Source organism: Haemaphysalis longicornis, unplaced genomic scaffold, assembly GCF_048455015.1.
Source record: "Haemaphysalis longicornis isolate Haplotype H1 unplaced genomic scaffold, Haemaphysalis longicornis Haplotype H1 scaffold_4, whole genome shotgun sequence".
NCBI classification, from domain to species: Eukaryota; Metazoa; Arthropoda; class Arachnida; order Ixodida; family Ixodidae; genus Haemaphysalis; species Haemaphysalis longicornis.
The window spans coordinates 48,322,454-48,433,134 of record NW_027526361.1 but is presented as its reverse complement, the minus strand read 5'-3'; the positions used below and the strand labels follow the sequence as shown (position 1 = coordinate 48,433,134).

Below are 110,681 nucleotides of genomic sequence, written 5' to 3'. Positions count from 1 at the left end.
TTGTTGGTGTCGTTTTTAAGTGCGAATGCACTTCTTAAGCGAGCCTGAAGCGTCCGCCGCCGTCCGCATAGCAACAGCTGCGGGTGCGCGCGCTCTTCGTCTTCCTTGGCAACGGGGGGAGATGGGCGCGCGCTGCCTGGCCGCTGACATGGCACATACCCACGTGGGGGATTGGCCAAGAATCGGGCGTGAGAAGGGCTAATGCACCCGCTTAAAGGAGTACTGACACGAAATTTCAAAGCTGAGATCCGCTCTAGCAATCAAGTACAACGACAACACAAATAGGTGTCTGTGAATAAATGCATCTTTGTTTCTTTGTAGTTGTGTGTGTGTGTGTGATCTCTCTTTCGCGAACATTACCGAACCGCGCAAATTCAACTCCTGCATTCGCACTTTCACATTCTTCCCCTCGGGGAAATGCGGGGAATTTTTTTCACATCATTTGCAAACAGAGAAAAAGAACAAGATGCTGCCATAGTTTCGCTCGGTTGCCTAGCCAAGACCTCGACCCCGTCTCACACAAAAATAGACGTCCACCAGTTTATTACCTGTTTGACCATGTGCAGCCTTCCGCCCATGGCAGTCCTTTCAACAGCGATTACTCTGTAGTTATTTAGTGAAATGTAAAATATTTTCGCGTAGCTAATATTGTAGGTGAAAACTTGAGGTCCTGCCCAATTTCAAGTCCTGCATGTGGCGCGACTAAGCTCCACAGCCATGGAAACTATCCCATACAATGCATGGGGAGTAAGATTTGACAGCGAATTACGCAAAAACTGTTCCGAATCCTGGCAAGTTATTTCATAGGTTTATCTGCACGTTGACTTCTTGCTCTGTGCCAAATATCACTTTCCTGAAGTGGTTTTGCTAGGTTCCTGAGAGGTCGGAATTTTGAGCGGGAACGCTGGGTATGGAAAAAGCACCTACATTGCTTTGAAGGAAATCGAAACAAAGTAAGGTTCTCCCTTAAAATTATGCCTTCCGGTGACACAGGCCAGCTTAAGTGGCAAATCTACTAAGAATTCAGCGTTTTTGAGAGCGTGAGGCACAGCCCAGTTTGCTTCACGAAAGCAAAATAAATACACGGTTGGGAAATTTAACAAGTTGCGACAACCGCACTTCATTGTGTTGTGGTTTTAACCGAGCTCTTGTTTGAAACTTGCGAGAGTACATCTCGAAATCTGAGTGCCTTCACTCACGGAAGTAAAAAAAAAAAAACGCCCACCTAAAACTGGGACGTACTAGTTACGCAAATGGCAAAGAATAACGCCAAAACGCAATTAATTAAAGAACATGCATTGACTCCATTACAAAAAGTGACACTTTTGGCGGCAGCTTCCAAGCTGCATTTTCGGCCCAGTTTTATAATTTAAGTTCCCCCGGCCCTCGATAGGCGTGCGCGCAATCAGATAAAGCAATAATCGTCATTATCATGATTGTCGTCATGACCTAATAATGTTGTTTCGGATGTGTATATCTGTGAGCCTGTAGCAGAATTTGCAGAAAATTACAGGAAGGGTTATTAGCCGGCGGTGACGTTTCTCCTGCGGTACATGAAACTTGTTAATGGGGCACTACGGACGCGGGGTATATTCGGAAACAAAAGGGGGTCGCCTGCTCTGCAAAATACTGTCGCGTCACAGCATACACCGCGATGTGATTTAGCCCAGCCTAGCAAAGTCATTGTTCCCAATATGGCTCAAAGGCAGCTTTCTAACTTCGGACTGCATGCGATAGGAAAACTCTCGCTTGTAGCCCTTGTCAACTCAGTTGTTTGTATAGAAAACAGCCATTGTTTGGATAAAGCGTTTGTGCCTACATGAATTCCCCTCGCTGGTCCGGGCTCCCACCGGCAAGTCTGTTGGCATAGCATTTACCCGAAATTGCGCGGACAACAACTTCATTATTCCGGCTGCGTTCCAGGGGCTCTATTACACGGGGGACCCAGATATTGTGTTCGAGTCACCACCAGATTGATGCAGCCCTTGCAGTATGTACGTCTGTAGCATTACGTGGGCGGAAGCTATCCGGTGATTCAAATTACGAAGGTGTTCGCCCTCTATCGGAGGAGCGCGAGTGGAGCTCTGTGACGCTTATTTATACACCAAACTTGCGTTCGCAGAACACGCCGCTACTGTCTACCGGTCGGGCAGCTTTTGTCGATGGCAAGCAACAATGCCGCTGGTTTAGGCGGAACGCGATTGCATGTAGTAAAGAACGATGAAGGGTTTTTTCAGTAAACAATGTTTACTGGAGCCAATTTGTGCTCCTAAATTAACAAGAAGAAAACACAAGCGCCGAAGTAGAAGCCAACAAAGTGCGAAGCACAGTTAGGCGTCTGTGAATGGAATGCCGCGATTTTTGTTCTCGGAGAGTTTATCTCTCAGCATTGTTCTTCCCGGAACCATCGAATTAGAGTGAGAACAACGTAGATGAAAGAGGAACTGTCTAAGCTATGGACGACAGGGTGGAACCCTTTCCCCATTATACAACATTGCCTGGCTCAGCACACGACAAAAGGGCAAAGGCGTGCTCAGCTCGAAAAAGATAAAATAGCTGGCCGCGGCCGGGCGCAGCTAACCAAACATAAATAAGACATATTCGCAGGAGTAATAGTAATAATAATAGAGCAAGAAGAGAATTTATTATAAAACCACATATCAACACGCAGCGACTAGTGGTAACAGCGCTGCCCGAAAGAAAAACAAAATCCAATCAGTTTCCAAATACTCCGGGCAGTCAACACTTTGCACGACAAATGTCTATGGTGGTAAAACAAGCTACTCAGAAATCAATCCATAAAAAGTTCACATGCATTCACAGAAAGAGTTCATAAACTCGTTGAAAGTCAATACGGCACAATAGTGATGCTCAGGATGTTGTTCCTGGCCACTATGAAACGCGTGGACCAGCGTAACAGGAAGGCTTCTTCGCCTAGAACTGCCAACTCATTTTCCAAGTGACTCATAAGGATTGACCGCACACGCCACAACAATGGAAACATCGCCCGTTGCGGTCGGGCGCGAAGACACGCGGCACCACGATTTCGCCACAATACAAAAGCCCCAGCACACATCAGGAAGTTCACCAACGTGTCATGTGAACGTGTGCTCATTCTAAGTGTAACACCAAACAACCTGCTTAGCAAAGTCCAAAACGTTACCGCTACACGACACTGAAACAAGGCATGTTCCAATGTTTCAGTGTGCCCGCAGTGCGGGCACCGTGAGGAACGCACGATGCCGAATCTCGCCAGACGGTCACACGTTGGAAGAACTTGCCATCCATGCAACCATCCGAAATCCCTAACATCAGAAGGAAGCTCCGTCGAAGTCAGCTGATGCCAACGGACACCGCGTGATCTTGCTGTCTGCTGATTGTCTAATTGGTTTATTGCCAATTTTTCGCACAATTCGCTTGCTGTGCTTTCTCTGAAATTTAGGCTTGGCAAGGTAGACTGGACGTTCCTCAGTGTTTTGACTACATAGGCATAAAATGGCGGTGACTGCTCAGCAGAGGGACCGGCAATGCGTTCGTCATAAAACATTGAGCGGTAAGTTCCCAGAAAGTACTGCAGAAGCGCCCGTAGTAGCAGTAGGAGTAGTAGTACTAGTAGTAGTTGTAGCAACGTTTATTGAACCAGTGATGCGATCATAAAGGAAGAGGACGAAGGAAAAGATGGCAGTTCTCATTTCTTTCAAAATCTGCAAGAAAAGTAACTGCATTTTAGCAATGTCTCATATTACGCATGAGTATTAAGTAGAGATGTAATAAAGTTTACATTGGTTGCCTATGTTGCATATTTGCAACAGACCTACGGCTAAGACCAGAAAGTGAAGGCAGCACCGAAAGGTGAGAACGGGAAGCCTGCAACTTTTAGGGAGCGTTGTATGCCGTGGAGCTAGGGAACTATTTCCCCATTCATGAGGCACTGCACCGGGTGTCCGGAAGACAACCGCACATCTTTTCTCGTTAGAACAGATCGCTTCCCACTGCCTGAACAAGACCCGGGACGCGTGCCCAGTGTTCTGCTCGTCTCCCCTGATTCTTGTTTACGCGGTGGGCGTTCTCGGATGAGCCGCAAACCGTATACAAGGTCGGTGGCCGGCCCATCTAATGTGATTGGGCGGCGGTGCCAAGAGCTGCGGTGCCTGGTGTGCTGCGTTCACTGTTGCATAGGATGGAAACCGTGGAACGGGTAATCTTGCCAGTGCGCTGCTGCCCCCAGGTATGCCTTGTACAGGAGTTGTATTTTTCCTACCGCTGCTTTCCAGACGTGGGCTGCAGTATACTAGACATACATGTGCAGAAGGAAGAAGTTCTACCGCTGCAGTTGTGCAACGGTAGAACTTGCGGTGTAACAAGGTCTGAGGTGCCTAGCAACTGTGGAGGATAAAAAAAAACAGATGTGCATTGTGGCTGCTTGCAACTGAAAAGCAAATTTGGAAATATTTTTATTTCTTTATAAAAATTGCTACCTTTTAGGGCGTAAATTGGAGTCGTGCCTTTTTCTCAGGTGACCGGGCGCAGTTGACCGTATCTGGAGGGCTTAAAGCATGGAAAAAAGAATACTCAGGAGAGGCCCAGCACCCTAGCATTGCAAGAAGGGTGGAGGAAGTGGCGCCATTTTTATTGAGCCCATAGACAGTGTTGCCTAGAGTTTTCCGGCTGTCGCGGCCAAATCTGGCTAAATGCCATGGAAAAAATTTTACCGCACTTTGAGTGCGGCTGCCTCGCCACGCTGGTAACACAGCGCAGTCGCTATGGCGTCATCGACGTCTGCAATCGGTGCACTGCAGCTGATTTCGCATCCTTCCTTCTACTGCCATGAAATTTTTGGTTTAATGTTCCTTCGCAGGCAAAATCTGACGGTTAATAATTGGCGTAGTCGATGACCATAGTCGCCGTTCTCTTGCGGCAATATCTCGTCGAATCCGCGCAGTGGTTTTCCAAGTGAATGGATGTGGATGTCAGTGGAGGGCGCACTCGACTGCGTCTACCCTTGCTTTCCAGAGGGAGTGGAGGCCTATGACGAGTACGCAGTCAGAAACAACGCGGTGGACCGTTTCAACGCACAGGAACTTGAGGCCCGGCCAGGTGACGTTCCACGTGGTTCTGAAGCACGCTTGATTTTCGTCCCAGAAACAGACTGCCGTGCTGCAGTTAAACAAGACGTGTTCTGCAGTCTCCCGCTTTCCACACAGGAGGCATTCTGCACCCCCGGGGAGGAGGAAGCCCGGTCCTGCTGACACGTCATGACTGGCAACACTGCCGTGTGAGAACGAAAAAAAATCGTTTGTGCCGACTGGGATGGGCGTTTGCCTAACTAGTTTGAGCACATCATCTCCTTCTCAGCGACAAAAGGCTGGCGTTAAAGTGGTGGTGGCAGGGTCTGTGCTACCACGTCCCAGTAGAGTTTTCACGGCTTGACGGCAAGCAGGTACTTCAAAAAAAAAAAAAAAAAACAGCATCTGCAGTGAAGCCACCGCGTTTGCGATCTCCTTGGAGAATACGGTGATTCGGGAGCCGTACTCCACTGAAGCTGATGTGGCAAACGACGGCCGCAGGTGACAGGTGCCTATACAATGGATGGCCGCTTGAAGGTATCGGTCAGCTTGCTGGCAGAAATATAAGAAGCGCTGCATTACCAGCTTGAGTTCTGCGTTTATCAATTCAATTCCTCTACCCTACACACTCTAGAAGAGATTGGTGCGTTGAATGGGCTCTTATTGGGACCGCCAAACAAACAGTGCCCACTATCGGTGTAGCCTCAGTACAAAGCCGACATTGATGGTAGTAATGCGCGCTGCATACAGAATCGCAGGGTAAGCCACCATGTTTCACAAAAGGGACCTTGTGTAAATAGATATGTTCCAGTTCCTCCAACGGCGACGCTTTCATTCTGCCGCGTCAACTTTTGGTTTCCAGCGAGGCGCCGCCGCCTGGCTTACGCCGATCTTTACCCCTAGGTGTGTCTGAACGCAGCCCGACCACCGTGTGTTGAAGCACTTGCGTGGTGTTATTTGTCAGCGCCCTACCCAGGCCCCCTCTGGTTTTTGTAGGTTCAGCTCTGCACCGGAGAAATGACAGAACTGGTGTGCCAGTCTGAGCAATTCACCAGCTTGGTTGGCCGTTGAGTAGACAAAGGCGACGCCGTCGTCATATGCGAGCACTCGGAACACCCGTCCGCCCATAACGAGACCTTTCATCTTGTTAAACACAGCAACCATGCGGCGCAGGGGCTCTGGATAAGAGCAAAAAGTAGTGGAGACGTGGAATAACCTTGGCGAACCGAGTTTTGTACCATTATGGGGGTTCCTACTTGCCCATTAACAATTACGCTAATCGTAATTGGAGTGTAGTTTATCTGAATCCACTCCATCACGGTGTCTCCTACTCCTCAGTGTCTTAAAAGTGTGGACAGAGAGAGAGAGAGAATGCTCTTTAATGTGAACTGGTGAGGTCAGCCCTGCTAGGGACAAGGCTTGCTACACCAGATGGGGGGTGACTACGTTGATGAGTGGTGCATATCAGACAAACATGAAGCGTTAAAAAAAAATGAAAAAAAGGACAAGAAAAATAAGAGATTGCTGCTAACAGAGTCCGGACAAAAAAAATACAATTGAAAAGAAAATCGTTAAAGGAAACGCTCAAACAAAATGAAAAGTAAACGACGGGAAAAAAAGTAACACCAACCCAAGAAAAATAAATAGATGAACGCCACAGTGCGAAAGAGAAGATATCGTGACACACTTGCTCTGTCTCTGATCTAGAGAGATTTGTCCAGTTCAGTCTCTCGTAGGAACTGGAGCAGTACTTTTGTACCTAAGGTACTGTCAGCACTATTGGCCCAAGGCCCAAGAAAATGAAAAAGTTCGAGGCTGCCTCCATGACGTACACGAGAGAGGGAGCTCGCTGCAGTTTTAGGTACTGTCAGCACTATTGGCCCAAGGCCCAAGAAAATGAAAAAGTTCGAGGCTGCCTCCATGACGTACACGAGAGAGGGAGCTCGCTGCAGTTTTTCGCGCAGCAGCGTATCGAGGGCAGACGCAGAGCAAGTGATTTACAGTCTCGCGCACACCGCAAGTCCGGCACAGGGGGGAATCTTCCCAACCAATCTTAAACTTAAAACTCCGAGTAAACGCCACATTCAGGCGCAGTCGGTGCAGAACTCCTTCACACCGCTTGTTGAGGCCGCGTGGAAATCGGAAGTCACAATGCGGGTCGATAGCGTGCAGTGGCAGATACCTGCGGTGAGGGTCCTGCCACTCCGACCTTTGTGGACAGAAACGACCGTTGTACCCTATCGATTGTTTTCCTAACGTCGAGCTGAATCACAGCCAGCGGGGCTAACCCTTACTCTCCAGCCTCACATGTTGTCTTCATTCAGTGCAGGTAGGAATTTATTGTTCGGCCTTTAAAACCGCAAGTTTGGTGTGGGCTTACCATTGTACTGGGTTGTTTTGAGTCGACGAGCCAGTACCCGAGCCAGGATTTTGTAGTCCGACGACAAAAAAAAAAAATCGGGGGGAAATCGGATGTACTTGGGGTTGAACCCATAGAGTTTCATACAAATATACACTACAGGGAAATCTGGCGCTGCAATCGCAAGCCGCCGTGGGTGGCGCCATTGCAGCTAGCGACGTTCCTCGCCTACTTGGCTTAGCTAGCCATATGGCTTCGTTTTTGTCTCGAAGCCAGAAAGATAACATTTTTTTTTTCTTCTGCATCGTGCATAAAGCTTCTAAATAATTGCTGACGAGTAAATCTTTCTGGAAGTTCAATTTTTGTAATAACGAAACAAATTTCAATAATCTTTTAGAGTAATACTGTCGCTTTTTTGCAGCCAGAGGCAACTTCTCAGCCTGTTCAGGAGCCATGCCAAGGACAAGTGGAACGTGCCTGGCCGGTACATGACGGAACGCTCGCTGAAGCGCGGCTACCCTAGACAGTGGCGACAGATTGCCCTCTAGTGTACATTAGTATGAAACTCTGTGGTTGAACCAGATTGGGGCGTTTCAGGCAGTAGGACCAGGTGGCTATTTCGCATGGAAGAGGAAAGTAGCTTTTTTTTTGCACTGTGCCCTTGAAGTCTGGAGCGAGGACCGGGGTTTATCTTTTTTGAAAAGGCTGATAAAATTTTGAGACAGTGTTGTCTGGACCTGGTGTTGTGCCAGGGCGCCCAGCCCAAATTCGCCGCACGGGGCGACGCGCCGACACCGGGGTTGATTCGCGCCTTTATAAAACCGCCCGCGGCAGACGTGCCCCAACTTGCCGGCGCCGCAGAGTCGCCTCTCCTTTTCCCTTCTCCACGGCTGAACTGAATCATGCTCAGACGACCAGCCCGCGGCAGACGCGCAGCGACATGCCTTCCCTTTCCCGTCATGGTGGCTCGGCTGACGCAATCGCTCCGCCTCTATTCGTCGGATTCAAACTTCGGCCAGCGAGAGTCCTGACTGGAGCGATTCAAACCGCTTGCGGCTGCAACAGACCCCCGGGGGTATAAAACCAGCTCGGAAGCAGCAGCGAGCGCGGCACTTTTCGGAAGCACCGAACCCAGGGGAGAGGTGCTGTCGCCTTTGTGCGAGCCATGTAACGCTTTTGTAACCCTTGCACATACTGTATACAAATGTTGCTTCAACTTTTAATCAGCTCGAGAACTTCATCGCTCTGCTCTGCTCTGCGCTGCGTCGATAGCGGACGGAGCAAGGCAACGTCGCTACACCAGTGACTGCGCTCGGATGGCCAGTCACAGCAGTGGTGGCTGCGGTGAAAGGGCCCAGTGTCAACAGTGGCGACAGCGTCGGGAGGGCTGATTCCGAACACTGGGGACCTGTTTTGGGGAAGCTGTGTAATTGTGCATTCTACCTCCACTGAAGTTTTTGGAGAGTTGATTAATTCTCTCTAATCATCCGATATCTTTAGGAGTTCGCCGAGAAGGTCCTGGGGAACGGGGTCTAATCCGATCTGTAGGTTGAACTTGCTGGAGTAAGTGTCCTCAAAAGAGCTTGCCACGTCCCGCGGTCCCCGTGTAAGCTGCCCGTGATTGTGAACCTCGGCGATGTTTCTCCGGCCAGCGTTCTCTCTCTCCAGCGTCCGGAAGATTTTAGAGGGCTGTGCCACCTGATCAACTCTATGCTACCTGCTGCGGACCAATGCGCCCCAGTAGCGATGTTCTAATTCGTTGAACAGCTCTTTCTATGTGATAGTGAGTTGGTATCGGAGAGTCAAACGGCTTACTGACTCGGCTGTGACTGTGGGGTGAGGAATCATGCCACCTGCTTGACACAGAAACGCTGATAGGGTACACGTAGCACCTGCGGGCGCTTAGTTTAAGTGTGCGCGTTCCGTTCGTTCGTTCTGCTTCTTTGATTTGCTTCTTATTAGCCTTTATAGCAACAAACATGGAGTAACTTTCGTTGCGGCAGCGAAGAAGCATCAAATCGGCTGCAATCGTGGACTTTAACCGCCGTGATGGTCGTGAAGGTTGCGTACAGCTTCGCTATCTTCAGGTCTTATACATTAGTATGAGCTTCCTTCATCTTTTTGATGATCAGCTACAGCTTTCCGACTCATCGCAGGTCTCTCAGAAGTAATTACTCTAGAGCTATTGAGTGTATTACAAAGTAGGTTTGCGCAGCTAATATTGATGGCGAAAGCTTGATTTGTGCGCAGTTTCAAGTTTAGCACGTTCTGTCGGGTTCCAGAACGTTGGAAATTATTTCATTTAGATATATGGGCAGTATCTTTTGACAGCAAGTCGCCCTAAAGATATTCGGAGTTTTCCAAGATATTTTTACAGTGTTCAAATTCCGGTTGACTACTTGCTCTGTAAGAAATTTCATTTTTCTGTGATAGCTTTTCTAGGTTTTTGCACAGTAGGCCTTCTGGGCGAGGAATGTGGGGATGACACATGTCAACACTCTGATACAACTAAGATACCATGAACAGTAAAAATGTCTTTTTAATTTCGATGTGTAATTTTTGGGAGGGATCAAATTTTTATATCATTTTTCTGAAGCTCCACGAGTGACGCCACGAACTCCGCGACGTCACGACATGTGCAATGTCATGACTGTGCGCCGTCTCGACCTTTTCAACCAGTCCTTGTAAGCGATTTCCGTAACAAAGCGTTCGATACGTATTTCGAACTAAGAGGAAACGTTGCGGCACTGTAGCGCAGGTACTTGTATTTTGCCTTAGAGGGACCCTGCAACACGTTCGATAAGCGCTTTCACTTTTTCTTTCGCGTCTGGAACCACTGCCAAAGCTATAGCTATCGCCAGCACGGAGCGGCACTGCGTCATTTGCTCGTCGCACCAGATACGCCTTCCATTCCTGCTTTGTTTTTATGGCTTTTGTTTTCAAGTTGCTATCGAAAAGCATTCATTGCTGCAACTGAAGGAAACCCGGCCAACAGCCGCTCATAGCCTTAGTGACATAATTCGAGCCGTCGAAGAACTTCAAGACTGGGAAAGAGAAAATCTTTTGAGCGAGTTTACAGGTTGTCTGATGGGCACAGAACAGTAATTTTTGGCTGAGGTACTTAACCATGCCCTAATCCAAGTATTGGGTGTGTTGGGTGACTACGTTCTGCAAGCATTTAAGATTTTAAAAAATGAAAAAAATTTGGCTGAGGTACTTAACCACGCCCTAATCCAAGTATTGGGTGTGTTGGGTGACTACGTTCTGCAAGCATTTAAGATTTAAAAAAAATGAAAAAAAGTTTTCCAGGGTCCCTTTAAACCTGTCCTAGGTTATATGTGCGCTAAGTGTTGACTTGTGTGAGCCTTGCAACCAGTGGCAGCAGTTTGTAAAGGTTTTCCCTATACTTCGTACTCACGCGCTATGGCAGAAGGAACATAGATGGCGCCAGTGGTTTATGGTACCACAAAAAAACCACGAAGCAAAAAAGACTGATGGAAACCCAACAATGCCCCGCAATTAAATAAATTCAAACTACTAAGTAAACAGATTGGTGCACTCACTATTGGAACGTAATTCAACGGCCATTCTGATAATGTGACTTGAAGATTTGAAAAAAGTTAGCGTGCTGCCGGAACGTGACATATCAATTGCTGAGGAGGTATGGGAGAGCGGGCGTCGATTCGTGGGATATATCGTGATTGAGCAGACGTGCAGTCAACTCGCACGCGAAGAAACGTAGATGTGGCGTCGTTATTTCTGCAAACGAACAAGAGTGCCGCCTATTACGTATTTCATTTCAACCGGGATTCTTTTGTACACCCAGGTCTTCTTTATGCGCAGACATGTATACTGCCTGAGCACAATAGTCTGCAACTGGTGCAGCCAAACAATCTGTCCATATTTTTTTCCTGCTCGCATTTTAGCAACGAGCAAAAGGGTAGAGCAGTGGGCCAGTTGGTATACATTCGTAATCATGGAACAGCGTAAACTTGACGGGAGAATAAGAAGGCAACCAGGCAAGCGCTCGTGCGGTATTCTATTCATCCAGTCAAGCTTCGCTGTTCGATGACTATGATTTTAGCAACTATACATCGCCCGAACGCACGCGCACACACTAAAACAACGTTTTGTGTAAAAAATCTGACTCAACTTTGCTTTCGGTACATTATTTTGTGTTGCCTTTACTAGTCCGAAAATGGTTGTTCGAATCATTCGCTTTGACTCAACCGGTTCTTTAATGACTAGACCTCAAAACAGTAAAGTTGCAGACTCGAATTTAATCGTCTCGGGAGCATCTGCTCCTTTATGTTCCCTGCCCCTTTTGTTGCACCACCGCCCGATCCCACTTCTTGCCAGTCTTCGTCGGCAGGAGGGACTGTGATGCGGCGAAGTGCGAGGGCATACAGCGACTGCAGCGCCCTCTCACGAGCCGCATAAAAGGCGCCGTCCTGCGCGTCCTACCCACCAGAGCTGTTCAACCACTTCAGTGGCACCGACTACCTCACCAAGGTTCTCCTTGTTCCTAGTAGTTGCGAAATTTCAGGTATAGGAACCTAAGAGAAAAGGAAATCCTTAACTCTAATTTACCGTCACTGTCAGCGTATTTCAGCGGGACCTTTTTGCCTAAAGTGCACTTTCGGCCCTCCGTCCCCGGACCGAATCTCGGGAATCCCAGGAACTTTTTTCTGCCCACCACGCAAGTAAAACAACTTCGCCGGCCTCCTTCCCCCAGCCAGCCAACTCCCGACGCGCGATCCGCTGACGGGCTCACCTTTCTCGGTTCACGCGCGCGTACGCCGACGCGTTTCTCCCCTCTCCGGCGTTCCGCGGGACGCCCGAGCGGAAGGGGAATTCCCGGAGTGGCCTTCTCCCTTCCTCCCGGCACCGCCAAGTTTTGGGGAGCGAGTGCGCATCCTTTGGCGAGGACGTCAGCGAGGGAGGGGCGGGCGCGCCTCCGGCACCTTCTCGTGGGGAGCCACAGGGAGCCGCGCCGTCGGCAGCGGGAGCGCAGACGCCGAGAACGCGCCGTACCGAGCGCACGGGGCTGACATGCAGGCGGCGGCCGACGCGCGACCAGCGATGTCCATTGTGCGTGTCGTGCTCCTGCTGTGGTGCGCCGGCACGGCTGCCTTCGCATCGCCCGTCATGGCAAAGGTGGGCCCCTTCTTCTCATTTTCCCTATTCTCTCCTATTTTTCCCCATTAGGAAAAAAAAACCTGGTAGAGTTTTTTGGACGCTATATATTCGTAGAGTGCAACAGGTAGCCCTCTGACATAGTTTCGTTTTGTCGTACCTACACATTTGTTCAATACTTCGCATTCTTTCATCGGTTTCGTCCCCAAATGTGCGCTACAGGATATCTCAATTTCGCTGGCTGAAAATCTCAGCCACCTCAGTCAAATTTCAGCTGGCAAACGAAAGAGTAGATTGGATATGTAGGAAATGATTTCGTTGGATAAAATGTTTGTGTAGAAGCTGTTGAATACGCTGCGTCTCCCTTTCTATAATTCGAAAGTCTGCTCTTTGGCATAATGGTAAGCGAGTTTACAGGTACACGAACAAGTTTACTTCGTGAATAAGGGCAAATAGATGTCTTCCAAACAGGGGGCTTTGATATTTTAATGGTAGTTTTAATCTGTTTGGATACGTTGGACATGAGCCCGATTTGCATCAATTCACAGGTCGTTGAATTGGGTTAAAACGTTTAGGACACATTTACACCCCTCTGTTGAAACTTTCTAGAACAACTTCCAGACACGAAGTAATAGTATGAACGGTACTGTTTGACCATTTTAGTCATATGGCGACGTTTGGGGTTGTTCTTGGGGGGGTTGTCCTCTTTGGGTTGTTCTTTTTCCTCATCAGTTTTTGACAATACATTTTGCAGAAGGGCAGGCAAAAGAAATTTAATGCGATACAAACGCTGCAGGAAAGAAATTTTAACGCGCACCTGGAAATAAAACTCCCTTTACGATTTAAATTTATGCATTCATTGAAATATTGCACAGAACTGTATAGGTCAGCATGTTTAAACTTCTGATAGAAATAAACGTTTATGCGGCTCGTTGCAAGACGAAGCGATGTGTCGAAGCACTTGTATGCTCAAAACGCTTTTTATAATAATTTTCTGGGCGGAGAAAAATTCGCGATTAAGATAATTATAGTCTAAGACAAAGCAACGACAATCGTGCCCATTATTGCCTTGCAAGTTGCCTATAATCTCCGTTTCTTAATAAAAATTCTAATATGGAAAATTTCATAGGGCAACAAGCCATAATAAATGCTATGTTTTCTCATGTTAAAACCAGGCGAAGTCGTTTTTAAACTCGTCCCACTGCATTTTTCCCCTTTCGGGCTCTTACAAAATTCGTTGGGTCGTTCTCGGTATGTCTAAAATGCACTTATCAACTTACGCCTGTAAAGTTGAGATAGGAAAGTCTAGTTGGGACCAAGCGTATCATGTCAGATGCTTAAACCTGCACCGCTGTCTTCGTCATACATTTTCTCCAACTTGAAATAACATTGATTTAAAGTAAGGATAGCAGCTCGTCAAACAGGATTCGTCCTTCCAAACACTGTTGGCGCAAATGTGTTATTTTTCGGACTAAGCTGAACTGCACTAAGCTGAACAATTTCTCTCTCGGAAACTTTTTCCGTCGGTTTACTAGCTGTCCGGGCGTCCACCGAGCTTGCGTAAACACAGAGCAAGATCTTTACCTGCAACTTTTCACACTCCCGCCACGTCATTCCGTAACCGCGGTGCTGTGCTGCCTGGCACGAAGACGTGGGTACGCTTCCAACGTGTACGATGAAAAATCCCCAGGTTGATCCGTCGCGCTCCACTGCAGCTAACCTGATAGCCCCGCTGTCAGTTGGGATCCGAAATTTCAATCCGGTTCCTGTTTGAAATTTTCTGGCAGCGAATCATCTCCGTCGTTTTTACGTGAAAGTTGCTGTTTGATATTGGTCACTCCTGCTAGGTTATTTAAATAGCAAAAAAATAAACTTGCAGTGTAAACATCCCCCGCTTATGCAGGGTTTATAAGCTTGCAGAAGCTTGTTAGGCAGGGTTTCTAAGCTTGCAGAAAAAGCTATTTTCGCTCAAGTGTAGTGCATATTCATTGTATAGCAGTAAGAATTTTATGGTGAAACAATGGAAGCCTCGAAAGTACACGTAAACATATATAAATACGAGTGCGTACTGCTGTTAGTACTGCGCGCACTATTGTTATAGATGCACAGCAGTGGGGCGCTTTGGGGTTGTCTCAGACGACACTGGCCGATTGGCGTAAGCGTTAATGTCTTACGTGACCCTATTTGTCGAACATACCCCATGTTTCACGAAACAATTACTGCCTATCGGAACAACAACAAGCCAGGTGCAAATACGGTCAAAAACAAAGCAAAGACGAATAACGGTGCGTAGCAGTATGGTGGCGCCATCTAGGAGGACTGACGGTAAACAAGGGTCCACAGTCCGCTTCAGACGGAACAGAGCGCTTGAAGTTCGCTTGAAGATTCATCTATGTGACATCATGCAGACGTCACAAAACACACAATTAGTCACGAGAACAAAGATTTAACCTAAATCGATTAATTTAATAGTGAACAAAGCATCACTTGCTGCCGGAAAAGTGCTGGTGGCACTATAAAACACCAAATCTTTCGAATAAAATCAACTTGTATTTTGTCTGCATGGCCCCCCTTTAACGAAACTTGCCATACTCTCATAAAATGAGAATAGCTTGCATAAATTGAAGTCGAACCTGTTTTTGCCGCCGTGTCACAATAGATAGCAACCGCTGCACCCAAACTGTGTGCAGGGAGCAAAATAAAAACAGTAATACATTTTGAGTCACTAGTTTTGATAGAACAATGCCTGTAGGAAGCAAGACAGAAGATCATATATATTGTGTCGCACCGGTGGGTCAAAACAGCCGTGGCCTATATCTTCACGGTGGCACGGCAGGTTTCACGTGTATTGACGTTCTTCTCTCGGTGAAAATAAATGCTTGTGTTCGAAGAAAAAAAAAAAGAAGTAGAGAACGCAATTGTTAAGAGAAGGGAATAAAAAATAATTACGAAGATACCACAGCACTCCAAGAAGCGTCCAGATAATGTACCGTGGGATGAGCACTGAGTTGAGGGTCTTTCAAATAAGGATGCCTGGCGCTGCGATAAATGTACCGAGTCGCTGCTTGTATTTAGAAGCATGCACTGTTTTTGTTCCTGTAAACTCCATCCACTCATGGCCGCGCTATTTTGTTTTCGTTTAAACGCCTGTGACATATGTCGGGTGGCATCATTATCGTTCGCTTTAATGATCCGAACAGCACAACCCGACGCTCTATCGGTAACTGACTCTATCTGAAAACGTGCATGGTTTCTGGAGGGCGTGGATGTGCCTTTCTGCAGTCGAGAATTTTTCGGTTTTAACTTACCACTAAAAAATAACGACCAAGCAAAAAGAATACCCGGTAATGTGCTCCTGCATTCAATTCCCGCGCGCACTTTTCGCTACGCTGCACGGTCGGGTCAATTCGACAAAGCTATTCCTTGCGATGCCGTTTATCAAGCTCATGTTAACACGCGCTGCCGTGGGATCGTGGGTGAGACAGTGGGCGGTTTTCTCAGGGTATGAAGAGGGCAAAACTTTTTGAAACAGCCACGTTTCTCACGCACCCGTGATAGCCGTGACCCCAAATATGCTGATTTGCTCACAACAGCAAAATGCCTTAATGCGACACCACAGAATACTTCCGGGTAGCATAGTTAACTCCCATGACAATGAATCGCGCTTAAATATGCAGAATCTGGAGCGGTGACTCGGCCATGCAAAAAGCCGGCAGTGCCATTGCCAATGCAGTAATACCTCGTCAACTCGAAGTAGTAAGAACAAGAAAATATTTCGAGATAAGCGGGATTTTTCAGATAAGCAAAGTTGCGCGAATTGCCATGAAATATCGAGTTCTTCGGGAAAAAGGCGTTACTACTTACCAATTCTTCAACAGCAGCTTTCAATCTTGCTTTTCAATAAGATTCGAAAGGGAAAAAAATGTACAAGAGACGTTCACTGGCTGGGTTTTGTGGCACTGCAATTTTACTTAGCAGAAAAGATCTGCGTAATGCTAACCTGCATGCTTTGAGTCGCACTCGGGCCTAGTAATTACCCAGGTGAAAATAATATTTTATTCTAGCTGAATTATTGAACCAGAAATTTCTTCTATCTAGAAGTTTAGTTTCTACCTCATTTCTAGCTGGAGTGAGACTTTGTTCCGGCTGGCAGCTATTACTTCCAGACAGTCGAGCTGGAAGAAAAAAATAAAACCTGCAAGCTGGAAATAATCGTCTCTAGCTAGAAAAAGATTTTTTCTAGTTAGAAACTGTCGATTCCAACAAGACTCTACAAATATAGTCCTAGGCTAAGACTTCCCGTACACGGAAAATATCGGCGTTGTGGTAAGCGCAGCTAAACGAGAACAAAATCGAGAGAATTAGGCGCGGAAGCACTGCGAGAATTTTGTGAAGCGGTCCGCGGTGGAGAAATTGTCTTCCTACTCTCAGTGGAGATGTCGGGATATCCGCAGTTTGGCCCAAAAATACTTCGAAATAAAGGGCGCCAAATACATGAGACGTATAGGAAATGGTTCGGTGCCGCGGAAAACTTCGACTTGGCCGATGTTTCGAGATATGCGATTTTGAGTTAACGAGATATTACTGTACTTCTTAGGCCGCAGTTATAAGCGATCGAGAGTTCAGCACGAGGCTGCCACCGTGGATAGCGGCAATTTGCTCTGTAGGGAGATGGCCCTAAAAGAAGCGGCCCTAAAAGAAGCGGGAGTTGTTTATAACATTCCCCTGTCGTCTGGGCGAACGTATGTGGGCCAAACGGGCCGTTACATAAATGTACGCTTACGTGAGCATCATTTATCATTGAAGGGTCCGGCTGGTTCTCATTTATCGCCGGATTTTATCAAATGTGGCTGCTCACCAAATTTACAAGCACTGACAGGTTGTTTAAACACGGACAGCAGATCACACGTGAGGTTGTAGAAGCTTTCCCCATTGCGGAAAGGGAGGACACGTGCGTTAGCCAAGCCAGTGTGTTACTTCACTCGAAAAAGTTTGCTTATCTGCGGGGGTCAAGATTGGGCTTTTCTCGCGTATATCAGTTCACTTTTGGAACATTTTGCTTGGGTAGCCCATCTCTGCGCAGTGTTGTTTTTTTTTTTTGCTTTTCGTTTGTTTGTGTTGTGGTTCCTTATGCATATATGTTTCCTTTCTACTTAATAAAACGAAGTTGTTAGACCAGCGGCTGTCCAGTGTGGTTCTTATCTCTGTCTCCTTCCGTCTACGCTGGTTCCGTTCAAGAAGCGGCAACGTCGATAAAGGCTCGCTAGCGAGAAGCCAAGTGCTGGGTGGGTGGCTGCTTAAGATACAGCGTCACCAGTGACGGGAAGGTGGGCGGTGGCTGTGGCAGGGAAGCGCTGAAGATAAAGCGAAACGAACGTCTTCAAAGAAATGCTTTCATCTTGCTTCGGCCAAAGCTGACGAAGGACTGCTGATGCTGCGATTCACTTTTGCAATTCTCTTTTTCTGTAGTTATAAAAAGAAAGTGACAATAAATAAGTTAATTCGATACGTATAGACCACGAACCCGGTAAATTTCAGCTCCTATTCTGACCTATGCGAGTCAGATACTCCAAGTTTATGCGTTCGCCCTGTCTTTTGCGTGGCTTTTTTTAACGCGATAGCGTTAAAGGTCCATTAAGCAGAAAAGCTGGCGCCGGCGTTTGCGTTGGCGTCGGTTTCTGTAACAGGGAAACGGCCCCTATTCGCGATTTCGGCGCACGGTATATATCCCCATGTGGTCTAAATAATCCGTAGCCTTTCACTACGGCGCGCTTCATGGAACTGGTGTAGAGACAGAGATGAAAAATTTATTGAGCTGCAAACGTAGGAGTGGATCGTGAGTTCAGGAAGCCATGTGTTGAACGTGCCGGCGTAGCCCGGGTTACAAGATGTAGCTTCGGCGCGGTACACTCCTCCCCCAAATTTGAAAAATATGCCTCCTGGACCACGTGTTTTTGAAGCGTTCCATAGCGCGAGGCGTTCCGCCCTTTGACTCGGCAATAGCGAAAGGTGGGCGTATTCACCGGTAGGTCGGAGATGAAGTTAGGGAGCTGAAATTACGGCCACGCGAGCAAACACACAGGTGTTGAAATCGATCATCGTCGTAAACGCTCCCGATACACGATACAGGATGGCTGGAACCAGCTGCGGTGCAACGCTTAGGGGGAAAATCGAAGCCACACGAAAACTTAAGGCGAAATAGGATCGCGAAGCGCACCGTCTTAAAGGGATACTACCGCACTGCCGATAAACGCTTTCACTCTTGATTGATTGTAGGGTTTAACGCACCGACGCAACGCAGGCGATGAGGCGCGCCCTAGTGGAGGGCTCCGGATTAATTTCGACCACCTCGGGATTTTTAACGTGCACCGAAATCTCGTGCACACGGGCGTTTTTTGCTTTTCGCCTCCATCAGAAAAGCGGCCGCCGCGGCCGGCAATTGAACCCGCGACCTCGTGCTCAGCAGCGCAACGCCTTAGCCACTGAGCCACCGCGGCGGGTAACGCTTTCACTCTTGCCTTCGCGCCTGGAAGCACTGCGAAAGCTATGGTTATTGTCAGCACAGATCACATCCGCTTACCGTTTCCGCTTTTGTTTTTGTGGTGATTTCCTTTAAAGTGGCGGCCGAATGCGTTTATTGTTGCTACTGAAAGGAAGCCGGCCGATGGCCGCTACATCGCTGTAATAATGTAATACAAGCGCTCGAAGAACGCCAATACAGGGAAAAAGAGAAAAGGTTTTTGGACAAGCTTCTATGTTGTCTGACCGGCATAGATCACTCATTTTCAGCTTAGGTTCTTCGTGACCCGCTATTCTAAGTACTCGATGTGTTTGTTGACTATAGACGGAAAGCTTTTCAGATTTAGAGAAAAGTTGAGAGAAGTGTTGCAGGGTCCCTTTAAGCGGTAATAAAGCGAAGCCATTCAAGAATGCTAGGTGCAAGCAAAGCGCCTCAGGCGTTCAATTAGGCAATAATGCTGTCGCATTCAGAACTTTTAAGAAGTGCTTGGGTGTCCTCAAACTTTTTTGGAGAATTTCGCCGGCTTAGTAAAAAGTAGGCATAACGTTTTCGCATTGAAAACCCTCATAGGTAGGGCTTAGGTGTCCTCGAACTTTTTTGCGCATTTCTTAGGCTTAGTAAACAACCGAGCAAAGAACGTTACCAACTTGTCTAAATCACTGTTTGTGTGGATGTAGACAGCAATTTTTGAACGCCTTCCGAAGAAGTTTGGCTGCTACGCTTGTAGCTGCCATAGCGTCGGCGTATTTCGGGCTGCACAATCAAAGTTTCCTGCCTCCCAATCGTGCTTTCTCGGCAAAAAAAGAAAAATAGGGATTACTAGCCTAATGAGACATTTATAAAACCAAGAAGAAAACACAGTGTTTCTCTAATTTACTTCAGCAATTGTTCACTTAACCTCAGGGACATCGAACACCGGACTCGTTTTGTGTCTGTCTTCGCTTTGTTCTCCCTTCCCAGTTTTCTCCCACCTTTCGTTCTTTATTTATCCCGGCGAAGTGATAGACAATTGGCGCGCGCGTAGTAAGCCGGAAAAGAGGAGGATTTACACCGGGCAGTCCAATCAAAGAACCCGACAGGGCGGAAAAGCCCGCTTTAGGCCGCGTCCGCTCTGATTGGGATGAAGTTTTCAGCGGTTGTAATAAGTAGTACACTCCTGGCGGCAGGGGAAGCTAGAGCTCAGAGTTAGAGCCTGGTTTTGAGATGAACGTCCCTCATTATAACTGTTCTTGTTTAGGGGCTGTAATTAAGGGATTAGCGCTCCTCAAACGCAATGACGAGCGAAATTGCGCGCTGCGCTGAGGACGGGTGTGCTAGGCTCTACCTCCCGATTTTTCGACCGCGCACGCTTGAAAGACGCGGCTGCATTTCCCAAAGCAAGTAAGTTTACCGATGAAGGTAACCGCATTACAGAGGCCATGAAAACAAAATAGAAGTTGGGTTCATTAGAAAGACTGCCTTTTCCCGATAACAACCTTAGCAGCTTTATCGCGAACTTCTATAAATATTTGGTATATTAAAGAAAACATACATCGCGGTGGTGACACCCAGCTGCTTTCTGGTGATTACTGTATGACGCCACAAAATATTGTTTGTGGGACTGGCGCCGCTGACCTAAGTTTATTGATTGATTGATTCATTGTATGGATTAACGCGCCGACGAAACGAAAGCGATGAGGCACGCCGTAGTGAAGGGCTCCGGATTAATTTTGACCGCCTGGGAATCCTTAACGTGCACCGAAATCTTGCACACATGGGCGTTTTGGCTTTTCACCTCCATCAAAAAAGCGGCCACCGCTGCCGGGGATCGAACCCGCGTCCTCGGACTCAGCAGCTCAACGCCTTAGCCACTGAACCACCGTGGCAGGCACCGGTGACCTAAGCCACCGCCAAGAAACATGAAAGAAAGCTTGTAGAGGGGTCTCTAGTTTCGCGTGATCCTATCGCTTGAACGCTAACTTGCAGTTTAGTACAGTGAAAACTATGCTTTTAGTGGGCCTCCTCGTGTAGCAGCTCAAGCTCTTCCACGGGCTGCCCTGGACGCGATCCGGCGATCGATTTTCCCATGTATTTTTATGAGACTTTCGGTCCGAGGGCAGTCCTCGGACTGCCCGCAGACTTTCCAGGACTGGTAAATCGAGGAGGCCCAGTTCTGCCTAATATTGCGTCCCTTCTATCCCTGTTACGTCAGTGTAGCGCGAAATTTAAAACATTCTTCAGTATTCCCGGCGTTTCGGTGTTTTTTTTTTTTTAAACTTCTTTAATGTTTGGAACGGAGCTGGCAGAGTTGCCAAAGGCTAGTTCTTTCAAGTTGAACAAAGTTGCATTTTGTCTTTATGGACCCTTTAAAATGTTATGTGGCGGTGGGGCTGTGGGTGGGACGACCCGACGTAGAGAAAGTGAAATACGCTGAAACTATCTCGCGGCACTGCCATCCATACCGCAAGGTTGAAGCCAAAAGTCGAGCATAGTCAAAGGCGGTTACGAAGACACAGACTTAAAGTGAACGCATAGCCGTCATAGTGCTGGCGCCTCGCTTCGTCCGCCCCGCATTGGCTAGTAAGAGGCACGCCTCCGCTTCGTTCTCACGAGTGAAAGTCTTTTTCGTGGCTCTCGCCGATCGCTTCGCCACCCTAAGAACAATCCTCGTGAGTGCTATCGCACTAAGAGCTACTATATAACGAGAAACTACCCTAAGAAGTCCGCCATCTTCGGTGCACCAGTTTATGTTCCATGGAGACTTACCGGCTCTTAAAATTATTAGTTTCTTTGTTATTTTTCTGTAGTATTTGTTTTTTTCTGTGTGCGCGTAAGCATTTTTCAACGGTGTGGGAGACCTGCTGGCACCGTAATCATCCCTGGGAAATTAAAACTTGTTCTCCCATCGGTCGGCACTACTACGAGTGGTCAATTTTTACGTTTATTTTGCTTCCAATATTATATCATATAGTCATTTTTATACTCTAAATAATATTTACCGCTATATAAATTCAATATGAAAGAAATTTCACCGTATGTCGAGAAGAGCTGCAAAAAAGTACATGCCTCGAACAACAGGTTTATCGGCCACATCTTACGATACGAAAGAACATATGTCCTCTGGTTTTTTTTGTGTTTTTTTTTTGTGAGTGTACTGACTTTTACACATGCGTGTGACCGTCTGGAGAGCTCTTGTTCTTTACGCTTTCTGCGAAATAGAGTTAGTGTTGTCTATCATCAGCTTTTTTTATTTTGTGTTAAAAACATAGCGTCACTGATTGCCGAACGTGACGGGCTGAAATGTTTGCAAGCATTTTATATCCACAGAGGGGCGATATCACAAAGATAGTATTTGTGAGTCTCTAAACCCCAGCAGCCTTTTAAAAGGTATTCGAAAACTTGCGGAGTATTCTTTTTATTTCCTTCAGCAGAGGATTACAACACAGAACATTCCTTTATGCTCAGCGGATGATTTCTAAAAAAAAAAAAAAAAAACATTTCTTCCTGCCCAGTTGAAAACATCCCGTCTCCTCGAAAGTTAGACAGACTGAAGGCGTGCTTTTACGGGATGAATACCGGGCAGTAGGCACTATAAGTTGTGTTTATTCTACCGTGTCCAGTCTTTGGTGCTGCCAGTTTAATATTACTTGAAGCAAAACATCCGTTGTTGCAGTGTCATTTTTAGTTTAAAATATAAAATTTCGGTTTCTTTTTGGTCTTTGAGTTGTTTTGTGCGCGAAAAAAAAAAACCTAGTATTATTATCAACGCCTACTTGTAAACGTACGACTTCCCCTCCTACCACAGCGAGACAGTCTTAATAAATGGAATGAAGAGTCCTGGTTGGATCATTGACACCCTTACACGTTCAACGCACGGACCAGGATATGTAAACATAAATAGCAGTGAATAAACTTGCTATAAGTGGCCTTGTTACAGTCTCTTGCAATCTTATTCATCTTGTTATGGAAAAAACCACCAAATAAGTGCAAAATAATTTATTTCGGCGCTGCATTTCGCAAATGGGTATTGCAAACGTACGGCGTTTTAGCGAGGACATTGCGGCTCTTCAGAAACCAGTCACACAGGAATGTTTGACGAAGGCAATGAAATTACTGCACCCGGCTTGTTTACGTTGTTTGGCCGATGCCTTTGAAGAATAGGGGAACGCAAAAACAAGAAAAAAAACAAGGGTTTAAATACAGTTAAACATGGATGTAACAAACCTCTACGTAACGAATTCCTGGATTTAACCTAGTTTTTCAGTTCCCCATTGCTAGCTTAATTCAATACCATGTGTTTGTGGCCTGTATGTAACGAAGACGTTGCGACGGTTAACCTTGGTGTAACGAATTTGCTACGCTTATGAGCCATTGTTTTTTGCAATTTGTTTGAAAAATGGGCAGGGGAAATACTTTAACGTCGTGTAAGTCACACACACCGCAAACTGCCGTGCGTTTTCAGTGTGAGCGCGGTGTCGCGGTTAGCTGCTAGAACTGCCTGTCTGGGTGCAGTCGTGCTTATCCACAGCTATCCGCGGTGTCGGTTCGTCAGTGGTGATAAATCAATTCTGCAGCCAGTAAACAAAGTTTTTTTTCTTCAAGAGAAGTTCGCAATTTTAAATGCGTCTCCGCCGGCGAGAAAGAACAACGTCGCCGCACGGAACAGTATCCCCGCTCTTCCTCTCATCAATCTTGAGTGAGGCAAAGAGCATCAAGTTCACGAAAAGGCGCCCTTTAAGCATAAGTTTGGTCCCTGAAACGGGTTAAGGCACCGAGAAGTGTCAAGAGGCGAAAGTGATACTTAAGTTACGTTCGTGAATACGGGAATAAGTGATCATGCTTCTTTGGAGTTCTGCGCAGTGGCTAAGTTCGTGAGAAAGCAGCAAGCTCAAATTACGGAGTTGTTCACTCTGAAATAAATCCTCTGAGTTTAAGTTGACCATCACTGTTGTCTAGCATTTTGGTTTCATTTCTGCTTCATTCACGCGAGCCTTAACTCGAAACCTGCAAGTGACGAAAAATTGTGAACTTTTGTCAACTTCGTCGTATCCAGGTTTAACTGTAATACGTTTCGAATGATGACCTGTTTGGTAATTCGCCACCCGCATAATAAAATTGAGCGATAATATTTTCCTTAACATCTAACGTGTTCCTCAAGCGCGCAGTCTTCAAAAAGAAAGAAAATATACCTTTTCGGCTTCTTTCAATGACCTTAGCTTCTTGCAATAAAAGATGCCTGTACAGGCTGAATCTTACGTGACTTGGGAGAAACTAATGGAGCCTCTAGCTACTTGCTTTAAAGATTCAGCGGGTAAAACGGTAAAAAAAGAAATTTCTTTATCACAAGAAGCAGCCGTAGGTTGGCTTCTTCTCAGTAAGGGTCATTCTGCAAGAAAAGCCCCCCTAAGGATGCACGATTTTTCTTTTATTCAGTTTATTTTCTTCTCGTGCGAAATTACGCATAAAATGTCCAGCAGATACTCGTTTCTTTCTTTCATTTCCGAGAGCTGAGAATGAATAAGTTGTTAGACAGTTTTTTTTTTCTGTGGACTTTCGGTTTTTTTTTTTTTTTTTGCGCATTACCCTCGGTCTCAGAGAAGCCATATCTTCAATAAGAAACCTGTAACGACGTCGTTGCCGGGGCTGCGCTGGGTTAAGACGTGGAAACCAACGCGGCTTCCACGCTGTGGCAACACCGACGCTATTATCAATAATCGCTGCCCAACAGTCCAACTGGTTCTCAGCAGACGTGCCAGTCGGTAACAAATTAATGAGGCAACACACTTTACGACTTCCACCTTCTTTCCGAGCTTTCAAAACACTCGCGTTCGCGCCATAGAATGGATACGACTGAAATTTGTAAAAGCTTCTTGCGAAAATCTTTAATGGGACTACCTGACTTTGGGGCAGCCATAAAAAAAGGCAATGAAATAGAGGCAGGTTCCTGTGGTTTGAGGATATTGCCTGGAAGTAGGTGCGTCGGCCGCAAGATTTTGTGGGGATTTTTTCAAAGCGCTTCGATCTGTGCTGGAGTGTGCCAAAATTATTATTTATGGGACACTAAAGAGTCATGAGTAGTTCGTCTATATCGGTATATTGCAGTGGTGCGCGTGTTTCCCTGTTAAGGCGCCTGTTCAATAGCCCTGAAAATATCAACAGCGTTATGACATGTATTAGCACACCGTGCACGTCGTTTCGTTGAAGGTATAGAACCTCAGAAGTAGCAAAAAAAAATGGAGGGGGACGGTGGCCAGTGCTGGTTTACACGCTCTTCTTTTTCCATGAACAGTGCTGTGCAGGCTGAAAAAGATAAATTGAACATTCCTGGTAGACTTTGCTCAAATCACTAAATCATTATAATAACAAAATCGCTTTATATCTGAAATCCCGCTTTATTCGAACGTCTCATGGTCTCCACTGCAGTGTTTAGAAAGCGCGTGATATGCGCTTTAACAAATTGTCGCTTATTACGAAGCAAGTTTTTCGTCATTGAGACCGTCGTTTTACGAGGGTTTGCAGTATATATTTTTTTAAACACGTGAACTGATACTTCTAAACACTACAAAACGTACCGGTGCCTTGATGCTGCCAGAAGTGATCGCACCATGGCTTCAGTTTCAATTCCGATCTGGTCCTTAAGTTTTTAAGACCATTGATACTCGAGATTCGGTGTTCTACCAAGCAGTTAGTTGCGAAGATAGGGACATAATTATGCGCGCGAATAAATGAAGAATCCAGCCAACGGCTAGGCCGCCCGTGTCCAATTAGGTGCGAGTTTTTAGGCCTTTGAATGGGTCATTTTGCCTCCGTGTCTGCGGCCGGCTGGCAAGCTACACTGAAATAAAAAATTGAACCAATTCGCAGCCACGTGAAATCTGTCGAATAAAATTTCGTTTTAACGTAGATGGGCGGTAAGTACTAAATGCTACACCCGAAATTACGAGATTCACGTGAGCATTCGCAATGAAGTGTCTTCAGCATCAGTGGAAAGGTCTGAGAAGCTTTTGTGAAACACGCCAAAACTTGATACCCTTCCCGGCGGCCGAAGGGCCTGCGCAGGGCCGGCGAGAACGAAGCCGTTTTGCTTTGTTTTCACTGTGACATTCCTAAACATCTGTTCTGATTATTCATTCTTAAGTGGGCGTTGCTGGGGCTCATGTTCTTTTAGGGGCGAAGCAGTTTAAGAACTAATAATGGTACATCTAATAATGGTACTAAAACATCGAGACACTCGTTTTCCAACTCCTCGCGCTACAACGCTTCGTGCTTTAAAGACACGAGACTTTTATTACAGCTAAGCTGGATACCTCTACCCCCAACGGTTTCAACTCCGTGGGCAAAAACGCCAAGGGCTAAGACGCCGAGCGCTCTGCATCGAAACCACATTACGGATGATAAGGCCCCTCCCCCCATGTGTTCCTCGTAAAGATTATGTTCGCAGATTATCTCTGAAGGCTAGGCAGGATCTAGTGACACTAGCCGAGCGCAAGCGACAAGCCCGCTGGGACGACGAGCAACATTTCATACCCTCCGTCTCAAAATTCCTTCTCGGATTCCGTCTCGAAATTGATTCTAAATGCTAGGCTTTTTCGTGTAAAGCATACTTCTTAGCATGCTGTAGGCGCGTGACCCGAAGACAACTTATCGACAGTCTGTAAATCCGGTTCAACGCAAGAGAGGGCGCCACCGCTTTAGCAAGCGCGCGATTGCTCCTCCCACCGGCGCTTCTCCGGCACCCAATCAGCGCGCCCCGCGTGGCAAAAGGGAGACTTACAATCAAACTACATGCTTGGCCCCTCCTCAGGTTTCGCATTAGTCGAGATGGGCCGGAATTTTTTCAATCTGTATTGTGTACTCCACAGGAGGCCTGTGAATAATTTGGAGGGCTACATATTTTTCTGTGCGAGACAGATCCACCTGTTCGCGACGAACTTTGTTACCCCCCGGCCGTCAGCGCTGAAGAGTTGCGTAGGTTATGGGGCACACTTCCATGTTAAATCTTGGCGCACGTTTATCGCTTATAGCTTTGCAGAGCTGCCTAACGCAATAAAATCTCAGTGTGGCGTCTTAGACACCAGAAGAGTTGGTGGCCCACTCAAGCTTTAGAAGAGTTTGAAAAGTGTAGCAAAAGCTAATGTCGCTGTTTGCAACATTCAAGCAGTTGGAAACCCCCATTTTACCGCCGCATGTGCACTAGATGGGCTGTTGACTTGTCAGTGTTACGACAAAAACCTGGCTGCATCCAAAAACTCTCTTCCACCTTTGGTATTTTGACAAAGTGATTTCATGAGGTCGAAGTGTTCTTTTTTAGGCATATCATAAATGAATTTATTGGCCCAACCTTTTATTGTCTAAAAGTAAGCTTTTCAGTGCTTGTGGTGAATGGTATAAGCTTAGCTGCAGACACTCAGGTAAGCGTCGTCTGTTCCCGAAATATAAACTGAAGCTTACGCTTTATATATAAATAAATGCCACTCGTTCGTTTTGTATTAATACCGTGCATCATGTACTGTTTGGGTATGTGATAGCGAAGCTTTGTTAGCTAAATGAATAACTACGTTAAGTGAAACGTAATTACTTAGCGCACCAGAGAACGAGGTGGAAGAAGCACTCACGACAGGAGCTAGGTGCTTCTTCCGTCGTTTTCTTTTGTACAATAATTAATGATGTCTCGCAATCATAACTACGTACTCATTCTTACTTACGCTTTGCAAAGGGGAAAATTGGGGCGGATGCTTCGTCCCGTCCCGTGTATGCGGGTGGAGCCTGCGTCGGTTGAGATAATTACTTCTCCTTAGCATGGTATGCATAAAGTAAAGCGAGCGAATAATGCACAAGCAGTCAATAAAGCTCGTAAAATGTGAACGCGTGGATTGATAATTTTTACTGGTCTTCCTTAAAGTCTGGTTACTGCTGCATATTTGCGCACAGGTCTTGAAAGAGCGATTGATCTCTGAAGCGTCGGCAGCGTCTGTAAAGCCCCACCCCCGCATGCCAGCCAAATGACGTTCAATCGCGTGTCTTGTGTGGGCGCGTTATGGAAAAGTACGTATCTTGTTCTTGCCCTTTTCCCTGAAATTCATGTCCGTCCGTGCAGATTGATCAACGTGGATAACATTCGACAGTAGCATTTTTTTACGATCACTACAGTGGGTGTATTTAGGCGGTAGAAGAAAAATTCCCCCGCATTTCCCCGAGGGGGAGAATGTGAAAGTGCGAATGCACGGTTGTCGGCCCGCTTGCGGCGCTTGCGCTCGGCCCCCGCAGCCCACCGCCTCGCCGCCTTCTCTTCCATCTCTTCCATCGGGTTTGTAGTATCACGTGTACACCACGCAGTTATCAAGCCGCTATAACGCCGCTGAGTCGCCAACGCGCGCCGCTGACGGCGTAGTTTGAATGCGTTAAAGATATAAGGCGCGTTACTCACACTGATATCAGCGTGGCGTCCGTGGCTTAGGCGGTAGAGCGTCGCGCTGCGGCCGCAAAGTCCTCGGATCGAAACCTGGCGCCGGATGCTGTTTCTTTTTTAAATATAGAGGAGCACTGCGGACGCCGCCGCCGCCGGCGGTGGATGGTTTGGGGTCGCTTATAAAGTGCATTCGCACTTAAAAAAAAACAAAAAAAAACAAGCTTATTCTCTGCGATAGGTTAACGCTTTGCGGTCCGTTGTCGGGCATGCAAAACGGCGGCAGCGGTCTGTTATCGGGATGTGCCCGACATGGGTGTTCGCGATTAAAATTTCGCGGTGTTTCTTTTTCACTGCGCCGTGCGCGAATTATTTATAAAGATGATGCGCCATCTCTAGAGGAATAAGTAAACTTTGTTTCATTAAGTTTTCTTTATTTTGCACTATGAGGCAGCACAATGTGGATAGGGGAGCGGTTTCACGTGCGGGCTGTTCGCTGAGAAGCATAGCCAGTTTCTCATCGCGGGTGCTCTACGGAGGTGCACTTAGCGAAGGCGATGATTACTTCAGTACGGAAGAGAATTGCGCGCCTCCATCGAGTAATGATGACAGCGATTCGACAGATACGAGTGACGAAGAACACGATGGCGGCGGAAACGACAGCGGGCGGACCATTACTCAGAGAGCTAGGTATTTTGTCGAAAGACAATGGATACTCACGATGGAAAGTAACAGCGCAATAAACGACGAGGGACACAGAAGAAATTCACAAGACGGGCACCCCTCTTGTGAATTTCTTCTGTGTCCCTCGTCGTTTATTGCGCTGTTACTTTCCATCATGAATACGTACCAAATCGCCCAATCTTCCACTTTGTTGGCGAAATATTTTTTGCTCGAACCTAGAAGTTTACATTGTCAATAGTATACCGCCGCAACCTCATCTAACAGCTGGTGGGTGATCTGAGCGCTGGAGACAAAATGCGGGGCCCGTCTGCACGTATGGAGTGTGATGAAAGGCTATTTGAGACGGGCCCTTTTATCTACATGCTCCCACGCCGAATCATCAAGGACTGCGCTGTTTGTAGCGACACGAAAAGAAAAGGAGGCAGGAGGGAAATGTTTTCTGGGAAACCTGCAGTGACAACCCTGGCCTGCTCGCAGGGGAATGCTTCGAATGGTTTTACACGGGGCTCAATAGTTGATAAAGGAGTTGCAAGCTGAATGCCAGAGAATGAATAAATCTCCTGTGAGTTTTCATTGCACAGAATGTGTTTTTTTCTCGCGGTGCCAGGAACTGCAAAAATAATTGCGGACCGAAACGGCCGGAAAGTGGGCAACAGGTCCGGACTGCAGAGGGTTAATTAAGGCAATTAGTTTACAGATCCGTGCAAATCCATCGAACTCGGAGGCAAAGGCCATTAGTTAGACCGACAAAAATGACAAGAAATATACATGCAGGCCTCCCCTTGCAGGTCATCTCCAGGTCTAATATTTATTTCATCAAAAACCGCAGAAGAGTACATCTGGACCTCGCAACTAGGCTGCGATAGTGAACCTTGTTTTGAAGGCTTTCAAACGTACGAACAATGCAAGTAGTTTTTAAAATGACAACTAGGGAGCATTGCGGTACAAATAACACTTTTGTGCCGTAATGTTTTTTCCTCCCCGCCTAAAAATATGCACGGGAAATTAGAAAAAAAAAAAAACGAGAACACCTAAGTACACCTTATTGTCTAGTGAATGCGGAAGCATTATTATCCTATGTCCGAACGGATATTTCGGTATCGCTGGCACCGCCATGTTCTCCGGCACCGAGAGGAGCAGCAGCGGCCACAGCGCCGCGAACGAAGGCGGCGGCGCAGAGCCCTTGATCTCTGGCGACTGCTGTACCGCGAGGTGAGGGAGCGGCTTGACTGTGAACATGTCCTCCAACCATCATCATCATCTTCATCATAACCGTCATAATCGCCGTGATATTTTCCTCTTGCGTCTCGTTCTCCGTTGCTATGGGTATCAGCTTTAACCAATCGCTTTTGTTAAGCCTATATCTTGGCCTAACATTGGGCGTTAGGTATATAGGCCCAGATATAGGCTTAGAAGATGTAGCCTTCAACCGACCCTAACGATATGTCATGCAACGTCAAACTAATTGTACGTAAAGGTGTGGGTGACTGTCGATGACACCAGAGCTTAAAGCGTAGCGTTAGGCTAACGTTATGCCGTCACATACAGTGCGTCTGCATTGCCTACCGCTCTTCAGTGCCAGCGTGACACATGGTGGGGCAGCACCGTACGATCAAAGCATCCAGTAATTGCCACTTGATGGCGCTACTGTTACACTTGAATCCAATAAAGTATTCAACGGAAGTGCATTTTATTACTCACCTAATTGCTATTTAAGTAATCAGCCTTCCTAGGTCACGCATGCAGGCCTCAGAGCTTGCTTATAACACGCGTTTCAGAGTCGAAATCCACAACGCATTCACGAGGTGTACTTTTAGTCAGCTGGAGTCCTCGAGCCGTCGTGGCGTTGGGGAAGCGTGCTCTTCTGGGTGCGATTTCAATCTATACCAAAATTTACCGCAATTTCTGTTGTGAACTGCTGGTCTGCCATAAGCAGACCAGCATCCTGTTCGCCACAATGCTCGGACCTCACACCATTTCTCTATCCAAACATTCATTTCTTGGCATCGAACCCGACCCTAGCCTTACGTTTTATTTTCATTTCTCACAACTTAAGCAGAAAACCGCACTTGGTATCCGGGCATTATTGAAGGCACGGCCGTTTTTAGATGCAAAGCATCTCTTGCTCTCGGCTCTGTCGTCCGTCCGTCGTCCGTCCGCACCTCTCCCCCTCTCCCCACCAGCTGTGCGATAGCACGCGCCCTTCTCCTCCTCTCCCTCTCTCCGCACCAGCTGTGCGATAGCGCGCGCGCTGCTCCCCCTCTCCCTCTCTCCACGCCAGCTGTGCGATAGCGCGCGCGCTACTCATTACCGCAGCTGCGCGATAAGCGCGCATGCGCGTCTCATCTCTCAACTCCTCCTCTCCACTCCATCTGCTCTATATAATAAACCCGGTCCGCGCGCCGCTCCCTCAGTTGCTGCTTCGGTTGAGTCACGCTGCGCCATCCGGAGTTCCGTCATTTTCCGTTATTTGGATACCCAATCTCGTGAACGCTTCGGTTCGGAACCTCCTAGATGCTTCGCATCAACTCAGGGTTCCCTCGCGGGAAGGTGGTGTCATTTTTTTTATCATCATGCCCTGCTGTCGTTGTATTTCGCTTTCATTCATAGTCATATCAATTATGGCATTGCATCCTGGGGAAGCGCATATTTTCCCATATCTCATCAGTCCAACACATCCAGAATCAATCCATTCGCATTATCACGCGTAATTCATATCGTTCTTCAGCTCCACCTCTGTTGCGTGAGAACAAGATATTACCAGAAAATCAATTCTTTAACTATAAATTAGGCATATGTTTTTACAAGTTACTGGATATTGTTGCATTTATACGATGCCATCGATCTTGTTCGCTTAAGGACAAAAAATTTTACCAGGTTTGCAGCCAATAACAACTTTTTATTACCTACTGTCCGTGCTAATTACGGCAAGAAAACTTCTTGCTTTGCAGCAATTTCATTTTGGAATGGCCTCCCTCTCAACATGAAGTCATCATCGTCCATAACGATCTTTAAAAAACGCCTCAAAGATTTTTTGTTGTCATTAACATAGAAAATTACATATTTCATGGTTGTCGGCAATAGTGTTCGTTCTTGTATGCCTTTATTTTTTATTGTTGTAGTTCATTTTTGTTTCCCGTTGTTTGTCTTTTTGTTTAATTCAGTGTTTGCTCCAAACTATACCTCTTGATATTTAATTTTTTATTCTTGACAAAGTGTGGTAATGATTATTCGTTTTGTTTTGATGCCTTACATATTCGCGTTGTGCATTTCTCATCGAGGGTGCCGTTACAGTCGTCCGACTCTGAGACCCTCGCCTGTATAATAATCTGTTTGTATGTATGAGAACAAAATAAATATTTTATATTGGAAAATAAAAATAAAAAATAAACTGCACTACTTTTAGTTGTTTACAGGAGCTCCCCTGAGAAATTTGGCGTCAATCTGAGCCTTCCCTAACTTGCTCCAACACAGACTCGCAGAGGGCGTGCAGATATCTTCTCGGCAACGGAATACATAGAAATACTGCAAACGCATGCAACAAAATCCTCGATACAAGTCAATAGTGCTACAAGGTGACCTGGGTATCCCGGCACGACGGCATGCCAGGAAATTAGAGCGCACACGCATTCGTCCGAGCGTAAAACCACGTGGCACCTGAGCATGCAGTGCCCCTCTCAAGGGCACGTGGGACACAACCAGGAAATTGAGAACCAGTTGACACCAGAGATCGGCTACGAACAGCCCGTGGAAACAGACAGCACCCAACACCACACAGAACACTCACGCGCCGGGAATCTGCTGTACTAAGGCAGACTCAGACAAACACGCTACCCACCGTATCCCTCGCACACCGATTCCAGTGATTACCGAGAACTTCCAAGAGTCCAAACTGCATGGACTACACCAGCATTTATCATATATTCTCTGGAAGCGCACACGGCACCGCCATCTACTCCGCCCTGAACACACAAAACCCTACCCCAACTTACGAGGAAAGGGGGCCAACTCCATGGCGGAAGTTCAACGAGACCTGGCTGAACGCGCAGAGGTGGCCCTGTCGACTATAGCGGTTCCTTGTGGAAATAAAGTTGATTTCTTCTTTTTCTTGCGGCATCGGCGACTTTTTAGGTAATCTCTTGGCAACAGCGCCGTATTTATCGGGCTCCTACGCCTGAATTCCCATCTGTTTAGTCACCCTATTCGTTCTCGTCAAAATTTTCCTAGTTTATTTATTGACTATAAAGAACCCTTGTTGCAAGGAATGTTTGCAAATGATATGTTAGGTAAAACGAAAGCCTAGATTGCTTTGGACGCCCGAAAAGATGGCTGTGCTTTTCCTAGTAGACATGTGTGCTTTGTCCTTCAAACGTAAGTTGTTATGGGATTTCCAATATAAAATCAAAAGCAAAAACAGGAACTCATTTTTTTTAGTTTCTCAAATTTAAAAAGACGCGAACATCTCGGCAACAAATAAAAAAGAACATTGAGCAGGGGAAGAGGGCGCTTGGGAATTAGTGTCTATGGATAAGAATATTCAAATAGCAAATGAAGAGCGGTCACGAGAGAACCCAAATGTCACTGAAATGAGTGAGTCGGAGGTACCGCTTGTTCTTTCCCAGCATCTCCCGAATCTCCTTAGGTCTTTCCACTCGTTCTTCTGACTAGGCGGATCAGTCCTCTGTCTGTAAGAATTGATTAAACGTACAATGAGAAGTTATGTATTGATCGCAAACGTATATATTACCTTCGCTAATCCTCCACGGGGCAAAGATGGGCTTCGTATCCCTTTAAAATCCAATCCAATATTTTGTCTCCTTTGAACAAAGCTCCTGCACTCGTAGTCGTGAACCGTCGCGTACCAAGCACAAATCTACTTTCCTTTTTTTTTGCGATAGAATGCCCGTTGGCACAAAAAAACCTATTTACAAGTAGAGATGGGCACCCGTATCTCGAAGGAAGTCACGAAGCGAGCGGTGGGGGGGTCCCCAGAGCCCCCGCTGGAGGTCGGGGGGTCTTCTAGGATGGAGGCCTGCGCCTCTCAGGTGTCGCTTTCTGGCTGAGTCCACAAAAGGACACGCCCATATTAGATGATCCAAATCAGCTTGTTCGGCGGAAGCTGTGCAGAAGGGGTAGGCGTCATTGAAGGGGGCATGGTAGCGTGGTGGCCTACAAATCGACTTTCTCTGTTACAAAGATCCACTACGCCGCAGTATATGGAGGCCGTTCTGTATACCCTTAACCCGGACTCAAGAAACCAGCGCAATTAGAATTTTGTGTAAACAAGTATTGTAGCTTATCCTGAAGCCCCTAGTTGAAGGGAGCGGAGAAAGCAAACAGCCAAGTTTGATTACCTGTGCTCGCGCTGAGGTAGCTAAGCTGAAACATCACTTGTGCAATATCCATATTCACTTAGCTTCCCACTCTTTCCGCTTTGAATTCGCAGCATTATTTGTATAGCAATGTGTGGTCTTAAAGGGTTCGACTTTTCATCCGCGTTTTTGGAAAAAAACGCAGCAGCTGTATTTTTTTCTACTGCGAAAAACTAAAAGCGTCATGTAAGTGCCTTCTAATAGAGGAAGCTTCAAAACGAACTAATAAAGGTGGCACCTATCTTAACTCTTACCCCTAGTTTCGCGGTTTCTATTTGTCAAAGTTTCTTGGCGCACAGGTATACTTGGGAACGTTTAAGGCAAAACCAAAGTGCATAAACGAAATATCGGATTTAAAACGCCTTCGAAGAGAAACGAAATAAAAGCTGAAGTAAAGAAATGGTGGATCCCGTGCATATACCTGGGAGTCGATGTAAGGCGAAGCTTTCAATATGTTGACATCGTCGTCAAAGGGACCCAGCCACTCTCTTTTCAACTTTTTTTTTCTAAATCATAATGCTTTCAAAAAGTACTCAACAAACCCAACCGGTACTTAGAATAGAAAGTTACAAAGTACCTCAGCCAGAAATTTTTGCTCTATGCCCATACCGGAACTTGGAAACTTGCTCAAAATATTTTTCTTTCTTTCCCGGTCGAGGCGTTCTTTGAGCGCTCGAATTACGTCATTAAGGCCATGTAGCGGCTGTTGTCAGACTTTCTTTCAGTAGAGGCAATGAACGCATTCGATAGAAAATTTAAAAAAAACTCCCACCTCCCCTCGCGGGAACCCCTGTGTAGATGCGACGCATAGGGGGTTCACGTTGCAGCGTTGGACAGCGGAGGAACGGCGCTGGAATGATGAAGCGGAGCGGTGCAGGCACCGCGTTTTATAGCGCGCATAACGGTGAGGGGACGCGCCGGCGCCAGTGCGTCTGCCGCGGCTATGACGCAACACAATCCAACACAATCCACTTTAATCCAATCCAATCCAAATCCAATCCAATCCAATCCCATTCAATCCAAGCCAAGCCAAGCCAAGCCAAGCTAAGCCAATCCAATGCCCCTCGCGAGAGAGTGTTCGCTATCGGAGAGGAGAGGGGGTGAGCGGCGGAGAGCGCAGCTGATGCGGCGAGGAGAATGGGGGAGGGGTTGACACCGACAACGCCGGATGGATGCAGGGACAAGGCGAGTGAATGAGATGCGTTCGCATCTAAAAGAGCCACAAAAGCAAAGCAGAAACAGAAGGTGGAGAGTTCTGCTGCGACGAGCAAGTCAGGCAGTGTCGCTCAGTCCTGGCGTTACCCATAGCTTTCGCAGTGCTTCCAGACATGACGGAAAGACTGAAAGCGCTCATCGGAAGTGTTGCAGAGTCCCTTTAATGTTCTGAACTGCACAACGGAGTTCATGATAGCACTGGTGTCATGGTAAAACTGGGTTGAGATGAAAGTGCGTGGGGCACTTTTGTTTCGCTTGTGGCTTCTTGGCGTAGTTCTCGCGTCTCTCGTCGTCTTCTCAGGGCCGTCGTCACACGTTGGTGTCTTGACTCACGTTTTCGAGTCAGCCCACCCAGCAACCATTTGAGGTATGCGCCGCGTTTTGTTGTTAGCGAAGACGTTCCTTTTCTGCGTGATACTTCTTTCGGGCCTGGATGTCCTCCACCTGCGGGAATGGTTTTGACGAGCAATTTTCGCTGGTGCATGTTCGCGTGCTCTTGAGGCGCATCGGAGGCGGCGAGACCAGCGCACCATCTGGTGGTTTTGTCAGAAACCCGTGATGCTCCTTCTCGCCACAGCGGATGAGGAGGAGCCGGTGTGCACCAGCGGCGCATGGCCAGGGAACAGCAGCCTCTCAAAAAGCCGCGAGATAGGCAAATAACGCTTCGTTGTAAAACAAAAGAATAAAAAGGGCTCTGCCTGGCGCTGTCGCGAGAGGCGGTAACCACAAAAAAATCCCCCCACCTCCCCGAAGGGGATCGTGCGGAAATGCGAATGCATTGGGTGCACCGATGAGTGCGCTGCGAGTAATTATTATTAATGGCGTACTTAATGAAGAGAGACGAGAGTGTCAACGTAACCATTTATTCATTCATCAGCACCTGTTTGTGTTATCGTTGTACCTGACGGCCACAATCACCGCCTTGTGGTCGCTGAAGTGCACGGTCAAAGGGTCTTTGAGAAGCATACGCGCGGCACAGTTTCGCGTAAAGACCAGATCAATGCAACTCCCGTAAATGGTAGTGGGGCACGTGTCGGAGCCGGCAGAGACACACTGCATAGAGTACTTGGTCTGCATGTACTCCACCAGCCACTCGCCACTCTTCTTGCGCACGTCAACGTTAAAGTCCCCAACCAAGATGATGGGGTCAGAGGGTTTGGAGCGCAGGTACGCGGAGAGGAGAGAGAGACCCGCGCACCACGCCCGCCCCGCGCGCGAGCTCTCTCCGCCGAGCTCCGCGGTGCGAGCGCCCTCACACGCCCCAGCGCGCTCCTCCTCTCCACTCACTCTCCGCTACTCCGCCCGAGCTCCGCGATGCGAGCGCGCTCCTCCTCTCCCCTTGCCCTCCGCTACTCCCGCCCGAGCTATAACGTGCTCCGGTTGCTAGGTGCGCCACAGCTGTTGCTAGGCGCACGCCGGCCAACACACGACAACCCCCGACTAAGAAATGCATTCGCATTTAAAAAACAAAGAAAAAGATGCTCTCTGGCGCTGCCGGCTCGCTCGGGCCACCGATGACTGCGTTCGGCTCGTGTAAAACGCACGGCTAAGGTCAACTCCATCCGGTCAGGTTCAGCTTCAGGGCTGCACTACAGTAGGAAAGAAATGCCGGGACAGAAAGGGAATCAAAAACGATTCAGCTGTGAATGATGTGGACTGTATAAAAAAACCTCAGTAGTGAGAGTTTCAGCCTCAATTTATTTTCTACTCCTAATTTGAAACTGAACGACGAAAATACTGATTCTTGAACGCCAGCTAGGTATTGCATGTATTCAACTTTAGTTGCTTTAAAGGCGAACAATGCTGGCGCAAGTGTGCTGAATGTCGGATAAGTAAAATGACCTCTGGGAATTTTACTTCATGAAAAGGAGTAAGTATGAATGGCGAGAAAACGTATTCTTCATGGCTTATGAAGCTCACAAATTTTCAACAGAAAAGTCGTAGCGGGACTTTCCTCGAAGTATTGGTTTCGGTTGGCTCATTTATCAGAAATAATTTGTCTAAAGTAGCAAGTAACTCCACTGTATGAAGGGTAAAAGAACTGCACATTACCGCATCGAAAATTTCCGGTAAGCCCCATTTGAAAACTGACTCGAGGCTTTTCACAACTATGAATACGCACCAAGATATGTGTTTATTTTCTTATAGCCTACGAAGTTTGCCGCCCGCCGAAATAAAAACAACTGCAGAGTGCCCCGACCGCAGGCAGCTTCAAGCCTGGGGCTATTCTAACCCACTTAGTTAACTTCACCGCTCTATTGCATTTCAAGTTTTGCGTGTCAATAAATAACATAATATGCCTAAGGAAAACCAAAAACAACTTGGAAAGGAAAAAATAAAACATGTGCAAGCCAAAAATCTTGACGTACACAAGTGTAGTAACGTGAAGGTTTGGCGCGAACTCCTTGATGATTGATAGTGGGGTTTAACGCGCCGACGCAACGCAGGCGATGAGGCGCGCCGTAGTGGAGGGCTCCGGATTAATTTTGACCACCTGGGGATCTTTATCGTGCGCCGAAATCTCGTACACACGGGCGTTTTTGCTTTTCGCCTCCATCAGAAAAGCGGCCGCCGCGGCCGGGAATCGAACCCGCGACCTCGTGCTCAGCAGCGCAACGCCTTAGCCACTGAGCCACCGCGGCGGGTGGCGCGAACTCCTGAAACTCAGCCTAAATGAATTGAACTGCTCGTATAACAGCGATATAAGAAAAACACATCAAAAGTATTTGTTCACTGAATATAAAGGCGTATTTTTCTTCGTTACATGAGTAAAGCACTATGCAGGAAGAGTCAGAGAGTGGAAAAAAAAAAAACCATATTCATGCTGCGCGTTCAATTAAGCTGAACGAAACATTCTAATCATGAATATTGGTTTTGTCACAAACAAATGATAGTTCATTCACTTCTAAGGGAACATCTCCCCTTATACATCAATTTAACGTAATTAATCTTCAGACGATTTAGTGTAGGCAATCTGTTCGGGTTGGTAAACTGTAGAGGTACACAAGAAATATCAAACACATCAGTTTTCGTTAAGGTTTGATCAGTTTTATAGGTTTGTCTGTGGTCACGTACTGCAGCAATCTTCTGCATTGAAAATTGCAGCATCCCGTCATGCTCGGCGCAGTTTTATCATCGAATGCGTAAATGTAATGGGTGAACTACTATGAAGTGCAACTTTCCAACTTTCATCTTTCTCAAATGTGGAACGATACGACAACGGGGAGTAATGATTGAACTAAACCTTCCAGCTGGGTTAATGGGTCAACATTTGATAACACTTCCTTACACAAAACACCCAATGACAGGCTCGCTACAAACAAATTATCCGCTCAAGCATACTCGCGGCACTGTTCCGGTAAGCGGCGCGGAGTTTTGATTCGAGTATCTAAGCAGCGCCACAATCCCAGCGTCTTCTACAAGCCCCTTTGTCATTATAGCAGTTTCGGCTGTTTGACGGCATTTATTTTTGCTCGTGGTATACCGCTTCAAGCCTTGAAACAGTGATTCTTCAAACTCTAAAGAAGATAACATACGTTACTTCTGATGAATAAGACAGAGAATAGCTCATCAATGATTCGTATTACTTTAAATTGTATGTCTGCCTCGTCTTCATACAGATTACATCGTTTCACGCGCCGCCACGGCCATTTTTGTCCCAGGCAGATTTACCCTCACCAAGCCAAAAACGATAAAAATTTCCTCCGAGGTTGTGAGTTTCACGACCTCGAAGCAGCTGTAGCAATCACAAATGAATCTATGGCCCTATTGTTGCTCTTTATGGGCGTGTATATTGTTTGTAGCACAGTTTTTACTCAGCGCACGTGGTATCTTTCGCAAGTTGTCGTTTCTAATGCGATATGTGTTACGTTGGGGTTTATTAAGGCAGTGACTTAGCCTTTTTATAGATCCATTAGTTCGGAGTATTTATGTCCTTCATTGGTCGGAGCTAACCTCGCCAATAAATCAATATTTCTCTCTTTTTCTGGGTAGCATTAGCCAAACGGTGTGCGCACATCTGCGCGCGCTTATGAAAAAATGGCTTACGCGCACGAGCCAGCGTATGCACAGTCTTTGTCAAAATATTGTGGGCCACGGCGACCGTGGCCGGAGCAGGCGTACGGTCGATCAGGGGCGCTGCGCTTGCCGCTGTCGGCTGGTTGCGCGGTTAAAGAGAGCGAGGGGAACTTTTGCTTTTGCTTTTTTTGTGTGTCCGGCGAGACAAAGGCTGCGAAAAGTTCCTGCGCTGAAGCGAAGTGCGCCTACTCTGAGAAACCGGCCCCGCTGCACTTATCGCGCCCGACATACTACGAAAGGAAGAGCGAAAGTTCCGCTCGCTCTCTTTAGCCACGCAACCAGCCGACAGTGGCAAGCGCAGCGCCCCTGCTCGGCCACGCGCCTGCTCCGGCCACGGTCGCCATGGCCCACAAAATTTTGACAAAGACTGTACATTTCCAGAAGGAGAACAGAACATTTCCCCGTATAAAAAAATGCAACTGTTAGAAAAACGTGCCACTTACGTGCTCCCTCTCCTCTCATCCTCCACTAGAGTCCTTAATACCAGGACCACAGATATGTTAATGAACATGGAACATGGAACACATACACACACACAAAAAAAACGGAATTTCAGCCACCTATTCCATCTGGGTAATGTAGACATTAATAAACATGTCCATGAAACACGTCGCGCGGGGTATTGAAAGATGGGTTTAAATACTAGAACTAATTCCACTAGAACGACTTCCACGAAAAAGATATTTCTACAAGCTTACTGCTTTGGAAATCTATGAATTGTTCCTGTAAACTTTATTGTTGTTATTTTCTATATTGTGTGTGTAATTCCGAGTTCATTTGATTTTTTCTTGCTTGTTTAAAGTTGTCGCTTACTTTGCAGTATGCAACTCTACTTGATTTTTCAAGATGCCTAATGATCATGAGTGCTAATATGTATAATTCGCTTGCTGTTCTAATCCAATGTGTATTCAGGTTATTTCTCTTGTATGATTCCTTAGGGAAGTTTCTAACCAACTATATTGTAATATTTCTAACCTCTTCACCGATTGTTACATGCGAAACAGTGAGAAACCTAGACCGTTTGCTAAGGCACATTCTTGTTATTCATGTGTTGGTGTATGCTGTCGTAAACAGGGGGCGGGAGCTGGTCACGCTGCCAAGAGCAGCTTTTTTTTTCGGCCCCTCATGTACACTTGGAACATGAAATAAAGGTTATTATTATTAAGCGCCGCACTGCAGCATCGCGGCAACGCGGCCAAGGGGGCCTGTTGCGTACTTTGCAGGCAGTGAAATGCAAATATTTTGCCTCGACGCTATGCGTACTTCGACATTTACAACGGCAGACACGTGTACTTTTGCTTTTGCAAATAACGCCACACATAAGGAGACTCTTTCACCAAACTTGTTCAGCTGAGTTGCATACCTCGTTGCGCAAAGTTATCTGTGCTATGGCACTACCGCTGACGCTGCCTCCTGTATGCTAACTCGATCTAAACCCTACCTCCCTGCACAGTCTTAAAAACGTCACAGCTTGTCGTATCTGTGGAGTTCTTTCAAATGGGGCATTCAAGTTTACAAAAAGCGAACTTCACATTTCGATGAATACGAACCCATGTCGGCATGTACGGCAATCCGCATTTTGTCACACCAGTCGGAAAGAGTGCCTTTAAATTCTATTTGAAAGACGTTTCTTATCTGAAAAGAGATCTAGAGCCCCATTTGCGTGAACAGGCATTGAGCATTGCAATGAGGATTAAATAGGATGGAAATACCTTCAGTCATTGCTTCAAAAAATGCACGCGTCCCTTGGTTACTCATCGTCATTTTAACTAGTGTGATCGGTAGGTACTCAACGCATAGCCTACGTCTCGACGTTGCATAGACATGCAAACTTCTTCATCCCATACATTTGTTAATCGCGGGGGGCGCTCATTTGTTGCTACGGTGCCTTATTTAGGTCGGGGAGAGACATACCTACTGCACAAAAAACGAAACATGCCACTTGGATGCCTCTCACTGTCAGTCGGACTATTACTATGACTAGTGACCAAATTCCTAACATCAGCTGCTGTTAGCATTGCAGAACGTTGTTAAAGAGACAAGAATCAAGAACCGATACTGATTATTCTGCAGTCTGTAGTTCGCAAGTTGAGAAGATTCCTACGTGCGCAGAGCGTAGAGGTGTCTGTGATTCTACGTCGCGTTTTACATCGAAGGGATTTTTTATAATTATTTAAAAGCACACGCACTTTAAGTGGGTTGGGAGCTGTGTTATGCCTGTACATATTTTCCAGCACTTTGCGCCTCCGTGTGGGTATATTTAAACTCTCGTGCATTCAAAAGGTGTCGTTTCCATCCTAGGCTATATTACATCATCGCACAGATATTGCGTTTGGTTCTTCACACATGGGGCGTTTTGTACTTTATTTGTTCCTCTGAAGGGCTTTCTTGTCTATGGTGTTTTACACTCGGTTCTTTTTGTTTCGTTTTACGGTTCCTTCATTTTTATTCGTAGCAATTGGTTAATGTATGATATAAACGTCGAAAAAGAAATGGTTGACTCACGATTAAAAACAAAAACAGTATTTTACTGACGTTTTGACTGGAGGACCAGCCTTCATCGGAGTACTCGTTTTTAATCATGAGTCAACCATTTTCGCAAATATTTCTTCTGGCTCCTCGAGAAGTGTCTTCTACGGCTATATATATATATATATATATATATATATATATATATATATATATATATATATATATATATATATATATATATACAGAAAGATAGGAAGATAGGTCGGCAGTCTTCAACGCCCAAGGAGGCATAGGGGAATGATTAGGCTTTTTTTACGATGGTTATTGAGGTTACCACTTTTTAAAGTTACGTAACAAGGGAAGAAAGAAAGAAAAACACGCGCCCAGAGTGGGGACCGAACCAATGCCTTTCGATTAGATCTCGAATGCCTTACCAATTCGGCTATATGGGCGACTGTGTTATCCTTCACTTTCTGGGGTATTTATATTTACTACATCTGTATCTGACGCTTAAGGATGGTAGCCAGCGCCACTCTGACTATACGGGGAGAAGGGGACCTTTTTTGCAACCCCCGGGGCGTGACTCGAACGTCTACAGCCTGTCAGGAGCGGGCAACTGGCGGGAAACCCTCTTATATATATATAGTAAAGGATATAACTGACGCCTGAATAGACGGTTGACAATGCGCTTATTGATGGTCGAGGCGTACACACGCAAGGGCTGAGCACTGGGTTTAGCGAGTTCACGCTCCAAGCGTCCTTCTACTTCTTCTTCTGACACCGATGCCCCGCATACCACATGGCGGATAGCGCTGCGTTGGCCAACCCCACATTGAGCGTAAGTTCTACTCTGGAGGTACGCACCACTTTTCAAGGATGCCCACAGCAACTCTCGGGTTTGCACTCCGCATAGGCCTAACGTTTCGGGTTGGGGTGTACGGTGCGAATCGGTACCTGGTGATTGGCGTTCACATCGACCACGTCGAAATGGAGCGATCGGATAGACGCCGGCTTCATAACGCGAGGAACCTATGGAGGTTCGATTCCAGCCAGCCCCGCGAAGCATTTTTTTTCACTTCACCCATTTTCATTCATCATCATCATCAAAAAAAGTTGGCTTACCTCAGGGCGTATTGGGGTATAACGACATCCCCGAAGAACACTAAAGCTTCGCTTTAAAAATGGGGTTAGATAAAAATCGTGGAAAGGGCCAGTTGTCCGGGGTGTAAGTGGACTTTAAAAATACTGCGATCTAACCCAAGCACATTCTTAGACCATTGGTACAGACACGACACTTCATCCGCCGAAACGTGCACCGGTTTTGATGCTTGGGATGCTACTAGTTAACACGACATGAGTTCAGGAACGGCATTGCTGCGCCAGAATTTTGAGTAGATAAATCGCACTGCTGTTCTTCGAGTCCCTGAGGTTAGTAATGTAAGCTTTGGGATACAGATAGCAGACAAGGCATGCATATTTTAAGTTAGTTAAAGTGAGAGTGGTGTGGGGCAAATATTTTGCCCGAGTAGGTGCGTGAATAAGTTTATGCCCCGTTGACACAATTTACGGAAAGCAGAAGTACAGACGTTACTTATATGAGTATTCCAGCCTATATTGCTAGGGATGGGGACGCCAAAATACGTATATACGTATATTAACTCATCATCATCATTGTCATCATCATCGTCATCATCCTATCTACGCCCACTGACGGGCAAAAGCCTCTCCCATAGATCTCTAATTATCCGGGTCCTGTGCTAACTGCGACCAATTTATCCCAGCAAACTTTTAAAATTAACTTCCGTATATTAATTAACTTCCGCTAAAGGCTTGTTGGAAGCTGTGTTGTAGAATTTGAGCGGAAAAACTTTTTGGCACTTTGAAGGGATACAGGCTTTTTGGAATTGATTTTAATACCTCAATCAGCGGCCGACACAGGAATATTACCTAGGTAGAATTTAGGATAGTCTGGTCATCTGATGCGCCCACGTTGCTAAAGACACCGCAAACATTTGGCCATGGGCGCATCCTACAGGCTTCGTAATTACATCGACAATATTGTTACAGTAACAAAGCAAGTAGTGGCCCAAACACGCATTCTAGGAAATGGCAGGTGTAACCGGGTGAACGTCGGAATTTCGCTTATTCATGACTTGCGGTTTGACGGGTTAGGAGATACCCGTTCTACCGCAAATGAGGAAGGCCTATAACATGCAGCTTATGAATTAGATTTTTTATGAGGAACACAGTCGAGTGCTTCTCTGAAGTGAGGAAATATGGCGTCAAATTGGCATCCATTGCTGAAAGAAAGTTAAAAAAAAAAGGAATAACTGTTGTTAGTTGAGTAACAGTCGAAGGGCCTCTGAGCTATCCATGCTGAAAAGAAGACAAAACTTTGTGCTCGTCAAAGAACCGCACGATAAAGGTTGTTACGGAATTGTTCAAGAAGTTTAAACGCGGGAGATACTATTGAAATGGAGGCGATTGTTAGAAATGATAACAGGACTGCCATACTTATGAACGGGAGCATTAGGACTATCTTGACATCAGAAGGGGGGGGGGGGGGGAGGTTGCTGATGTAGGTTTACCGGCAAAATATGTTGAGCATAATACCACAGGAAAAGTTCAACACTAGAAGTGCTGCGTTGTGATCGCTACAAACGACATCAAGACACTCAACGCATATTTTTACGTCCCTTTCCAAACAATACTGCGATAAGTTCAACGACACGCGGTCCGACGATTACGGAACGTTGGCTTGACGGAGCTTGTTTGTTGCGTAAATACCGTAAGATTCCGAGCGAGCAAGTTTCTGTAAGCAACTCGAGATCACCAGCAAAATGGGGACGGGGCCGTCAACCCGGAACAACAAAACCAAAATTCAAGATGGCGGCGACAAAGTTCCCCCGCTAAGAAAAATATCCCGGGCTATCTCCTCTAACGTGAAATCTGGGAAGGGGCGAAACATGCAGTGTATAAGTGCATTCTTAGCGCCTTGGCGTTTTTGCCAAAGCAGATGAAACCATGGCGGGTAGAGGTATACCCCTTTGCTGTAAATGTCTCGTGTCTTTGAAGCCTGAAGTGCTTTAGCGCGAGGCGTAAACGAGTGTCCCGGTCCCGGTGTTTTTTTTTTTTTTTTTTGTTTAGTACGCGTTACGTTATAGCGCGAGGCGTACTGAATGTCCCGGTGTTTTAGTACCGTGACTATATGAGACGGCTGTCACGACGACTATGGCATGAGACGCCGACAGCCCAAGCCCCTACGGGGCTTCGCCCCTAAAAAAGCAGAATGCTCATGCATCTAACATTTTGCCAAAGAATGTTAGTCATCGCTCTAAAAACATCAAAAGACTCCTCTGAGTCAGTCCCAAGGAAAAGTTCCTGCTCCAGCATCTGCCAGTCCACAATGTAGGTCGCCTTCTCACGAGTGATACAGCGCGTTGCTTATGCCCCAGCCCCTGAAGGACCCCACGTGTCGGCAACAAAATCGAGAACATGCTACCGCCGAAAGAAACCGACACGACCTGAAGAAAAGCAAGAGTTGACACGTAGAGATCGGGCTATCGGGCTATCGGGCTAAGGTGTTGCTAACCAGTGTTGGATTGTATTGGATTATAGAATGGCCGAGGCACGTCAGTGTTGCCTGCGTGCGATGTATCCCGGGGCGTGGAGCGAAAAGGAGGGGGGGGGGCTAGTATCGCTTTCCCGGAACGACGCGGAAATTTAAAATTAGCTGTAGATTTAGTAGGGGCGGGGGGGGGGGGGTTGTTCAGAAATTTACGGTAGAAAGAGACAGTCGTTCTTTAACGGATACTTCTGATGCTATTGAACTCGAGCTCCTCTGTTGACATCCGAATCATTAGTGGCCACCCATGCTTTATGCCTCCACTTCACGCAAAAAAGAACAAAAGTTCCGAACAGGCGTCGCGTAACTTGTATCGTCGTGCTCTTGGGGAGTGGGCGGAAGCCTAGATGAAGTGCCTTCTATAAGTTGGCTTTTGTGTGAAGCAGAAGTGCCTTTACGGTTTTCTGTCTTCCCTTTCATGCAAACTGCTTTCTACTTTACGTCGATGAGGACTGTGTCGAGAGTAACACTCCTTTACCTCTAGCTCCTTAGTCAATCCGTTAAGTTGAAGCAGAAGATAAAGACGGAGTGACAAATGATTGTTCAGATTTAGCACCTTGGCCATAATATTGTGCCGGTAAAGTCGGGAACAATGCAAACGACAGCGGCAGTATTTTTTTGGCAGCAGTGGATGGGAGATAGGGGTGGAGTGTGGACCAAACAGCCGGACATTTCTTTAGTTTGATGAAGGCGATAGCGATAGCAATGACGATTATATATATTTTTTGTAAACCTGCGGAGAGATACTAAAAAAATGCTGCTGTTGTAAAAGTTGCTGCTGTTGTCCTGTGCGTTCTTTTCATTTCGAATGTTTTATTTCAGCGTTTAGCGCACTTCTATAAGTTGGCTTTTGTGCGAAGCAGAAGCGCAGTGCGAAAAGCAACGCACACGAAGGGCCTTCGTAAATTCGGTGTGCGGCAGCAGAAGCAAAAATGTTAGCACTATAATTGGAATACTTAGATTAGGGACCACTTTCTCGAGGTCCAATTAGACCAAACTAGTTTTAAGCCTAATTTAATTAGAAGGCTATTTCTGGGTCTAGAGTAGTCTAGGCTTCTAGGCGCCTTCCGGAAACTTCAAAGACAGCGAATGAGACTCGCAATGAGATTGCGTTTAGTCGGCAAACCAGCCTGTGCCGAGCAGACTAGATCACAGACTCACGATGATTTGGTCGACCATTCACACGGCACGACGTTCTTCTCCGCTGCCTGCAGCTTGAGCGAGGGTGCTTTTCCAGTCCCTACAGAACTGTCGCGCGGCGCTGGCGCGAGTGAGAGATTGTCTGCTACGTCGGCTGCAGCGCAGCGGCTACGAAAATGCGGCACGAAAACAAAGGAGCAAACTTGTAAACGTGTAAAGAAATAAAGAGCTAAAGGAGCAAGAAAGGAGCAAAAAAATTACATCATTTTCCCATAGGGGAACCCTGAGTAGTATGCGAAGCAGCCATGGGGTCGACTGAAGTTCCAGTTAGTTTTCAGTTCGTCGTTTCCGTTGACGTTCAGCTTCGCGTGCCTTCGTTGTATCAGTAGCTTCTTGACGTAGTTTGAATGAGTGACGGACATAAGGCGCGTTCGTAGCACATGCTCCCGTCTCGGTTTGTAGCGCAGTGGGAAGAGCGCCACGTACCTCCCGTTGAGGCCAGAGAGTCGTGAGATCGAAACCGGGCGCCGCCTAACTGTTTCTTTTTATAGTGGACTGCGCTGACGTCAGCCCAAACGCTGACGGGGCTGAAGAGACGCGCATGCGCAGTAGAGTGCGGACGGCGGGCAACGACAACGAGGGAGGGAGGGACACAGCCCCGAGCATGAGATGCTTCACATCTAAAAATAAATTCAGAGCAGTAATTAGAAGTTCACAATGCAGCGGTGATAGCAAAATTACACAATGAAGACGCGGGTTGGAATCCCGGCCGCGGCGGCCGCTTTTCTGACGGAGGGGAAAAGCAAAAACGCCCGTGTGTACGAAATATCGGCGAACGTTAAAGATCCCCAGGTGTTCAAAGTTAATCCGGAGCCCTCCACTACTGCGCGCCTCATCGCCTGCGTTGCGTCGGCGCGTTAAACCCTACAATAAATCAAAAAACACATTACTGCATTATGTTAACAGCCTGCAATGGCTCCGCTGGTGAGCGTCAATAAATTGGCATTTTTGATTTTTAAAATGCGCGGATTTCCTTCAGTATTTTCGAATATGGCGGCTATATAGCTTGGCTCTTGTGGTCTTTGCTGTGATTGTGCATTTTGCAGAAAGGATGTTTCGCTTGTGCAAGCATGTGTGGTATCAAAATTCCGCGGAACTCTACCGAGCGGTCGTTTTTAGCTGGTACTCGCAGCGCGAGCTGCCGATTTTTCAGCGGGAATCGTGCGCTCTTACCTGCCTTTTTGCGAGTCGTGGCTGCAGTCGATGGTATCAGTGGTGTACATCTACCAGAGTTTATAAAACATGGGTTGTTGAGACCGCGCCACCTATCCACGCCGTCGGCAAAAACCCGGCCGGCGTGAGTAGTAGCGTGACTGGCGGCCAGCCGCTCGAGTGTTCGTTGCCTTCGTCTCTACGACGACGAACCCGAAGCGAACTCATAATTGTCTAATTCACGGCGAGACGAAAAGCACGACGAGGTTGCGACCGTATAATGTTACTCGAACCTCCACAGGAGGAGTTGAACGTACACCGTGGGTCCGTTTCGCACCAGTCCACCGGTTTTCTGTAGAAGTGATAACTGGTCTAGTTGGTATTGCATTTGAAACATCTTGATGGTAGCGCTCTTAGACAATGATACTAAGGAAAGAGCGTTGTGGTTTGTCGTCTCTTTTCTTAGTGTCCGTGTGTAAGTGCGCTACCATCAAGATGTTCCACTGGTTTTCTCGCATCCGCACCACGTAGCTGTAAAGATGTGAGCGTTTGAAAAAAAAAAAGCATTAGGAAAAAACAGGTTTTCTTGTTGTTTTCTTCAACCAGGGTAACGGTGAAAAAAAAAAAAACAGACAGCTTTTCCGGGCAAATTTGTTGGGTTGCGACGAATCTGCAGTGAGGGAAATGCCTTCTGAAATCAATTTCACGTGAAATCATGCGCAGATTCTGTGAGCGAAAGCTCTGCTGGACTTTTGTCGTGCAGCATGAAACAATTATTTTCTTTTTAGTATAAATGAAAAAAAATTAATCGGGCACTTAAGACATCTAAGTGATCTGAAGGCGAAAGCGAGCGCTTATCGAAGACTTCTTCACTGCCGCATTGTGGTTGCGGTCCCGTCACGTTCACCTGCCCTGCCCCATGCAACCGGATAATTTTTATTCCACACTGGAACGGTATACGATTAGGTTGCAATTGCCACACTTGTCTGCGGCTCTTGGGGACCCGGGTTCGAGTCCCATTCGAACCTAAATAACTTCCTATGCATATTTTATTTAATTATTTTCTTTTTACAGCGCCCACAATTTAAATTAATTCGTGTAGCGCCAGCAACTACGGTCAGTTCTCGCGTTTCATGAAACATCTAAGGCCTCCGACTTAAGAAGTATGTCGAATTTTTATAGATCTGTGCTGAATCGTCTTTTTTTTTCAATTTTTCATATTTTTCCGGAAAAAAAATAAAAAAATCCTCTTTTTTTCACGCCCCTCAAAATTTTATGAAAACTTACATCTCTACGTAGCAGGCGATCTTTATGACTCATGACAGCGCTCGCGCAGGAGTCTGCGAAGGAGGCCCGGTGGCGTGAAGAGGTCTACCGAGACGGAGGTTATCGTAATAGATTTGTATCAAAGGCCAAATGCGACTCCCGATCACCAACGTTCCCTGAATCGTTCCGATTTTGGTTCGAAATTATTGTTTGCTGACGCTGGCGGCGCAAACGCGGCAGATTAGATTAATATTCTCTGTGCAGTTTGTTCGAGAAATCGGGCAAAGGTGTCACATATAATACTAAGCGTCACGCCAGAAAAAGTAATAGACTCCTTAATATCAGTTTAACAGCTTTTCTGCACATCCGGCTACAGCACGATTGCCATCTTCGTAAAACTGATTGCTCGTGCCCTGCTACAGACAATGCGGTAATTGCAATGGTGGTGTAGTTTGCGGGAACATAAAAAAAAAATATGAACTGCGGCAACGTGTTGTGTTTGCTGGTACGCACGCAGAGTTTCAATACTAACATGTCGTTTATCTTTGAGTAAACATTCCAAACGCCATCTCGCGACAAATACATAGTGTATACACTTTTCGGCACGAGCTTACCTTTTTAGCGCTATTTCCACCTCGAGAAAGCGCTGCACTTGTCTTAGGAATGCTCGGTGAACAAAGTGTAGGACGAAGTGTGTTGATTGCATAAAACCACAACACTGAAATTCCGACGTGTACTCGAAATAATGACTAAGGCTTAAACACAGCAACCTGAACGCGCCCTTCGCGTTAAATGAACGCTTTCAAATAAATTCACGAAGGTCAAGATTTGCGGTGCCACGGAAATACTAACTGCCGCCGAGATCCCCAGCCTATACAGTTCAATGTATAGGCTAAGCAGGCCATTGCCAACGGGCAGCCGATCTCAAAATTCGGTTCTGCAAATTTATCAAATATTAAGAGTGTGATGGCGGCTAACAAAGGTAAATTTCAAATGGTTGGCGTGCCAAGCAACTTTTTCCGTTTAGAGTTTAAATATTGCTAGGGCTTCCGGCAAATCGCGCACGCAAGAAAACATGACTGTTCTTTGTTTTCACCAATTCATCTTTACAAAAAGTTGAAGCACAACACCATGGTAATGTACGATTGCGTACAGTCGTGGATGCTGTAAGTTTACACCGGTTTAGCTCAGAAACTGGGCCGCGTTTTGTTGAGTTTCTGATCGTTTGTTACTGAGTGACAAATTTCCTGCTCTCCGTCGTCAACAAAATGTGGGGTTTATTTATTAATTTAATAAGCAAAGCCCCTAAACCTCTCAACGCAATTTCATGCAACAGGCAATTAGGTACCGTCGTTTAGTTATAATGAGAGTTTGCAGACAGCTTATGAAAGTTTAATGAAAGCTGCTATGAATAAATAGTGACGCGACTAGGTTGCGAACAGTTGCACAAACTTTGTTCTAGTAAGATGTAAATGCAAACTTTCAGTGTTTATTTTGGTTGCAGAGGAAAAGTTGTCAACTGCACTAGCCGAGCTTACATTCTTAATTTTTCTTTTGGTCAAGGAAACAAAGAGTATGTGCCAGGTCCCGTGAATGACCTTTTAGTGGCGAAGCCTCTTAGGGGCTGGGGCTGTTGGCGTCTCCTGCCATCGGCGTAATCGTCATCTCATGTAGTCAGGCAATAAAACGCCGGGAAACTCGTTTACTCCTGACGCTAGAATGTAACGCCTACCTAAAAAAAGAAAAGCACCGGGACACTCGTTTACGCCTCGCTCTAGAAAGCTTCGTGCTTCAAAGAGACTTTTAGAGCAAAGCTGTATACCTCTACCCCGTAACGGCTTCATCTCCGTTGGCAAAAACCAAAAACGCCAAGGCGACAAGAATACACTTATACACGGCATGCTTCGCCCCTTCCCAGGTTTCACCTTAGAGGAGATAGCCCGGGATTTTTCGCTTTATTTCGCTGCTTAAAAAGTAAAGAAAGCGCTTAGGCCATGCCATCCACTAATCCAACACGAGACAGCAACGGTTCCTTCAAACCACCCTTCCTGCACACATTTTTGTCAGGCATAACCATGCTCCTTTGCATGTCTAACGAGATTCTTAGTCCGTCTGTACGCCTTGCTTCATGGTCTCACAAAAAAGGCAGACCCGACAAACGCCGTCCTTAACTACATAGAATAAGGCAGACTTAAACAGTTTCGTTCGAAAGTTGAGCTCTAAATTGTTAAAATGTATCACGCTCAGGCGTTACTTTTTGCATCAGAGTACATATAATATATATAGAATGGTTCGTTTGCCACCACCGCTGCTACTCCCCTATGCAGCCGTAAAAATTAATTGAACGGGCCGAAATCCCACGGTGCACCGGCCCAATACTTTCCTCGAAGAGCGTCGTCGTCGACGCGTCTGAGTAGCTCTGACCGTAAAACAAACTTTATTGCTCGGAAAACCAACTCCAGGCGCAATGTGCTCCGTCCGGACGATTTCGCGCCCATCTACTTGCGTTACCGACGATTGAAAACGGGCTGGAAAATATCAATCTCTCTCACCGTCGGCTGCGCCTAAGCCCTCCTTATTCTCCCCTCCCCCCACCCCCCTCCCCACCCCACCCCTCATCCCGTATAGAAGTTCATTTGCACTCCCGGATTGTCCCACGGGGACCAATAGTCGTGTCCTGTGTGGGACGTCGTCCCAGCTAACGGGATTACACGAGCGTTGCGCGCGCTATCATTTATTTACCGAGCTACCGCTGGCCGTCGGGGAAGACTCTTTACGGTTCGATATCCGCGGTGGAGTCTTGAGCGCTCGACGGCGAGAGGATTAGGCGGCCAATCAGCGTCCAGGCTTGAGAAAGCTGATCCACGCTCGCCTTCGCCCGCGGCGACTAAGTGCGTCGCTTGACAGACGCTGCTTGGGTGCCCAGGATACGAGCAATGCTCCCGAAACAGACGACGAGGCTAACGAGCACTGTGTACGGCCCACGACGCCAAGATAACACGGATGCTGCCGCTCAGCCCGTTGACAACGCCGCCAACATGGCCCGGACCGGATGTCTTGTCGGTGTCGCGATGAGCGCTGGCCAGACAAGACGTCTGTAGAAGCCAGCCTTCCCGAGTGGTATTCTTAACACGCGTTTTGCTGTCTTGGACACCCTAAAATGAAACGACTGCGCTCGGTGTTAACGCGATCACCTCCACTTTCTTCGTATTGGCCCGTCCCGGGTGGCATTTAAATGTTATGCTTGTGCATTACTGTGTCAGAAACAATTTAAGTGAGACAAAAAGTGAATACGACTGGCCCCTGATGTACGCGGCCGGTAGAACAAAATTTGAGATATTTTATGTACTGTATGCTGATGGCAGCGGCGAGTATTACCAACCGCAGCTACATGCGCTAAGGTGTTATGCTGTTAGCACTTGACCGCGGGTGCCCGACGCGGAAGCTGAGTTTTCTGACAAAAGCAAAAATAAAATAATAATAATAATAATAAGCCGGCTTTGTACAATGTTTGTACCCGCTGTAAATATCCCTGAAGTGGTTTAAATTATTTTGTAGCCCTCTATTACAACGCTACATACACGTCCGGCTGTGTGGCCCAGGAGAATCTCCGGCACATTAAGCCTGATTTGAACCTTTATGACAAGTACTCAAATTGTCGTCATTCGATACAAAAACGTTTACACCTCTTCGGTAACTTTTACACCTCCGAAGAATCGAATTAATAAGTTACGAATAAGATAAATCATAAACACCTACCACTCAACGAAAGTAAGAGTCCACCTCTATTTTTCTTGTTCTTAGAGAAAAGCTAGTTTTTTGCTTTTATTCGTATATAACAACTTCTGTCACGAAAATTATCCGTCGGGAGAGGAGCTGATGCTTCCTATCGCAATGGGAACTAAAGTGGTGACCCTTGCAGCTGCCAGCGAAATCTGTTGGTGCGCTGAGATGATAGGAGAAAAAAAGGCTCCCATCTCTTACTGTGACCTTTAACCTGCTCGCCCTTCTTGTAGTGCGCGTATACATGCACCCATCTGAATCTCTTTATTTATTTATTTATTTATTTATTTATTTATTTATTTATTTATTTATTTATTTATTTATTTATTTATTTATTTATTTATTTATTTATTTCGAAATACCCTCAAGGTCACTGAAGACATTACAGAGGGGAGTGGGGGAAAATTGTACAATAACAAGTAGTACAGCATATGATGCGGACATAAGACCATGTCCAAAACAATCAAGAAAATATTACCGTTTTAAACATGAAATCCAGGCCTATGAAACATCAGAAAAATGCGCAAGTAGGGCAGCTTTGAATAGCTTATCGACACTAGCGGTTCGGTAAATACACCGCAGTACGCCATTGTGGCCCTTCACACCATTCTTTACGCAATTCAACTTAAAGAAGTACATACCTCCAACTCCGTAATCTAAAGACCATTAACCCCTCTATTTGGAGCTCTTTGGCGAAGCAGCTCTTGCGCCAATAAGCAACACAAACAACAACAACAACAACAACAACCACAACAACAACAACAACAACAACAACAACAACAACAACAACAACAACAACAACAACAACAACAACAACAACGACATTGCCACGTTGTATCATTGCGTCTGAAATTAACGCTTGAAGTGGTTTCAAATCGTGCCAACTAAAGTCTAACATTGAGCTAGCATCGATAACACTGTTTGCGCAGCTTTCTCTATTATGTCAGCGCTAATGTTGTGTAGCACGAATAAGCCTCTAGTGCCCCGCATTAAGATGTCGCGGTGAAAAAGTGCGGCGGCTGGGCACCGCTATCGAACTTCCGAAAATTTGTTCCGGCCGATAGTGTGCTCGTTTAGAAAGCATACAACGTGGGAGCTAATCTAGTGTCTCTCCTCTGTTCTCCTTTCCAGCAATACCTCATCCAAAACCCGAACCCATACTTCCGGCTGGAGGGCCCAAAACCAGGAGGAGGTAAGTTCTTCGTTATTATCGCATTACTTTTTTTCTTCATCACTCTGATGCGCTCACTGAGAGGCAATTTCCCCTAAACTGCTGAAAGGAGCCATGAAGAGAAAATACAACTTCGTTTAATTTGAAAGAACGAGGATTCAGTATCTCACTCAGCTCCATTAGAGCCACAAAAGATGTTTTTTTAACGAAAAAAAGAAAGAAGTATTTAAAAACTTTCAAATTTTGCGCCACAGTGACGTGTTATGAGCAAGAATGACGTCATACGGGCCAACAATAAAACATAATTTTCAGTGCGTTAACTGCACGTTAGCATTCAAGTGATGCGGTAAAATGGAACTAGAGGCTCCATTACAGACATCCAGTCATGTGTCGTCGCGACAGGTCTCTTAGGCGGCCGCCAATCGCACAAACAAGGTTCCGTGACGTCATAGAAAAGTTGCGGGAAATTGGCTAGGGGGTCGCGACTTCTTCAAACGTTTTCTTTAATATCTCCGTTATTTGTTCGAATATCGCGATGATATTGGTACCATTGTTATCGGGACTAAGAAGTCTTTCTAATAAACCCAACTTGTATTTTGTCTTCATGGCTCCTTGAAGTTCATTTTTATATACCCAACGTTAATTTGGCGTCTTGTAGTGTACGCACGTCTATTTGGTCGCAATGTCATCCTGAAACAAGTGATGGAAGTCAGATTTTTTACGTTTTGTAGCAAGTATTTTGTTGCCTGCTACTCGGAGCGACGTTAAAACGTCTACAGGTAAAATTTTGTAATCGCATCCCCTTATGGTTAACTATATTACACTTCAAAAATGCAATTTTTTGCGTCTCCAAAATAGCAATCGACATTTGAAGCAAGGAATAGCTAACCAGCCTGCATTCCATTACATGTAAATACTCTTCATCAAAGGTGTGACCTTAAAGAGGCCATAAAGAGAAAACACAAGTTTGGTTCATCCAAAAGACTGCCTCGTTATAATCATACTGACACCACTTTTATAGTAACCTTCACTCAAATAAGCAACATAATCTGTAAAAAATGGAATGGCCACGCGACCCACTCGCTCATTTCCTGCAACAGAACCTATGATGTCAAACCAGCCAGCTCTTTGGTTTGCAGAGGACGGCAAAAGCAAATTAAAATTAACCAGAGCTTATAAGCTTGCCGAACGAGCCATTTGCGCTTAAATTTAGGGCACATTCTTTTTAAAGCAGTAAGAATGGTGGGACAAACAGTGGAAGTTATGAAAGCACACGTAAAGATCTAATTACCGATGCGTACTGCTGTTGGTACTGCGCGCAATATGATTGGTTTAGGTGTACAGGACTGCGGCGCTTTGGGTTAGTTAGTCTTAGACGACACTGGCCGATTGACGCAAGCAACGATGTCTTACGTGACCTTATTTGTCGAGCGAGCACTATGTTTCACGAAACGATTCTTTTCTGCCTGAACAAAAACAAGCCAGGTTCAAATACGGTCAAAAACAAACCAGAGGCAGGAAACGGCTTGCCACGGTATGGTGGCGCCATCTAGGTTAACTAACGGTAAAAAACAAAGCTTCCCCGTGGTCTCCGCGATCGGCTGCCGGCGGGCGCGCCGCCGGCAGCCGATCACGGAGGCCGTGGCTTCCCAGTCGGCTGCAAAGCGGTCGGTCCCAGTGATGTCATTGCAGACCACGAAAACACACGATTTAGCGGGAAAATCAAAATTTTTACATAAATTGATTAATTTCTCAGTGAATAAAACATCGTTTGCAACCGGATAAGCGCTGGGGGCACTATAAAACAAGATATTTTTCGAATAAAACAAACTTGTATTTTGTCTTCATGGCTCTTCTAAAAATAATGTTTGGACTATTGTATTTGCGGGTGGCTCTAAATTATGTTTAGCAATAGACCAAAGGTGATGAGGCAGTGGCTGAAATTGACGGGTTGCTCAGCTGCCATGCCTGGATCTACTAGAGCAAACGCCAGGACGTGATATCAGTGAGGCGAAGTGAACTGCCCATGTACTGCCACACCGGCAGAGGTCGAAAGTGCAAGAAGCAGACAGGAAACTGTTACCGATAATATTTCTAAATCTGACTGCAATTTGTTTACCGGCAAAACGCCAGAGAAGGGTTCCGTCTGACTTCTGTTTCATGTTGTCGTCAAATAATAAAGGGGTGTTAGATTCTCAAGCCTAGGTTAATTGCCCTTATCGCAAAGTACACAATCAACTCAGACTACGTATACCAAGTGACTGTCTGTTTCTTTTCTTGCGTTTTCTAACCAATCCTCGGTTTATTTGACTAAAAAATTGATATAGACTTCCATAGAGTGCCTTCCCACGCGAATATATCATTTAAACTGATAAAAAGCTGTAGCACGATCAACGACGTCTAAATCAACCCCCTAAAAACTCCGGTTATGCGACTTTCTCTTCTGATTATTTGCCCTCCACAAAGCATCACCCCCAGCCTAACCGAGATACTGACCAATGCACGAAGGCCTAGGAGGCATACCACTGTCATAGCAACAACAGATGAAGATGAAAAATCATGATAACAGAAGACACACTTAATGAAATGTTCAGCTGAAATATTTGACTGCTGTGACGCGAGGCATCAACTGGTTTTCATTTTCTTGTAACTTACTGAAGTAGCGTAGAAAACCGGGCTAGTTGGTTCAGATTCATCTTCACAGCGCACAAATAACGGGACAAAGGGGAGGATGAAACTGGACAAGCGCTGCACGAAAACTAATTTTTTTATTGAAGAGACACAAATATAAAGCGATCGAAGGTGTAAAACAAAGATAAAAACATGACACACGAACCCATCAAAAGCGACTGCGCAGGCGCACGTTCTCATGTACCGCTCTCATCAAGATATGCAAATTCTGCCTTTAATGGCGTTTTCGGTTGGCCGCTCTGGTCCTCTGGCTCGGAGTCGCCAGATGCCAAGGCGGCTCGCAATCAAAGCGCGAGAAGCACCGTACCAACCGAATGCATCGGCGATCTCGGAGCAGCGCGCCTATAGCGCCACCGTGCAGCCAGCGCGGGGAGCCACTGGGTAAACATTCCTGCGCTGCATCGACAAATGGCGCCGATCAGTTAAGTGGCTAAACCGCGGCGTTTTCTGTCACGTGACCCGTCCTCCCGGCCAGGTCGCGCCACGCTCTCGCTTCGAAGTCAGAGCGGTCGGGAGCGCTCCGAGTCGGAGGCTGACGCTCCGAAAGAACCAACCGAAGGGAGTTCGAGCGCTCGAATTCTACCAACCGAAGGCACGGCCGCTTTTCAGAGCACTCCAGAGTGCTCGTAAACGCCCAACCGCATACGCCATAAAACCGACAAAGACGGAGCGGAAACACACGAGTCAGACATTTTTCGAATTTTATACGCTTCCACTACTTCCCTCGCCTTTTGGTCACCGTGCCGGAACAGTACTGTTGTATCATGAAAGAAAGGAGTACCACCACAATCATTGCAATAGGTGGAAAGATGGCCTGAAGGCACTCCCTTAAGTGAACTGTCATGCTCCTGCAAATGAACATTTAGGCAGCGGCCCGTTTGGCCAATATAAAAGCGATCACATTCGAGGGGGATGCAATAGACCACATTTTATCTGCAAGGAACAAACTGTTTTTCATGTTTGACACCACAGCTGTTTGCTCGACCCTTTCTCGGCCCAAATATAAAGCCTTCGATAGCTTTATATTTGTGCCTCTTCAATAAAAAAAGGTTAATTTTGGTTCAGCGCTTGTCCACTGTCATCCTCCCTTTTGTCCCGTTATTCGTGCGCTGTGGATATGAATTTGTAACTTACGTCAATAGCGCGCCAATGCGCGTTTGAACTGCAATTTTCTTTCCTTTACTTCTCTTCCTGCTATTTACGTAGATCTTCCTTTTAGGCCTTGGGAGTTTTAACCCTCGAATCTTCAAGCTCAATAGCAAAGTTTTAATTTGTTTCCTTGCTTTTCTTAAACATATAATTCAGATAGAAAACCAAAAACAGTAACACCGAAAATGGTAAGACGTAACGATTACCCATATATTCGTATCAAAACAAAAATCTGCAGGAAATCTTGTAAAAGAAGAAATGTTAATCCGGAACGCCAGGGTGATTAATGTTAAGCGTAAGACCCACGTACGTGGGGGACTTAGCTTCCTGATAAGGTCAAGTGGGAACAAGAAAGCGGAATTTATACAAAGTAGCCTAATTGTGCCCCAAGAGGCTTGAGATTCTTATAGATTCTTGTTCCGGCGAACGCGGGCTTTGCTAGGACATGGAAGGGAATTTTGCACCAGTGGGGCTGCGGGTGAGCGGCTTATTATTGCTTACTAATTGTACTTGGGCACACATAATCTTACACTAAGATGCTCGTTGTGCTGATACGGATAACATCACAGACCCGTCCCTTACATTTTCAGAATTAGTTATTCGAAATAGTGCCCCGTGGAACAACTTTAATTGCTCGTAGTAATGTTTTTTTTTTTAGTTCAAGGCAAGGTATGAATACAAGTTTGAAGGCAGTAATGTGACGTTTCACGCAATGGGAAACATATCGGCACTAAACCCTGTAGATTGGAAACGTGTACCAAGCTAAAGCGGTTTCACCCGAGAGGGCACATGGCTATGCTGCGTTTCTGAAAGAACTATGCGGCACATAGTGTTAGGATGCGAGGGTATCCATCCAAATCTACATGAGGGAAATATTCGGCTTCCAGAAGCCCCAGGATTTAAGGGTAGTACAGAGGGAGCTAACTTTAAAGCTGTCGAGGCGACGAAAAGAAGATTAGAATGCTGGTGGGCGAAAAGCAGAGAGGAATATTGCCTAGGATAGCTACCATCTGAAACAAAAAAAAAAGCATTTTGTGCGTCATAAGTTTTTCGTGCCTGCCCTAAGAGCAGCGCTAGTATTAAACGAACAGTATAAAACTTAGGTATACTATTAGTTTTTTTGTGTGGTAAGATGACACGTCATCACCCCGCTACAAAGGGAATACCAATAGCAATCATCATCAGCGGGCAATTGAAGTTTATGTGCCGTGTGCCTGCCATTGTTCTGTGGTGATGGTGGTTTCTCCTACATTGAGCGAAGTATTCATCCGCACTTGAGAACCAAAACTTTATTCCTTCTTTCCAATGTTTGTTGTTTTACCACAGTCTTAGCTGCCTTCCGGAAAATATGTAAAATAAGTTATCGAAGCCGTTCGTGTGAGGCGACAACCCAGAGTGGAGGAATCGAGAGAAAACGAGAGCCATATATTAGGAGGGAGCAAGAACAAGAATGAAAAAATGTGAAGAAACGGCCACCGGGGAGGGATGGGAATGGAATGGACGGAAATAATGTATTGTAGATAGCAGACCACAAGGATAAAGCGGAGCAAGGTTAAAGCAAGATCAAGTGCATGGCACTTTGAGGGTTTCCTTACGCACTTAAGTGTGGGATATGACTGTAGGTGTGCCCCGCATACACGCACACATTTGGAAGAGTTAATAGATATGAATACATATGATAAGAGTCATCCTGGTACCATAATGGGTGCGCCGCCGCGTAGGGGGATACGATACGCCATCGCACTATAGTTAACGAAAATAAATCGACTCTAATCTTCCTCCCTTTCTTCATAAAAAAAGCACCCCATAGCAATCTCTCGACGACGACAGCCATTAGACCATTGTTATCATAAATTCCTAACATCAATAATCCCAAATTATCCGAATCGCATCACCACGCTAATAAATTTCTACTTAACATTTCGTGAAGTCAAGGGCGTCGGAAAGGGGGAGATAAGGTGGCGTGTGTGTCCCCGGTCTTTGATGCCTTATTTATTGGCTTTGCAGAATGTGAGGGCTTCCTTTTTATGATTTCTGGCCTCGGCCATACATTTTTTTTCCCTTCTACGTTTCCTCAAACCTGCACAGCTTCTTCACTTTCGCGAACATTTCTGACGCCCTCTGACAGCGCAGTTAATTCAGGCGTTTATTCTACGTGCCCATTGGGTCACTGCGGTGACTCGGGGGTTTTGAGTTTCACCGCTACGTGCGGAGACGACTTTGTTTCCATCCGCTGCTCCATCTTTTACGGACCCGAAACACGAGAGCGCTCATTTACAGATGCTTGGCAAACTTTGGGGGAATGCGCAATTGTCAGAAGCTTTTCACTTCAATGGGGCTCATAGCTTAAGTATCTTGCCACGAAGCGTTAAGCCCCACTTTTTCTTTTATCTTTTTGTTGGCTAGTTGGTGCAACTCAAGACACGCGGGCCAGACTTCGCCTCTAGTCACCACAAATTTGCTCAGCCAGCTCTCATTTCGCTGGTCGTGACCACTGGCAAGCTGCAACTTTTTTCCCAAAAAGGTTCTTTCAAAAGGACCCTGAGGGCGCACTTTGGGTCTCTCGGCTGCTAACAGCTGTACACGATCGTGTTTTGTTACACATTCCCATAACACGAGACCAACAAGCATTAAATGTAATGGGCACGCAGCCTAACGAGGAGAAAGCAGCGTGCCCCGTCTTTGAGGTCGTAAGCACCTCATGGGAGGTAATGTGACCTTCTATCTACGACTCCCGTGCAGTAGTATTTTTATAAGTTTTCACTGCCCTTGTCGCTGTGGTTGTCCGAGTACAATGCGTGTGTGCTCGACCTGTGGAGGTCTACCCAGTAAGCGAGCCCAACTTTTACTGGAGCAGGACACAGTCCCAACTTGAACCGTTTTTCCAACTTTGTTCATGCGGAATGGCAACCTTTGAGTGTGTGTGTGTGTATGCATGTTTGGAGTGAACGAATAGAGTTCAGATGCCCCCGAGTGCCAGGACACGTGAATGGTTGTTGTGGACACCCATTGGGCACAGTTTGTGCGTGTGTGCGTGTGTGCGTGTGTGCGTGCGCGTGCGGCCGTATGGGCGGCAGAATCACGAAAGCGATGCTGCCGCGTATACGCGTGTTCTCATGTGTAAGAGGTGACATGGCAATAAAAAAACAAGAAACACATTTTATATCTCAAATGACAACACGCTTCCCCCCCACATTGCATTATAAAATCATTAGCGTCTATGAAATACAAGAATGAAGTGGTTTTTAGTAACTAGTTCATTCTGCAAACATTTTACTTTTGAAGAGTTAAACATAATGATGTCTTTTCTGCTGTGTTTGCCATCAAGCCTTGTTTCCACTTATTTTACTTTTGATAACTGTTGTGACTTGATAGCGTGAGAAGGGTTATTTCTATTAGCATATTTACTAAAAGAAAAGTGCAATGAATATAAGTGTGATCCTTGCGTTCTGTACTTGCTATACAAACTTTACTAAGACAAACATTGCTCGCCATAAGACGAAACAGTGGGTGTGGCTTCACCTCTTCAACACCGTCCCCGCACAGCTAGTGGGTCGACTAAAAGGTAATCGGGCGCTGATCGATGTGTACAAAAGACGCAAGTATCTAGTTCAGAAGAGTGACGAACAGTGATGGATGAACCAAGCCAAGACTTTGGAGCTACGCCCTTCAGACAAGATTTCTCGTTCGCAGGACACGACGCAAAAGAACACGAGTAGCGTGGGCCCTATTCTCTTCCCGAACTGAGAGTTAAAACCAAAAACTGGGTGTTCAGGGTGCTTTTTTTGTGTGTGGCACTGATTGATAGCCGACTCCCAGAGGTTCCTTACGAGGCATGTTATTTTCACTGCTGGGAAGATGGGAAGATGGCGGGAAAGCAGCGCCATTCCAGAAATAGAACAAGCGAAATAATGAATGCATAGAAGGGATTTGTTGGCCCTGGGGAAGAGAGAGGGGGGAGCGAGAATTTACGATCTTGCAGTTTCGCAAATCGCGAAACCTGCATGCCCAGGCAAAATTTGCTCCTTTGGCTATGCAACACCGACTTCGTGTAAACTATCAGTCCACAAACTACTAGTAAACGAGTGTACCTATAAAGTAGACGATACATTTTATCACTATGTAGTGTCAAGCACACCGAGCGCTTAAATTCCCATCTTCATTAAAAAAATTACTCCCACCTCCCCTCGCGGGAACCCCTGTGTAGATGCGAAGCATAGGGGGTTCCGTTGTTGTTTCGTTAGGTTGATTCTCCCATCGCGTGAAACGTGCCGTGAACCCCCTGCCGCGGCTATGACGCAACGTGGCGCGGCTATGACACAACACAATCCAACGCAATCCACTTTAATTCAATCCAATCCAAACTCAATCCAATCCAATCCAATCCAATCCAATCCAAGCCAATCCAATCGAATCCAATCCAATGCGCCTCGCGAGAGAGTGTTCGCTATCGAAGATGTGAGAGGGGGTGAGCGGCGGAGAGCGCAGCTCGCGCGGCGAGGAGAATGGGGGAGGGGTGTGGACGGACAATGACAACGCCGTATGGAGGGACAAGGCGATGAGATGCCGTCGCATCTAAAACTCTTTTGAACTTAATCAACCGGGTATTGATAGCGGTGGCTCAGTGGTGGTTCAGTGGTGGCTCAGTGGCTAAGGCGTTGCGCTGCTGAGCACGAGGTCGCGGGTTCGTCTCCCGGCCGCGGCGGCCGCTTTTCTGATGGAGGCGAAAAGCAAAAACGCCCGTGTGTACGAGATTTCGGCGCACGTTAAAGAACCCCAGGTGGTCAAAATTAATCCGGAGCCCTCCACTACGGCGCGCCTCATCGCCTGCGTTGCGTCGGCGCGTTAAAACCCTACAATCAATCAATCAGCTTCCAGGGAAGTTGAGAGCAAAGCACCCTTTACAGAACAGATCTTTTAAGTGCAGAGTACTTAGGGCCTAACCTTGTCGTCGTAGCGCACTCGCTGGGCCCAAATAGAGGCACACGGCGTTCAGTCGTAGCGGCTGTTCGACAGCCAAGTAGTTTATGTATTTATAAGCGTTCGAAACTCGTGAACCGCTGGCGCTTGTTATACATCTCCTCGTTGTTTAGCGCACAGAAAACTGTAGGTACATTTGAAGCAAAATATACGTAATCAACCGGCAGCGCCCGCGTTCATTTAGTTAGGAACGCTCGTTGGGTTGACTTTTACGATAGTAAGCGAGAAAAAGTGGCAGTGCAACGCCGGCACGTGCGGGAGGAAAAGCAAGCACAGAAAGAACAGAACTCCCACTGGCGTAGTTTCAGGGAGGGGGCGCGCGAGCACTGCGAAGGCGGGAAATTTGAATTGCATTGGGTGGTAACAGTCAGCGAATAACGGCGCTACAGCCCATTATTGATAATCACTGCTCTGCACTTCCGACAGCTTTCACATTGAGTGGAACGGCTTTAATTTTTTTTATGACGGGCTCCAGCTGCCTCCGGTAAGATCTAAAATGGGTTCGTCGGAGCTGTAGCATTCCGACATAAGCGCGCCGTTGAAAACGTAGTGCTGTAGGTGTCGATCAATACGGCCACTGTCTCAACGGCAGATAACGGGAGCACCGCAGCAGCTGCAAGTAGAACGAGGCCCTTGCAGCCACTGACGCCAAGATTTCGACTTTCGCCGCCTTCCAAACATAGAAAAACGTCATTTAAGTCAGCGCATCAAATGACTCCTAAGGGTTTGCGGCCGTTTAGGAGCCTGTAAAGAAGTGAAGACGAGTGTGTCAGCGCCTATCAGCTGGCGTTTCTGCCCGTAAGATGTTTTATTCATTATGTAGGTGTTGCCGTATCACCTACAACCATGGCAGGGCGAATTTGGGGGTGTGCCCTGGAACGGGAAGGGTGGGTGGTAGGAAGTTCTTTTTTGCTATGATGATGATCATGATATTACATGAGACGTTAGTAATACTAGTAACATTAAGATTAATCGTTATTTTTCTTATAATAATATAAAAATAACAAAAATATCATGCACCTCTCCGTCTAACGACGGCGATGGTTGAACTCCAAGCTTTCTCGTCCCTTTGGATGTCGTTTGAGTTTGAACTTAGTTTCGGCCATGTCGAAATGGCGCAGTCGGATAGACGTCGGCTTCATAGCGCAAGAGACCCAGGTTCGATTCTGGCCACGGAGCGCGTTTTTTTCTTTGAATTTCCTCACGATCATTCGCCATCATCGTCAGGGAAAGTTGGCTTTCCTGCGAGGCGTTTTCGCGTTACAGACGCAATAAGTGAGAGCACTAAAGCTTCGTTTTAATAATAATCAATTGCGCTTTTTTGCCCGCCGACGGGTCGCCAATAGGTCTGTATTGGCGACCGATACTGATTGATTATGAGGTTTAACGTGCCGACGCTACACAAGCGATGAGGTGCGCTGTAGTGGAGGGCTCCGGATTAATTTCGACCACGGGGTATCATTACGTGCGCCGAAATCTCGAACACACAGGCGTTTTCGCTTTTCGCCTCTATCAGAAAAGCGCCCTCCGTGGCCGGGTATCGAGCCCGCGTCCTTGGGCCCAGCAGTACATCGCCTTATCCACTGAGCCACCGCGGCGGGTGTTGGTGCCCGATATTACTTTGTTATGTTAATTTGTTGCACTAGGAGGTGGGCGGCCTCTTTTACCACCCCCTTCAAATCCATCGCTGCACCATAAGCCATGCTTTTGGGAGCCGAGTTTGGTTTGAGATTTGGTGTGTTATGATCATTAACGATAGGCATAACCCATTTTCCTATCAATGAACACCTGTTACTTTGCTAAACACATGGTAAGTTATGGTCTTGTCCGTTTTGTTGATTTGTCTTCGAATTGTATGTACGGCGCCCTCATTTAGAAGAACTCTCCCAGAAGTCCAAAACATTGCGTGAGAGAGTGAGTCATTGAGTGAGCGAGTGAGTGAGTGAGCGAACAAAAGTAAATAAGTGAGCTCACAGTAGTAATAAGTTAGAGCGAGTGAGTGAGTAAGTTAGTGGGTGAGTGAGTGTGTAAGTGGGTGGGTGAGTTAGTGAATGATAGAGTGAGTGAATGAGTGAGTGAGTGGGTGAGTGAGTGAGTGAGTGAGTGAGTGAGTGAGTGAGTGAGTTAGTGGGTGAGTCAGTGAGTCAGGGAGTCAGTGAGTGAATGAGTGAGTGAGTGAGTGAGTGAGTGAGTGAGTGAGTGGATGGGTGAGTTAGTGAATGATAGAGTGATTGAATGAATGATAGAGTGAGTGAGTGAGTGAGTGAGTGAGTGAGTGAGTGAGTGAGTGAGTGAGTGAGTGAGCGAGCAGAAGTAAATAAGTGGTGAGTGAGTGACTGAGTGAGTGACTGAGGGAGTCAGTGAATAAGTGAGTGAGTGAGTGAGTGAGTGAGTGAGTCAGTCAGTGAATGAATGAGTGAGTTAGTGAGTAGGTGAGTTAGTGAGTGAGTGGGTGAGTGAGTTAGTAAATGATAGAGTAAGTCAGCGAGCGAAAGTAAACAAGTGAGTGAGTGAGCAAGTGAGCGAACAAAAGTAAATAAGTGAAAGCGAGTGAGCGAGTAAGTTAGTGAGGGAGTGCGTGAGTGGGTAGGTGAGTTAGTGAGTGACAGAGTGAGTGGGTGAGTGAGTGAGCGAAAGAGTCAGTGAGTGAAAGAGTCAGTGAGTGAATGAGTGAGTGAGTGAGTTAGTGAGCAAGCGGGTGAGTGAGTTAGTGAATGATAGAGTGAGTGTGGGAATGGGTTGGTGAGTTAGTGAATGATAGAGTGAGTGAGTGTGTGAGCGAGCGAGCAGAAGTAAATAAGTGAGAGATCGAGTGAGTAAGTTAGTGGGTAAGTGAGTGAGTGAGGCAGTCAGTGAGTGAATGAGTGAGTTAGTGAGTGGGTGAGTTAGTGAGTGAGTGGGTGAGCGAGTTAGTGAATGATGAGTAAGTGAGCGAGCGAAAGTAAATAAGTGAGTGAGTGAGTGAGGGAGCAAGGGAGCGAACAAAAGTAAATAAGTGAGAGAGCGAGGGAATGAGTAAGTTAGTGGGTGAGTGAGTGAGTGAGTGAGTGAGTGAGTGAGTGAGTGAGTGAGTGGATGGGTGAGTTAGTGAGTGACAGAGTGAGTGAGTATGTTGGTAGGTAAGTGAGTGAGTGAGTCAGTGAATGAGTGAGGGAGTGGGTGGGTGAGTTAGTGAGTGAGAGGGTGAGTGAGTGAGTGTGCGAGCGAAAGTAAATGAGTGAGTGAGTGAGTGAGTGAGTGAGTGAGTGAGTGAGTGAGTGAGTGAGTGAGTGAGTGAGTGAGTGAGTGAGTGATCGAATGAAAGAGGAATGAAACTAAGTCCCAGGATGTGATGTGATGTTCGCGGGTAAGCCTCCTTGACCACCCGTTCAGGGGGCCGAAATGTCAATATATTGTTTCCCTCGTGGTCTGCGTTTTTTTAATTAGTATCTTGCCAGAGCAGACAGGCCTCCGTCGAAGCATTGGTTTCATGTGATGGGATGTGCCGCTTTACGATAAGTTGAGTCCGGCATTTGCGAATGGCCGGTAGAAGCTCCGAGTCAGTATCACTTTCTCGTTCAGAACATCACATTTATTGCAACGATGAACACTCCAAGAACCAATCACCCGCCAAGATATAAAGAAATCGTCCGCGTAGACCAGAAAAACGCTAGTATCGCCGCGTACGATAGTGTCGTCTCCTTCTCAGCGATAGACTGACTCGTCTAGTCAACGGAGCTTAGCGGCCGTTTCGCACAGCTTGAAGAGTATAAATCAAAGCCACGGCTAAAACGGAATTGTCAGGGGGTAAACTCCTAAAAATATTAAGAATTAAAAAATAGCGTGATCATTTCATAATACTCGATGTGAGATGATCCCTCCGCTCATTGCAGTAACAAAAAAGCGGTAATCGATGCGCATGCCGCTACTTTTACCTAGTTTTTGTGGCCCATTTCAAGGATTTCTGTTGTCCTCACTGCAGAATCGATTCTTTCATGGATTACGTGTTTTTTGCGTTCACCTTTTTTTTATGTTGTTGAAATTTTTACCCCTAAAATGTTTAATGGCCTAAGAAAATTTGCTGGCCATTTGTGTCCGTTTTTTTTTTTACTCGGAGCATCGTCAAGCACACCGGCAGCCATTTACAGTCCTCGGACCTTATGTAAAATGTCAGAAGCGAATAAAATACCTGAGGAAAAATTCCTCTCATAGGATTAGAATTCGTCAACCTGGTACGATTGGAAGGCTGGAAGCTTGTCACTTGATCAATGCCTTGCTACAAAACAATTACATGCTCTGACTGAAAACACGCTGTCCTATGAAAGTTGATAGAATCGGTGACAATGGAACTATTCGGGAGCAGTTAAGGGGGAAGGAAGATGAAAGGTATGGTAACAGTGATAAACAGAGCGAGACGGAAGAAATTTTGAGACGGTGTCGGCGAGATATGAGCAAATAATCTTGTGGCGATCGTGCCATCCAACAATTGTCCTCCCATACCTTCAGGATCATCACCACCACCGCCATTATCATCATCGTTGTCCTCTTCACCACCATCATCACCATCATCAACAGCAACAACAACTTACTTACTCACTTCCATGTTCTAACCTACCTTCAGTAAAGCTTGGTGTCGGGCTTCAAATGACTTATCTATTTTCTGCTCTGCCTGATTCTGAATGTTTTAAATCCTTTTGTTAAGTTGTGGCATTTTCTAATGTTCCGTGTCTCGTGTTCACGCAGACTGCTTATACCACAAGTCCGTGGAGGGCGAGTACACGTTCGTCTCGACGGGAATCGACAGCGTGTGCGCGCTGTACATCCTCGCGGAACCAGAGTATGTCGTCGAGTTCGAGATTCTGCGCTTCGACGTTAGCTGCACCAAGGGAGGCGCCCTCACGGCAAGTGCTCCTTTCTCCTACCTACGTTATACCGCCCACAGTTGTCGTTTGAAAAAAAGAAAATTCAAGAAACCTTGATTGTGTTTCCTCTCACTGATGAACTGGCATCTCCTTGGTACTCTTGAGCTTTTGTTTTTTTGTTGAGTGCCTGGGGTCCAAAAGCTCCTGAAGGTGTAACCCAATGACGTTTAAAAAACTTCTGGAGTGGAAGCGGCGCCCCACTATTGTAGCTGGCAGCTTCCATATTCCTCCAGGCAGAAAGCGTGCAAGTGGCCACTTATGCGCACGCAGCATTCCTCTTGTGTTAGAACGCTTCAGAACACTATGCTGATCTCGTGTGTCACCTGCGGCTGCAGGAATCGAGTGAAGCAAAAGCCAAGAAAAACTTTTGGTGAGCAAGTATGCACGAAACAGCCTTAAATCGCTTGTCACCTTCAGCGCGCTATATATCTCCCTAGAGCAGTGCAGGAGCAGTAGCAACTGAGAACTTTCTCTACGAACTTCTTTTTCTGGCGAATGTAAAGTAAAATCGGGTTTTGTGCGTGCGCCTTAGTTTCCCAAAGGACAAGACACTGCATGGGGTTCGGAGGGATGGCTGAATGCCTATAAGAATGCGCACGTTCTTGTCTCGGAGCAGTCTGAAACCAGCCGGCTGCTTTGACACGACGGACAAAACAACAACTCTGCGACAAGGGGATAAATTCCTGCCGTTTTCTGGCTTTCCACGCACATCTGCGCTAAAATCTGAACTGCGGCGGCCACTCAGCGATAATCAGGATCGATTACACCCATCGGGTGGACTTCTGGAAAAGCCTTTTGCCTGTTTTGAGCGCGGTAGTGCCAGATACGTCAGAATTTGTGCCACGAAATATGCATGGTAGCACATTCCGCGCGAGAGAGATAGAAACACTTTTATGGAGTTCTGTGGTTTAGCGGTGCGTGGTGGCCGCCGGTTGAAGTCCTGCGGCGACGGTGGCAGCTTTTGTGACCAGGAGTGTTTGCACGTCAAGGTCTGAGCTGCCCAACGCACGCTTCCTCTGCTCATCACTATTTACATGCCGGAAGGGATCTTGATGGCATGCCCACGGACAAGTGGGGCGGAGGCGCCACAAAGGAGGCAATTCGGTGAGAAATACTGATCGGGGCGATGGAGTACTGCCCGGCAAATGAGGGTATTCGTTTGCAGGAGATGCCAGAGGCGTTCCTGATAGTTGGTGAGCGATGACTGCTGCACTGAGGTGCTGTTTAGTGAGCTGCCGGAAGATGTCAAAACTAATGGTAGCGTTATGAGAGCATGTTCGGAAAATCGACCACAACGTAGAAAATGCAAGGTTTAAAATCGCCACATGCAAATAGTGAGAGCTTCTTATAGTAAAGATGTTCACACTGACCTTTGAACAGGCATTATTTGCTTAGTTGGAACCTCATCATTGGATTGCGATCCACGCAACAAGCAAATTTACGCTTTGTCGAAGAATACTGCCAACCTGTATGTAAAGGTCGGGCTTTACAAAATTAAAAAAAAAAAAATCATCCGGAAAACTCGCATCGCGGCGCACCAACACAGATAACAGGGTCTATTTTTTATAAATCCGTAAATGACACTTGGTAGCAGCCAACTGGCCAACTGGCCTGACCTTCTATTATTTTCTATTTTTCTGCTTTGTTTAGTTTTAAATAACGTTCGTTGTTGGGTTGGTTGGTCGATCATACTCAGGTGGCGTATAGCGCAAAAAAAGACGAAGGACGGGAAGGATGCACAAGGACAAAGCGCTTTGTCATCGTGCATTCTTGCCATCCTTTGTGTTTTTTTGCACCCCTTTATTAGTCTTTAATGGCGCGAGGGCGAACACCGTGGACGAAAAAAGAGCGGAAATGTGGAGGAGACCGAGGGAGGAATTCACCGCTCAGAAAATTTCCGGGAGTGTTCTGACCTTAAACCTAACTTTCCCTGATGATGATGATGACTGTGGGGAAAGTGCAGCAAAATTAAAACGCTTCCTTGCGAAGCTTGCCGACAGCTCCGTTACGCCCCCTCCGCTAAAAGGCGGCGCGACGCAGGCGTACGACAACGTAAATAAGCCTAACGTGGAGTTTTTAGGTGAACATCGACAGCATTACCCACAGGCCGACGTAGGGTAAGAATGGCACTGATCGGCGTAAGGCCTAACATTAGTCCTAACGTCACATCTGGGGGTTTAACATCTCAAACTCACACCCACTCAAAATACTGTTCACTGAACGCCACGCAGCAGGTACCAATTCGCACTGTACAGCTCAAACCCAAACGTCTGGCCTATACGTAGCGCACACCCGAGAGTTGCTGTGGGTATTCTATAAAAGTGGGGTGTACCTCCAGAGTAGCACATACTCGCAGTGTGGGATTGCGCAACTAAAGATCTTTCGTAGCCGTATGGCTGAATTTAGGTGGATGGCAAACTTTCCTTCGCGTAAAGATCTTCGCGTTGAGCCATCCTCGTCGTTAGGCGGAAGGGTGCATGATTTTTTTTTTTTCAAAATGTTTGCTTATATGCACTTCATCTTCAGGGTCGGTATTATAAACGACACATGCATGGCCCTGGCGGTTTTTCGGAGCAGAAAAACGCATGTCGCACGTAAGGCGGCAATGGAAACTTCTTCCGCACCCCCCCCCCCCCCTCCAAACTCCGGGCTACTAGCCGGAAAATGCCACGTATGCTTCGGCAGCGAATGTAATAAGACATTGTTGCTGGCAAAACTTGCGGAAGCGGACCGGTAATTTATCAGTGCAGTTGGAGTGCATTTGAATCGTCGTTTTTTTTTCTCTCGAGCAGCTGACAGCACCCACATTTTGAGCCCACGTGTAGGTGGTGTACCTAATTCAGTGATCAGGTTTGCAAATAGCGTGAACTTCTAGAATAAGTGAAATGATGGAGAGCGGTGACAACAGATCAGATACTCCGCTGCGTGCGAGGCTGCAACAGTGAGCTGCGCTCGTATAAGGAGAGCCGGTCTAATGGTTATGGTGTCCGTTCAGCCCGACACCAGTGAATTGTAGTTCCCAGAGAGGCAACGGTCTCACTGAATGAGCGTCATCTTGCTAGAAATGATACTTTGTAGGCAAATGTATTCAATGCACATTTCAAAGAAACCCCCGTTGTGGCATTCTGGAGCTTACACGGTAGATATTGTTAGAGAGACAAGGAAGCGGCAAGGAAACCGGTAGAATGATTTCTTTCTGATGCAAATGAAGCCGCTGACAAAAAAAAATAAGAAGAAACTCTCTCAACAGTTGGGGGAAAAATGAGGGGAGCCCGAAAAAGGATTGCCTGAAAAACCACGCGAGAAGGCTGTGATACAGTAAACATGAATATCACCGTAGCCCGTACTATGGCTGTTCCTTTTTCGCTTACCTAAATACTCCATGGTGCTAATCTAAAAGTTATCTTCAGTTTCAGCTGTCGTTGCTTTCCGGTATTAGAATTGCGTTCCGGTGTAAGTTAGAATTACATCACGGGTGTCCTTGACATTGTTTAATTCGCTCTTGATTTGTTGGATGAAAGTATTGGCGTTGTTTGGGCGTATTAGCCCTTTTAATGCGGAAAAACTGTTCGATATTTGATATTTCTGGCGCTGGTCTTAATATTTACGCATTTTAGTGCTTCCAGTACAGCGACGTCTTCGGCTTCAAAGCTACTTGAATACTGATGAAGTTTAAGTAATTTGGTCACCATTATTTTATTTTGATCACCTAAAACTACAGATCACTTCACCTGCAGGTGCTCACTGTCAACCGCGCACTTCTTCGCCGGCTTAAGGCGACAGCTCTAACCTTCCCACACATCGGTTAGCGCCTGCCGTGTCGCACGTTCTCCAATCGCATCTGCAACGAGAGCGCGCGCGTCTCTCCCGGAGTCTCGTGGAGGAAATAGCCGGAATGCTTGTTTGGGGTGGGCGTTGCGTACAGGGTCCTGCCCCGTGCGACTACTGGAGTTCGCATACGCAACACCTTAAGTTAATTCGGGCGACTGACGAGCACGTTCATACGAACAAAAGCGGCAACTACCTAAAGTGAGTGAACCCTTGTTATAATGAAATAGGTTTATTGGAAATATCGCTTTATACTAAAAGTTTCATGGCACCGACTGCTGTGCATTAAAGCAAACTATCCCCACTTTTAACAAGTTAGCGCTAATAAAGAGGCCAATATGCTATCCCGATAACTTTGTCTATTCAGTATTAACCACCAAAGCCTCAGCTTCAGCCAGCCTACCAGCCTACAGGGACCTCCTCTCAATCCCCTTAAAATAAATCCCAACGTGGTTGTTAGAATCGCGTTTCGCCTTTGTTATTTAGTATATACAATTTACAAAAGGTCATCTCGAGGGAGTTCGACTAACATCGATCACCGTGGGACACACAGGTGTAATAGCATCTTGGAGATTCATCATATAGTGATTGTAGAGTATGACATCAACAGATTTGCCACCCAACCGTACCTCGCCTTCATCACAGTTGACCGCGTCGCTCTTGTGTGATTACCATCGCCATGAAACACGGCTGCGGATACACACTTTTTCTCAGCACGTGCCTCCCAGACACATTAGGGAGTGATCACCACATAATCAGCCTGCAGCTGCCTCACACAAAAGCTACAAAAGCTCGTCTTGGCACTGCACGCTTAACGGGTTGGACACAATTTCGTCATGACACTCCTGCCCAATCTATTAATGACATCGAAGAATGGTCAGCTGCCATCCTGGACACAGCACGGAAGTGTACAAAGGAAATCCCTCTGACTCCTGACACCCCGGTGGTAGATGCTCACCTCGATCATCTTTGGGCTGCCGCCGTGGTCTAATCAAGAGATGGAAAACTCGAAGGACCAATCGGCGACTCCGCATTCGTATTGCTAAGTTAACCAAGTAGGCTGCGGATTATGCCCAGCATCTTAGCCAGCAAAATTGGGCTCAATTTTGTACAAAGCTCCAAGGAACGCTAGGCACGCGGCGAACTTGGCATCTCCTAAGATCCCTATGGGCAACAATGAAACCAAAACTGCAGTGGCCCAACAACTGCGCCGCCTCATACAAAACTATCCCGGCACGGAACAAGAACTTCTAGAGGAGCTAAGGAAACCATGGGCACGACCAGACGGGGACTCGTCCCTGCCCCATGCTCCTTACACTGGCCCCCCAAACGCTGACCTCGATGCGCCCTTCACCCTTCCAGAAATTGAGGCAGTAGTGCGGAACCTCACCCGCAATACCACACCGGGTAAGGACCGCATCCAGAACAAATACTTGCGCAATCTCGATACAGCCGCCCTTGAAGCTTTATTAGAGTATATCAACAAACAATGGAATGCGTGTACTCTACCACAACTCTGGCGGCACGCGGATATTACTCTTATCCCAAAGCCTAAGAAACCATTGACTCCAGGAAACCTTCACCCATTTCACTGACATCGTGTGCTGGGAAACTGTACGAACATTTAGTGCATAACCGCTTGGTAGCACACATCGAGGATAATGATCTCTTCCCAATGACCATGTTTGTCTTTCGACCCCGTCTGTCCACGCAAGATATTTTAATCCAACTTAAGTCGGACATTATTGATCGCCTCACATCATCCCACAAGCGCTGCATACTCACTCTGGACATCAAGGGTGCATTCGACAACGTTTCACACTCGGCAATACTTGCAGGACTCGCATCTCTCGGATGTGGACAGCGCATGTATGACTATGTCAAGGCCTTCTTAACGGACCGTACTGCGACAATTGGTATTGGATATCTTCGATCGTCCGCTTTCACGATTCAAGCGAAAGGTACTCCGCAAGGGTCAGTCATCTCGCCACTGTTATTTAACATCGCCATGAAGGACCTCCCACCGAAATTTCAGTCAATTCCCCACATTAAACACGCACTATATGCGGATGACCTTACCGTCTGGACGCCTACTGGCTCCATTGGAGAGCAGCAAGACGCCTTGCAGCAAGCGATTACTGCTACCTTTCACTACCTCCAGACAAGAGGCCTCCAGTGCGCACCCGAAAAATCGGCTTTGCTAACGCTCCACTCCCAGCCTTCTCACAAATCTGCTCGAGGTATACCTGAACCTCAACTGGCCATTGCAGGGCAGCCAGTCCCCAACGTCCCGCAACTGCGGGTGTTGGGTCTCACAATACCCAAAAACGGCTCTGGGCTGCACACAATTTCCCCTCTGCATAAAACCCTGTCGCAACTGATGCACCTTCTGCAACGCATCTCCCACCGCCGTCGAGGCCTTAAAGAGCACGATACCCTACAGATAGTGCAAGCTTTGCTTATTAGCCGCATTACCTACGGGACCCCGTACCTCGCTCTGAAAACAACAGAAAAGGCTCGGCTCAACACAATGATTCGCCAAGCGTACAAAACTTCGCTTGGCCTACCCACTGCTACTGCGACCCACAAACTACTCGCCTTGGGAGTTCACAACACGTGGGAAGAGCTGCAAGAAGCCCATCATTCAGCTCAACTACGGCGCGTGCAATTGACTCCCACTGGTCGACAGGTCCTTACAGCATTAGGACTCCGTCCGATACCCCCGAGGGAACAAAAACAACGCATTCCTCTAGCCCTGCGAGATGACATCCGGGTGGCCCCAATTCTTCGCGATATGCACGCCAACTACCACCTTGGCCGCCGGGCTGCCCGTGCTCGAGCCCTGACTGCGCGATACGGCGAAGACCCCAGCGCCCTATATACAAATGCTACCCCCTACCCTGGGCGCGCCGGCCACGTAGCCTGCGTAGTTACTCATACTGGCCAATGCGTCACTGCTTCCACTGCTACCACAAGCTCAATCGATGTCGCCGAAGAAATAGCCATTGCCCTGGCCGCCATTTCCCGCCCTGACCAAGTAACCATCCTCACCGATTCGCAGACAGCCTGCCGAAATTACCAAATTGGCCGAATTTCTTCATCAGCACTTCACATATCCTCAAAAACTGCTCAACGACCCCTGACATCCGCATCGTCTGGGCTCCTGGACACGCCGCCATCCCCGGCAATGAAGCGGCTCACGCCGCGGCTCGCGATATGATACACCGAGCCATTGCCGACGGTGGCCAATGTTTACCCCCTCACGATCAACTCCACCCACTCAGTGGCTACACGGAGATTCTCGCGCATTACCGGCAAACTCGCCGTCGTCTCCCACCACCACACTGGCGCCTCTCCAGAGAGGACGCTACAACTTGGCGGCGGCTCCAAACGAATACCTATCCACATCCCATCCGCCTCCACCTCATCTTCCCCACCCAACAACCTTCCCTCTGCGCTTACTGTCCCCAGCCTGGCACCCTCTACCACATCATATGGGAGTGCCAACGAACTCCAGACTTTCCCCCCCTTTCCAACCCAACCTTCGAGCAGTGGAGGGCTTCCCTGGCCAGCCCGGACCCGGATATCCAGCTTAAGTTGGTGACCCGAGCACGGACAGCCAGCCGAAGTCAAGGCATCCCGGACTAGGGACGCCTTCCATGGGGCGACGCCCACACATCAGCCTCTGCTGGAGAAATAAAATCTCTCTCTCTCTCTCTCTCTCTCTCTCTCTCTCTCTCTCTCTCTCTCTCTCTCTCTCTCTCTCTCTCTCTCTCTCTCTCTCTCTCTCTCTCTCTCTCTCAGCAGCATTTTTCTTTAGGAGAACGTTGACGTTCTCTCGAAGTACGCGTACATAACACAAGCGTGTGGAAGGCTCGCGGAAAATAACAGCTGCTTTTTACACAGGTTCGCTTCATATGAAGCGAAATAAATTAATGATCACCCACGACGGGTACTTTTAAGGCTATTTATTAAGTAAATGCTCCTCACATACTTTAAACATGTGGTTATTTTCAACAGGAACGAACTTTAACCTAATAAGTTACAACGCCGCATCTTGTGCATTACGTCGATGTTCAGTTAATTGAGATTTAGCGTATGAGAGATCGTAAAGCGATAAAAAATTACAATGTAGGGTTTTTGAGTTTTTAAGTCCCATCGTTGCCTTAAAATAGCTTAGCTTTTTACAAGGCTACGATAATAAAACCTTGAAACAACGACCGGCAGACCACAAGGAATCAAAAGTCCCATTAGTACTATTTCGGCCTTTCGACTGCAGAAACCGGAAGTAGCGTGACTTACTCCAAATGTCAGCTGTGGGACAGCCCTGTGTGCGTTTCTCCTGATGTGCGGGCCAAATCAGGCGTCGTGTTTTTTTTTTTTGTTTTTTTTCCGAGGGGGGGGGGGGGGGGGCATTTTTTACAGTTTATATATTTTTTTAGGTTGACTTGAGCACAACTTTAGCATTTCTGTGCCCGCTGTTGTTCTGCCATGTTTTTACCCTTTCGCTTTTATCGATTCCTGCACCTTGTATTGCAGTTCGCCGTCGGTAAGGTTTACGCCTAAATGTCTTGTCTTGTTTTGCGCAACTCTACCCCGCATAAACTTTTCCCGCATTTCCACAACTCCAGTACACACGCCAGCCACACCAGCCAACCGACTTAACAAAAAACGGTATTGTTTACGTCTCCTTAGAATAGAATGCCCGCAAGCGTAGCCTAAAGGGGAAGCCAAGTACGGATCTTCGCTGTAAGAGCACTGGAGGTTGTGGCAGGCTTCCGACTTTAGGCGTTTTCGGAATTTATTTTTTTATACCCAGTTGCCCAGCTGTCCAACTAATCTCTTGAGAACAACATTCACTTCAGGTGTTTGTTCCTTCATAGGAACTGTTTCCATGGTTACCGATAACGTTTTTACCGTGGGTGTGTTTTCTAAGCGCTAGTCTCCCCCACCTCGCTTCTGGCCATTCCGAAACCTGTCGCCAATCAGGTTAAGGCTAATTTTGGATATATGGACAACCGCTCTGTCGTTCACGGACGTAGCGAGCAGCACACATTTGTCATATTAGGTTGGTTCCCTTTTTAACTCCTGTCAGATTTCCTGTTAGCGGAGTTTTGCACATCCTCAACGACGCTTTCTTTAGCGTATCTTGTACATAAGCTGTCATTTTAACACCAGAGCTGTCTGAGGCGAGCGTTATCCGTCCGTCGCAACAGAAAACCTCGGGGAGCGATGACGTCACCTCACGTTGCCTAGCAACTCCTGGCGCAGCTGTGCATATATTCGAGCATGCTTCGCCAGCCTAGGCATGGCTTCGCCGATCCTCACTGGCGCCTGTCAAGCGGTGACGCCACAGCGCAACGCAAGGTCTAAAGGCTCGTGTACTGCGGCGTCGTCCAGGCTTGCGCATGGGCTTTCGCCACGTGAGGAGCTCGCAAAAAAAAAAAAAAAGACAAAGGGAGAGGGGCCACCAGTTCTGCGGCTTCTCCAGCTATACACAACTGGTGCAAGCTGTGTCAATTTTATCCTGCGCTTCTAACGAAATATTCTTTTTCCATCCAGTTTTAATGTTACACACGCATGGGACTATACCAGAAGCCAGGCGCTCGATTTTTATCATGGACATAAAAACCAATTGCTCGCAGTTAGAATGTGTGCTGTATAGTGCACCATGCCTCCTATAATAATACAAATGTGGTTGGTGGGTGTTTCGTTCGGTCAGGCAGTGATCAACGACCAGTTTTACCTACTCAGAACGGCACATAAATATTCTAAAACACACCCGGTCACACATGCACGTACGAACGCACGCACTGAAGTTTTTTCGCAAACTACAGACATTCTGAGTTATTAAAAAAAGGGTCGTTATTTTTTAACATTCTCGGAGACAGTGCGTCGAACTTCAGAACACACCGAGAGAAATACCGCGACAATACGAACGTGCTTGTGGCCCGGAAAATCCGAAGCGAAATAAATCCACGCTGTATTTCCGTTCGATGAATACGAAATGCCTCCTCGTGAGCCATGCCATTTTCCAGCACACTAAAATGTAGGGACTTGATTGCTTACGCGTACTTCGAATTTCATAGCAATAACTCTTTGGGAAGCCCTTCACCTTCAAACTGTTCCTTGTATGCGGAGTACATACACTAGGTTTATGCTTAACAAAGCTCTTTACATCAGACTAATGTAGCATGAAGACCGTCGTCATTACTTTTTGTGATACTTTGTGTAATGAGTGGGACAGAACGGTCGTGCGCGTTTGCATCAACACACATACTGGAGCGCGTTGAGACAGGGCAGCGCAGCATGCTTCCCCGTAATCTGCACGGTTTCGTAAAATGCACTTGATATCGTACACATTTGGCAGTGCTTGTACCAGCTAGTTGGAAATTTTAATCTGAAAGGGGTATTAAAACACGGAGCAATCAGAGCCCCTTTGTGTGGACACACTTAGCATGTTTAAAATGTTTATTTCGACGTGGTTGACTACAGGACATGGATGAGGAAAGGTATAGACCAGGGACAAGCTTCTTAACAAAGGTTCTTTTTTTACCTAGTACGCCGTCCCAATACTGAGACCGTGTTGTACAAAATGATTTTCCTAAAAGGGAGCTTCCTTGAATGTTAGCTCTGAAAAGACATTTACATGTTGGTTTTGCGCTTTGTACCCTGCATTAGGCTTTGGTAGCAAGCGTAAGGTGCCGGTGTCAGTATCCTTTGCACCTTTTGACACTGATGGCTGTCCCAGATTCTCTGTGACTGTATATATACGTGGGCAGCAGTCGTGCAGGTATGGCTGATGCGTTTCAGAAGCGCATTGCAATCATAAAGTGGGGAAAAAAGATGAGGTGTAAGATGTGAACTCCCACTTCTTCGGGGGCATCCTTGCTGCAAACAGCGTAGGAACGTCATAATGTCTGCACATACGACGGAAATATCACAGCTAGGTGTACGATCATTCACATTTAATAGTAATTTTATTAACCACAGTAAAAAATTGTTACGCTGAATTCGCTTGCGTACTTACATATACGCCCTGCTTACATTCCAAACCATTTCCTTTGTAAGTGTTACGCGTATAGCACTGAATATTCACGCAACATGATCTTGTATGTATTACTGCTAAGGCGAATTCTCCAACATTCGGTAGGCTTTTTGGGACAGCAGTGCATGACCATAAAAGAGAGCGGAAACCTTGCGTAAATTGATTGATTGATTGATTGATTGATTGATTGATTGTGGGGGTTTAACGCGCCGACGCAACGCAGGCGATGAGGCGCGCCGTAGTGGAGGGCTACGGATTAATTTTGACCACCTGGGGATCTTTAACGTGCGCCGAAATCTCGTACACACGGGCGTTTTTGCTTTTCGCCTCCATCAGAAAAGCGGCCGCCGCGGCCGGGAATCGAACCCGCGACCTCGTGCTCAGCACCTTGCGGAAATACCCGTTGGGGAATATTACAGGACTCAATTCGTCCCGCCATGGTATTCCACGCTGGATTTTGTATCTACGTAGTGCTTTATGTCGTCGTTTTAAACATCCCAGTGAGTTAACATCAATATCAAGAGTGTTCCGCATTCAGTTTCAATGAAAGGTTTTTCCGCTCCGCAGGAATGTCCTCTCCGGCTCACATCCTGTTCGGCCACGCACCACAGGGCAAAAAATGAGAAACACCTTAAAAGAGCTATCTACCACGTATAACGGCCGACAAGGCAAAGTTCATCCGAAGCACGCTTAGCAGTTTTACGGCTACATTGTTCGCAACTTAATACGAAAGCCAAAGTTCATTGATTAGCCTTGCATAACCATCTCAAGAAGATCCGTTGCTAGCCTGAAGCACGTTTTTCTTAGTTGCTCGAACACCCGTGTCCAATCAGCAAAGTGGGGCACATTCAATCAGCATCGACGGTAGTAACTTCACTTTGCCGAAGGCTAAATAATGTAATGGAGGACCACCATTGCATAGGGCAGACTACATTATGGTAATCTTTAGTCATGAAGCAATTTCCTTAAAGAGGGAGACAACGGCAAAAAAGTTTCCCGTTCTGTTCTATGGTTTGCATAAACAGGCGTGTTCGGCGTGGGAACGTGTCGCAGTACGGTGGAGTTTCTTTTCTTTTCTTGCTTACGAAGCCGTAAAAGAGAAAGTTTTAGTTTAGACTGGTGAAATCTTGTGCTGTGTATTTATGTGGACAAAATTTCCAAATGGCCGCACAAGCAATGGCCGGCCGGCGTTATTATCATTTGCCAAATTGTGTAATGTTTTTTTTCTTCATTGGCGAAATTTCTAAAACTTCGTAGGATTGCGGTCTTACGCAATCGCATGACGGAAGTTGGCTTAACGAGTATATATATATATATATATATATATATATATATATATATATAAAAGGCATTTGAATTGAGAACTAATACTAGTATAGGTGGGTATATGAGTGAGTGAGTGAGTGAGTGAGTGGAAAGCGGGGATGGAATGGAGAGGATTTTTGGTCGAGGACTGTATTTAAAGAGGGGCTTCTGGTTGATGAAGTCTGGAAGTACTGGAAGAACAAATTTCAAAGCCTCTCGTTTTAGTGCGCGAAGACCCCGCTTTCCTCAGTATCCGTCAAAGTTCATTCGCTTCAGCACGCCCCCTTAAGCACTGCAGTCGAAAGCGCTTACATTTCACAGTAGAAAGTAGGGCGCTGCCTTGGTTTCTTTGACAGAATACATAGGAAACGTTCTCTCCAGTCAACACGTTCGTTGTCTCCCCGGCGCAGATTCTCGACGGGTGGGAGATGAACAACGAGTACTTCCCAAGCCAAGAGGACCACCCCAAGCCAGCGCAACAGCGGTTCGTAGAGTTCTGCGGTCCCATCAAGCCCTGGAAACCGTTCATCACGTCGCAGAACGTCGGCGTCGTGATGTTCAGGGTGCCAACTCGCGGAAACTACTTCTCCGTCCTCGTCTCCTTCCGCAGGAACCCCAAGCGTGAGTGCGGTCTCTTACGATGACTGCGCCGCTGAGCAGCCAGCACACATAGCGGACGGCGCTCGGGTGGGAGCCAGGTAGCCTCAAACGGAAGTAGAAAGGAGAAAAAAAATGTGGTTGGTGCCTCTTTCATAGGAACCGGTTAAAAAACGGAAGTGAAATGTGCCTTCACAGGAGCATTTAAATGTTTATTGTGCATCCATTAGAACTTGCACATCGCTATTTATATTACGTCGGTATGACACCGTTAGACGCATCAACGTTAGACATTGGATTCCACGCGCCGGAACATTGCGTAAATCCGACTGAAACCACAGCCCCTTGAAAACCGTGCGAACAAAACCAAACCGAAACCGAAACCGAAAGCAGTAGGTGGCGGAGGGTGCATCAATTTATCTGCGTCCCGTGCGTACACGAAGACGCTGGCATCGAGGCGCCAAGTGTCGGCGCACATTTGCGTCATGATGAACTACTTCGCTTCGCCTCTTTTAGACGGCAGCACCACCTGAATAAAGACGGCAGTGGGAAAGATATAAGGCGCATTCGTAAACCTATTTGCGCCTGAGTACATAGCGCAGTTGGCAGAGCGCTATGTACTTCTCGTTGCGGCGGGAGAGTTCGTGTTTCGGATCCGGGCGGAGCCGCGTCAACGAAACTTTTTCTGGTGATGTAATTTCCGTGACGGATATGACGCCGGTGAGATCTTGGTGCACCCGGGCATAAAGCACTTTCGTGTTATAATGGGTGAGATTGTGTGCGGCCGTGAGACCGGTTGGCTACTCTGCGCTTGGGGGTAGGGTGTAGAGCTGAGTGGGTTATGTAGACAGCAGCGCGCAAAAAAAAGGGGGTAATACATGGAGGAAAGAATGGTAATAGTAGGGGAAGCATCTGCGCGCACATATACTTACGGGAGACGCCACAAACGCTCGCGTAGTCCCACTCATTTTAAAGAATATGGAGAAAAGCTTTGATAAACGAGACTTGGTAGAGTTGCGCCCCATCGAGTGCCGTGAGGCAGGACAACTATTTAAGAAAAGACAAAGGGTAATTTTTTTGTTGCTCTTTCTTGCTACGGTGCTTGATTTGCAATTACCCAGAATAGTCCGCAAAATATAGGACACGGGACGCTCAAAGTACTATATTATGCCAGAATCCGTTGCCGCGTTGTCACGTTGCAATAGTCAGCTTTCAAGCAAAAAGCCGTCCCTGAGAGATAGAAGGAAAGCGAAGGGAAAGGCTGAGAGGTTATCGAGGCTCAGAGCCAGGATTTTTTTTCGGAACTGGGGAAGGGGTGTGCAGGGGATGAAAGAGAGGGAAGGCGAAAATGCGGGGATAAGAGCGGGGATGCGCACCCCCTTTGGTTCCTTTGTGGGCACTATAGTCTTTCATCTAAGCCTGAGTCCTTCATGAAACGCAGAAAGACTTTCGTTGCCTTGTGTGAAGTCAAATTGATGGCGGTACGAGTATCGTGGATCGTGCTTGCTAGAAATTTGTACTAACTTGTGTAAATGACGTAATTGCGCGACGTGAGCATTCATAGTATGCGATTTAAAACGTTTCAAGCGCATTTATAGAGCCCTAAGATAAAAATTACTGAAAATACAAAAACAAAAAGCAGCCATTGCGTGAATAAAGTATGGGTGCACGTAGCCGCGATGAATGTGCTAACCTGAACGTGACGCATTAGAAAATGCACACTATGATAAAATTTTGAAAGAAAATAAGCAGGAACAAAATATCATTGATGAAAAGAAGGCAAAAGGCACAAGTGACGTGTATGGGCGAAAATTGAATGGTGTCATGCTTCGATTGCACCTCCGTCGCTCCCCTGCCTCGCTTAAAACCGCTTTGCAGCAATTTCTCTTCTTTTTTTTTTCTAGCGAGTTACACTTGTTACGTACTTTATCACCCTCCACATAAAATGATCCGATGTGCAAAATCCAAAGAATAGATGCAAATACAAGACGCAAAGGTAATTTATTACTCCAGGAATTTTCTGTTACTGAAGTATAACAATTTTATTAAGCTGGCTGGCTGACTAGAAGAGTGGGTGTTAATGACCTTAAGAGAGCTTCGACTACACCTTGAATTTGGTGGAAGTGACGTACCAGTGGTCATTCCTCCTGCTTCTTCAATGCAGCGTGCAACGTGATGCTACAGCCGCTGACCGACAACTCCGTGTACACGCTACGCAACTACGGTCGGCGTGTGAACTGCAGCGCCGCCTTTATTTACGCCATGAACTTCCGGATCCTGGCCACCAGCATCGGCTCTCAGCCCTTCCCCGGATCTGGCAACGCTGAGTTCGAAACGGGAATTATCACAAAAGTACGCAAGTCAGGATACCGCTTTCTCTACAAACTCCCCATTTTCGTTGTTGTGCTTGTTGTTTATTAATTATGCAAGAGTTTACTAAGAAACGTATCAGAGTTTTGGTATTGGAGGATATAAGAGGTCAGGTCGTGGCCCTATGCCTCACTCCTCTCTTTACGCTGGTACGGCGAGGGATAACCATTTCCCGTGAAGAAGGGGGCGAAAATGGTACCATTCCTCACAATACCGCGTTTTAAGGGCATAGCACTTTAGGGGCTCCCCTTGTCGTCGTAGCTCGCTCGCTGGACCCAAGTAGAGCCACACGTCCTTACTTCGTAGCGGCTGCCATCGCGGCGTAAACTAGAGGCTTCGAAAGCCAAGCGGTTTTTATAGTCATTAGCGTTCGAAACTCGTGAACCGCTGGCGCTTGTAATACATGTCCCCGTTGTTTAAACTGCAGGTACATTTGAGGCAAGATATACGTAATTAACGGGCAGTGCCCTCGTTCGTTTAGTTAGGAATGCTGGTTGGGTTGGGTTTTGCGATAGTAAGTGGAAGAAAGTGGCCGTGCCGCGCCGGCACGTTCGGGAGGAAAAGCGAGCACAAAAAGAACAGAACTCCCGCTGGCGCAGTTTCAGGCAGGGGACGCGCGAGCACTGCGAAGGCAAAGCTCGTGCGCCCCCTGCCTGAATTTGAATTGCCTTGGGTGGTAGCAGTGAGCGGATAACAGTGAGCGGCTACCACTACTGCTAGTTCATTATGGCGAATCACTGCCATGCGCTACCGACAGCTTTCCCGAACATTGAGTGGAACGGCTTTAGTTTTTTTTTTTTTTTTTTTTTTTGATGACTTGCAGGCTCGTGAATAAGGGAACAAAACACACTCCCAGGCCTCTCGTGGGGGAGTGGGTTTTAATTTCACTCATTGTGCCATTTTACAAGTTAACCAAGACCGCGATAAAGCGCAACTTTCATATACACCAAATTTACATTGCGGTTTCACTGGATGAAACCGCAATGTGAATTGCGGTTTCATTCACTGAAATCTGAGCTACCAGGGGTACCGTAGCAGCCGGTTACGGATAGGTTACAACCTGCAAATTTTTAACGCGTGCAGAAGTACCGACACGCGGGTGCTTTCGTGTTTTACCTCTATCAAAAAACGGCCTTCGCGGTAGGGATCGGGCACGCGACCTTGTGCTCAACAGCACAAAGCTTCAGTCACCATGTGCCTCTCATACCAGGATTTTCCGTTGCGTTCCTGTCGAAGCACTGGGTAAGGTTGCCTGCCTTCCGTCAACACGCTTTCCAGCAAGACGAACATGCATATCTTTTCTTTTTCTGACCGGTCTTGCGTGCGACAGCGTTATTTGCTCTCACATTAGATGTATACGTGTCACCATACCATTTATAAGATTTCGCTTCATATTTCTGTCTTCCTTTTCTGAGGCTGCGTACATTCGTACTATTGTTTTAATGAAATTGAAGTCCTCAATTATCCCGCGGTATACTGTTCAATGTGCAGTCAACATAATATAAACAGCACCAGATCTCTGCGCAACTTATTCATGTTTTTTTTTGTGTGTGTGGGAGTTGGGTGAGGAGGGGAGGGGGAGACCAGCAGATATTTTCAGGCATTCGCTATTCACTGAAACTTAGGGCCTCCTTCTCTGCAATCTTTGTCCCTGTGCTCAAAGGGAAGACATTGCTGGCAAAATTTCGCCTCCTTCATATATATCGCTGGAAATACCCCGCAATTTTCAGTCTCCATGAAGTGAACCCCTTTTCTAAGATCAGTTTCACGCCGCGAGGAGTAATAAAAAGAAAGTCTGCGCATCTGTTCTGCGTTGGTAATGGAGGCGGCACGTGCTGTTTCTTGTACACATGCGGTCAGCATTGAAAGGCTCAACTGCATTACCTGCGCATAACGCTGCCGATGGGTGTAGCTTTCGGTGTCGTAACAACAGACCAACAGCGCCAATGTGGCGGTATGATGTTACTACGCTACAAAAACTGCCAGAGAGGTGCACTTGAATAAGTCAATTGCTGAAACTGCCGAAAAACAACCCCAAAAATTCCAAGCCTCGCACTTCCAATGGCCCCGCACACACAGAGTAGGCTGAGTACTATCAGATCACTACCTCGACCAGAAGCTGCGAAAGTTAACTGCGGCGTTTGTCCGGAACCCGAGCTTACACCTCCAGAAATTGCGCAACGTAGCTTACAGCACCGAACGGTAAATAAACGTGATGCGAAGCTTCCCTATTTCGTCGAGCCGGGCTGGAGTGAAGGCAGAATAAGTCGGAAAGCCTTTGTCTTTGCTGAGTGACTCTGCTCTTCCGTGCTGTCTCCTTTTCCGCTCCTCTCATCTTTTGGGAACCCTTCATTCGAAATGAAAAAATAAATAACGACTCATTATACTCTGCGAAGGTGGACTACCAGCGAAGCTTTTTAAAAAATCACACGACATAGACGTGACACAGAATTCAGGCTAAATGTGCAAGCAAATTTTGTTTCCCTTAAGTGTTGAGTGCGCTAATACCTACGAAGCACACATACGTACACGCACACACTTTTCGTTTGAGTCTACGTATCTTGAAAAAGGGTGCGTATTATCAGGTAATCTACTCACGGTGTATATACAAATGATGAGACATATAATTTGCGTGGAAGTCATGTTTTAAACGGGGTGCGACCTTAGTGGTGACCGCTTGGACGCACACTGGGGCGTTCATTTTCCAACGCCTCACGCTATTGAATGCATGCCTGACGCTTCAGAGGCACGTAAAGCCCCACGAGTTCTTGTTCGCAGGCACGAAAAGTACGCGAAACCGTGGCGATATAAGCTTCGCTTTAAAAAAAAGGCCAAACGGATACCCTCATTGGGATGCAACGCGAACTATTTTTCTTTTTCCAGCCATAGTAAAAAAAAAAACTAGAAATGCACCCTTTTATTCATACGTGGTTGGTGGTAAGAACAATAGTTTCGACTCGTAATCTCCTTCCCACTGTGGGAATGGTCTACACAGCCATATCACCTGTACAGAGGTTTTTTTGTACAGACGTGTAGGTCACGCCCTCGCGTCACCTACTTCGCCCGAATTCGCGTATAAACTATTTAATGCCCCTCCGTAACGTAATTCCTAGGTAAGAAACCCCCACTCCGAAGCCATTCCACTAGCAACGAGGTGTCTAATTGTGTTCTTTAGGGATAATATCTGTCTATAACGTGCCATTTGCGCGAACGTTGCAATTGAATTACAGAGTGCGCGGAAAGTCAGGTTGGATGGGGGCCTACCACTGCGCACTTTTACAGCGAATGTTTCTAATTTCTTCAGACCCTAACCAGCACTAGAGACAAATAGCACGTTCGTCAGAATAGTTCGCGGTTTCCACCGCTTTCAATGAAGAAAAACAACAGGAGCGCCGACAACAGATATCTGGTCAGGTTAATTCAATTACCTTCCGTGCTATGTTGATTCTAGATGCTTATGAACGCGTACGCAGTTGAGATATGCGCTCGGTGAATACACATACCACTTTCGCTAATTACATTGTCTTCGTTATGAGGGAGTCTTTTTATAATTGTTCTGCTTTTTCAGTGCTCCTTTCAACCGGAATCGCGCTGACCCAAAAGTGGGCGTCGGTAACTGTATAATCGACGCAGAAAGTCGGCACTAGGGCGTAAAGAAAGCGCGTTCGCGCTGTGATAAACCAGGCAGATATGTCAACAGACGGAATATTCAACAGACATGATATTCAACAGACATAATAGTCAACAGACATGGTGCTATGTTCCTCCTTGTTCGCCGCCGTTCCTGACTGAGATTATGCGCTCCCAAAAACGAATAATGCGTTATTCGTGGCACACTATCACCAAATGATAGGGAAGTGAATGGAAACAGTCTAATTATCTTTATACCTCAGTCAGAGTTAACACCATGCTCCCTGCGCCAGATAACCAGATAACCAGATAACCAGACGGCGGTCCACACACGCACGGATTCATTCTCGGAAAAACTCCAGCAGGCTCCCGCAAAGGTGACTTGCGACGGAGTGTAGAAATCATCCTTATTCAGGGTGGGTTTAAAAGAACGTTTTGTTTTCAGTTGTATCTGCCGAAAATATATATAGGTACAGTAGACTCGCGATAATTCAAACTCGAATAACATTGAATTATGGTCAATTAAAACAAATTTCAAAATTTTTATTGGCCCGCTATGTTTTGAATGTATTTTAAAGCCGCTTAAGTTAAACTCCCACTGTGTAAATTCGGTAAATTCTTGCTTTTTGCTTGTCCTTGACAGAAAACATCGGCGGCATGGGCTGCTTTCAGCTCCCCGTTTGCATCGTTATATGGCTAATAGACACGAACAAGGCCGACCACCTGCATACACGTGTCAAAGCGAAACCGCGCGCGCCAACAACGGCGTGTGGAGTGAGGAAGAAAGAAAAAAAAATGGCTGTGGCTTACCTCAGCTAACCTTGGATATGCAAAGCAAAAGCTTGTCCTAGTCTGGCTGAGTCTTAGTTTCGCTCGGTTAACCTTTTGTTTAGCTGTATTGCCGACCATGTCTCAAAGCTATTGGGCTGCGTGCAACGCTCACAGAAGGAGGCCAGGTGAACGGGGCGTTCGACGGGGCGCACGCGGCGTTCATTCGCATCGAACGCACCGATCCTTTTCGCCGGTCGCGAGACGAGTCACGTTGCCCGAGGCAACCCAGCGCCGCACGGTAGGCAGGCCGCGGGTTTGATCGGCTGTCACGGCCGCCGCCGAAGAACGACTTAAAACGGAGCCTTGTGCGCAGCGCCGAAAGCGGGCCCGGCGATGCGCTTCGAGGGGCGTGTCGCCGGGGGTGTGTCTCCGGTCACAAGGTCACCTTGCGCATCCGTGAAATCGCTCGACGAAAGTAGCAAAGCTTTGCCTTAAAAAAAAAAAAAAAAAAAAGCAAGATGGCATGTGGAGGCAGGCGCCGGCAGCGTGTTTCCAAATGCTTCGCTGCACAGAGCGCCCACGTGACATGTGTGATGTCACTAAGGCGCTATTCTTTTGAGCGCCCGTTAAAAGGAACCCACCGTCTGGGCTCTGTGGCCTTGATGTAGAGTGCTGAGTACTGGAGCTGAGGGGTTGAGTTCGAGCCCCAGCAGGTCTGTCTCAGTTGTTTTGTATTGCTCAGCTTTTTTTTTCTAACTTTATTTTTTTTTTCTGAATGCAAATCTACGTGTTGTTTTTGTCAATAATGGTAATTTGGTATGTTTTAGGTCGCTTTAGGTTTAGGGCGGTTCCAATGACGACCTTTAATTACCATTCTCCTTCGCGCGGCGCGGCACGTACGAAAATGCCACGCGTGACCCTCGATCAACTCCGCACGCGCCGCAGCACATGACCTGTCTTGTGCATGAATGTTGTATTATTACATATATGTGAGTGTTTCCTTACAATACCCGTTGGTATGTTGCCCGGAGTCATGTGAGCTGCTGCTGAGATCATCTGCGATCATCATCATCTGACCGGCGGAAGAAGGCGACGCTTGGACTCGGACACGGCAAGCACGCAGGCGCAACTGTCATTATTGGCAATAAAGCCAACTGTGCTACCCCTAGATCACTGGTTTCCATCGCCTCATCAGTGACAATACATATACATATGTGCGCTCGTACGTGCGTGCGTAATCAAACTTTGAGTACGACTCACGTTTACAAAAACAAAGAGGCTTACAAAAGTTTTCTGTTTGTAACCACCTGTGTTCTTGTTTTTTTTTTTTTTGAACGTGCGCCGGTCTCCAATTTTATTATATAACAAAACAAAACATAGACATAACCTCTCTATTACGCCAATATTTTCTAATACAAATACATGAATCTTTTTTTTTTTGCGTACCATTAACGAATGGAATTCCCTGCCCGTTGAAGTTTTACAATCAAGAACCTTTTCACAAGAACTGAAAAAACTACTTGCCTCATGAATTAGAATAATCTAAACCTGGGCTTGGGAACACTTCTACTTTAAAAGAAAATTACCTGCTGTTTTGTTATATTAGTGCTGTGTTGTTGTTGGGGCAAGGTGTTTTTGTGACATGTTATAGGTATGATCTTGTTCATGCATTGTTTGTATTCTTGCTCTGTATTGCCCTCCCTGCATTGCCCTGCACCATCTTGGCCTGCAGTATGAATAAATGAATGAATGAAAATGTATAAATATGCACGCCGCGGTGAGCGCGTGGTTGTCTAGTTATAAAGTCACTAGTTCTGGCGGGCCGTTATATGGTGGACCTCCAAAATATTCCACGAAAGCGGTTCTTCGTGAATGAAGCCATGGCAGATTTCCTGCAGCGTAGTTCCGCGACGCCGTAATGTGGCACCGTGCATTCTTAAACGTCTCTTTTGCCGCATGCTCATTCAGTGCAGAAAGCGAGGCGTTCAAGACTACGTCGAGTTCCTGGGAGGAGGCGGACTCGGCACTGAAGAGATGATGCTTATCCAAGACGTCTGCGGCCTCGACTCCATTCCCAGTGAGTCCGCGGCGGGAGTTTCAAATCCCGGCTTATCTCCATATTCTCCCTATCTCCCTAGTCTATATCGTCGCACGGAACATAATATGCTCAAAAGGATAGCCAAGACAGAGCCGTAATGGGCACAGGAAGCATTATGTCGCAGTCCGTGTCCTCTAAAGGGCAATTTTGGCGCGAAATGCAAACCTTAGCGTGGCAACAAGTTATGCCGTCGGCCATAAAGATTGCGCGCGGGGGCGTATACGCATTGGGAGAGAGAAAAAAACGAAAACTAGATAATGCTGCTTTTTTGAAATCCTGTTCAACATTTGTGGCAATGTGGCGCTGGCGGACGCAATTTCCGTCTTGTAATGTTAGGAAGTATCGTCATTCTTTACGGCGTTTTGTAGAAGGAACAGTACAGAAAGCTAACGACGGCGGTGATGTTTGGCTCTCCCGTTAACGAGCGAGTTTACGTTATCACGGAGAACGCACCTCATTTTCTCCCTGCTTATGACGTCAATTGCACAGCCGTCTAGAGCAGGACATAAAACTGCCCATGTGATGTTTTCTCTGGCTACACGGCGTCCAGTTCGGGCCCAGTGCAAACGCCCGTCATCAAGGGGGCACGAAATACGACAAAATAAAAAAAACAATAAAAAGGAATGGAGGATGGAGAGCGTACACTTTTACATAGTCAAGATTGAACGATAAAAATTTGGCGAACGTTGGTTTCGGGCCGCATTGCGTGCATCAAGTAATGCGATACTGTAATTGAATATACATATGCAGACTGGGCTTGTTTTTAAAGCGTAAAAGAGATATTGGCCCTTCCCGTGCACTTTCTGAAACAAATCAGTAACGTGACACTGGCTTTTAATGTGTTGTAGTACTACTTCTGCCTTTTGTGTTTTCGCATCCAGTTTTTTGCTTGTCAGGTGCAGATAACATCACGTTTCTGATTTGTACGGACTTGACAGCGCGTCGTCCGAGCACCGTCATCAAAACTTGAAAAGGGTACATACGCGGCACACTTGAATTCATTTTATCCGCGGAAAAGAAGTGCGAATTAGAAAGACTAACTGCCAAAACGCAGAATACAAACTAAATTTTATTTTATGACCTGACTATACACTGTTTCTGGGGTCTGTAGTGTCGATAAAGCGAAGCTATCACGTGGGCATGCTATATTTTCTATTTTTAAATATAAAAATTGCAGAAGTCTACAGGTGAAGAGCCTTCTCTTTTCACTCAGTAAGGTCCTGCCTATGCAGTGATGTGCGTTTTAAGCTCAGGTCCCAGCCGGCGCGGTTCCGCAGCCTCATACATTTTCTGCCTGTTTGGTTACTTTACCCGAAAGCACCTGTATAAACCCTTTTTGTTTGTTTGTTTATTTCTTTGACGAGTAACTCATTAACTGGATCCGCCACGGTGGCTCAGTGGTTAAGGCGTAGCGCTGCTGAGCACGAGGTCGCGGGTTCGATTCCCGGCCGCGGCGGCAGCTTTTCTGATGGAGGCGAAAAGCAAAAACGCCCGTGTGTTCAAGATTTCGGCGCACGTTAAAGATCCCGAGGTGGTCCAATTCAATACGGAGCCCTCCACTAACGACCCGCCTCATCGCCTGCGTTGCGTCGGCGCGTTAAACCCTACAATCAATCAACTCATTAACTGGTAGTGCGGCACGCATCCGAGCCGTAAATGGGAAATACGAGCTAATTACATTACGGGATAGAAATGATTGTGTTTATAGTATTAAAAATAATTGTTCAACTCGAGTAGCACTTTAACAGAGCAACACTCCATGGCATGCCTACGGACGAGGACGCTTCTGGGAAGGACTGCACGTGTCGGCAGAATCTGTGCTGAACAACATTATTTTTTCAAGATTAGTCTTAGTACAGTCGCTACGCCAGTGCATCCACCAGCCTCTTATCGCTAAGCCCCAGCTTTTTAAGTAAGCTAGTATTAAGTCTTGAATGCTAGTCAGCGTTGAGAACTAATGCAACTACTACCACACGATAAACACTTTTGTTAGCATAAATACGCGCAGTTTATGCAAAACCCACTATGGGATTTTAGCAGCTCAGGTAAGTTTAGCTGCCCCTTAGACACACCTATTCAGGCTACGATTATTTTGGGGGCTGCTTCGAGCATCCCTTACTTCAATTATCAGGGCTGTCTATAAGCGCTTAGTGCATCTTTTTCTGCAGCGCTTTGCCGCGAGACAGTGTAGCTCCGATTTTGTTTAATGAGCTTAGGCGCATGCGTGGGCTTACAAAACGTTCCCAAAGAGGATGCGTTTGAGATGTTTCCGACAGCGGGTTAGATGTATGTCGCACTGGCGGGCATAATTACAACAGCAGGGCGACTGGTGGGCGCACTTTTTTCTATTCCCTGAACCGTAGAAATGCCGCGCGTTGGCGTTTCGGGACCCAGGCTGCGCAGGGGCGCGTTATTAGTTGTCGTGAACGACGAACCAAGTAAGGAGCGGATTCGGGCGTTGTTGTATTGGCCTCATAATTATTCCCTAAACCAAGTGAGCGCTCCCGCAAAATTGCGCTAGTTCGCCGCTTCTGACTCGGCTGCTGTCACTAGACGAGAAAATCAAGTCGGATTGCTAAAGGCGAGTCCAGCGGTAGGAGACGGCGTCCGGCATCAGTTGTGTGCATCTTTGTGCGGTGCGGGCGACGAGCTGGTCACATAAAGAAAGCGCCACCGCCGCCGCCAACGCGACGTTAGGTGTTTCTCAAGTCTTACAATTTTGTAAGCGGGCTTTCACTAGGTGAACGCGAGCTCCTGCACGAAGTCGCACCATCAGGGGCTGCCAGGTTATTGCACTATTCGGGCGCTGAAAATGGAGAATTCCAAGAATGGAGGCAAAAAGCAAGAACGCCCTCGTGTACGAGATTTCGGCGCACATTAAAGATCCCCAGGGGGTCAAAATTAATCCGGAGCCTTCCATTACGGCGAGCCTCATCGCCTGCGTTGCGTCGGCGCGTTAAACCCTACAAACAAAACCAATTCCGACGCCGCAGAGAACCAGACAACGAAACGAAAATTTAAGCTTTACGTTTGAAGTACTGAAAGCTGGCACACCTGGCACTGTAGGTGAGAAGCATAGTGTTCTTATTTTTATTTTGAAAGAATGTAAGGAGCTATATATGATTGGATGGCTGCCGTGCTGTCATGAGGCTGGTTCAGAATGATACGTTTTACGCTGTTTAATAGCGAGTCTGTTTTCTGGTCTTCGACTGCCGCACTACTTATCGCCCTTTCTTAGCAGTGTTAACTGCGACGTTGACGGCATGTGTACCCAGTTTGCAGTGCCTCGATTCGAAAACAACCGCCTCTTCCACCACCTTGCATCTGCGTTACAGAGTGCTTACAACTCCTACAGCAGAGAGTTATACACGCACTGCACAGAACTACGGAGATGGCGCGCGAGCGAAATTGCGTCTTTTTTTTTTCCCCCCCAGCCTGCGCGCGCGTCTGGTTGCCGACTTTCTTGTTTTGGCACAGCGCGGAACATAGGTTGGCCTCTTTTGCTGGAGAAACATGAGGATTACATCCTGTGCCTGTTTGCCTCCGAACTCATTTCCCAAGCTCATTATTTCTCGTTATCGGCCTCGAACGAGATAACAAGTAGACAAACCGCAGCGAAAAAAAAAAAAACAGGGCACAGTAGCCTATTATCAGGGGCGGATGCCCAACTGTTTATTAGGGTACGCAGGCGCTGCATGAAACGCGACGCTGACGTTAGTGTTACCAATGAGGCATGTCTTAGCTTAGCAGCAGTTTCTAGAATGGCAACGAATTTTCTTTTGCCCTTTAAGCCTACAATAACGTTTCATTTTTGAAATGACCTTTTCCCACCTTCTTGGACCTTTGTGAAAAGTTAGCCTCGTTTGGGCCAGCTTATTTATATCGCATAACTGGGTTATGTGTACATCAATTATATTATCCCTTTCATCATTATCGCATTGGAGCGTCATAAAGAGTCGGCGACTTTCTTCAGTTTGAAACTCCCAACCCGTAAATGAAGAAAACAGTAAGCGACCATGAAATGCTTCTTTTCAATCACTGAGAAATCCAGTTACGAAATTTCTATTCATGGGCGTAATACTTGCGGCCCGAGTTTGAGCTCTCCATTTAAATTAGGCAACTTTGAAAATAAATTTATTCATTCAATTATTTATTTGTACATATGGCAGGAGTGAGCATGCAACAGAACAAATTAGAGCAACCATTAAACAGAGCAACGGAGCAATACAACAAAAGCACAATCACGACAAATCAGAAACGGCATGTACAAATTTTTCGAGCGGAAGGGAACGGGTGTCACCAGACAATCCGTTTCAGTATTCGGCAGTTAAAAGAAAAAAAACTAAATTTGAATTTGTTAGTTCTACAGTGGTGAGGTTTGATGTTAAGATGCTGATTGCTTCTAGTAACGGACGACGACGAAAACGAAATGCTTGTAACGTCAGATATGCGGTACGCTGAATGAATAAAACAGCGAAGCAACTTATAGAATTATTGAGTCGGCGGGTGCGTAGTGAGGTAAGTTCTAGAAATGATAGGGCAAGGGAAGGCGAGAAGCAGCGGTCATAACGACTACAAATGAATGTGATGGCTTTTCTTTAATGGCCACGATTTTATCAATTTCACCCTGCTTGTGAGGGTTCCATACGGGACATGCGTAGTCAAGCACGGGCCGAATCAGTTTTTTATGCATTAGTACATTAGTAATTTAGTGCTTTCAGAGGATTGTAGCAGCGTTCGTCTAAAATAACCTAATTTTTTTAAAGATCGCATGCAGACAGAGTTGATGTGTGGAGACCAAGATAGATTGCTGGAAAGGATAACACCAAAATGCTTGTATTCTGTTACTTTTTTTAGGGTGGATCCGTTAGAATAATACGTGAGGCAGGAAGGGGACTTGCTATTTGTGAAAGACATAAGCACAGATTTGTTAAAATTAATACACATTTGGCAGGTTACACACCATTCACATTTTTTTTAAATGATCCATTTAGACAATGGTGAGATTCGGGAGAGTCAGTGAATTCGAATGAAACACAATCATCAGCATACAGGCGAATTTTAGAATTGACGTTACTAGGCAAATCGTTAATATACAGACGAAACAGTAGAGGTCCAAGTACGGAACCTTGTGGAGCGCCAGAACAAACATTAACAACATTGGAGTCAGTCGAGTTATAAGAAACGTATTGGGAGCGGTCCGAAAGAAAATTAGAAATCCAAGTAACTAGTTGCTGGTTGTTCAATATGTTGTTTAATTTACATAGTAATCCAGAGTGAAATACAGCGTCGAACGCTTTCAAAAAGTCAATGAATAGTGCGTCAAATTGACTTCCAATGTCCATGTTACTAGCAAAGTCGTGCACAAATTCATTTAGCTTGGTCACGGTACTGTAACCTCGCCTGAATCCGTGTTGGTAATTAGGCAACAGATTGTTAAATTCCAGAAATTCAATGATGTGTGTAAATAATGTGCTCTAGTAGCTTGCAGCAATAAAGGGTGAGATAATTGGGCCTATAATTTCTGAGGACTTGCTTGTCACCAGGTACTATTACTATTACTATAAATTATTACTTATTACTATAAAGGTACTAGTGTTTCGTTTTTACAACATCTGGGAACGGTACCAGATTTTAAGGAGTTATTGAAATTTTTTGTAAGGTATCGAGAGGTTTACAGAGAGTAGCGAAGGAGAAACATGCTAGGTATACCATCGGGGCCATTACATTTTTTTTGTGTCCAAAATAGGTACAAGGTTTAACACGCCCTCTTCACTGACCACTACATCATTAATTGGAAACGTTTAATTCTAGATGAAAAAAGAAGGAACAATAAGATTTTCGACGGTAAAAACAGACTGAAAAAGCGAATTAAAAATGCTCAAAATTTCCGCCGGATAATTTATGATTCTGCGGTTCATTTTGAAAGAATTGCAGAAGGCGTCACGGGGCAGGACCAAGCGCCAAAATTTTCGGGGATTTTCTGATAGTAAACGTTGTAGTTGAACACGGAAAAAGAAGTCTTTAGCAATATTGTGCTACTCTCGAAGTTCCCTCTTGGCGTCATTAAACCTGATAATGCATTGTGGATTGCTAAGTGATTTGCAGCGCCTAAGTCTAAACGCGCCTATAATTCTATGTGAAGCACAACTTTCTCAGAACAACTGGAAGTCTGCGTTCGGGGCATTCGTTGTGAGATACTCAGATTAACGCATGTGCCATTTGCAAATGCCTTCGAAAATAGGGTTAAGCTTGATGGCTAGGGTCTAACCAGGGACGACCGTGCACCGCAACGCCCCAGTACTATCGCTACAACAATTTCAAATTTAAACCCCCAACCCATCCAATAACTAGCATTTTCATTCGAATTTATACTTACAGCGCAGCTGCAACTATAATTTCGAATAAACTACTATATGGAGTTCCGACACAGCACATCGGACTCGTGTATCAAAAAGTGACTACTCCTTTTTCCCTAGTTTCAGAAAATTATAAGCATACAGTCAAACCCGGCTATAACGAACCCGGATAGAGCGAATTATGCTATATATCGAACAAAAATAATTCAGTTACGGAAATACATGGGAAACACATTCCTAATAACGAAGTTCACATCCGATATATCGAACTCTGCGCGCCTAGAATGGCCGCCAAAATGCATGGTCTCGGAGTGGCGATTGAGATGTGGATTGGCCGCGACCACGGAGCAAGAGTTGCGACTGAGGCATTGCGCCTCGCATGGAGCGACGTGACGCCCGACACTTTCCGTAACTGTTTCCGACGCGCGGGACTCACTACGGAACCCGAGCAGTCAGCGAGTCCGGACCAAGACAGCAGCATCGGTGAACTGTGGGAAGAGCTACCCCACGTTTTCGATGATGTCGCGAGTGAAATCGGTGCGACGCTTATAATGAAGCGCTTTCGGCAGTCGATGTGCTCCGCCAATGCTTCTTAGATTTTGGAGGACGCAGACTTGAACTGGTGCAAACAATGTTCCGTGTAGAGAATGCTATGCTAGTTGAAGCCACCAAAACGAAAGTGAAAACAAAAATCACCGCTTTTTTTTTTGCAAAGTAGGCAGTTCAGGTGGAAAGTAGGTTTATTATTTGCAATAAATGGATTATTTTGGGTACAGTAATGGCTACGTCACTGTGTTCGTTTCTGCATGCGGGGATGGTGAAGTTGGGGAGGAGGAGGAAGTGGGGGTGGGCTCCCGCGGATTGCGAACTTGTAACAATAATTTCGTTATTATAGGCGGGTTCGGCTATATCGAACTATTAGATATATCGAACTAATCGCGGTGCATATTGCAATTCGCTATAAATGGGTTTGACTGTATACAGATTAGCCTGCCATCTGATGACACTTACTCAAAAAAACAAGAGATGCACTGCCATATTTACCGCATTGATCAAACGATTTAGAACTTTTGGGTACTAATGGAAACGGCATCCTTTTCTTTGCCGAAGGAAGTTTCATGACGCTTAAAAACCCTGGAATAATTTAATGCAGCCCGTTCCCGTTCTGCCGGAATGCCATCGTTGCGATAGATAACTGATAACATAGAATAAGGGGGAGAGGATGGCGGCACTCGGGCGTCATATATTGCAAGAACAGTTTTGCAACCGGTATCTACTGCAGAAGTCCGGCCCCAACCATAGATAATTATTGGGAATACAGTGGTGGTCAGATAATATTGCTTGATAATTCAACGATATATATATATATATATATATATATATATATATATATATATATATATATATATATATATATATATATATATATATATATATATATATATATATATATATATATATATATATATATATATATATATATATATATATATATACCGGAGAGCTCAATGGCTTCACTTCCAAGATTGTTTTGCAAGCCCCGGTTGCCCAGTTTGCCACCACCACTTGCTGTGGTCGTGCCTCGCTTTGCGTCCTACGAGACTGCGACATCTTGTGGCGACGGGCCTCCGCGTAAATGACGCATCCGCATACAACGCATGAATATATGGGCCTCATCATCGTTCCCACCTAGACTTTATACGCGAAGTGAACATTTTCATGTTCATCTAATCAGTTTTCCTCATCATCAACTCATGCCCCTTATCTATGCCCTGCGGCAAAATAAACGCTCAAAAAAAGCCTAGGTATAAAAATTAATGGCAAGCTCTAATTAACGGCTTGTCAGACGACCCGGGCTGATCTAAGCAAGCCATTTTGATTACTTAGAAGCACCTGCCTGTGTCACGTATGTTCTCGTATCTCGTTTCTGGAGATGTATTTCGTAGTTTAATCATAAACCAACTTAGTCAAGCCTGCACATTAACTTTGTTCTGAATAAAATTCAGTAAAGCGCTTTTTTACGCCAGCTAACACATGTTTGGATACACTGCGCTGCGCAAGCGGTACAAACCAAGAACGGACAAATAAAACGCGTCAAATAAACGGATCTGCGGAAACTAGGAAATTTTGATGTTGTTTTTAACCTACTGCGTCTTAGGCTGATCCAGCTTCCGCCTCCGGCCCCCTTTGCTCGTCTTACCGTTCTTCGGTGCGCAGCCAACGTGTTCAAACATGTTTTAAAACCTGTACAGCCGGAGCTAGCCTTATTCATTTTACCTTGAATTTAAAGGCGCGCGTTTTAGCCGCAAATTCGCTGTGATGTACGATCCCAGAATGGTCCGACATTTTCTTGTCTCCCGCAGGTAAGAGACCCATCCAGATTCCGTGCGCAACTACCGCGGTTCGCCTAGTCTCCACGGGAAGGTTCGAGGACTCCATCACCTTTGGATACGAGCCCATCCTCGACAGAGACCGCGTTCAAGTTTGCTCCAAGGAGCTGGTTACTGTGTGACGTCACTGGTAAGAATATATCCTGGACCAATCTGAGCCATTTCCCCCAACATCCGATGTTCAGTTTGCTATGGGAAGTTTAGACTGGGGCTTAACGTTAGTCTCGGGTTAAAGGTATACGCAGAGGATTCGGCTCCTGCAATCTGTTTTCTCTTACTACTAAGCCCCGATCTTTGCTTAAGCTCCGGGTATAACTGTTACGAGCGAAATGGTTCGGAAGTGGGTCCTTGCGACAACTAAAATCTGGGTTTCTGGGTGCAGCTGATGTTACGAGCAGTTGGGCTCAGCTACAGAAAACACATACAAATGGTAAAGAAAGACAAACTCGGGAACCCGTGCTTATTATTTGGTCCACCCTTGTTTAAAGGTCAAGAGACTAAATGGCCTCTTTTGCGAAGCACAGACCCATTTTCTCTTATATCAAGGGCGATGAAAAAAGAATTTAGGGCGAAGACTAAATCTCGCATTCATGCATATGAAAAGAGCTCAGCTATCATTTTCTATGTCGTTTTGTTTACTGGCAGATAACAACATTGAAAAAAAAACCGACATATTTTCTCTTCAAGCATGGCTTATGGTGTTTCGATGTTAGAATTCGTAGAGAAACCAGGCGCCAAGTAAATATGTACGTATAAGTTTAAAGCACGTATTATGAGGCAAACTATTGTCACAGCACACATAATGTGATAAGTAAACCTGCTCGTAGCGCAATGATCCTTCAGCATACAGTTTATGCGGGACGATTTCTTCTTCGTGATCGCGTCACTAGAGTGGCATCGAAGCAGACGAAATAAATTAGGGAAAGAGCTAGAAGTAACCTACATAAAATGGTCACGGAATGTCTACTAAGCCCTGAGCCTATTAAAGGGACACTGAAGTGATATGTAAACATTGCGGGATTACTAGCGCAAATTGTAGTCCGGAGTCCCCAGGCCATGTTTCGACCACTCTAGGCGCGTTTACGCGATTTTATTTAGTAGAAAAACTAATTCGAAAATGCTGTCCTCCTCTCTTTACGCTCGCCCATTTTCTGTGGCGTTTTCGTGTGACGTCAGGAGGGGATGAGCTGGCAATTGGCTGCGCCACGGCTGCGCTACTGCACGGCTCCCCGGCCGACAGAGTCAGTCGGCCCAGCGTTTCGTCCGCCGGCCGCCGGCAGGTCGTCGCAATCAAGGAGGTTAAAAAAAATTGCATGGTCGCAATTCGTTCGCTTAGTTGAAACGAAGCCAGGACACGTTTGTGAATGGAAGAATGTGCCTTTCTTTACTTGGTTTGTTTGTACACTGTATCTAGCTCCAAGTCAAGTTCGCTTCCCACAAGTGCTGCACAAGCGCACATGCGACGCTTCGCTGACTGGTACGCCAGTAGGAAAATATAAGGCATCTTGAAGGCGGGAGAAGAGTCAGCGAAGTCAATATAGGTACTAAGGAAATAAAATCAACTGATATTTTTACCGTACAGCGTAAAACTAGGGCGCGGGAAGCACTTTTTTGCGCTGGGCGAACAAGCACAGCGGTCAGCAGCACGACTACGCATCTGCGAACGCTTTTCGGTCTACGAAATGCAATTGCTAGACGTGAGCTACTGTGGAAACTCGGGCGACGCTTACTGCACGATCGCAGTACAAGAAATAGTCACCTAAGCTGCTTGAAATGCCAAAACTAAATAAAAGTGTAAACCGGTTGTACAATATATACCCTATATTAGCATAGCCTTCGCGTCCCGCTCCGTGGCTCAGTAATCTGGGGCGCTGGCTATGTCACCGCAAATGTTTTGCAAGTCACGAGTTCGAATCCCCGCGGGTACATGCTTTTTTTTTTTGTAAGTTAACTTTTTTGTTTTCCGCCGATGTTTTCTATATTGAGTTCACCTTTTTTTGGGCCGCAACGTTCATAGCTACACGAACTAGTTCACAAAACACGCGCAGGCTGGCACATGCATGGCGCGCTAGCGAGTTCTCGTTGGCGTGCTGTTGCCATAAGCACCGACTGCTTGCAGGCAGTGGGCACAGGCCAGAATGAACAGACCCTTGGCCTGGTGCGAACACGCTTTTTACGATACAGGCATGAGGGAGGCAAGCTCCAATTATGGGGGAAAAGCGCATGACATTTGGGCGTCTACGGGTACGCGGAGGGCGTTCATGCACTGCGTAGGTTTCGGCTAGTGAATGCTACGATTCCAAGCCGTCCTAGGAGGCTTATCTTTATGCATTTTTACAGCTGACAACATGACAGAAGCGCGGTACGATGATTACTGAGTCATTGAGAATGCCCATCCAACAACGCCACCGGTTGTGTTTTACAGAACCGAAACCGAAACCGAAACTTGTTTGGTTGCTCACCTTGGGCATCGTCCAATCACGGTGCCCGCTCCTCCTAACGTCACAGCTTTAGTTGGTGCGGCCGCCGCAAACCGCGCATGGTAGTTTTTCTTCTTTCGCGCTTTGTAAAATAATTACCGATTTGTCAATCGTAAAAACGATGAAAAGTGTGCTAATTTGAGCCAGTCTACACAGTGCAAACAAAAACGGGAGCTTGACAAATTCACTTCAGTGTCCCTTTAAATAAACGCAAACACAACAAAACGTAGAAACGAAGCCGACACCGTTCAGCCTGCTGAAGGAGAAATAGCAAAGTCCCCACTCCTTCCCTATTCCGCAGGAGGCAATCTTCTGTAGAATAAATTTGGTGGGTATATTATTTATTATTGATGTCATCCTGATGTTGAAGGGGCTATGACGACCGTTTGTTTTATTCAAAAGATTTCATGTTTTATAGTACACCCAGCGCTTGACCGGCAGCTAGTGATGTGTTATGCACTGAGAAATTGAACAATTGAAGCCCGAATTGAATTCTTCCGCGGCATCAAGTGTCTTGTGACGTCAGCAATGACGTATTGCGGCCAAACACATAAAACTAAAGTTAGTATGTTGACTGAGGCTGCTTCTATCGGCAGATCACCCTTTGGTAACATTGGTTACCGCCCGCCTGCCTAGATGGCGCAGCAACACCGCAGCCACAGTGCCAACCCGTTTCAAAGGGCATGGCAAATAAATCATCATCATCATGCTTTCTGTCCGCACTCTGCTTCTGACCAAACTTGCATACCTGCCACATTTTTATTAAGGTTGATAATAATCCTTTTGTGAAACATTGGGTATGACCCGACAAAAAGTGCACGTAAGTGGCAGTGTCGCTGATCTCAGTTGACCAGTTTCGTGTCAGAGATGCCCAATGCGCCCCATGGCTTTTTAAACAGCTCCGGCCGGCGTAGAGCTACACTAGGTGTTCCTATGTTTACGTGTTTGTTCGTTACTTCCATTGTTTACACACCATTCTTACTGCTATAAAATATGCACTAAAGTTTGGTTCAATCAGCCAGTTCTGCAAGCTTGTAAACCCTGTTTAATTTGCGTTAGATTTTGTAGGCCTCAGCCAATCTCAACAAACGGTCCACAATACGTCCTACGTTCAGTGCGGAACAACAGCTTGTGGGTCGCACGCTTATTGTCTGTTTTCATCATCATGTAGCTTATGTGGATTAAGTTTATATAACGTTGCCTTGTTAAGTAACTCGGCGGACGAATTGCAAAGCAGGCTTACTGCACTGGTCAAGCAGGGTAGAATTGTGGGCCTGAAAACTAATATGCACAAAATTCAAGTAATGATCAATAACTTTGGGACAGCACAGCGATTTGAGATAGGTGGCGAAGCAGTGGAAGTCGTCAGCGTATATATCTACTTAGGCCAAGTTTAGACCCCGGATCCCAACCACGAGGCATAGATAATTAGAAGGATAAGAATGGGGTGGAGTGCATTCGGCAGGCATTCTCAGATAATGAATGGCAGCCTACCATTGTCCCTGAAGAAGAAACTGTATGACAGCTGCATCTCACCGGTACTCACCTACGGGGCAGAAACTTGGAGGCTCACTAGGAGGGTTCAACTTAAATTGAGGAAGACTGAGCGAGCAATGGAACGGAAGATGATAGCGGTAACATTAAGGGACAAGAAGAGCACGGAGTGGGTCGGGGAACAAACGCATTTTAAGGACATATTAGTAAAAATTCAGACGAAATGGGTGTGGGCAGGACATGTAATGCGAAGGCAAGGTAACCGTTGGTCATTAAGTGTAACAGAGTGGATACCTAGAGAAGGCAAGCGTGGCAGGGGGCGGCAGAAGGTTGGATGGGCAGATGAGATCAAGAAGTTTGCGGGGATAAATTGGTCGCAGTTAGCACAGGACCGGGATAATTGGAGATCTATAGGAGAGGCCTGCAGTAGATGTAGATAGGCAGATGATGAGTTAACGATTGATCGATTGAGTGAGTGAGTGAGTGAGTGAGTGAGTGAGTGAGTGAGTGAGTGAGTGAGTGAGTGAGTGAGTGAGTGAGTGAGTGAGTGAGTGAGTGAGTGAGTGAGTGAGTGAGTGGTGAGTGAGTGAGTGAGTGAGTGAGTGAGTGAGTGAGGGAGGGAGGGAGGGAGGGAGGGAGGGAGGGAGGGAGGGAGAGAGAGAGAGGGAGGGAGGGAAGGAGGGAGGTATGGAGTTACCATGATGATTTGCTTATGTCGGGCTTTCTCTCTCTTTTTTCTGGCCATTCTATAGACGACGGGCGAGATGAAGATGACTGCAACTTGGAATACTCACTCCAGGCGTGTGAAGCGCATCGGAAATCACTCCGGAATGGAAACAATCTGAAGAAAAAAAAATGCCGAAATGCTTGTGATGTAGGAATGAGTGATGCCGTCGACGCCCTTCCTCCCTGTTTTCCCTTAAATTGCCCTTAGCCGACCATCTTTACTCATGAATTGAGCATGTACATAATCAGCTTCTGTTTACCTTTTTTTTTTTTTGACACTGCATTATCTATAACCGCCACGTCAAAAACGCCGTCTCACAGAGTCAGCCTCCAATTCGCCAGCACGGAAGGACCGTACGCCATGGTGGGGTTTTATACCCTAGATAAAACAACGCAAGACCTGTTTATGATCAATCAGACGCCATCACCATCGCTTTCCGTGCATTTCTCGGTGCCAGTACCAAAATATGTGCAACTGCACTACCATACCAGCGGTGCGGGACAGCGAGTAAAAGCAACGGCAATAAATTAAAAAATCTACAGTACTTGCATTGGGCAGGCGGCAAGACGTCAATGTAAAGGTGTTTTTCGCTGTCAGTACGGCCCAGATGCCAACGTAACGTGAAAGGTGATAATATTACGCGGGAGTTTTCGAGCTCCTAGAAAACCTTCGCTCTAGAAATCTCAGTTACCTTATTTTGCATACTTTTCCAACAAAGAGTCTCGAACCTCGAAACCTAAACTAATGGAGGTGAATAACTCGACACAGGAGGTATTCCAGCAAGTGTTGTTACTCAGAAGTTCGAATTCATGTTTTAAACTGTGTATTCTCAGTGCTTTGCTGCCTTGATGATGTCCCTTGCTACTCCTGTAGAGTCCCGTAGAATGATTTGCGAGAGCGCGACATTGTGAAGTAATTTTAGTAAAGCCGTAGTGAAAGTTCATGGTCAAGGCTTCCCACTTCATAAACGTCCACGGCGGGAGTTTCGACAAAGTTATTGTAATCAAAATACTGATTTGCAGGGGAGCTAAACATGGAGTCTTTTCCGTTTCACTTAAGATGATTATGCTTGGTGTGCATTTGAAATTCTGCAGTAAATGCAATAGAAATTTGTGCAAATGAACTCCCAAAGACAACGTGATGTCTCCAATGTAAGCAAAATAGCGTAACATCGTTTGCCTCGGTGGAAGATGGCAAAAAGGTTGACCCTTGTGTTAAACTGTTACTTATTGAAAATTGCATGATGAGCTGGTGTTGACAAGGTCTTCTCCGCGATATACATGCCCAAACTCTGCGTGTATAACGCCACACCATTCCAAACTAAGCAGAAGTAATAGGATATGCTACCGTTATAACTTTTTAAAATCGAGCTTCGGAAATCCTAGGTCATTTTCTTTCCTCAAGGCACAGACTATGTTCATTCTGGGACATATTGATATCAAGAACGAAAACTGAAGCGGCTCCTAGGGCATGACTCCCTACATGCTGGACCCATGAACAAGCAATATAAATTTACAACTTTTTAAAACGAAGTTTGGCTTTCAGAAAGTGGGATCAGGCACAACGTGCCTAAAGACTTGTTCAAAAGGAAAAGCTTGCATAGTTCCGTTTCCGCAGCATCATATCCCCCATAGCGGCTAAACACGACAATCCCCACCCCGTTTTTTCGGGTGACCCGGAATGCTGACTTATGCGAAAGAAACTCTCCTTGTTTTTAAAAACGTACTTGTTTTTTTTTTTCTACGTCTCCACAATCCGCGTTTCGCACTCTTGTTAGGACTTTCAGAGTGAACGCGCCTCAGGTGTAATGGTTCTGGTGTTTCCTCAAGTTCCAAATTCTTTTCGAAGCGTTGTAGAAAAATCGCCTCAAATTTACACTTCAACCCGCAGAGCGGGGCTCAGCGCCCTTTTCTCTAAATGTCTCGAGAGAAAACGCAACTTTGAAGAAAAGAGCTATACATAGTCCGGTGTTAGTAATTTGGAAGGCCAAACAGTTATTTCGTAGTTTCTTCAGTGACAGTGTTGGTTTTGAATTCTTTTTTTTTTGTATTTGAAATTCCCGCGCAGAACTGAAGAAGTGTCTAGCAGGCACAGTGTGACAGTGGCGTTAGTTGTGTGCTATTTTTCTCTCTTACGACCGGAAGCAGCCCACAACTCCCTCAACCTAGAGAACAAATCATTCAATGCGAGCACCTGCATCAGTTCGATTGACGCGGACGGGAGGGGGAGAGAGAGAGGAGGAGACGTGCCCTGGCTTTCGTGCGCACGATGCGTTGATAAGCACGGGCGCAGGCGTGCGCGCTGTGTATACATACTATAAATATCTGTACAAGCCAAGTGTTTCCAGTGGCGTTCGTTCTTTTTCCAAGGTGGAGAGGAGAGAAAGGTGAAAAAGAAGTAACTCTGTTCCTCTTGTGGTGCCCCTCTGCTGTACAGAGAGTGCGCAGTGCGCTAATGGTGAAAGTTGTTGTCTCATTCCCGTGTGGCTATAGTTGTTCCGAGAAACAAACAATGCTGTATGAATAAAAGTTTCCTAAACCATGCTGCAGGAGGTCCTTCTGCTTGTCATTATAATACTACTTTTCAGAAAGAGAGAGTGAAACTTTTTTTGTAAGATGTTGACCTGGGTCGAGGGTTACGAGGGTTAACGGCCTACCATCTGAGCTTAGGTGTGAAAGAAACACACACACACACACACACACACACACACACACACACACACACACATATATATATATATATATATATATATATATATATATATATATATATATATATATGACAGAAATAAGAATTGGCAGTGAGGAAGACCTCGGAAAGCAAAGGGGAGGATGTAGTAGCTCAAGATAAAGAATTTGGAAAATAAGAAAGTGGAGAAAAAATGCCCGCCAGGTGGGATCCGAACCCATGACCTAAAGAATACCGGTCTGGTGCGATAACCACTACGCTACCGGCGGGGCTACTTTAGCCTCCACTTTCTGTGGTATTTATGTTCAGGTGTTTTTGTTTCCTGCGCTTGGGGGTGGTAGCCAGCGCCACTCGGACTACTCGGGGTATATATATATATATATATATATATATATATATATATATATATATATATATATATATATATATATATATATAGATATATATATATATATATACTACTCGGGGTATATATATATCTATATGTATATACAGGGTGTCCCAGCTATCATGCACCAAGATTTAAAAAAAGAGAAATTGCGTAGCTCGAAGAAAACCTAGTGCTTAATGTTTGCAGTACTGTGTAGAAGCGGAGAGTAATTTTTTCGTTAATGAGACATAATTAATTAATTGTAATTAATTATCTAACTCGAGATATACTGTCCTAATCACTAAAGTGTCAATGAGGCACTTGTAGGTAACCACGAGGGGAATCTAACTGCGGTATTTTCAGCGATGAACTAATTGCGTACTCATTTATTCTGACTGATAAAGGAAACCCACGAAATATGAAAAATACCACGTGATGAAGCTTACGCGCGCATTGTAAAGCAGCGTCCCCAAACAAAGCTAATTGAAAGCAACTGCTTCGCTTGTTACCCGCCCGAAGAGACAGCGCATCACCTTGATAATAGCATGCATGGAAGGAGCAGCAGCAGCAAGATTCGCGGGACGCGTGTGCAAATAAGGAACAAACTCGGTCGCGATTTCTTCTTTATTTCTTTTGTCTTTCATGCTGGCTGACTCCGAGGCAGCCTGTTTGAGGGCGTTGCTTTACGGTGCGCGCGGAGGCGCCGTCACGTGGTATTTTTCATATTTCGCGGGTTTCCTTTATCAGTCAGAATAAATGTGTATGCAATTAGTTCATCGCTGGAAATACCGCATGCCCCCCGTGGTTACCTACAAGTGGCTCATTGACACTTTAGGGATTAGGACAGTATTTCTCGAGTTAGATAATTAATTACAATTAGTTAATTAGGTCTCATTAAAGAAAAAAATACTGTCCGCTTCTTCACAGTACTGCAAACGTTATGCACCTGGTTTCCTTCGAGTTACGCCTTTACTCTTTTTTTAAATCTTGGTGCATGATAGCTGAGACACCCTGTATATATATAGCGAGTCACAATGGGAAATGAGGGGCTCGTTGAAAATAAGACAGAAATAAGAGTTGGCAGTCAAGAAAACCTCGGAAAGCAAAGGGGAGGATGTGGTAGGTCATTGAAACAGATAAATAATTTGGAAAGAAAGAAAGCAAGTGGAGAAAAAATGCCCGCCAGGTGAGATCCGAACCCATGACCTCCAGAATACCGGTGTGGTGTGATAACCACTACGCTACCGGCGGGGCAATTTTCCCCTCCACTTTCTGGGGTATCTACGATTAGATACCCCAGGTAGCCGAGTGGCGCTGGCTACCACCCCCATCATCCTGTGCTTGGGGGTGGTAGCCAGCGCCACTCGGACTACTCGGGGTGAAGGGGACCTTTTTACCCCCGGGCCGTGACTCGAGTGCCTACGACATGTCAAGAGGGGTTGGCCAGCGTTGAACCCTCTTAAGCTTCCTATATATATATATATATATATATATATATATATATATATATATATATATATATATATATATATATATATATATATATATATATATATATTGCCACGTGATCGAACTGTGGGAAGACGATCTTATAAAGTAGGACAGACATGCTAAAGTAAAGGACATGCTAATCCCCCGAGTGTGTACGTGCCGTTTGATGCGCCACAGCAGTCGACGACGAAGGAGCGCGTTGGCGGGCAGCTCGTGTTCGGGTTTTGGTCGCCATATCGCTAACCACCACCCGGTGCTCTCAGTCTGTTTCACCTCGCAAGTTAGACACATCGCCTAGTAAATACTTTGCCCCTTCGTCTTCGTGAAGACAACTTCCTTGCTACCCAGTTTGACAGGACGCAACAATATATATATATATATATATATATATATATATATATATATATATATATATATATATATATATATATATATATATTTACACGGAGACTTACATATAATATATGTGGGGACAGGGCAGAACGGATGTTACTACTACGTCATGAGAAATTCTATAGCTGTGCCCGTAAGTCGCTGTTTAGATTTAAACCCAAGCTGTACGAATCCAGAAACAAAAGGATGTGCGCTCGTGTGGTCCCAGCGCATGAACTGCTGTAAACCACACATTTCTCTGGATAAGATGTCAATATGCCCATACTGTGTCTACGTACTTCCACAGCATAATAATTACAGTTTGAAGGCATTATGGCGCCGAAGGGAACATTTTGTAGCAGGAATCCTGTCTTGGTTGGCATGATAAAAAATTAGGCAAAACCATAATAAGTCAACATATATGTTCTGACCGCACGTCTCGTGTTCTTTACAAGACCATCAAGGATATCAGTCGTAACATGGAGTAAACGTAAAATGCAGACTGGCAACTTCAATCTTCAGCTCCTTCAAAAAAGGTTCCTTTAGGACGAAACAAAAACAACTCTCGTGTGAATTTTGCAAGCTACGCTAGGCGTGCTTCACCGACCGCCCTTATGTGCATGTCTAGGACTTGGGACTACGGAAAGCATAAAGGAAGCCAGGTGCCTCAGAAAATTTTGCAACGTAGAAAGGGAAAACTTTTTGATCAGTCGTCCTCACGCCATTGGACAGCGTAGTAGTTAAAGCACACATAAAAGGGTGTTACAAAAAGAATTACAAATTGACTTTTAACTGGAACTTTATACTACGTTATTTACAATCGTATTGATAACTTGGTGCAGTCATAATGACTTGCCGAAACAAAACACGACGGTTTCAAGTTTACGATTTAACGTTCTCTTGAATGCATGAGGAAATTTGAAGGACTACAGTTTTATCCCACCAGAAAAAATCCCGGGTCATCTTTACTAGCGTGAAACCTGGGGAGGGGTGAAGCATGCAGTGTATAACTGTATTCTTGGTGCCTTGGCGTTTGTGCCAACAGAGATGAAACTGTTGGGGGGTAGAGGTATACAGCTTTGCTGTAAAAGTATCTTGTCTTTGAAGCACGAAGCTCTCTAGCACGAGGCGTAAACGAGTGTCCCGGTGTTTTTAAAGACGATAGTCTTTGTTGGGCTACTTAAACCCAGTAATTTTGGTCTGTCTGTATGACTGTTTGTCTGTCTGTCTGTCTGTCTGTCTGTAACTCGATTCAGCCACCCGGCCAAAGTAAATTGCTTACAGTCCAATAGTCTTATATACTCACAGCCAAATGTAAACGTCTAAGCCCGGTTTATATGTTCATACTGGTCAACTTTGTTGAACTAGAACATGAGATTACGCAAATATAAAAGAGAAAATAAATGTATGAGTGATATTTGCAGTGTTCCTTTATTAAAATATTCCTAGATGCTTGGTTTTTCGATAGCAAATGATATTCTACATCTACTGCAGAAAACCGCCGCTGCTGTTCTGTTGCCCGCACCACCTCCTGGCGGCATATAAGAAATCACGCGGCAACAGCAAAGAAAGGTTCCACTAGATAGGTTTCATGTTCCGCTTGGAACGCACGTGGAGCATGGCAACGCGGTTCTATAAACCATGAAGTCGGCCACCTCGATTCACGCGCGTCTCGTCCGTACTGCAGCGTTGGCATCGAGGAACCTTAGCCTGTAGCAGTGAAACGCGGTAAATTCAAATCGCCTTGAGAAAACGTTTAGTGTGTTTACCTTGGGAGAGCGCGACGGAACAGAAACAGCATATGAGGTGAGCGGGAAAGCAAAGGAAGGCATTTCCTTGGCAAATGTGTACAAAGACTATCGTCTTTTGACGACATTTGCAACGAAAGGAGCAGATACGCGGCCAATTTTTTTTAGTACGCGTTACGTTCCAGCGCGAGGCGTAAATGAGTTTCCCGGTGTTTTAGTACCATGACTACATGAAACTACGATTACGAAGACGACAATGGCAGGAGACGCCAACAGCCCCAGCCGCTAAGGGGCTTGGCCCCTAAAACATGGGGCTGTCCTTGCTACGGCGGCGTTGTGATGCGGGTAAGATGGCTCAGGAGTGTGTGCTTGGTGTACTTTGTATTAAAACTGCGACTGATAAGTATTTTTAATACCTGCTGAGATAAAATTCGTCATGGTTATGAAGTCTCTTGGGCATGCCTATTTCATATCATTTGTTTTTGGGTGTTTCTGATGGAACACAAGTTACAGCCGCTGTATAAATCGTACGTTTCTTGTAGAAGCCGTTGTACTGACAGCAAGCAGATGGAAATTTCGAATTGTTTACAATTCAAGGATGAACTAATATTGAGAAGGAAATAAAACTCGATGTAAGTATGGAGTCATCTCAGCGGCCAATTGCATAATGGTTTGCTCCCCAGATATCTACACTATATTGACAGCTGCAAA

At 46.2% G+C, this 110,681-nt stretch overlaps 1 protein-coding gene across 1 annotated transcript; it reads left to right on the top strand.

Annotated features, from left to right (window-relative positions):
• The first annotated feature begins 11,897 nt into the window (after positions 1-11,897).
• LOC144178654 (corticotropin-releasing factor-binding protein) lies at positions 11,898-105,844 on the top strand. Its single transcript, XM_077706660.1, has 8 exons — positions 11,898-12,582; positions 54,444-54,504; positions 68,026-68,183; positions 80,796-81,006; positions 83,147-83,334; positions 89,722-89,830; positions 98,574-98,730; positions 103,327-105,844. The coding sequence occupies exons 1-7, from the start codon at positions 12,478-12,480 to the stop codon at positions 98,720-98,722; spliced, it is 981 nt and encodes a 326-aa protein (XP_077562786.1). The 5' UTR covers positions 11,898-12,477; the 3' UTR covers positions 98,723-98,730; positions 103,327-105,844.
• The last annotated feature ends 4,837 nt before the right edge of the window (positions 105,845-110,681 follow it).

What these genes read in the sequence shown, in the direction of transcription:
- LOC144178654 (XM_077706660.1), top strand. Translation starts at nt 12,478, where the DNA reads ATGCAGGCGGCGGCCGACGCGCGACCAGCGATGTCCATTGTGCGTGTC. An exon ending in CATCGCCCGTCATGGCAAAG is followed by an intron (nt 12,583 to 54,443) that starts GTGGGCCCCTTC and finishes TCTCCTTTCCAG; the next exon opens with CAATACCTCATCCAAAACCC. An exon ending in AAACGGGAATTATCACAAAA is followed by an intron (nt 83,335 to 89,721) that starts GTACGCAAGTCA and finishes ATGCTCATTCAG; the next exon opens with TGCAGAAAGCGAGGCGTTCA.